This window comes from Pan troglodytes, chromosome 7 (assembly GCF_028858775.2).
Source record: "Pan troglodytes isolate AG18354 chromosome 7, NHGRI_mPanTro3-v2.0_pri, whole genome shotgun sequence".
Taxonomy (NCBI): domain Eukaryota; kingdom Metazoa; phylum Chordata; class Mammalia; order Primates; family Hominidae; genus Pan; species Pan troglodytes.
This window is the reverse complement of record NC_072405.2, coordinates 139,621,991-139,766,169: the sequence shown is the minus strand read 5'-3', so window position 1 is coordinate 139,766,169 and position 144,179 is coordinate 139,621,991.

Here is a 144,179-nt window from a genome sequence, read left to right as displayed (position 1 = left end):
AGTGACTGGCAGAGAAGGGAAGATGGAGCCGCCATTTTGAAAATGTCTAGCCCTTAGTTCCTGCTGGCATTCACCCATGCAAGCTCCCAGCTTGCAGACTGCTCTTTGTTAGAAAATGATGTGGGGCTGCTTCTCATTAAAAAGAAAAGCCTTACAGAGGACTCCCATGCCCTTGCTATCTGCCTAAGTAATTCCTTCTTAACTCCTATATCAGTATCTATAAAAAGTGCTTGCTTCATGGGGTTATTGTGAGGATTAAATGAGCTCAGCTCACTGTATAAACTCAATACAAGGGTCTTCTTTTCATTAAAAACAAAACAAAACAGAAACTAAATCTCATACTGAACTGGCTCTTAGTACTAATTCCGCTCAGGTCTTTAACTTGAAATTTCCCCAGGGAGTCTTCTGCTTACATTTCCCCTGTTCAAATTTTAGTGCCTTTTAATTAAATTAACCTGAATGTCTCCAATCTTCTTTGGACAGGTTTTACTATCACTTCATTTCCTCCTCAAGCCAAGACTCCTACACTAGAACTATATCAGTCAGGATAGGCCAAATTATGCCATAGTAACAAACAACTCCAAATTGCAATGGCTTAAGACAGTAGAGATATATTATTTACTCATACTGTATGTCTACTAGAAATTAGCTCTGTGCTGTTTTCACTACACAACCCATGCTGAAAAAGTAGTCACCACTGGGACTGTTGGAAGGAAACATGCATAGAGAAGACCGCATCAGGTCTTCCACCACTATTTGAGTGCTATAGCCTGGAAAAGACGCATGTTACTTCTGCTCACATTTATTGGCCAGAACCATATATGTGGTTTGTTATGAGTTGAATTGTGTTTACCTAAATGGTATGTGGCTGTCCTAAACCCAGTACCTATAAATTTGATCTTATATGGAAGTAGAGTCTTTGCAGGTGTAATCAAGTTAAGACGAGGTCATTCTCATGTAGAGTGGGCCCTAATCCAATATGAATGGGGTTCTTATAAGAAGAGGAGAAAACCCAAGCACAGACACATGAGGAAAGAATGCCATATGATGATAGAGGAACAGATTGCAGAGCTGCAGCTGCAAGCCAAGGATTCCTTGCGTTCCAGTACCAGTCACAGGCATTCCAATGCCATTCAAATACCAGAAGCTAAGAAGAGGCAAGAAAGCATTCTCCCCTAAATGTTCCAGAGGGAGCACAGCCTTCAGGCACCTTAATTACATATAGCCCACAGAACTGGGAGACCAAACATGTCTGTTGTTTTAAGACACCCAGTTTGTGGTACTATGTTACAGCAGCCCTAGAAAACTAATACATGGTCTCAGCCAACCACCAAGAGGTCAGCAAATTTAGTCTTCAATATGCCTGTTTGGGGGCCAAGGCCCTCTAAAAACTCACTGAACAATCACTGACATGAGGCAGATTGATTAATAGGAGAAAAGGCATACAAATTTATTTAACATGAATACATGAGAGCCTTTAGAATGAAGACCCAAACTCCCAAGAAGGGACAGAAATTTATATGCTATCTTGAAGTTATAGAAAGAATGTGGTCTCAGAGCATGGGCAATAACAGGTTTTATTGGCAGGAAGGGTTTTGGAAGAGAGAAAGAGGCTTGGCTAGCAAAGGGGGTCTTGTTATGTAGATGAACCCTATAAGTAGCAGCTGTCAGAGACAATAGATGGTAAATGTTCCTTTTCAGAACTTTAATGGTGCCAGACTCTCAGTTAATATTTCCCAGTTCAGAAAAAAGCCTAGAAAAGAAAGGCCTGGCTGTATTAGTGATGATTCTCTACAGATGTAAATTGCCCCCACAAAAGACAGCTTTGTGGGGCCACTGCAGTCTGCTGGCTCTGTGGCAACTATTTCAAAATATGCCAAATAAATATATTCTGAGATAAAATATTTTGATTTTCTTCACCTGAAAAAAGAGGAGGACTGGATATATATCAGTTATTAGCACTAATGTTTACAAAAGGAAGCATCATTAAGTAAGGTAAGATTTACTGAAGATTTTGTGGGTTTCATCACAACATGTGGCAAAATCTTGTCAAAATATCTACCTGAGAATTCTTTTTTTCCCAATTTGTTCTTAGTGACTGTGCTTTTCCTTTCCTTTATAACCAGTAAATAAAACCACCACTTTTATTTTTATTTTCTTCCAATTCATCTCTCACCTTATTCAGCTAAGTAAAAAACCCAGTGATGAGCCAAATATCAATAATGTGTTCTTCCAGTTGAAGGAATTCTCCTATTGCAGGATCTCCTGCCAATCTGGGGCATGAGTCAGGGGTTGCTTCTGTGGTTCCTAAGTCAACACTGGACTAGGTTTTAATCCCCAAATATGTTCATAGCACATTTCCACCTTCTGTTGAATTTTAGATCTTCAGATTGCATCATTTACACTCATGAATTAAGGCTGCATTGCAGAAGCAGCTTCTCAGCCTGTATTTTCATTGCCTTGCACGTTACAGGCACATGATACCAGTTTGACTTCATTATTGAATCACTTATATCTCACATTTTTGGTATAGTGCCTTGCCCAAAAGTGTAATCATTGTCTATTAAGTTTTTGCTGTAGGCAAACCCATTCAAGTAATAAATATGCATGAAATCATGCTGTATAGTAAAGCCTACTTCATTATCAGTAGGTACAAGAGTCCTCTTTGTTTTCTCCTTGGTATGTTACGATCATAAGAAAGCCCTAGCTATTCTGATTTCCTGCAACAAGACAACCTAGTGTCTGCAGCAAATATGAAGGAGTGGTTGCTGATGTGATTTGAAGTTAGGGCTCATATTGGCTAGGTTGCGGGGGCATCTGTGGCCAACTGGCAGGGAGTACAGGATAGATTATTTGACATATCTCTTCTCTAGTCTCTTCAACATATACAATGTTATTAGCACATCTTTCGTTGAAGGGACAGGCCAGAAGCACAGAATGCTTTAATTTCTCCAGGTAGCATGATACATAAATATTTCATATGTACTAAGAAATCACAAGCCATTTCTTCTTTTCAGCAAGTCAAGTCGCATAAATTAGTTAATGTTTGGCTTGGATTCATATTTATCAGATTACCATTTACATTAAATTATGTTAAAATATTAATTTAAGCATACGTTGAGCAAATCCAGTTCCCAACAATGGAATATTTGCAATGTGTTTGTTGAGTAATCAGACATTTATAAATTATTACAAGCCATTTCTTTATATGTAGCCAGATAAGACAAAGATACCCTTTGAGGAAAACAAGTTCTACTTTCTGAAGTTGATTTCGGTTTCTTGGTGCATATCAGAAGTACTAGAAAGTGTAATTACCAATATGTGCATTGCTTTTAAAAAAATAATCATTAATAATTGATAATGTTTTCGCTCTGTGTCCTCACCCAAATCTCATCTTGAATTGTACTCCCATAATTCCCATGTGTTGTGGGAGGGGCCCAGTGGGAGGTAATTGAATCACGGGGGCAGTTTCCTCCATGTTCTTGTGGTAGTGAATAAGTCTTACACGATGTATAAGGGGTTTCCGCTTTCACTTCTATCTCATTCTCTCTCTTGCTGCTGCCAGGTAAGAAGTGCCTTTCGCCTTCTGTCATGATTTCAAGGCCTCCCTTGCCAGGTGGAACTGTAAGTCCATTAAATATCTTTTTCTTCCCAGTCTCGGGTATGTCTTTATCAGCAGTGTGAAAATGGACTAACACAATAATCCAACCCAAATACTGGTTAATATATCTGAATGTTCATATACATATGTGATGAACTGTATGTATATAGCATATATACACACACATGATATATCCCTACATATGTATATAAATGGTACACATACAGGATTTACGTATGTAGAATATATATATAGTATAGACATGAGTTAATATATATATGAGTTCTGTGTCTGCCATTTATGCATTGAGTATTCATATGTGCTAGGCTTTTCTCTAAGTGGCTCACATTATTTTCATATTGAATGCTTATAACATCCCCTCAAAGTGTGTATTGATAGTCTTGCTTTGTAGATGAGGTTACGGAAGTTTAGAAAAGTTAAGTAATTTGGTGAAATATAGTGGTAAATGATTAGCAATGAAGCTTGACTTTGAACCACAGTCTTTCTAACTTTACAGCCCTTACTTCTAAGCACTATATTATAAAGCCTCCAGTGTAAAGCAAACTCTGCCTTTATTCTCTGGAATTTGTAAAACTTTCCCAGGAATGACCCTTAGCAATTTTGTCTAATATTGCCATGTTACAAAGGAAAAATCCAAAGCCTAGAGAATTAGGAATATGCCACTTGGAATAACTGAAAAGCCCATATTATAAATGCAATTCCAAACCTAACCAGGATAGGATCTATGTCTTTTTCATCTTTTATTACCCCAAAACTAGCACAAAACTTAGTATAACAAATAGCAATGTTTGTTATACGAATGAATTCTTGACTGAATGGATAAATGTAGCTACTTCCTACTTATAAATCTCCGGTGATTTCCCCATCATTTTTGGGACAAACTCCTGACCTCTTATACAAGTCTTATATGTAGACTTCCATGACTGATCGGTCCTGCTGAACTCTCCAACGGATTGTCCATATATGTGAAATAGGTACTTTATGCTCCAGCAGAGGTGAGTTGACAGACAAGTTTCAGAACATGTAGTGTTTGCCCCCATCTTTCTGCCTTTGTACATGCTATTACTGACTGTCTTCAGCTTTCCTTCCTCTGCATGTTGAGCTGATAAAGTCTTTGACTCCTAGAAATGTTCCCAGGCCTAGAGGGATTCCTCCTTCCTCAGTGTTTCTGTGGTACCCTTTACTATTGTAAACTCAGGTTCTGCTGTTCACTGCTTGAAAGCTAGATTCAAGAGACAAGAGTTGGTGGAAGGAAAAACATGTTTATTTGAATACATCCAGCTGACAACCTGAGGAGATGGTGAACTAATGTCTCAAAGACCACTGCAAATTTTCAGGGTAGCCAAAGTGATTTTAAGGGAGAAGGTGGCATAGAAACTATGTGCCAGAGTGGTGCAGGGTGCAGGTCTGCTTGTCTGATTCTGATGGCTCTCTTGAGTAATGGACCATCTGGAGGTCTGGCTGGCATCATCTTGACTGTTCTCAGGTTATAAGTTAACTACTGCCCAACAATTTTTCTGGGAAGGAAAGATTCTGTGATCTCAACTTCATGCCTAGGTCATTTCAAGATTAGCCCCTGGAATTGTTAAATAAGCATATGATTAGAGATTGAAGAAAGCAAAGGGAGAGGCTATTTATCTTTGAAGCAGGTTGTCTATTCTGGTTACACTATCTCATTTGACAGAGAGCGCCTAGAGAGTAGTGTCCACGACTTAGCAACAAAAACAACAAATATAAATCCTATTTACTGAGTGCCTACTAGTGTCAAACTCTCTACATACATGATCTCATTTTATTCTCTCAAAATAATGAAATGAATGTGACTGCCTTTTAACATTTTGTGCACCTAAACACCATAGCGCTTTATATATCCAACACACAGATTCAAAGCTAAATGTGCTTTTAATTAATTCATATTTAACATTATACCATTACATTCTCACTCATTCCATTGAAAATATATTTTTGAAAAATGTAAGTATCAGGGTACTTAAATAAAAAGTGAAACCTTTCCCTGTAAAATGTTTACTGAGCACCTAGTAAGTACACAGCACTATGTTCGGTTATACCTTCATATTCTTGCAAAGCCTAGATTGAAGAAAGCAGTGACAAAAAATGTGTTTTGGGAGAAAAGCTTATTTTAGGGTACCAAGAGAAAAAAATGTTTCAGGTAAGGCAAAAAAGCAAAGCTGAAAGGAAAAGGAAGGAAAGGGTGTAAGGGTGTAGTTTTTTTTGAGCACCTACTAGGCACATGCCGTTTTTCACACTTTAGAACATTTAATTGCTATAAAGATGGTATGAAGTTGGCTATTATGGGCTGAATCTTTTCACCTCAAACATTATGTTGAAGCCCTAACCTCCCAGTGCTGTTGAATGTGACTTTATTTGGAAATAGGGTGTCTGTAGAAACAATCAAGTTAAAATGATATCATTAGGGTGATCTTTAATCCAATGTGATTGTGTCCTTATAAAAAGAGGAAGTCTGGAGACAGACATGCACAGAGGGAGGACAGTATGAAGACACAAGACTAATGCCACCTATAAGCCAAAGGATGCCTGAGGCTACCAGAAGCTAGGAGAAGGCCTGGAAGAGGTTATTCCTCACTGTCCTTAGAAGGAACCAATCCTTGGCTGGGCATGGTGGCTCATGCCTGTAATCCCAGTGCACTGGCAGGCTGAGGTGGAAGGATCGCTTGAGGCTAGGAGTTAATGACCAGCCTGGGCAACATAGTGAGGCCACACCTCCAGAAACAATACAAACAATTAGCTGGGTATGATGGCATGTGTCTCTAATCTCAGCTACTCAAGAGGCTGAGGAAGAAGCATTGGTGAGCCCAGAAGTTGGAGGCTGCAGTGAGCTATGATTACGCCACTGTACTCCAGCTCAAGTGACAGAATAAGACACCTTCTGATACCTTGATCTTGAACTTCTAGCCTCTAGAACTGTGAGATAATAAATTTTTGTTATTTGAGCCACTCAGTTTGTGGTTCTCGGTTATAGCGACCCTAGGAAGCTAATAAATTGGCATTTTAATCTCTGTTTTTTAGATGCAGAAACTGAGGCTCAATCAAAGTAATATAACACATATATGACAAAGCCTGGGTTGGAGCAGAGACTTTGAGAGCCCCTGGATGCAGGCTCCTCGATGAAAAAGACACTGAGAAAGTAGGACAAGCAAAAACATTGAAGAGTTGGGTAGAAGAAGAGGGAAGGGATGTCTCCTGAGAGAACTAGTGCCCTAAGGAGTGGATAGCTTTAATAATTTTTGTTTCTCTCATCATGGCTGATTAAACCCAACCTGATCTTGAGTATTGTCTTTCTCTTTGAGAATTTTCCCCTTCCTGGGTCACAAATTGACCCTTTTCCATGTTTCTGGGGATTCTCTGTGTTAAAGGGAATATGAGCCATTTATTCAAATATGACTGATTTGCACAGGAAGCCAGCCTGAAGGAGAACAGTGTAAGCCTGAGAGCACCACCTCCAGTTAATCACAGCAATCTGTGACTATAGCTTAATCTTTCCAGGGTCCCCAGAGTAGGTCAGCATCATGACTACTAATTTCTGGTCAATGGAAGTTGCAACTTAAAATGCTCCAGGTAAGACAAAGGAGTAGGACCTGGGTTCTCACTGCCACCAAATTATTCAGGCCCTTTAAAGATATCAGATAACTGAACCATTTATTCTAGACATTTTGTTGAAGATTCAGACACTCTAATTTTCCAGTCAAAGGAAGTCTAAGTTCAATTTGTTTCAACATTATCTTTGGGCTAGATTCAGCCAGGATTTTGTTTACGTACCTAGAGGATCGTGGTGGCCATCACCCAATTGCCCCTTCTGTGTTGACATCTCTGTATCTAGCAGGTGGCATATAACCATGTACATAGCAGACTCTCAATAAATATTTGTTGAATAAATGAAATATCCCAGGGCTCAGAATCATATAGGCTGAGTTCAAATTTGAACTCTATGTCTTCTGTTCTAAATGCTAAATACTGGGTAAAGCAAGATAGGTAAGATTTGATTTCTGCCTTCAAAGAGCTCACAATGAGGGGTAGGAAATTAAACAGGGAGGCAAAGAGACAGGTATGTAAACAAATCTCTAGATCCATATGTAAACCCAGGAAACTTGTGGGCATTTTAGCAAGTCCTGTTGGTTCGTTCAAAGGAACTTGAGTCAGAGATATCAATAAGAACCTCAACTGTACCTGACTAAGCTGTACTCAGAAAAGGAATTCCTATAACAGACCAGTTACTTGGAAATAGGCACCAACACATTGCCAAGGGCAGGTGAACAGGTGTTTTTATGCGTCAACTCATCCACTGCTAAGAAGACTGCCATCAGTAATCTGGCATCCTTGGGCTCCCTAGTAACCACTGGTGTGTTTTGCTCTAAGTCCTTAGCATGAACACTATTTTTTTTTTTTTTTGTAATTCTCAATTTCTGTAGGCTACTGTATAGGTGCCTAAGTGATCAGCGATTTTGTCCTCACAAGCTTTTGTTGCTTGCTTACTATAAGCACAGGCTCTGTGCTGAGTACTGGAGGATCAGAGGTGGAAAACACAATCCCTGTCCTCCAGATTCATAGTGCAGAGTGAACAGACAAGTAGCAGACATGTACCTAGACATGTAACTAACTTGGTAATAGACTCTGAAAGGGGCATACAGAGGAATAGTTTATGAGCAAAGATGTAATCACAGCTTATTCACAATAGCTGGAATGTGGAAATGATACCCGGTGAATGGCTATAAACCATAGAATACTCAGTTGATATAAAGCTATGATGTCCTTAAAAATAAGAAGTAATTTGTAAATAATTTGGAAAATGCTCAGTTGTAATAATAGGCAAGAAAGAGGCAGATATAGAATATTAGAATATAGACACAGATATAGAATATAGAATATTATCACCATGCAAAAAAGCTAAGAATCAAAACAAAATAAATAAATATTTCTATATATATGTGTGTGCAAGATTAGAATGATTTACACAGAAAACATAACCGAATATTTTCTAGTATGAGACTTCGTGGTTGCTTTTACTTTTTTCTTCTTTTGAGTGTTTTCAAAATTATATAAAATCAGCATTCACGCATTTTAAGATGAGACTAAAACATCAGTCAGTGTTTGTTTTCAAATGTCCTGGTTACTATAAATTAATGAAGCATTCTAAGTGTGAGGTGTTAGTGAGGTTGTTTTTAAAATGGATTGAATAAATGATGTGAGTGTATTGATCCATGATGATCCGAATTAGATGAAGACTCATTAGATACAGATAAAGACAAATCCAAAATACAGGATTTGCTGAGAAATGCCATTGTGTCTCCCAAGAGCAATTGCTAAGCTTGCAACATTAGGAAAAACAAATCTGCTAAGGAGGGAAATAGTGATAAAATCTGCTGTATCTATTAAATAATGATCTGTCTTGCTCTTTCTCTCTTTCTTTCTGCTCCCCCTCTCTCTCCCTCTTTTCTCAGGATAAAGAGAAGGAATAAAATATTCAAGATTTTGATATGCATATGGGTAGTAACGTTTATCTGTATTTAACTTGAAACTGGACATTGTCTACATAACCTTCTCTATTGATCTGCACATTTATGTACTATCATAAAGGGCAGGCAAAGTGTCTCAGAATCCATGAGAAATGTGGTTTAAATTATATATTTTGTGCCTTGCTCATCCATGAGTCTTGTTCTTTGGCATTCACATTATGGCTCTAAGAGTAATCTGAAAATATACTTTTCGGATAAATTCAGTGTTCTTTACCTGTCTGATTTCTTCTGAATTTCAGGCTATGTTGGTGGGATGGTGACAAGGTCAGTGAGTCAAGATACTTTTGGGGAAGAAGAGTTCTACTGGGTTAAGAAGAAAGCTACAGAGAGTCAAGGTCAGGGCTTGGAGCTCAGTTCTTCCGACTTTTGGCCAAATGGGTCCATGTTAAATTTTGTTTAATAGACTGTTAGTTTCTTGAAGTCAAGTATAACATCATTTATATTTACCTCCTTAGAATTTAGCATGATGCTTGACATGTAGAATATACTGAATGAGGTCAGGCGCAGTAATTCCAGCACTTTGGGAGGCTGAGGTGGGCGATCACCTGAGGTCGGGAGTTCGAGACCAGGATGACCAACATGGAGAAACCCTGTCTCCACTAAAAATACAAAATTAGCCAGGAATGGTGGCGCATGCCTGTAATCTCAGCTACTCAGGAGGCTGAGGCAGGAGAATTGCTTGAACCTGGGAGGTAAAGGTTGCGGTGAGCTGAGATCATGCCATTGCATTCCAGCCTGGGCAACAAGAGTGAAATTCCGTCTCAAAAAAAAAATACTGAATGAATAAATGAATGATAAATGAATATACCTTTAGCATTTTACAAATGCCCAGTACCAAGTGAAAGCTGACACTTTCTCAAGTCTTTATTGGGTAGAATTCTATATTGCCTAAAATACATGAGAATTGAACAAGTGACTTGCCTAATATTTCTATAAGATCAATATTAAACTTGTTATTCATGTATATATTTGTGTATTATGACAGGGACTGAATGTTAGCTCTGTATCAGGCTTTATGTTGTAGATCAGTGAGCTAACTCTTTCTAATAATATCCTATTAATATTCCTAACAATTTCTGAACACATGGAAGAAGTTTCAGTTTTTAAATTACAAATTTAATTTCTTTAATAGTTATAGGGCCATTCAACTAATCTATTTAATATTGAGTGATTTGTGGTAGTTTGTGTTTTTTAACTAACTGGTCCACTTCATCCAAGCTTTTAAACTTAAATGTGAAGAAATGTTCTTAGTACTCTCTTACCCTTTTGAAGCCTGCAAAGCTCATCGTAATATTCCTGTTTTATTCTGGATATTAGTAATTTGTATCTTCTTTTTTTTTGTCAATTTTGCCAATGTTTTGTCACTTTATAGATCTTTTTTTAAAAAATAGCTCTTTGTTTCATTAATTTTCCCTATTGGTTTTATGCCTTCAGTATAATCGGTTTCTGTTTTTACTTTGTTATTTCTTTCCTTCTTGCTTTGCATTTATATTGTTCTTCTTTTCCTGAGTTATTGAGATGGGAGCTTAGCCATTAATTTAAGACTTTTATTCTTTTTATTTCTTAAATTTTTAATTTTAAATCTTGTGGCAACATAGTGGATGTATATATTTATGTGTTACATGAGATATTTTAATACAGGCACACAATGCATGATAATCACATCAGGGTAAATGGGGTATCCATCCCCTCAAGCATTTATCCTTTGTGTTTTTAACAATCCAATTATGCAGTTTCTGTTATTAAAATTTTTTTCAATAGTTTTCGGTCTTTTAGTTATTTTAAATGTAGGATTTTTTTTTCTATGGTATAATTTGAAGTCAGGCAATGTGACTCCTCTAGTTTTGTTCTTTTTGCTTAGAAAAGCTTTGGTTATTCTGCATCTTTTGTGGTTCCATATACATCTTAGAATTGTTTCTATTTCTGTGAAGCATATCCTTGGTATTTCAATAGAGATTGCATTGTCTGTAGATAACTTTGGGTAGTATAGACATCTTAACAATATTGATTCTTCTAATCCTTGAACATAGCATATCTTTCAAATTTTTGTGCCCTCTTCAATGTCTTACATATATGTTTTATAATTTCTGTTGGAGAGATCTTTCATTTCCTTGGTTAAGTTAATCCCTAGGTATCTAATTTTATTTGTAGCTCTTTTAAATGGGATTACCTTCTTGATTTTTTTTTTCAGATTGCTGTTGGCATATAAAAACGCTACTAATTTTTGTACTTTGATTTTGTGCCCTGAAGCTTTATTGGATTTGTTTATCAGTTCTAATAGTATTTTGGTGGAGTCTTTAGATTTGTTTCAAACATGAGATCATATCATCTGCAAAGAAGGATAATTTGATTTACTTCTTTTCAATTTGTATGTCCTTTATTTCTTTATCTTGTCTTATTGTTCTAGCTAGGACTTTTAGTGTTATTTTGAATTACAGTGGTGATAGTAGATATCCTTGTCATAGTCCAGATTTCAGAGGAAAGTCTTTCAGTTTTTCCCCATTCAGTATGATATTAGCTGTGGGTCTGTTATATATGGCTTTTCTTTTTAAATGTATGCACTTAATGCTATATATTTTTTTCTCAGCATTGCTTTAGCTGTCTACAACAAGTTTTGATATGCAGTATTTTAATTTTTATTCAGGTTAATGAATTTTTAAATTTTCCCTTAGATTTCCTTTTTGACTCATGGCTTATTTAGAAGTATATTGCTTATCTGTATGTCTATCTATCTGTCCATCCATTATCTATCATCTATCTATCTTTTTCTATAATTTACCACAGTCTGCTGATACCATCACTTCACCAGTTTAAGCAATGTGTAGAAACATTACCTCCCTTTTTGTTCCTTGGGTATTTTCCGGTTACCTTCTGTTACTGATTTCTGTTGTATTCCATTGTGGCTGGAGAATACATTCTGTATGATCTCAATTCTTCTACATTTGTTTTATGGCCCAGGATGTGATCTATTTTGGTATGTGTTCTATGGAAACTGAAAAATAATGTGTATTATGCTTCAGTTGGGTGGAGTGTTCTATAAAGGTCAATTAGATTCTGTCATTTGATTGTGTTTTGAATCTACTATACTTTGATAATTTTCTGTCTAGTTCTATCAATTGTTGAGAGAGAGGTGTTAAATTATTCAACGATATTTTTAAATTTATTTCTTTTTAATTCTATTAGCTTTTGCTTCACATAATTTGCAGTACTGTTGTCTATATACTTTAGGATTGCTATGTCTTCTTGCTGAATTGACCTTTTCATCATATAATGTCCCTCTGTGTCTATGATAATTTGCTTTGCTCTGAAGTTTACTTTATCTACTTTATCCGATATTGATATAGTTACTTAAGTCTTTTTTTGCTTAGTTTGTAGATCTTCTTTATTCTTTTAATATTTATATATGAAGTGGGTTTCTTGTAAACAGCATATAAATGAGTTATGTTTTTAACCCACTCTGCCAATCTCTTTGAATTGATTTATTTAATATAATTTACATTTATTTGTTTATTTTTTTTGAGACAGAGTTTCACTTTTGTTGCCCAGGCTGGAGTGCAACAGCCCGAACCTGAGTCACTGCAACCTCTGCCTCCCAGGTTCAAGTGATTCTCTTGCCTCAGCCTCCCAAGTGGCTGGGATTACAGGTGCCTGCCACCACACCTGGCTAATTTTGTATTTTTAGTGGAGACGAGGTTTCACTATGCCAGGCTGGTCTTGAACCCCTGACCTCAGACTATATACCCACCTCAGCCTCCCAAAGTGGTGGGATTACAGGCATGAGCCACCACAGCTGGCCTAAAATTAACATTTTGTAATCATTTATATTGTAGTGCTTATTACTAGAATTTTTTTTTGTTTTCTGTTTTTTACATCAGTTTTTCAAGTTTATACTTGCTTCTTGCTTTTCTATAGTTATTTAAATACTTTTTAGAATTCCATTTTGATATATAGTATTTTTGAGTGTTTATATAGCTTTATTTTGTTGTTGTTGTTTTTTATTTTTGAGACAGGGTCTTGCCTTGTCACCCAGGCTGGAGTGCAATGGCCCAATCTTGGCTCACTGCAACCTCTGCCTCTTGGGTTCAAATGATTCTCCTGCCTCAGCCTCCTGAGTAGCTGGGATTACAGGCACCTGCCACCACACCCAGCTAATTTTTCTAGTTTTAGTAGAGATGGGATTTCACCATGTTGGCCAGGCTGGTCTGGAATTCCTGACCTTGTGATCTGCCTGCCTCATCCTCCCAAAATGCTGGGATTACAGGCGTGAGCCACCGCACCTGGCCTATGTAGCTTTTTAAGTGGTTACTCTAGGTATATTATATTATAAACATTTCTTCCACATATATTGAGACCTATATCAGAGAGCTTTATAATTTTTGCTTCTACTATTAAGCATAACTTTAGAGAACTCCAGAGTGAAGTGACAGTCCATTGTATTTACCTATATTTTTGCCTACTGTTTTCTTTTTTCTTTCTTAATGTTTTTTTTTAAAAAAAAAATTTTTTTTTTGAGAGAGTCTCACTCTGTTGCCCAGGCTGGAGGGCAGTGGTGTGATTTTGGCTCACTATAACTTCTGCCTCCCAGGTTCAAGTGATTCTTCTCCCTCAGCCTCCACAGTAGCTGGGACTACAGGTGTGCACCCCCATACCTGGCTAATTTTTGTATTTTTAGTAGAGACAGGGTCTCACCATGTTGGCTAGGCTGGTCTCAAACTCCTGACCTCATGATCCATCTGCCTCAGCCTCCTAAAGTGCTGGGATTACAGGCGTGAGCCACTGTGCCTGGCCTCTTTCTTGATGTTCTAAGATTGATTGTTTAATCGTTTTCTTTCTGTTTAGAGAACTTTCTTTAGCTATTCTTTTATGACATGTCTGTTGCTGACAAATTCTCAGTTTTTCTACATCAGAATGTCTTGAGTTCCCCTTCACTTTTGAAGTGTATTTTCCTTAAATATAGGATCTGGTTTAACAATTCTTTTATTTCACTTAACAAATATTGTTACATTTCCTTCTGATTTCCATAGTTTCTGATAAGAAATATACTTTCATTCAAATTCTTCCCCATGGGTAAGATGTCATCCTTATCACCCTGATTTCATTATTTTTCTCTGTTTTAAACTTTCAGAAGCTTTACTGTGATGGCTCTTGGCATGTACTTTTGTGTGTTTATTTTGTTTGCAATTCACTTAGCTTCTTGAATCTGTAGATTTATGCATTTTAACAAATTTGGCATGAGGTCATTATTTCTTTGAACTTTTTTCAGACTCACCCTCTTTATCCTTTTCTTTCAGAACTCTAATGACATGAATGTTAAATCTTATGTTATAGCCATACAGGTCCTTCAGGTTCTGATCTTTTTAAAAAATTACACATTATATATTTTGTCTGTTATTCAGATTAGGTAATTTCTGTTCTTTTGTGTTTAAGTTTACTGGTTCTTTCTTCTGTACCCACTATTATTTCATTGATTCCATTTATTGTATATTTTACTTTAGTTATTATATTTTTTGGTTCTAGAATTTCTACTTGGTTCTTCTTTGTATCTTCTATTTGTTTGCTTAATATTTATATTTTTTCACTATTTAAGCATGTTTGTAATTTCTACTTGAAACATTTTTTAATGATGATCTGCTATAAAATCTTTGTCAGATAATTGTACCTCTCTGTAATCTTGGTGTTTGCATCTATTGACTATGTTTTCTTTTATTCAGCTTGAGATCTTCCTGGTTTTTGGTGTGATAAGTGATTTTTATTTAAAACCTGGACATATTTGGCAGTTATATTATGAGTCTTTAGTATTATTTAAAGCTTCTGTATTAGCTGGTATTTTAGCTTGGGCTGCTACAACAAAGATACTGTAAAAATTCATTTCTCATAGTTCTGAAGGCTGGGAAGTCCTAGATAAAAGCTCTGGCACATTTGGTGTCTGGTGAAGGCCCATCTCCTGGTTTATAGATGACCATCCTCTTGCTGGGTCCTTACTTGGCAGTTGAAGAAGAAAGCCCTTTCAGGACTTTTATAAGGACACTAATTCCATTCATGAGGAATCTACCCTCATGGTTTCATCTAGCCCTAATTACCTCTCAAAGACCCATCTCATAATATCATTACATTAGAGGTTAAGGTTTCAACATATGAATTTTTGGGGAGACATGGATGCCTTTTATACTGCTCTAGCCACCTCATAACTTCCAGGTAGAGATAGAAGTCCAGATTCCCATGTGGCCGCTATTGACAGTCGAAGAGGGGATGTTTCTCATTACTGCTGGACAGTGGTGAAAGTTCTGACTCTCTACCATGCCTCCACCATACCTCTCTAAAATATTTTTATTATTTAAGAGTGATGATAAAATTTGGGGGGATATCTCCTAGATTCCATTATAGTTGTGGGCCCAGAGATGATTTGATGAGGCAGGGGAAAGAGATGGCAAACAATGCATCCCATTTCTTCAATGCTTTGGTTAAAGTACTTTTACCTTAATCATGCTTGGCTAGGTGGCCTGAGAGCAAGCTGACAGAAAATAGTGGATGAAGAGGGAGAAAGTGATAAGAGAGGACAAAGACATGATGATGATTAATTAATGGACTAAGTTCCTGCAGTATATTTCCATAGGGTGGAGGCATGATTTATGTATTGTGCGGCAGCATGTATAAGGGAAGGAAAAGGAATTACTAAGATGAGGTTCAACTTCTAGACTCAAGGATTTAGGCTTCTTTGGAGGGGAACTACTATTTTATAGCTTTATTCTCATTTTATTTTCAGTAATATCAGTAAGTCAGGTTTTATAGGCTCACCTAACAGACAAACATCCCTTGGCTCAATGAGTTTAAATGACTTGTCTAAAATCACCCAATTCATTAATAGCACCAAGAAAGAAGGTAATACATTTTTTTAGTGGATGAATGAGTCACCCCAAATTTCTGGTATCTTGACTTCCAGAGATCTGACAGATGTCATAATTCCATCCAGAGAATGTGGAGGACTTCTTTTCTGCCAAAGTTGCAGAGCTTCTTCCACATTTCATAAACAACACTTAGAAGACCTTGACAAATACAGTGGTCTAATGCAAAATTGTTTTGTAGTGCTCTTTCCTCTTCTGTAGACATTTACACTGTTTTATAAGGTCTTCAACATTTAGAAACATGACAAACATTCTGTAAGTTGGTATTAATGTGAAACCAGTGAATTTCAGCAGTAACCAAATATCCAAATACAGACAATTGCAGAGGGTCAAACCAGGGTAAAATGCATCACCATCCCTGGACCCATTCCCAGGGGAAGCAGTGTCTCTGTAGTAAATTTTACAAGTTGAAAGGGTTGACATATTATGGTCTTGAAAGATCATATATTATACAATCTGTTAGATGAATACTCTTCATTTCACAATTACCTGTACTTTTGTGGAACATTTAAAGTAAGCAATTTCCGTGAAGTCTTCCTGTTAGTGGCACACTCCGCTTCTGAAGAAAGACCCAGTGGTTATAAGCATGGAGTCCAGGATAAAGGAAGCATGAGGTAGTGTTTTGACTTACTAATCTTCAGGGATCCTTACCTCAATTTCCACCTTGTCCATGTTCTCTCTTGGTCATTGTCATGGCCAAAGTCTTCTTAAATCTGGAACTCCAAATCCCACTTTCCATCCTTTACTTTTAGTTTCTCTCCTCTCTCTCTTGCCCTCTACCTATCCTTTAAACCTCCAAACTCTGGGATCTTATGTTGTTTTTCAGTTATCACCCTGCTATGTGCTTCACATTCCTTGCTATCCAGCTTAGCTCAATAGAGTTATTGTGACCCCCCATTTCACTAATGTTTTCATAAATAGCCTTTCATTGCTCACTTGTCTTTATTGTAAAGCCCAACCCTGTACCAATTTAACCTCTCAGTGTCTTATTTCAATATCTAGACAGCTGAATTCTGATAGAGAAATCATGTGATATGGTTTGGCTCTGTGTCGCCATCCAAATCTAATCTTGTACTGTAATCCCCATGTGTCGAGGGACCTGTAATCCCTATGTGTGGAGTGAGGGAGGCGATTGGATCATGCGGGCAGTTTCCCCCATGCTGTTCTTGTGATAGTGAGTGAGTTCTCATGAGATCTGATGGCTTTATATGTGTTTGGAAGTTCCTCCTTCATTCTTCTCTCTCCTGCCGCATTGTGAAGAAGATGCCTGCTTCCCCTTCTGCCATGGTTGTAAATTTCTGAGACATCCCCAGCCATGTGGAATTGAGTCAGTTAAACCTTTTTCTTTTACCCAGTCTCAGGTATTCTTTATAGCAGTGTGAAAATGGACTAATATACTGAGCTACCATGGATATTTGGTATCATTTCACATTCAGGGTCTCAACTGGCCTTTGGGGCCTGGGGCCAATTCTTCTGCATTTCTCCATGGTTAACATCATCTTTCATTCCTTTAGCAGCTATTTAAAATTTTCGCTTCTTTGTTCAAACCTCAGACTTACCACCACTGTTATTATTCTCAGCAGCTGATTTCACACTCAACTGAAAAAAAAATAAAGGCCAAAGGTGAGATTTTCAACAATTTAATTTTCTGACAGTCATATATTCATCTCTCTGTGTATATCCATATTCTCTTCTCATCTTTCCTATCTCAGTGCATGTGATGTAACTCCTTCGGATTCAAGTATTCCCATGAAAATATATACCAGATCTTACGCCCTCCTACTTCCTTAGGAATCTCATACTTTGTGTCAAATACCACTTTTTTTGGTTTGTATTTTATGACTCTCTTTTCCTTTCAAATAGCAAGGTGCACATATTAAAAAATTAGCAAGCCAATAGACAACCCTAAAATTTACCTTCTCAAGACTATTTATGTTCTTATTTTCCTTTCTTAGCCAATTTCTTGACAAATCAGCCCACACTTAAGGTCATTTTCTTTTTCTAACTTTCTGTCTGTGGATTTACCAACTATAATTTGGCTTCTATTTCTACCATATCACTGAACCACTCTTTATAAGAACATGTGATGTTAGTATTGATCCCCAAACATTTGATTCTTTTTTGTCTTTAACTTTCTGTATCACGTGGAAATATATCTGCTTAATTAATTAAATTAATTAATTTATGAATAGGTAATAAATTCACATAGTTAAATGTTCAAAAGTGCTACAAGGGAAGACAATGAAAAATTCTTTTTACCATCCTTGTCCTCATTTGTTTTTCATTCTTGGCGATATCCCAGTTCTATCAGTTTCATCAGTAGTTTTTATATGCGTGAGCAAAGACACTTACTTATAAATTTATGCACCTATGTGCATATACAATTTCACATATATCTTTCCTGACTTCTTAAAAACAGAAGTAAACATTCATTAACTTACCACCATACACTTGATGAAAGATTGTATACATCAGTAATTTTAATAGATATTTAAGAAACGTTTCAAGGACATTGTCCGGTTTATAATACAACCAACCAGCAATTTAGGAGTACCTATTGCTTCTCACTGCTGATAATACAGTGTTAGCAAAATTTTTAATTTTGCTCATTTGACAGGCAAACATTGCATCTCAGGGTACTTTTAATTTTCCTTTATTTTATGAGACAGATGAAACTTTTTTTTTCGTATTTTTAACTGCCATTTGTATTTTTTCTGTTACATATATGTATCTTTTTGTATGTGTCTATTAAGTTGTTAATATTTTCCCTATTAGTTTGCAGAAGATCTTCAGGGAAATTAGATCGTTCTCTGTTACATGAATTCCCAAGCAGTACTTTTTCCTCACAATAACAAATCCTTCCTTGGATCCTTCCTCTTCTTCATGATCTGAAGCCCATTCTCTTTTAAATTTCCTATTCCAATATCGGTCTCTTTTTCCAAGAACCCCTTGTGGGCTCCTTCACCTTTGCATATTGGCATCTCACAGGTCTTCATTTACAACTCTCTCTTCTTATTCCATATATATATATATTCCATATATATATATGGAATATATATATATTCCATATATATATATTCCATATATATATATTCCATATATATATATTCCATATATATATATGGAATATATATATATGGAATATATATATATGGAATATATATATGGAATATATATATATGGGATATATATATATGGAATATATATATGGGATATATATATATATGGAATATATATATGGGATATATATATATATGGAATATATATATGGGATATATATATATATGGAATATATATATGGGATATATATATATATGGAATATATATATGGGATATATATATATGGAATATACATGGGGTATATACATATGGAATATACATATGGAATATATACATATGGAATATACATATGGAATATATACATATGGAATATACATATGGAATATATACATATGGAATATATACATATGGAATATATACATATGGAATATATACATATGGAATATATATATATATGGAATATATATATGGAATATATATATATGGAATATATATATGGAATATATATATATGGAATATATATATGGAATATATATATATGGAATATATATATGGAATATATATATATGGAATATATATATGGAATATATATATATGGAATATATATATGGAATATATATATATGGAATATATATGGAATATATATATATGGAATATATATGGAATATATATATATGGAATAAATATATATGGAATATATATAGGGAATAAATATATATGGAATATACATATATGGAATATATATATATGGAATATACATATATGGAATATACATATATGGAATATATATATATGGAATATACATATATGGAATATATATGTATATGGAATATACATATGGAATATATATGTATATGGAATATACATATGGAATATATATGTATATGGAATATATATATGGAATATATATGTATATGGAATATATATATGGAATATATATATGGAATATATATATGGAATATATATATATGGAATATATATATGGAATATATATATATGGAATATATATATGGAATATATATATATGGAATATATATATGGAATATATATATATATGGAATATATATATGGAATATATATATATATGGAATATATATATGGAATATATATATATATGGAATATATATATGGAATATATATATATATGGAATATATATATGGAATATATATATATATGGAATATATATATGGAATATATATATATGGAATATATATATGGAATATATATATATGGAATATATATATGGAATATATATATATGGAATATATATATGGAATATATATATATGGAATATATATATGGAATATATATATATATGGAATATATATATGGAATATATATATATATGGAATATATACACATGGGATATATACACATGGGATATATACACATGGGATATATACACATGGGATATATACACATGGGATATATACACATGGGATATATACACATGGGATATATACACATGGGATATATACACATGGGATATATACACATGGGATATATACACATGGGATATATACACATGGGATATATACACATGGGATATATACACATGGGATATATACACATGGGATATATACACATGGGATATATACACATGGGATATATACACATGGGATATATACACATGGGATATATACACATGGGATATATACACATGGGATATATACACATGGGATATATACACATGGGATATATACACATGGGATATATACACATGGGATATACATACACATGGGATATATATACACATGGGATATACATACACATGGGATATATATACACATGGGATATACATATGGGATATATATATACATGGGATATATACATATGGGATATATATATACATGGGATATATACATATGGGATATATATATACATGGAATATATATATGGAATGTATATATATGGAATAAATATATATGGAATATATATATGGAATAAATATATATGGAATATATATATGGAATAAATATATATGGAATATACATATAGGGAATATATATGTATATGGAATATACATATAGGGAATATATATGTATATGGAATATACATATAGGGAATATATATATGGAATATATATATGGAATATATATATATATGGAATATATATATGGAATATATATATATATGGAATATATATATGGAATATATATATATATGGAATATATATATATGGAATATATATATATGGAATATATATATATGGAATATATATATGGAATATATATATATGGAATATATATATGGAATATATATATGGAATATATATATGGAATATATATGTGGAATATATATATGGATTATATATGTGGAATATATTTATGTGGAATATATATATGTGGAATATATTTATGTGGAATATATATATGTGGAATATATTTATGTGGAATATATATATGTGGAATATATATATGTGGAATATATATATGTGGAATATATATATGTGGAATATATATATGTGGAATATATATGTGGAATATATATATGGAATATATATATATGGAATATATATATATATATAGGAAGGTCATATTAATCATATCCTTTTATGTGACTTCAATACTAGTTTATATGCTGACATATTTGAATCAAGTTCTCTAGACAGACCTCCTTGCTAAACTTCAGAATTACATCACCAACTTCCTACTAGATAGCTGGTTATCTTCATGAAATATTTTCTAGACATCTAAAACCCAACTGGTTCATGAGAGAACTCTTCATCCTCAGCTCCCTTGTCTCCTCCAATAGTCTGGTAACTAAGCCACAAACCTGCTAACCTCTTGTATATCAAATCAATGTGAATATGATTAATATTAACCAGTTACTTGAACCAGAAATCTGAGTCCTCTCAGATCTCTCCTTCACTTCATTCCCTAGATTCTAAGTCTTCAGGTCTTCCTGATTTAGATGTGAAATCTATCTTATTAATTCCTCCTCTCTACTTCCAAACCCTTTCCTTACTTAAAGTCCTCATTACTTTTTACTCAGATAAGTAACAACTTGGCTGCTCACCTCCCTTCCCAGCCCCTTGATTCATCTTCTACAAGGGGGTTGCTGGGATGAGCTTCCCCAAATCTGCTTCATCACTTTCTTGCTAAAGACTTTATCATGGCTTTCCGTGTATTTTGAAGTGAAAATTCTTATTGTAGCTCATAGAGTTCCCATGGTAAGTGGAAAAAAAACCTCCAAAGATATCTACACTGAGCCCTTGGAATCTTTGAATGTTATATGGCAGAAAAAGCTTTGAGAGTGTGATTAAGTTAGGATCTTGAGATGGAGAGAGGATCATAGATTATACAGGTGGGCCCTAAATGTAATAACAAGTGTCCATATAATAGGGAGTCAGAGGGATATTTGACTGTAGAAAAGGAGAAGGCAATGTGATGACAGAAAGCAGGGATCGGAGTGATGGTGCCAAGGAACACCAGCATCCTTAGAAGCTGGCAGAAACAAGAAGTGGACTCTACCCTGGATCCTCCAGGAGAACAGCTCTACTCACACCTTGATTTTAGCCCTGCAAGACTCATTTTGGACTTCTGGTTTCCAGAACTGTTAGAGAGTAAGTTTTTACATTTTTAAGCCTCTAAGTTTGAGGTAATTTGTTATAGCAGCAATAGGAAACTAATACAGTCCTTTTTGCTCTTAGCTTTTGGTCCTTTCTTCCATAAATCAGTCCAGCCACAGTGAATTTCTTTTGTATTCATGAACACATAATACTCTTTTAAGTCTTCATTCTTTTTTTTTCTTTTTTTTTTTAAGAGATGGGGTCTCATTTGGTTGCCCAGGCTGGTCTTGAATTCCTGGCTTCAAGTGACCCTCCCTCTCTGCCTCCCAAAGTGCTGGGATTACAGGTGTGAGCCAACATGCCCAGCCTTCAGTCTTCATTCTTTAATGCATAAAATCACTTATATTGAAGGCTTTCTCTATTTTTATCCAAGTAAATATCACTTCATTTTAAACTCTAAACCCAATCTGACTTCATTTCCCCAAATCCATGTTCGGCGAGGCGGTATACTGTAATTGCTGACTTACCTCTCCATTGTATTGTAATTACTATCTCCATCATACAGTAATTACTCACTTACCTCTCTGTCTCCTTTATTGGCCTCAGAGCTCCTTAAGAGTGGGTGGCATGTCCTTTCCGGCCTTGCAACCTCTTTACCCAGTGCAGTGCTTGGCACATATCTGACTCTTAGTTAATGTTTATTAATTAAGAAAATAAAATAAAATTACCTGGGCATAGCCTACTGCTTTTTAAAATATCTATTGTAATCCTCCCATTTGCCCATGTAGACAAACTGGGCATAAAAAAAAAGTCACCTTCAGCATGAGTACACTCACCTATCTATTTGCTTTCCATCTTTGCAAGTGGTTGTTCTATCATGAGATTTGGTTAAAACAGGGGCAGTCCATAGTCTGAAGTGTTGGTGATCTACTAAGGAGTTGAATGTGCATTATTGGGTTATGAGTGGAGTTAGGAAAGTATCGAGCCAGGAGACCCAAGTTCTAGTTGTGAGTTTGTCACAGACCTACTGAGCTACTTACTTGTATGAAAATGGTGTCTTTGTTTCTGTGTAGCCTATTATTTAAATCCTGAGGTAGAATAGAATTTCATCAAGATTTAAGATTTAATTTATATTTATTCCATTTATTTAGCCATCCTAGATATTTGGATGAAATAAAATACTTACATATTTTCCCCAATGACTTTAATATGGATAGCATAGTTTATCAGATATTATACTAGTTTCTTTCATTTCCCATAAAGCTTCGTGTTCTACCTCCCTTGACTTTCATAATTTTCAGAAGTTCTTTTCCTTTATACTCCTGGGAAATTTGGAGGAAAAACTTTTTTCCTGGTTTCCTTTTTCTGCATTGCTCTCTCCCTTTTTCCTTTCTGGTTCCCCTTTGTCCTCCCCTCCCACACACATCTAAGGGAGAATTCATGTCTCAGAAGCCTTGAATTGCCTTTAATGTTCTTATATTCTGTATGCTGAGAGTATTGTGGTGTACTATTAGTGTTTTATTTATTTTAAATTTCTGTAGTTGTATTATGGTAGGTAGCCTCTAAGATTGTCCCCCAATTATTCTTGCCATTTGTTTTTCATGCCCTTGTATAGTCCTTTCCCCTCCTTTTGAGTGTGAATGAAAGAAATGAGATGTAACTTCTTCTTTTTTTTTTTTTTTTATTTTACTTTAAGTTCTGGGACTCATGTGCAGAACGAGCAGGTTTGTTACATAGGTATACATGTGCCATTGTGGTTTGCTGTACCTATCACCCCATCATCTAGGTTTTAATTCTTACATGTATTAGGTATTTGTCTAATGCTCTCCTTCCCCTTTCCCCCCACCCCCTGACAGGCCCCGGTGTATGATGTTTCCCTCCCCGTGTCCACGTATTTTTGTTGTTTAACTCTCACTTATGAGTGAGAACATGTGGTATTTGGTTTTCTGTTCCTGTGTTAGTTTGCTGAGAATGATGGCTTCCAACTTCAACCAAGTCCCTGAAAAAAACATGAACTCATTCTTTTTTATGGCTGCATAGTATTCCATGGTGTATGTGTACCACAATTTATTTATCCAGTCTATCATTGATGGACATTTGGGTTGGTTCCAAGTCTTTGCTATTGTAAATAGTACTGCAATAAACATACGTGTGCATGTGTCTTTATAGTGGAATGATTTATAATCTTTTGGGTATATACCCAGTAATGGGATTGCTGGGTCAAATGGTATTTCTGGTTCTAGATCCTTGAATCACCACACAGTCTTCCACATTGGTTGAACTAATTCACCCTCCCACCAACAGTGTAAAACCATTCCTATTTCTCCACATCTCCAGCTTCTGTTGTTTCCTGACTTTTTAATAATCTCCATTCTAACTGGTGGGAGATGGTATCCCATTGTGTGTCACTTCTAAGATTAGGTTACGGGAAGACTGTGGCTTCCATCTTCCTTGATCCCCTCTTAATCTTGCTCACAGGCTCCTCATGCAAGAAGCCAGGTGTCATGGTGTGAGCTGCCCTAAGGAGAGGCCCATATGACTAGGAACTGATGTTGTTGGCCAACAGCCAGTGAGGACCTGAAGCCTGCTAACAGCCATGAGAATGAGCTTGGAAGTGGAGCCTCCTCCAGTCAATCCTCGAGATGACTGAAGCCTGGGCATGACTTTTGATCCACAGAAACTGAGACAATAACTGTTTGTTGTTTTAAGCCACTAAGACTTCAAATAATTTGTTATGCAGCAATGGATAACTAAGACATATATTTTAATGCTTATAATGGGTGCAGTAATAGGGGTTTCTTGTTAAAACCTGTTACCTAATCCAGTCTACTATGTACTTTCATTCTTTCTGAGTCAGTGTTCTACATGAGGCAGAAACAGCCCTCAGTGGGAAACAGAAGACTCAAGATCTAGATATTGTCCTGACAAACAAGGTAGTCTTTGTTTCCTCAGCTGGAAATTAGATTGTCAAAATTGGCTGTACACTGAGTCATCTGGGAGACTTTTAAGATTATTGAATACTAGGTTCCACCCATAGAAATTCTGATTTAATTGACTCGGGCATTGGCATTTAAAAAAATCTGTCTGGGTGATTCTAATATGCAGCAAAGATTGAGAACCACCACTCTAATACAGTTGTTCTCAAAGGATGTTCCCCCAGCCAGTAGCATCAGGATCACCTTATGAACTCATTATAAATGCAAAATCTCATACCCCTTTTCAGATCCATTGGTTCAGAAACTCTGAGGTGGGGCTCAGCAACCTGTGTTTAACAAGGCTCCCAAGTGATTCCAATGTATTCTGAAGTTTGAGGCTCACCTCTTAGCCGAGATGATTATGCAGGATTCTTCCAGTTCAAAAGTATTTGTCTGTTTTCCTGCTCTGGGAACCCCACATCAGTCTCTTGCACTCAGATCCCATTCACTTACAGTGTATGGCCTATCAAATTTCTAGCTGTGCATTGCTGTTGCCCTAAACTTGAAAATCCAGGTGCCCTGAAAGCTTAGAATTTTCCTGATGTAATAGTTGTTATCAGTCTGTTAACTGGTGATTCAACATGGTTAATGTTGCAGGGCTGAAGTTTCCAAGAAACCTAGATTGGTGTGAACCAGGTAAGAAGTATTTTATTTCTATTGAGGGTACTTTTCCACAGATACACCATTCTGACATCACAGAAGACTCATGTGTGCTTTGAGGAGCCCGGAATCTTCTGATAGAAAAATAAATAATATAAAATAAAATAAAATAAATAAAGTTTGAAAGACAGAGGAAATGAAAATAGAGGTAGATACTGGGACCAAAGAATTTGTCAGTTTGATATAAACTTATCAGATTCTTCCCAGTTTCCCTGTTTGTTCAAAGTTGATACTTGGTTTATTAGTATAGGAAAGATAAGACAAAAATAGTCCAGGAAGAAACATCTATACCAGCTGTGATAGGAGAAGGGATGGTTGTGGTGATGATAGGGCCAGATTTTGATGAATCACCAGGTTGGTTAACTCTTTAGTCAGTTTTCATCAGTTTAGTCAATCCCTTCACTTTGACCAACTATATGAATTCACCTATTACATATTAGATCTCAAGAAGAAATCTGCACTTTGATGGTTACTGGTTTTTTGTTGTTGTTGTTATTTGTTTTTTGAGATGGAGTCTCGTTCTGTCACCCAGGCTGGAGTACAGTGGCATGACCTTGGCTCACTGCAACTTCTGCTTCCCTGGTTCAAATATTTTTTCTGCCTCAGCTTCCCAAGTAGCTGGGGTTACAGGCATGTGCCACCACACCTGGCTAATTTTTGTAATTTTAGTAGAGATGGAGTTTTGCCTTATTGGTCAGGCTGGTCTGGAATTCCTGATCTCAGGTGATCCACCCACCTTGGCCTCCCAAATTGCTGGGATTATAGTCATGAGCCACTGAACCTGGCTGATGTTACTGTTTTGCAAGCAGATTTTCATAGTAGTCAAAGCAAATAATATTTAAGTTCCTTGAACTCAAGTGTGGGTTAAATTGACATTTACAGAGAAGGGCTCTGCTACACACACACACACACACACACACACACGTCATCTATAAACATTATATCAAAATTGAATGCAGCATTTTTCAGGAGTCTAAGTATTCTGGTGCCATCTTTCTGTATGTACATTTTATCTTGTATGTATATTTTTCTAACATATACATATATGTATTTTTATCTGTTTTATAATGTTTATATTCATTATTTGGCCCCAACAGATATGTAGCCAAGGTTGGCACAATAGAAATCATAGCTTTTGTTATCTAGCATAAACAACTTGATTGGCACTTGGCAGTAACTCAAAATCTTCACTTATATTGCTTCTAATTCTTATAGATCTTTCCAAAGTAATTCTTATTCCCATTTTATAGATATATGAACTGAGGATCGGAGAGGCAAAGGGACTATCTTAAGGTATTGCTGCAGATATTGGGGCAGATATTGGATTGGAACCTAGATTTCTTAGATTCCGAAGCTGGGATCCAGTTCTACATGCTCATAATACAACATCATGCTGACAAAAAAAAAAAAAAAAAAAACACAGGGAAGTTAAGTGATCTCGAATCTTGCAACACTTCCGACCCTTTCCCTGTTCCCCTTTCTACTGCCCTAGTTTCACATTCACTCCCTATCATCAGGGATAGTGTTATAGTTATTTACCCATTTCCCCATCTCCAGGCACTTGGTCTCCTAGTCTCCTTTCTTCTGAGATGTTGCTGCAGCAACAGTCAATGCCGGAAGACAGTGGAGTAAAGTCCATAAAGTTCTAAGGAGAAGAACTTGAGCCAAGAAGTTTATAATCTGCCAATTTGCCTTCTAAGTAATAAGGCAAAAGGGAGACATCTCCGGCATTTGGGAACTTTTGGAATACAGCATCAATGAGTACTTAAAAAAATTCATTCAAGTGTTTGTTTCTTGATAAAAATCCAACCAAACTAAAGGCCCTAGAAGGAAAGAAGCCACTGTAAAAAGCCTGGCTCTTGTATTTTTCCTATTTCCTAGAAAGTTTTAAGATCACTGGACCACCCTGTATAAATATTCCACACTCAAATACTCTTCTCTCTTCCTTCTTCACCTGCTTTATTTTTATTGATAGCATCCATCATTGCCTGACATACTTTATATGTGCATGTATGTGTGTAGACAGAATATTATTTTTTATTGCTTGTCTCTCACCATAAGTTCCATGAGAGCAGGGACTCTATTTTATTTGCTCTGTTTTATTCACCACTGTATACTCTTGATGTTAAATAGCACCTGGCACATAATGGGTGCTCAATTATATTGTATGCATTTAAAATATAACTTAAATGGTATATAGTTATAGTTATCATTTTAGAGTAAAATGCAAATTCTCTAAACACTGACGAATTAAAAATAGTAATATAGCTAATAAATGTGGGAGGAAGGGAAATGAGAGGTGAGAAACTAAGTAATTATGCTAGTCCTCTGTGAAACCAAGGGTACAACAAAACGTTGAGTGTTTAAATGGCTTCTTATAATATATTTTGTAATCTTTTATTTCTTGAACTTTAGAGGTATCTGTCACAAATTAACAAACGTTTCAGGTAAGAAACATTCAATTTAGCAGTTTATTTCAATTTTTCTTTAGTTTCTTTTTTACCATATTACATTTAAATGAACTTAAATATAATATTTTTATTGGAAATAACACTTATATTATAACCCCATTGTTGTCTTTAATACCTTCTATCCATGTATTTGTGTGTCTGTGAACTCTCCTTTTTCTTTTTGAGATGGAGTCTCGCTCTGTCGCCCAGGTTGGAGTGCAGTGGCATGATCTAGGCTCACTGCAAGCTCTACCTCCTGGGTTCATGCCATTCTCCTGCCTCAGCCTGCTGAGTAGCTGGGACTACAGGTGCCTGCCACTACGCCTGGCTAATTTTTTTGTACTTTTAGTAGAGGTGGGGTTTCACCTTGTTAGCCAGGATGGTCTCGATCTCCTGACCTCATGATCTGCCTGCCTCGGGCTCCCAAAGTCCTGGGATTACAGGCGTGAGCCACTGTGCCCGGCTATCCTTTCTGTTTCTATGTATAATAGAGTGGTAACTGAATTGATCTTCACCAAAGCCTGGCAATGCTTATTTTTAGGTGATGTGCTGCTGGGTGGTTTTTAAAAAAAGACTAACTTCTTTATATGTAGGTCAGTATGACTTGTATTTTTAATACTTAGCACATAATTTCTTTTAAAAGGAAAGACTAAAGTCACTATTTTAAGACAGCATGATTATTTCATCTATTTCACAAATATTTCCCAGGCAGTGAGCACAGGAAAAGTACCACGTCAGTTGCTATGGACGCCTGGTGTCCCAAGAGGATGGCAGTCTCATGATGTGAACACATGGTGCTTTTTTACATTTTCTTCCATGAGGTAAAAACGTAATCATGCTGCGGTATACCAATCCATGTTCATAACAATGGTCTTAAATGACCAAGAAAAACAAACAATGGTTTTTTTTTTTTTGGCAAATGAGTGTGCAAAGCATTTATTACCTCTGTCTCCTCTGTCAGCTCCATGACGTGCAAGCATCATTTCAAATGGCTGCAAACGGCTGCTCAGAGACACCCATACCTCGGGGTCCCCCAGCTATGAAGTGGCAAAGCCAGACCAAAGCCCGTATTTTCTTACTCCAAATATTATGTTCTTTTCTTATACCCTGTTTTAGTATGTGGGAAAGTTTATGGTATGTTTTACAATGTTTTCATAAAAACAAAAAAATATTGCTAAGAGAAAAGATGACATTTCAGTTGTCTGAAGAACATATTTATGCTGGAGACCTCATCCCTGGTGTGAATGGAGCATTATTATTATTGCCAATATAGTGCTTCCTAGGCATCTCTTCATTAATTTCACACAGTCCTATGAGGAAGGTGTCTGACTGGTCCCATATTACAGACAAATAAGCTAAGGGTTGGAGAACTCAAGGTCAGGGAGAGGACATGCCACAGCTTGGATTCAAACCCAGGCAATCTGACTCCGGTACACACATCTCAATCACTGTATTTTCCTACCCCCAGCCAAGAAAGGAGGAATGCATTATTCAAGTCACACCTGTGACTGGAGGTTGCAGACTAAAACCTCAATGAATTACCTCATTCCTCTTACTCTATGGCTTTTTTCAACCCATTCCGTTGCCTGGGTTTGGAAACACATTCCCAAAGCTGGCCCTTAGTCTGCTTTTGGTTACAGTTCAGAATCGTTGGATTTTCTGACCTAGGACCAGTGTTTCCTACCTCCAATAATTTGTCATAGTCCTCCTCATCACTTGAATGGCAATGATTGAAAGTGGACCAAACCCGAGGCCTCTGCATGGTTTTGCACTCTGGAGAAATGCGTGCTGCATCAACAGATGTCCTTACTGCAGCGGGTTCCCACTGCCTCCCAGAATGAGAGAGCCTTATTTGGAATGTACTGACTTGCAGTGCTTCCTGGCCTCTAGGCACAGATTAAATGCAATTACACAATTTATTACTGTATAAACTATTATTTACCTGGAGCGTTCCAAACAATAAACTCTAAATTTAATTCCCCAAAGGTCAAAAACAATTTTTCTTATCCTTGCAAAATGCTTAATCACCGTAGAGAACGGAACTCGTACAGATGGGGAGTAAAGTGAACAGGGAAAGTAACTGGTCAATCTGAAATGTGAATTGATTAAATTTCTGATTTTTAAAAAGCCCATAAGAAGTCTGCAATAGGGAAACATCATACTGGACAAAAATAATTGTGTTTGTTTTATTTATTATAATATAATTACTTATTTTACTATTAAGTTTAGATCATGTATTTTAACATGGGTCTATGTAACAGATGAGGAAACTGAGGCCCAATTAGGTGAAATGGCATGAAGGGAGCCTCAATCACACTGAGAAGCTCCACATCCAGTTGCCTTATTGTTAGTTAGAGGAAGCTCTGTGCCTCCTGGAATGAGTGAGGGATTAAGGAGAAGAGTATCCACTTTGGGAGCCCGAGGCAGGCGGATCACAAGGTCAGGAGATCAAGACCATCCTGGCTAACATGGTGAAACCCCGTCTCTACTAAAAATACAAAAAAAAGGAGAAGAGTATCAAAGAGAGGTCTTTTTCTGAAAGGAAATGATGAATTCATGTCTCCAACTGGAGAAACCTTTGAGCAGGAATGGCAACAATGGAACATCTATGCTGTTCATTCTCTTATCTCCTGCCTATGACAGCCACTGCTAAAACACTATTCTGTCAATCTCTGGGCAAACTCAGAATCATTCTTAACCAGTTCTCCAGTTATGTTATATGTATAGTACTATACATTATATATATAATACATGGTATATATTATATTTATACACTATATATTGATATATAGTATCAATATATAATATATAACATATAATATTTACATGATATATATAACATAATCTATGTTATATTACATTTAGTATTACATATATTATAGATAATATATAATAATACACATATAATGTATACTATATTATGTATATAATATGTATAGTATTATATATAATACATATGTATATGTACATATACATGTATATACATATGTGTGTGTATATATACATATACATATGTATCATATATGATAAATGTATACATACTATATATGTATATACTACATATATGATATATACATTTATATTATGTTATACATAAATATATAATATATAATAACATAATATATACATATGTAATATATTACATATATATATAAAATACAGTCAGAGACAGCAGGTGAAATTTTCTTGCAACTGGGTCAGAGATTGAGTAACTATTATTTACCTGGGGTGTTCCAAACAAACTCTAAATTTCATTTTCCAAAGGTCAAAAACAAATTTCCTTATTCTTGCTTCTTGGTCAACCCCTACACACAGTGGTAAACATTTGTTCCAAATTCTTCCCTCCTGGTCCTTGGAAGGCTGCTTCAGCCTTTGGCATTTGTTTCTGGATAGCCACGACTGGCTTTGTACTCCTCCTGTGCCCTCCTGGCTTTCTGCACATGTTATATCTCTGACTTTCAGCTTTGAGGAAGCAGAATCCTCCTTCCCTTTGGAGAGTCACTGCTCTCCTTACAGACCCGCACACTCAGAGGGCAAACCTGCTAAGCCATGGAAATACTCTCTCATTCTCTGCAGTACTAGAGAACAATAAAAGGGGGTGAACAATGGGCATGGGCAACAGCATAGATAAATCTGAAAACCCCCAGGCTGAGTGAAAGAAGCAGATAACAAAAGAGCACATACTGTTTAATTCCCTTTCAACAAAGTTCTGAAAAATGCAAACTACTTTACATAATGAGGATAAACCAGATCATTGTTTTCCTGGGGAAAAGGGAAGGGCAGGGGGAGAGTCCAAAAATGGGAAGGAGAGGAGGAAGGTGGGAGGAACCTTTTGGATTGATGATTTTCCCCATAATCTTGATTGTGGTGATGGTTTCACAGTGGTATACAATTGTTATTGTCTGATACTTTCGAATTTTGCTTTTAAGCTTTTAAAGGCAAGATAGAATGACAATTTATCTATTTTTCATTACGTAGCAAAACTATTCTGAACATTTTACCCAATACTCCGTGAAGTATGAGGTTTTCCACTTAGGTTACTGGAAAAAAAATTATTCCTGGTGCCAGTGTCGTGGCAGGGAATGTTTTCTCTAATCCTTGTTGGTGCTTCCCCCCACCCTCATCTCATAAAGTCTCTGCACGCATGTGCTGATTAGTGCGCAGCTAAAGACTCAAGGAGGACTCTGTAGAATCTCTGGTGCCTCTGTTAGGTAGCTCTCTTTGTGGTGGTGCTCTGTTCTTCAAACTTCAGCCATTTTGGTTTCCTGCATTCTCAGATCCATCAACTCAACTCAGTGGGACCACCCAGCTCCATGGGGATTCCTCTCCCTGTGCTGTGGCCTGGAAACTGTCTGTGCTGTCAGCTGGGGCAGTCAGAGGGCTCACTTCATTCATTTACCTTCTCTTACAGATCACTTTTCTGCACTGGACAGTGATCTGTAAGAGAAAGTAAATGAAAGAGGTGAGACTTAGGTTCAATGTCTCAAAAATGTTTCATGTGTTTTAAATGCTGGCTTTTTAGTTGTTTCAAGGGGAAGGTAAATCTAGTCTCTATTACTGTATCTTGACCAGAAACACACATTTGCTCTCCTTTTGGATTTATGAAATGGCTTGGGCCATTTGATGAAACATCTTCTTTGGATTCTTCTCTCAGAGTTCAACTGGAACTCTGAGATATTTTCTCATTGGGCTGATAGCACATCTTCTCCTTTCTTGTTTCCATATGTGGTCAGAGAAGGCAGTTTGGACATTGCACCAAACATCTCCCTTGTCTTATGGCTGATAGTATAAGGCAGTATTCTCAAACTGAAGATCTGTAGACTAAATCTAACCCAAAAATGATGTGTGTGTGTGTGTGTGTGTGTATGTATTTTTGCCTGCACAGTGATTAAAAAAGACCAAATTAGTTTTAAACATTAAAACACTGGACTTTTCCCATGGATATCTGAATTCCTGTCTTCTCTTGAAAAGTCAGAAGACCTGATAAATTTGGCTCATGTTCCCACAGAGTACCATTTATCAAAATACACTAGCGGCTGCCCCCTTTTGAAAGGCTCTGCACACTCCACTTTCACATAGGCTTCCTCAGGCACCCACCTCTCATTTCTGTTACTCGACTGGCCCCAGAGGCATGAGGATCTGTGGCCCTTATTGTAGAGATCAAGAGCACAGACTTTGGAGTTCAATTCTCTTCTCTGGCATTTTGATGATCTGACCAGGGTTCTTTCTCTTTCTGCAACTATTGCCCATGCTTCTATAAATGCTTCCCTTCTGTCTTCCCCCTTCCCCCTTCCCTCCTCCTCCTCCTCCTCCGTCTTCTTCTTCTTCTTCTCCTTCTCCTTCTTTTTCTTCTTCTTCTTCTTCTTCTTCTTCTTCTTCTTCTTCTTCTTCTTCTTCTTCTTCTTCTTCTTCTTCCTCTTCCTCTTCTTCTTTGCCCCTTATGTCTATTCTCTACCCTCTTGTGGCCAACTGGTCTTTTATGTATTTCTTTTTTTTTAATATAAAAAGATTTATTGAATCAAGCTATGACAGTTTTTTAAAGCTATTTTAAACTGTTTTAACAACTATATTGAGATATAACTTACATGCAAGAAACTACACATAGTTAAAGTGTATAATTTTAAATGTTTGCACATAATATACATCTGCAATCACGATAGTGGATATAGGTCGGGCACAGTGGCTTACATCTGTAATCTTGGCACTTTGGGAGGCCAAGGCAGGCAGATAGCTTGAGCTCTGGATTTTTTTATTTTTTTTTTCACATCCAATCCCCCTTTAAAAAGAATTTCTTGAAAATATGGTACATATACACCATGGAATACTATGCAGCTATAAAAAAGAGCAAAATCATATCCTTTACAGCCACATGAGTGCAGCTGGAGGCCATTCTCCTAAGCAAGTTCATGGAGAAACAGAAAACAAAATACCCTATGTTCTCACTTCTAAGTGGGAGTAAAACATTGCGTGCTCATGGACATAGAGATGGCAACAGTAGGCACTGGGGACTACTAGAGGCGAGAGGGTGGGGGACAAGGATCGAAAAACTAACTATTGAGTACGATGCCCAGTACCTGGGTGATGGGATTATTCATACCCCAAACCTCAGCGTGCAATATACCCAGATAACAAACCTGTAAACATGCTCCCTGAGTCTAAAATAAAAGTTGGAAAAAAAAAGAAACAAATAAAAAGATTTTTATATAGACTCAGTAAACCACTATTATTTCTTGTGTGCAAGTGCTTTGTACCAAGAGAACTCAGAAGCCAGAAGCCACCTTAGGTGACAGTTTATGGGTCAAGTTCCTATTCTTGGGGCACTGGCTTTTGTTCAGTGTTGTGGATAATATGATCAGCTTTCTTCAGAAGAGACTGGGCTTGCCAGGTAGTGACAATGTAATAGACTACTGCATCACATTCACTTAGTTTCCTACTTAGCCCAGATTTTGCTCAAGCAATAAGTTTTCAATAACGATGATAACAAAAGTCATAATAATTGCCCCAGTAATAGCTACTCTTTGTCAAGCACTTATGCTTTTCCAGGCATCACATTAAACACTTTACACAAATTAGCTTATTTTATCCCCGTAATAATGCTAATGATTATTGACTTTATCTCTCCCCCCACAATTTCAAGTATGGGAAAACACTCTCAGAGAGGTGAACTGACTTTTCCAAGCTCATGTCACGGTCAGGAATAAAATTCAACCCCAGAAAAGTCTGATTCTGAATTTATTTTGCAATGGAAGAGAGTAATCCAATGACCATCAATAGGGGCATGTTACGTGGAACAAATCTGTGAGGTGGGACTTCTTTTCATGTTGTAGAACCTCTGATGGAAACTAGGGAGGGCTTTGGAACCAAAAGTGGAAAGGGCAGGAAGGGCGTTCAGTGGAATCAAAGTGGCTCCCAGGAAAGGCAGCTGTTTTACATCATGGAAACAGTAGAGCTTCCGGTAGCACCAGCAGACGCGGCTCCCAGCCTACCACTCACATTCTCCACAACCTTCTGAGAGTTTCTTAACCTCCATGAACCTCAGCTTCCTTTCCTTAAAATAGAGAGAACAATATCCTGCTGCAGTGTTAATGATGCTCATGAAAGGTAGTCTGTGTGAAAAAAAGTTTAGCAGATAGGGTGTTTAGTAACAGTCAAAATATAGTTTATTTTGAAGGGCTTTTTGGAGGATAAAAGGGGCTAAGACATGTCAATTGCCTGGAACATAGTAGACACTCAATAAGTGAAAACCATTCAGGGTCCAAATCCCATCTCTGCAGTTCCAAAATCCAAAATCCAAAATAGAAAGTTGGATGTCAAAATGAATTTTGGGGGCAAAATCTGACCTGGGGTGAGGTGAGGCTACCTGTCTTACATAAGTTAAATTTGATGATGAGATTCTGTGAAACATACAGTGTATATATATCATGACATACAATGTATATATACCATGTCATGTCTCCAAGTTCTGAGAATGTCTGAATTCTAAAACTTCTCTGGCCTCAAAGATTTTGGATAAGGGATTGTGGACTGGTATTACTATTATTATTATTATTATCATCCCATTTCCAGTTCCCTGTTGTTTTATGAGTCCTCGTAGAAATAGCACCTGCCTTGTTTAAGCTTATTTTCCCCAACCCCTAACATAAGTGCCAAGGACAAGGATGGTAATTTATAAATAAATGTGTATTGATGAAATAAATACAAGATTGATGAGAATCTTGGTGATGAAGAAAATAAAAAATGGAGTCCCAGGGAATGAGAGAGGAAGAGTATGCTTTATTTTTCCCTTTCTTTTCCTAGGCCTTTTAAAGGACCATGGGCTGTTTGAGGGGCCAACATCATTAACTGGTGAGTGGGGAGGAGGGGCTGGAAGCAGCCCCAGAATCCTGAAAAGGCTGCTCAAGGAGCAGAGCTGGCAGCAGCTCTTGTGTGCAGCGATTCCATCAGGGAACACAATTGCCTTATTTGGAGGGCTGGCTCAGACACAGCTGGTGTTACAAGCTTTGCAATCCTAATGCAAGGAAAAGCTGGGAAAATCCCACAAAGTGAAATTGTATCTGCCTGTGGTCAAGTTGGGACTCCAAATTTGGACAGTGGAATTTGGGGGGAAAATGTGAAATGCATCAGGGGTTATATAGTGAACCTAAGATTTATCGCTTCGGCAAGTGGCTATTTCCAGAAGAACTAGCAAGTCATGGTAATAATTCTGTGACAGAGGAGAAGGGGGAGGGACCCATAGCTTACTGCTGATGTGATCAACCTGTGAAAATCCTTGAGCAAATGGAAAAGTCAAAGTTGTTCCATGATGCCCGTCAGATGCACACCAGTATGTATATGAGGATTTAAAAAACATGAAGTCAGTTGATTAGAACATAAAATACTAGAGGTAGTCAGAGCAGTTGGACTAGTTGCCAAAATTATATGTTTCCAAGCCTCTGTTTTAAAGCTATTTAAATGTATCCCAGAGAGAGAGTTGGAGGCCAGAGGTAGCCAGCTTAAACCAGGGCTGGCTCTTAACTGACTGCCCAGGAGTGTTTAGGGCAAAGCACTGCAGTGCGAGGCCATCTGAGAATGAAATATAGCACAGCTCAGCTCCAGTCTAGCTGTGTGATGTTGGGCTTGTCAGGCAACCTCTCTGAGTCTCAGTTTCTAACATGTAGAATGGTGTCCCTAATGCCTGCCCCAGCTCTTTGGGGGCAAATATAATCACGCATGGGAAAAACCTTGTCAAACGCTGTTCTGAGGTACCCAAGAAGGTCCTGGGGAGGCCACCATCAAAATAATCTTCCCTTGGTGTTAGAAATTTCCTTATGATGTTAGCATTATTAAGCCAGAGGTTATTAGCTCAGCTACTGGCTAAATTTGACTCATAGCATCTAAAAATTGGAATATATCATATAACATTTTGGAATTCTGTTTTTTATTGAAAGATTGTAAGCTCTGGAAACACTGGTCATTATTGCAGTATAGCAATACACAGACTCAGTGTCTGGAAAAAAATGGGGGAATGTAGCAAGGATTGGGTGACCCCAGAATGTATTGCAATATACCAGAAGGATCCCAAGTCAACTGGTTTAATCTTCACTCATTAACATAATCTGCTTAGTCCGTGAGGAAGTTTGAGTTTTTGACCCCTGTTTTAAAGTACTTAAAGACCTCAGTTAAGATACCAGTGATTTTGGAGGATGTTAAAACACTAGACAATTATAAAGCATGGGGGTGGGTTCACAGATACAGGAGGGAACAGTAGGAGGGAAGCCCTACTTTTCACCTGGAGGCTAAAATGGGCTGAAGGATGAGTTTTGTAAATGGTTTATTTAAAATTCTAAACAGCAACTGCAGATTGCTGACTAGGTGCTGGGTAGCCCACTCCATCTAGGCTCGGACCCAAGGGAAGGGAAGGGGAGGGGAGGGGAGGGGAGGGCAGGGGCCTTCAGAACCTCTGAAGCAGAGAATTTTTGCAAGAAAGGCATTGGGGAAAAGCACAGAGAAGTTGGATGAAGTTGGGCGAGGTGTTTGTTTATATGTAGGTAGCAGCAATGAATGGCAGGTTTCTATGGATTAGTATTAACGGTCTTCAAATTCTTCGATAAGATCCTGATATTAAGATAATACAAAATATATCCCTGTGTTTGTAACTAGTGCTATTATGTCTAGTCATCACCATTTTCTCATCTTTAACAAGTAACAGCAACCCATGTACCAGGTTTACATGAATCCAATGTGAAGAATGGGTGTTAACAATCTGCAGAATTCACAGTTGAACAAAGGTCTGACTATGTGAGTCATCTGGCCTGGTTTATAGTGGGATCCAGCTTTACTTTAATGTATAATGACCTCAGAGAACCACAGATAAGCAGCCTGGATGTGGCTTGATGGTTTTAGTCATAGGGAGTCGGAAGAAGGCTCATTTTGCAACAGGCATTCTTGAGCCTGAGAATCAGAAATTCTGGGCATGCCTAATGTGCAAATGGATAAGAAACAATTAGCACAATGTTTGCTTTGTTTTGTTGATTTTAGACTCTTGTTTTTCTTTGTTCTTTTTGTAGACTAGAAAAAGGAAGATAATGTGTGTGTGTGTGTGTCACACACACCCTGGATAATTGTGGGAGACCTAGGGTGAGAAGATGGCTTGGTGTCCATTGCAGGAATCAGTGCCTGCCCCAATATTGAGTCTCATGAAGAAGCACTGTGTTAAGTCTGCCTGGGCTGCTGTAACAGAATGCCACAGGCTGATGGCTTTCTCACAGAAACCCATTTATTTCTCACAGTTCTGGAGGCTGGGAAGTCCAAGATTAGTGTGCCAGCATAGTCAGGGCCCTCTTCTTGGTGTATACGTGGCCACGTTCTTGCCATAGACTCACATGGTTGAGAAATAGATCATCTTTCATATGTGTCATCTTCCTAGCATACTAATCCCATTCTTGAGGGTTCCAACTTCATGACCTAATCACCTCCTAAAGGTCCCACCTCCAAATACCACCACATGGAGTGTTAGAGCTTCAACAAATGAATTTGGGGGAAGGAGACAATATTCATTTCATAGCAAGCAACCAGGAAGAAGCTGAAGGGATTGCTCTGAGATGAAAGTATACAAATATCTTAGCTTTATGTCCTGAGTTTTCATTCTTGGAAAAGAAGGTAATGGTGGCAAGGACTGTCGATAGAGATTGAGCACCATGTATGTTCCAGATGGGTACCACTCTGTGCGTTTGTATACATTTCCCCATTTTATTCCTTATTCCAGCTTAGTGAAGTAGATTTTTTTCTCACCCCTATTTTAATTAGGAAAAGTAGGAGACATGAAATAATCTGCCTGAAGCTCTCAGTTGATAAATGGTAGGAAATGTGAGCAGTGCAGGGTAAAGGCATTTTTTGGCCTGGCGATCCACTAGTGCATACAATGCAGCTTTCCTCTGGTGCCTTGAATGCCGGCAGCTTCAGGAGCATTCAGAAGCAGCCCCCTTCCTTAGGACACCACCACTCTTGCCTGCGGTGCAGGCAGCAGGTGCAGGGGTGAGGCATCCCTGGTGATTCTACATCCAGCAGACTGGGTGAAGGCACCTGCAAGGGGTAGAAGGAAGCAGAGATGCCATGCACAGTGGAGACAGAGACATTCAAGAGCAGTCTCTCTGTCATAATTAGTAAGCTTCTGAATGGGGCTGAAATGTGGTGTGAGCAAGGAAGGAAGCTGAATAAGGTATGAGTTATTAATGCTCCTGCCATCCCATCTGTACCTGGGGAAAGGAGAGGCCTGGAGAGATTAAGGCTGCATACATTTAGAGCCCATGCTATGTGCCATACCCTAGCTTGAGCACTGCTTCAGACGTATTTGATTTCATCTTTAGAACAACACTACACAGTAGATATCATAGCCCCCAATTCACAGATAAGGAAACTGAGGCTCAGAGAAATAAAGTATGTAGTCCGTGGTCCAGTGTGTAGTAGACAGAGAGAGGACAAGATGTTTACAGTGATAGGGACAGAGCGTGCAGGTGGTTTTCTGCTCAGCAGCACCTACACAAAGCCCTGGTTTAATGATGGTTTCCCAGAGTAGTTATGCAGTAGAAATTCAGACTCTGTGAGTGGCTGGCTGGTTGTGTGTGCGAGTGAGTGTGTGTGTATGTTTGTGGAGTGAGTAGGGACAGCTTTTTTATTCTGCTTTATGTTTGCTGTTGGTTGTATTTGTCAACATACGTGGCTCCCTCAGCATATGACTGCTCCCCCATGGAGCTAGCATCCTTCTGCTGCCAGGGAATCTGCTCAGGGTCACCCCTGATGAGTGGCAGGATTTTAAACAGAGTACATTTGGGCTTTGCTGTGCATTTTCCGTCCTCGGTGCTTCCTCCTTCAGAAGCAGCCAACTCTTCTTCCCCTTCATCCATTTATATTTTTATCTCCTTGGTGTTGCAGCCACACCTTCAGTGCTTCTCTGTTTTACTTTAAGCATTAGAGACCCATTTTTGCCCACTGGCCTCCTCCCTAATGCCTGAATCTGTGTGGCCATCACAATGGCTTTAGGGAGCACTGGAGTGGAGACAGTAGGATTTAAATTTATGTCTCACAAGCTGTGAGGTCTGAGTTGGCTCCATTGTGACAGAGTAGTTTAAGTACTGACTTACTTGATTCAGTCAAGCAACCAGCTGACTTTCTGAGGCTAAACAATTTACCACTATGTAGCCAACACATTTACTGAGTACTGGTTTTATGCAGGTACTGTTTTAGGCAATGGGTAAGTAATAGCAAATAAAACAGATAAACTCCTGTTCTTATGGCACGTACTTCGTGATGGAGAGGCTGGAAAATAAATACGTAAAATACCCTGTGATAATTAAACTTGGCTAAGCCATGTTATTCAGTTTTCAGTCAAATACCAGTCCAGATGTTGTTGTGAAGGGATTTCTTTTAGATGTGAGTACCATTTATACCAGTAGACTTTCAGTAAAGCAGGTTATCCTTGATGATGTGGGCAGGCCTCATCCAATCAGTTGAAGGTCTTAAGAGAAAAGACTTGGGTCGCCAAAAGGAGAAGGAATTCTGTCAGCAGATTGCCTTCAGATTTGTGCTGCAATATCAGTGCTTTGCTGGGTCTCTAACCTGCCAGACTGCCCTGAGATTTTTGGACTCACCAACTGCCACAGTCACACAAGGCAATTCCTTAAAATGAATCAATTATCTGTCTCTCTCTCTGTTTATCTCTCTCTTTCTGTCTGTATATCTCTCTCTTTCTCTCTGTATATGTATATATACACATAGGTATATGTATATGTTGCATATGTTTGTTTTTCTGGAGAATCTTGATTGATACATGTGCGTGTATGTGTGTGTGGTACCAAAATGATATGAAGATCAATAAGGCAGAACAATGTGATTGGGGGAAGAGTGATACTTTAGATAGGGTGATTGTGAAACGTCTTTCAGATGGAGTAGCCTTTGAGCAGAGATCCAGGTGAAGTAAGAATGAGCCTTGTGAAGCTCTAGGAGAAAACTGCTCTCTATAGTCAGAATAGCAAGCACCAATACCTGAGTGTGTGCATGCTTAACATGTTCAGGGAGCAGCAAGGAGGTGGCCATCGCGGTTGGGATAGCTTGAAGAAGGGGATCAGTGATCACTGATGGATGCTCTGGTCATAGAACCCGCCATGTTAAGGGACTTAGCAACTTATTCTAAGTGTGATGGTATCAGATCCCAGGGTCCAGGTCCAGCCCATGCTGAAGTCCGGAGGGGAGTGGGTGGATGAGCAGAAAGAACACTCCGGGGGCCGTGGGCGGGTGAAAGATGATTTTATTTAGCAGCAGCTCTCATCAACAGCTTTCTCACACTGTCCACCTTTATCTTAGCTGTCTGCTGTGGCTCTGTGGCTCCTGCTGCCCCCCACACCTGCAGCTGCATGGCTGGCTCTCCCCTGCCTTCAGGGTCAGCAGCTTAACTCTTTCTCTGGGCACAAGCAAGCAGAGCTGTGCCCTGGCTCCCTCCTGTCTGTCCGCAGGATGGACAGCTTTGGCTCTCTCTCTCTTTCTCTGGATGCCAGCGTGCCCACCATGTTAAGCCATGTTAAGCTGAGCTAAGCCCCGAGATCCCCTGTATAGCGTTAGCCGGACGGTTACACCTTTTACGGACAACAGTGGCTTAGAGCCAGGTATGAACTTACACAAACAGGTTATATAACAAGTGCAGGTGTGTGCTTGTGCACAAAACTCGCTGAGTATGCAGGCCTGGATGTCTGCCTCAGCCTATTCCTTGACCAAAGCACATCCATGTACCTTACAATGATCAAATGTCACCTGGGTGCAAAGTCACCCCCAGCTGAGAACCACTGGCCTAGGGTGTTGGTTTTGGAGCGGTCAGAGGAGTTGGATCTGAGTAAGATTTTCCCCAAACTAAACAACTCTTGTATGGTACTTATTGCTATTTTTACATTGAATCAAAAGAATTTCATCCTCAGTTTAGAAAATCTTGAAATTAAAAACAAACAAGAAAATCACTTATAAACCATTTCCTTGAGGAAACATTGATAAAATATTGATATTCATTATTTTCTATACACATGATAATTATAATATTAACAGTCTTTGTTGAGCATGTAGGTCTTTGGCTGGGGTTAATTTATTTCCCTGACTAGTAAAACATTATTCTATATTAGTTTCCTATGGCTGCTCTAACAAATCACCACAAACTTAGTGGTTTAAAACAACACAAATGGATTCTCTTACAGTTCTGGAGGTTACAAATCCAGCCTTGGTCTCACTGGGTTGAAGCCATGCTGTTAGCAGGATTAGCATTCTTTCTGGAGGCTCTGGGGGAGACTGTTTTTTGACTTTTCCACTTTCTGGACGTCTCTACTTTCTTTGCCCTATGTTCATCTTCAAAGCCATTAACAGTGGGCCTTTCTCGTATTGCACCACTCTGCCTCCCTCTTCTGCACCCTCTTCCGTGTTTAAAGACCTTTGAGATAACTTTGGGTCCACCTGGATAATGCAGTTTAATCCTCCAGTTTAAGGTCAGCTTATTAGCAACTTAATTCGCCTGCAACCTTAATTCTCCTCTTGTCATTTAACTTAACATATCCACAGGTCAATGGGGATGTTTTTGGGAGGGCATTATTCTGCCTGCTGCGATGACTGTCACCATTTATGTATGAGAAAACTGAGACTCAGTTAAATAACTTTCTGAGGACACAAACTTCAGCAATCTGTCCAGTAACCTTAACCACTGCACTATATTATACACACAGTTTTACCTTGTAATACTATATTGCAAGCATTTTCTCAAGTTGATGACTTCATAGTACTTCACTGCATATGTAAACCACAAAAATCTTTAATCCTTTTTCTATTTTAAACTATTTAGATTGTATCCTACATGCAAATAATGATGAAATATACATCTTCATACTTATTTTTCCTCTGAAGTTTGAATTTTTTTTCTCACAAGTCAAATTATTGGGTTAAAAGTCATAAAAGCTTCAAGGACTGTGGATACACATGGTCAAATTGTTTTCTAGAAGGACTGTTGCAACATACAGTCTTAGCTGTGCCTGTTTTTCCTCTACCCTCAACAATTTTTAAATTAATTTTCTAGCAAAAAAATGGTCCAATTCTTTATCCTAATATGTTTCTGAAATAAAAATATTCCTATCACTATGCATCAACTTTTTTTTTTAAAACAAACTTTGTGTTTGTTTACAAAAGAGTGTGTCATGGGAAAACTAGCTAGGCCCCAATTCAGCATCTAGTCACTATTAATATAGGTGCACAAAATCTGCTATGTCATATTTCAATCTTAAAAGTACCTCTGAAAACAAAGAGGTTATTTTTTTTCAATGTGGCAGTAAAACTCACCCAATTCATTGGCAGCAAAACCTGAGCTGAACTGACATGAGGATAATTGCGGTTTGAATATTTCTGTTACATTAATTATTCATGTTTCACTATGAAAATATTGATGCGGTTTCCCAGAGAACTGTCCACTGGGGATTTGAGGTAATATATGGCATTTGTATAATTTTACCTTTCTAACATCTGAAAAAATGCTGAGTCCTGAAACATACCTGGCCCTGAGACTAAGACCTGTAGGGTTGTGTGGCCTGAGCCTGGCATGTGCTTGTCTGGGGTGCTGAGCATGGGGATAAAGGATTTCCATAGTGTGATAGTTAATTTCGTGTGTCAACTTGACTGGGCCCCCAAATGCCCAGACATTTGGCCAAATATTATTCTGGCATGCCTGTGAGGGTATTTCGGGATAATTAACTTCTGAATTTGTAGAATTTGTAGACTGAGTAAAGCAGATTTCCCTTCTTTTTTTTGAGACAGAGTCTCACTCTGTTGCCCAGGCTGGAGTGCAGTGGTGCCATCTTGGCTCACTGCAACCTCTGCCTCCTGGGTTAAAGTGATGCTCCTGCCTAAGCCTCCTGAGTAGCTGGGATTACAGGTGTGCACCACCACGCCCAGCTACTTTTTTGTATTTTTAGTAGAAGACAGGGTTTCACCATGTTGACCAGGCTGGTCTCAAAATCCTTACCTCAGGTGATCCACCTGCCTCGCCCTCCCAAAGTGCTGGGATTACAGGCATGAGCCACTGTGCCTTGCCCTGAGATTGCCCTTTTTATTGTAGGTGTTCTTAATTTAATCCATTGAAGACCTGACTAGAACAGAAAGGTTGAGTAAGACGAAACCCCTCCTGCCTGACTGTTGAGCTGGGACACTGGTCTTTTCCATCCTTTGAACTTGGACTCAAACATTGAGTCTGCTTGGATCTGGAACCTGCTGGCTTTTGGAATGGAACTGCACAGTTAACTCTCCTCGTTCCCAGACCTTCAGACTTGGACTTTAACTACACATCTCTCATGGTTCTCTCGTTTGTCAGCTGCAGACCTTGGGACTTCTCAGTCTCCATAATCTCATGAGCTGATTCATTAAAATCAATCAATCAATCTCTCTCTCTGCTCAATTGAAGCAGAGCTGTGAAGGCCAGGAAAATGGTCACCAGATCATTTCTCCCCTGATCATGTCTGCAGCTGACTAGAGAGAGAGCTGAGTCAAAGCTGAACAACCATACTTGTGAGAGCCTAGTGACACATACATACTCCTGGCCCACAGTTGGCAGGAGAGGCATCTCTGCACTCCTGGTGACACACTTCATGACCCATAGGAGCAAAGGAAACTTTGCATTTGAAGCAGTGGTGTTGAAGGACTTGGTTCCACAGCCAGAGCACCTGATTTGAAGCTGAACTCTGCCTTTTACTAGCCACGTGATTTTGGGCTAGTTAGTTAACCTTAAGTGCCTCAGTTTTTTCATCTATGGGTTAGGGACCATGATATGACTTGCCAGGCAGAGTATCTGCAGTGTTTCAATGACACATGTAAAACACTTTGAACAGTACCTGAAACATATTAGGCATTCAGAAAATCATAAAGATTAGTATTGTATATCATCAATTCTAAGATACATTTTTTTCCTCATTTTATCATTTCTATAATGGTTTGTCTTTGCCCATTTTTTCATATTAACATTTCTGAAATTGGAAAGCACTTAAAAATTGATGGAATCTCAGGCACAATGAGATATAGTATTATTATTTGGGTTGTTCCAGGATAAATCATGCAGGGAGGCAGTGGTTAGGTACTATATTTAAGCTCTTATGAACTACAGAAAAGAAGAATTCTCTCTCTCTCAGAAATTCCATATTTAATCCTAAACTTCTATTGTTATGTATAATTATGTCCATATGTCTGTATGTATAGATACATAGATACAAAAGAAATAGATATAGCTGACTATATAGCCATGTCTATATTCGGAGAAACTAGACAAATATTTTAAAAACAGGTTTTTTTTTTGTACCATGAATTTCTGGGTAAAATTTAACTTCTAATTTATACTATGAACTTAGTGCCTGGTACATAGGAGGCATTCTATGAAAGTTTACTTAGTAAATTAGCTGAATTATTTTTAAAAGTAATCTTTCCTAATGAATTTGTAATAATTTTTACTTGAAATTGTCATTTAAATAAGTCTATTTTCAGACTTCAATGACAACCTTATTAAAAATATTCAACCTCTCTTTTCCAGATATCTTGGCCATTCCTTTTTTTTTTTTTGAGAGAGAGTCTCGCTCTGTCACCCAGGCTGGAGTGCAGTAGTGCAATCTCAGCTCACTGCAATCTCTGCCTCCCTTGTTCAAGCGATGCTTCTGCTTCAGCCTCCCGAGTATCTGGGACTACAGGTGAACGCCATGATGCCCAGCTAATTTTTGTATTTTTAGTAGAGATGGGGTTTCACCATATTGGCCAGGCTGGTCTTGAACTCCTGATCTTGTGATCTGCCTGCCTTGACCTCCCAAAGTGCTGGGATTACAGGTGTGTGCCACCGCGCCCAGCCTATCTTTCCCATTTCTTATTCATTTTCTTCCTCTGGCCTTTCCTTTTCCTCATCTGTTTCCCTTTAGCTGCTCAAATTCCTCTTTCCATCCTTTGTCCTCAGAAACTTCCATCTGAGGTCCTCAACAATCTCATACAACTTCAGTTTAGTTTTGAGTCAGGGCAATGAAGATAAAATATGAATGGGCTTAGGAAATGGTCTTCCGCATTCATAAAAGAAAAAAATGTAACGTTGCTGCCAGGTCACCCAGAACAAGTTCCAATTCCCAATAGTCAGGGAAGAATTTTTAAAGTAAAAAATCAATGGCTATGAAATTACACATTAGTCCAGGGCAGAGTACTCTGTTTTCCCAGTGAACATTCATCTTACTATAGTAATAGTGGCACAGACAATTTGCTGGAGTGAAGTTGATCTATAAGTGTTTTAATTGAAGTTCTGACAGCCAATTGAAGCCTTTTTTATCTTTTGGATGTATCTTATCAATCTTTCTCTGTCGGTGAATAGCTGTGCCCAGAGAGTTGAATGTATGAGGGAGGTGTAAGTTAACATTCTGGATGTAGTAACTGATCAGGAAGAAAGGCATATTATGGGTTTCTTTTCTTATAAGCTCCCCAAGCTCAAAATTCTATAAGGCATATCTTGATAAGTGTTTGTTGAACACAAGAATTGTTGAAGATTGCTCTGGGACTATGCTTTACCATAGGATGGGAATTTGGCCATGCTAGGTCTATTTGCTGGCTTTCTGTCTTAGAAGCTGTGTATTCTTGAACAAGATACTAAAACCTTCAAGTTTCACTTTTCTCACTTTTAAATAGGGACAATTAACACTTACCTTATCACAGCAGGCAGAGTTGAAATCAGACAAATAAAGAAGACAGTTAAGGCAATGACTGAGTGCTTATTACATGATAGATTTTATGTTAGGCATAGATGACACGGAGAAAACTAATCTTGCTAATTGTCCTTGAGGAGCTCCAAGTTTAGAAGGGAAGATGGACATTGCATGCCTAATGAAAATATAACATGAGGCCGGTCACGGTGACTCATGCCTATAATCCCAGCACTTTGAGAGGCCAAAGGGTGGATTATTTGAGGTCAGGAGTTGAAGACCAGCCTGGTCAACATGGTGAAATGCAGTCTCTACTAAAAACACAAAAATTAGCCAGGCGGTAGTGGTGTGCGCCTATAATCCCAGTTACTTGGGAGGCTGAGGCAGGAGAATTGCTTCAGCCTGGGAGGCAGAGGTTGCAGTGAGCCAAGATTGTCCCACTGAACTCCATTCTGGGCAACAGAGTGAGACCCTGTCTCAGAAAAAGAAAAAAAGGCAAAACAAACAAACATAAAACACGTAAAGGGCTGTCTAAAGTGAGTCACGTAGTGCCACAGGGTACCTTGGATGGAGGCATGGGCTTTCAATGGAGAGGCAGGGCATCCAAGGCTTCCCAGGGATGAGAGGAGAACATGAGATCCATGGAGGTGGGAGTTGCTCTCTTCTGTTCACTGCAATGTTCCCAGCAACTCGAACAGTGCTTGACATATATTAGATCCTACCCCCAAAATTCGATGAATAAATAAATGACTGATTTTGAACTGTGAATTGGAAAAAGATGACAGAGATAACTATGACTTGAGGTGAGGAGTATATGAAGACAAGGCATTCCTGCCTACTCTGTAGGGCCTCAGATTTTTCTGGCACTAGAAAATGGGATCTCAATTTTCTAGTGCTAAATGGGGGCTCCTCTTTCCCCTGCAACTGCCCCCTTAGGCAGATCTATCCTCACTGCAAGAAATGGGGTTTGATTCAATGACTGAGACAACTCTGCTTTTATTAATCAGTTCCCAATACTTGATATCATTACGGACTTCTGGGGGATATTGGGAATTGAATTCTGACAAAAATTAAAGGAAGCTGGAAGAAGTTATTCAACTTTCCAGTATCACCATTACCTTGGTGCCAACAAATCCCCCATATTTCTTGTGCTTACTGTAATTCAAAATGTTGCAAACAAGTAATTATACAACTTAAGAGAGCCAAGCAGATGGTCAGTGCCTCAAACACAGATTGACCACTGGCTCTATTTTTGACTGCCGATATCAAAAGCAAAATTCAAGTAGGCACTTAATAAGATATTTATTAAATAAGTGAATATGGCTTATGTGTTGTCCCACAGTTCCTGATATTTTTTAATAAAAAGGGATTGGTGAATGATGGTACAGAGTCCAATTATTGGACTCTGATGTGTGTGCCAAGAAGTGGTGGAGTGCGTTCTAAACAACACAGGACGTTAGTCTGGAGAGTTTACTTAAGTCTCAAATCTCCCATGGTGTGGCTTTTGGCTGAACATTTCTGCTTGAGAAACCTAGATCATCTCACTCTACAAATAAGAGTTCCTTTAGGCTCGGACAACCCCACTAGTGCGTATCTACCCAAAGGAAAAGAAATCATTTTATCAAAAGATAGACTGGTGGCTCATGCCTGTAATCCCAGAGCTTTAGGAGATAGAAGTGGGGGAATTGCTTAAGGCCAGGAGTTCAAGACCAGCCTGGGTAACATAGAGACCCAGCTGGTCTCAAACTCCTGGCCTTAAGCAATTTTATTTTTTATTTTAGGCTCTACAGAAATAAAAAAATAAAAATATTAACTGTGTGTGGTGGTGCACACCTCTAGTCCTAGCTACTCAGGAGGCTAAGAGGAAGGGTTGACTGAGCTCAGGAGTTTGAGGCTGGAGTGAGCAATGTTCACACCCCTGCACTCCACCCTGGGTGAAGAGTGAGACCTTGTCTCTAAAATAAACAAATAAGTAAAAATAAAAAGATACCTGCACCTGTATGTTTATGGAAGCACTATTCATAATAGCAAAGATACAGAATCAACCTAAGTGTCCATCAATGGAGGACTGGTTAAAGAAAATGGTATATATATATACACAGTGGAATACTATTCAGCCATAAAAGAATGAAGTCATGTCATTTGCAGCAATGTGGATGGAACTGGAGGCCATTATCTTAAGTGAAACTACTCGGAAACAGAGAGACAAATACTGCATGTTCTCACTTATAAGTAGGAGCTAAATAATGTGTACATATGGATGTAGAGTGTAGGATAATGGACACTGGAGACTCAAGAGGGTGAGCTGGTGGGAGGAGGGTGGATGATGAGAAATTACTTAACGAATACAAGGTATGTTATATGGGTGATGGATACCCTAAAAGTCCTAACTTCACCACTATGCAGTCTATGTATATAACAAAATGTAAGCATGCTTTCTTAAAAAAACATGGGGTATCCTTTAGGCTCTGAGATTCTGTGACTTCATCATCATCAGTTCCATGTACATAATTCTTGTCAAAGGCAGTGAGTTTTTTTGTTCTTAAGGAACAGAGACATTCACATTTGCATTGCAACCCCACAATGAGGGAATCAAATAAACACAAATAATTAGAACTGGTCTAAGGACTTCATTTTTATGGGAAAGTTCAGAGATGGGAAGTGGCTTGCTGAGTCATGGAGCAAATTCGGATACAAGCCTAGAATCCAGGGTTTCTGAACTTCAGCCCAAGATTCTCTAGGTTTTCACCATAACAATAATCAATAATAGTGGCATCGTGTTGGACAGGGTCAGACTGAGGTGCACAAAGGCCAGATGGCTTGTCTAAATGATGTATTGGTCTTTGTGACCCTGAATAAATTGGTTGTGGGTTGTGGGGATCTATTGGCCTGGTTTCCTCCATCATTTTACTGCTCAGGAGATCAGCTCACCTTGCATATTAGGTATGTGCCTATGGCATCAGAAGATCAGGAATAACCAAGCCACAGGCTTCTCAGGCTGCACCGGGTCTCTCAGCGTGTAGGTGTGTGTTGTAGGCAATACCCTCATCACTGCCAGACCTGACCCTGGCCACTCACACCTCCAAATGCGATCTTAGGGAAAGCTGTAATTTAGGACATGGAAAAGAAAGAAATAGCAGAGTAAATCAAACCACTTTTTCCTCCTGGAGTTTTGGTAGAGTTGACCTAAGATCCTTTGCTTCTCATATGGTAGAGATTGCTGGGTGTCCCACCCAGTCTTTCTGAGAACAACCCAGTTAGACATAATGATTTAGAAAAACCCAGGGTTTTTTGATGTCTAATTGATTGATGATTGATGTCTCATGTGGGACATGGGTGGTTCTTTAACATTTTCAAGCACAATTATGTATGTGCATTGGCTGTAACCCATATAAAGTTCAAATCACCTGAACAGAAATGGAGACAAATAAGAGAGTTTAATAAAATAAAGACTTCAAAAATATTACTCATGGAGACTATGCATACACATGTGCAGTCTCTCAATTAGGAGAGAACCAGAAGGAACTGGATTTTCAATCAAAGGCCGTGCATACTTTATTTAACTGAATTCAATGTGACAGAAATAATAACCTACAATGTGAATATGAAGGAATTTAGAGGAGAGAAAAATTAAATTCAGTGGGCAATGGCATTTTCCAAAGGCTTCTGAGAAGAGGTGAATTAGACAAGCTTCTTGCAATGGATAAGAATATAGACCAGAGTTTTAAGGGTTTGAATTCTATTTGACCTTAAAAAGATTACTGACTTCAGTTTTCTTGTTTATAAAATGAGAATAATAATGGTATATACACTTAGCATTGAGGGAATTAATAAACTATTCTGTGTCATGTGCATAGCAGTGCTTTATATGGATCAAGTGCTAATAAATGTTAGCCATCACTAGTAGTATTATTTTATCCAATACAATGGCTTTCCAAACAATTATTCAATCTTTCTTGAAGACTACCTTGGATAGGGAGAAATATGCTGATTTTTAAGCTATTGTTTCTCAGCTCCAAATCCACAGTTCAACATTCTGCTTTGCAATGTGAGGGCTTAGAATCTACACATTCTATTTCTTCTTTGCTAGCTGGCCCCTGCTAGTTTCTCCCCGCTGAAGCACTGGAGAGAAACTAGAAAGCAAGAGGAGGGAGAGAGGACATTTTTCCTTCTGTGTATTGCTCCTGTCAGTGCCACTTCCCACCCAAGAGCTTTTCATTCCAGTAGCAGCACTTTATTCCAATCCCCAGCTTCTTTCCATACTTTTTATTGTTTTATTGTACTCCTCAGAGGGAGCCTGGCAACATCCTTCCTCAGGGGACTGAACTCCACCTCTATAGAGCTCTTCTTCCAAGCTGCTGAGGGAACAGAAGCAGCCTGGTAGCATCCGCTCTTCAGAGGGTTTGGGTCCTAGCTTCCTGGAGCCACTTCTCTGAGCTTTTTGGTTCCGATAACCTCAACCTCTTCCGTTTAATGAGCCATAGGGTAGCTGCTTGCTGCCATATTTTCATTCTATTATCTCATCATTCCTATGTATTTGTCAGTTTTCTCATGATTTTTTTAAAACCATTTCCCCATATTAAATTGTCTCTGTTAATATAACTTAGTGTGGTTGTTTTCCTGAGTGACCTGACTGATCAGAGTAACACTGCAAAGCTAGAAAGCACCTTTGAATTTTCTCATTAAACAGGTTATGGCATTTTTTTGTTTGTTTTTTGGTCCTAATCTATGAGGTCTGTCTCCGCTGGCCTCCCTTCCTTTCTACCCATAAGACAGTTTATGCCATTTTTACTGCTAAAGTTTTTTTTAAAGTTGATGATTTAAAGCTATTTTTAAAAACAATTTCAGATGATTGTAAGAGTTATTTCTTGTGCTAGATCAACCTGGTAGGTTGGCTAGAAGATAAATAAGAATAAAACCACTATTCCTTGGACTGTCTCATGAGCAGTGTTCCTCACCAGGTGGTTTTGACCCTGGCTTCCAGGTTGCAGCAGATGGTCTTAGCTGTTATTAATTTCCGTCTGTGAATTACATAGTTGTATAATATAGGCTTCTTTCTGTCTTACGTCACAAAAACTCAACTCAGTCTCTCTTAAGAAAAAGAGAGACTTTCTTAACCGAAAAATTCAGGGCATGTTTTAGGCATAGCTGGATCCAGATGCGGCAAATGATACCTCCAGGAATCTATCTCCTGTGTACACACCCTAAACTAAGTAGGAAAAGGAACACTCTGATTGACTGGCAATAATAATGAAAATGTAAGAAGGACAGTGCATCTCATCAAAATCAGAGTTTTGTCTTCAGAACGAGGAGAAATGGATTCCAGGCAGGCAAATACAGCAAATGTTTCCTATGATGCTATTGATACAGTTGTCCAAAGAATGTGGGTATCAGCACTGCAGCTTGGAGATTTTGCCTGTTAAGATGGGGTGCTTCACTCTCTCCAGGATGCTCAAGGCTCCATGTGTGTCATTGTGTCTAGAGCAATCAGCCTTGATGTTGGATACAAGGAGCAAATCCCTGAGATGACTCACTTGCCTGTTTTCCTCTGTGAGGGTCTTTCTTTCCCTTTTCCTTCCTCCTGGCAATCAGTGTAGTGAATTGGTTGATAAGCTGGGCTCTGAAACTAAATTGCTTGGGTTTGAATCTTGGTACCAATCTGTCAACCCTGTGACTTTGGGCAAGTTACTGTATTGTGCATCTGGATAATAGACCTTTCTTCATCTGTATGTCTTTCTTTATCTACCTCTCTTCATCAAATACTACAATAGTATCTTTCCCATGAGGATCGAATGAAATTGTAAGTGCTCAAACAGTGCCATAAATGGTAAGTAATCAGTAGGTATTATCATTCTCCCCCTACTGCAAAAACCATTTCCAGAGGGCTGAACCACTGGTAAGCCAGACTGGTCTCATAAATGTTTTACCAGATCTGTCCTCCTTTCTTCCCTGGCATCCTCCAGACTTTGTCCCATTGGTCGTCTTCCCTCTTGGAAATGAGAGCATTCTCTGTAAGGGTATGAGTCTGGCAGTCAGGCACCTCCTGGAATATATCCTGGCCTTCCCGGAAGTAATAGTCCAAATATTTCACAGCTATTACGGATGTTGGCCCTAGCCGTGAGGCAGCACGCTGTAGACTCTTTGACGTATCAGATGTTAACCCTTGACTTATCATGTCACACAGATGGCCAGGTATCCTGGTTTATAAAAACTAGTTTTGCTATCTGAATCTATTGGTTTCTGAGTCAGGGAGCATGAGTTCTGGTAGAAAGGGATACCTGTACTTCTCTACAGCTTCTAATAGCTGCACAATATTGCCCGTATGAATGCATTATGGTTTAGTTAATAGACCTTTGAATATTGAGGCTGTAACTTTTCTCTGTTTATAAATAAAGCTTCGTATTCGCTAATTTTTTTTTAAATAAAAAACTAATTATATGTTGTTCTGCTGGATTTTCATGAGGACAACACTCAGGAGCCTGGGGCAGCTGCTTTTTGCAGACTGGTATGAAAGTCCTCCTATATTCTCTCTCTGCCTGCCTCATGGTCATTAGTCCTGACTGTTCCGCTTACTCATTCCATGATCCTGGAGGGTCACATAGCCTTTTTCAGCCTCAGTTTTCACAGTGTTCAGCATTAAATGGGCTATCATATGGTAAATGCCTAATAAATATTAATTTTAGAGTAGACCCTGGAACAACACAGGTTTGAACTCAGCAGCTTTACTTATATGTGGATTTTTAAAGAAAATGTTAGAATTTTTTTTGAGATGTGCAACAACTTGAAAAAACTTGCAGATGAACCACACAGACTGGAAATATCGAGAAAACTAAAAAAAAGTTTGGTATGTCATAAATGCATAAAGCGTATGTAGAATCTAGTCTACTTTGTCATTTAATACTATAATATATACACGAATCTATTATAAAAAGTTAAAACTTATCAAAACTTGCAGAAACACAGTATATGGTGCCATTCATAGTTTAGAGAACTGTAAACAAATGCAAAGATGCAATATTAAATCATAACTGCATGAAATTAATGGTAGTACCTACTTGTGTTGCTGTAATAATTTTGTACAGACTTCCTGTTACTATTGGAGGTGAGCTCAAAGGTTGTGAGTGTCCCTTTAAAACACCGTGTTATGCTAATCATCTCTGTGAGCAGTTTGCCTCTCCAGTAAATTGCACAGTGCAGTGAAGAGTGATCTCTCACAGTTCTTGCATATTTTTCATCATATTTAGTGCAATACCATAAACTTTGAATAACACCATAAGGCCCATACGAAGTACCACTAGTGATGCCAGAAGTGCTCCCAAGAAGCAGAGAAAAGTCCTGACATGACAAGAAAAATTTGAATTGCTTGATATGTACCTTAGATTGAGGTCTGCAGCTGTGGCTGTCTACCATTTCAAGACAGATGAATCTATCATAAGGGCCATTGTAAAAAAAGAAAAGAAAATTCATAAAACCACTGTGAATAATCTACTGTTTGTATTATCAGTAAGGGTTCCATCAACAATAGGCTGCTGGTAGTTAAGTTTTTGGGAATCAAAAGTTATACAGATTTTTTTTTTTTTTTTCTGCAGGAGAACTGGTGTCCTTAACCTCCACATTTTTCAAGTTTCAACTGTAATAATATATTCCCCCATTCTCTACTCCTACTTTGTTTCTATTTGGACTTAAATCCTATGTTTCCTTTGACATTTTAGTATACCAAATTTTACCTTAAAGAGATTTAAAAAATTCCTGAATGATGGCAATTGATTCTTCAGAAGTAGGGGTGTAGGCTCAGCTTACCAAATTTGGGTTCAACCCCTCCTCCAAGATAATTAACATGCACTGATATTCCAGATCCTTTTCCCCCTCCCTGGTGTCCTGGCAGAGACTTTGCAAGGTTCAGGCTAGGTCTGCACAACACTCTCAGATAAATCTCTCCCTTTGTCACACTGTTGAACTGCTAATAAAGAGAGCAGGCCGGCATTGTAGCAGGGCTTTCTTTGGTCAGAGAGCCCTAATGGTGTGTTAGGATTGTATAATTCACCCTCCAAAAGAATCCAAAAGAGAGATAAATTGTTTGGTTGGGAGAAATTAACTGCAGATTGATCCTATCTGTTTTAATTTAGCACAAGACGGCTTAGACTACTCCAAAGAGCCAGATGGGCTATTGATCTGACAATAGGATAATCAGAGCATCAAAGCTGGGTAGGGTGTGGGGGTTGGAGAATTTGGAGCACCTGGGACTTTGCCAGGGTGGCTTTCTTGGTACAAAAGCCACCCCTTAATTGAACAAGTGCCTTTGCCTGCTAACAGGTCTTATTAGGAGCCAGAGCTCCTGAGGCCCAGGCCTGGCAGCAGCATGGAGCTGTCATGTAGAGATGATGTCTTATGCTGGGTGTGCTGGGAGAGAGATGCCACTTGGCAGTGGAAAGGGGATAAGCTGTGGGGCAGGGGAGATGAGAGGGGGGTACTGTGCTCTAGGAGGGCACTCACAGGAGACCAGGGATTAGAATCACGCAGTAGAACTTGGAAGCTACAGGGCCTCTCTTTTCCTCTCTTCCTTTTTACTTTATTTTCTTTAAAAAATATTCGATCTCTTTCTCCAGTTTGTTTCACTTCTGTCTTGTCTCTGAGTTACCACCCCCACCAACACTTGCAGCTGCATTAACCCTGTTACTGGCCTATAAAGAGTGCTTTCTCCAGAGGAGCCAGGGCAGAGGTGTGTATTGAAGCTGAGTGTCTCCAGCTGGGTGAGGGGCCCCAGTGTGAGTGGGGTCACACCGTCCCATTGTCCTGAAGCTTTGTTTGTGGTCAGATTTCTCCTGTGGCCCATAGAGAGTTAGATGTCTGCTGTTTCAGGACACTCCCAGATGGGTCAGGCAGAGTTCCTGGGATGCCACAGTGATATGTCAGGACGCCCTGACACATGAGCTAGCTGAAGGCCCAGCCAAGGCCCACATATCAAAGGGCAAATGGAGTCATGGGGGGCCCAGAGAAAGGGTGGATGATTCCAGAAAATGACACTTGGAACAGAGTTTTGCAAGCTCCCTGTGTCTGAATCTGACAAGACCCTAAGATCCCTTACTCCAAGGACCTGTTTCTGGGGATGGGGCTGGTAGCAGGCCCTGGAAAGTTATGTTAACTCTGGGTGGTCATCTGTCAGCAGGGCTCTGACCAAGGATTCTGCAGTGTAGCAGGGATGTGCAGGTGGATATAAATGTTAGAAGGCAAAGCTGAACTCATCGTGCTAAGGAAAGTCACAACAATGGTATAAACTTAGGCTTTTTAGCTGGGGGCAAGGATATTGGTCCTCTTTTTCCTTATTCTCCTCTGCCTTCCCCTCCATCCTAACCCTTACCCCACTCCTTCCCAGGAACCCAATGATCTCCCTCATTCACTGAGAATTTTGTCAGAAAGACAATATATCTCATCAAGATATCATCAAGTCCCCTGAGTGTTTGGTCTATAATGAGGAGTAGAAAAAAGTGATACTTAACATAAGCCGGGCCAGATTTATCTGGAGGTAGACTTCTGAGATAACAACATACCATTCCTCTGTTGTTGAAAGTATCTTGGATAAATGAGGAGAGGCAGAGGACAGAAAAGCCTTCTAAGAGAAGGAGATCATTCCTTCCTTCCTTCATTCATTTAATTTGATGGTCTACTATGCTAGACTTCTACACTCTGGGGAACCAATAATCATTTCAGTGATGTCATGGAACTTGCATCCTTGCAGGGGGAGAATGGTAATAAAAAAATCACTTCTCAGGTGTTGAGTGCTAGGAATATATATATTTTTAAGATACTAATTATATAAGATTTCGCTCTTTGTTTTAATGTCAAAATGAAAGTTTTAAATTAAACAGACATCCCTAACCCTAAGTACTTTTTTATCAGTGTTATTCAGGGGCAGTTGAATGGGTAGTTTATAAATTTGTCTTTTCTGGTTTTTAATTCAATTTATAGATGGGAACAACAGATCCATGAGTTAACCTACATAGTCAGTTTGAATTTTTCACAAAGCAAAGCCTGCTTTGCTCCCATTTTCTGTTCATTTGAGGGAAAATAGAATTTTTGATGCCTGAAATAATAATGATTTCTTTTTCCCATCTAAAAGAAATATCAACTAGAGGAATAGCTAGGTTCTTGACATAGTGGAAAAATAATAAAGTATATTAATAGCTGAACAAATGGATCTTGCTGGGAAATACGTTGGATTTTCAATGGTCTCACGGAGATAGAATATTTCTTGAACCTAAAACCCTTTTTTTTCTTTTGGTATTTTTACAAAAAAGACTAAATGCCTTTTGATTAAAATTGTTGAATCATTTGAAGGTAAGCTTTTGAAATGCCAGGGGAACCGAGGCCCTGAATGCATGGAGCACTGAAGCCCACACATTGGCGTCTTCTTGCTAGGAGGCTGGCCTGACCTCCCCTCACTTTCCCTGCATTTTCAGCGTTGCTGCGCTAACTAGGGCTCAGGACTCTTAACCTGTGGCTGCAAAAATGATAATTCCTACAAAAGCCTGGCAGATGAAAGGCTAAAGACAGATTTTGTATTTCATCTATGTAAGATGACCTAATAGTGAAGGGAATCTTTAGACTAAGAGAAAACGCCAGTCAAGCCCATTAACAGTCACAGACCTTTGTGTTAGGGTTTTACATGCAATTGAATGATCTAGAGACAGCTTGCTTCAGGGGAAACAGATTTTGAACTCAACGAGTCTTGTTTGAGTTCTGGCTAGCTATGAGACTTTGGACCATCTGAATCTGAACAGGTTGCCTAACCTTTCTTGTCTTCCACATCTTTAATGAGGAAAGTAATAGTATCTACCTCTTGGGATTGTTAAGAAGATTAATGAGTTCTTGTATTTAAAACATATCACAGTGTCTAGTGCATAGTAAACATGATATAAGTGTTAGTTATTACTAACTCTGGATCTCAGTTTTCTGACTCATGAGATGATATGCAGCTCAGGCTGTTTAAAAGCCATGAAATAGTGCTGTCTTTTGTAAATTGTAATATACCAAGCAAATGGAAAGTAATTTAGGCCATGTGATTTTTTAAAGTTTGAACCGTCCTCTTTAGACTGTCTGATTATTTTCTCTCATTTAATCATTATCCAATTTATTAAAAGAAAAATAACCCCTAAATAGGCCCCCATGTATTTTTGTATTTATTACTGGTGGTTTGTATTGAGAGACTTCAGAGAAGATTTTTATTAAAAATGTTATGCAAAATCAATATAATTCATTAAAACAATTACGAAAATATGACAAATGAGCAAAACAGATTATTATTTATGAGTAGACCTGAGAGACATGAGAGGCCCTTTTGAAGCACTTAGACTCCAGGAATAATTCAATGCTATCTAAATCAATTCACTTGAAATATTTACTAAGTATCTACTAGGTATCAGGCAGTGTGCTAGCACAGGAGAGGTTAACATTTAAATTTCTCTGCCCTCAAATAATTCTCCATTTAAGAAAAGGATCAGATAATAACATGTGAGTATAATACAAGGCAAGATATGAGGGGACCTAAATTCTCTGTGATTTCAGAGAAGAAAGATATCCCACTAAGGGAATCAGAATATAATCACAGGTTTTTAAAGTCAGAAGAGAATTTAGTGATGATCTTACCTAATCTTTCATGCAATTAGAATTTTTTCCACAACAGCATTCATTCATGTGTCAATTTATTTGCTTGCTCATTCTGTAATTCCTGAGTGAGTGCCTGCTGTATACATAGATGTAGGACCAATAAAGGTTAATAGGACATGATATTAGTGTTTCTTTTTGCCTTGGGAGATCAGTTTTTTTCTCTTAAGGCCTTCAAATGATTGGATGAGGCCCACCTGCATGATGAAGGGTCATCTGTTTTAGTCCAAGTCTACTGATTTATTTTTATTTTTTTTTAATTTATTTTGAGACAGGGTCTCGCTCTGTCCGCCAGGCTGGAGTGCGGTGATACAATCATGGCTCACTGCAATCTCTGTCTCCTGGGTTCAAGCAATTCTCGTGCCTCAGCCTCCCAAGTAGCTAGAGTTACAGGTATGTGCCAACAGACCCGGCTAATTTTTGTATTTTTAGTACAGATGGGCTTCCATCATGTTGGCCAGGCTGGTCTTGAACACTTGGCCTCAAGAGATCCACCCACCTTGGCCTCCCAAAGTGCTGGGATTACAGGTGTGAGCCACCATGCCTGGCCCAAGCCTACTGATTTATATGTTAATGTCACCTAAAAAATATCTTCACAGAAACATCTAGAATAATGTTTGACTGAATATTTGGATACTGTGGTCTAGTCAATTTGGCCATCATAGATAAAATTAACCATCATAGGTATCATCCTTGCTCCCAAGGGCCTTGCAACATTGAGAGATACATGTATGTGAAAAGATTTACTGTTCTGTGTAATTGTCGTTAATGATAGAGGGAAATTCCAGGAACTGTGGGGCACAAGGAAGGGGGCAGCTAATCTAACCTGAGAGTGTCAGAGAAGACTTCTCAGAAATGGACATCCAGGCTGGGTCCTGATGACTTTCATCATAACCATGTGAGGCGGACAGCATTTATCTTCTCAATCTTGGCGAGGTTGAGAAGAGCACAATATATTGAGAAAACACAAAGAGATGGGAAGAAGGAATAAACACACACACACACAAACACACACACACACACACACAGAGAGAGAGAGAGAAAGAGAGAGAGGCTACTGTAATCACAGATGGAAAGTTGAGTGTTGCCAAAGATAGCCTGGCTATTTTGATACACTATTATTTATTTGTTTTAATCACTGAAATTTTAGTGGCAGCTAAGTGGTCTCCCATACAGCTCAGGTCATATGTATTAAAACACTGTATTTGTAAATGTCTTTTCCCCACTGCCTAAATTTCTACAGCCCTTCCTTTTGCCACAGTTTTCTTCTTATATGGATCCTATTTCAAGTAATATGACTTCTTTTAATGATTGTATGTATGTGTCTGAAACTGTATAAACACCATATCTAACTCTCACAAAAATCTACATGTTAGATAATTTTATGTACATATCAAAAGTGAGAAGACTGAGTATCTTAGTTCAGTTATTATTTGTCCTCATTTCCATAAGCATTGAAGGGCAAAGGCAGAATTTGAACCTAGGATTTTCTTACTCCAACAATTTCAGCCACAACAGGAGGTTCACAAGAAAAATGGCTGCTGGTGCTAGATTGAGTAATTGAAATGAGTGAAACAGGTGCGTGCACATGCACATGTACCTGCATGAGGGATGGGACTGTAGCAAATTGTAGAACTCATGACTCTTCCAAAAAGGGCAGGTGCTGCTTGGCTCCATCCAAATGCTGCTGCATGGAAAAACAAACCTTGCCTTGCCAGATCTCCAGTTTTCAAGAATAACTGGAATTTTGTTTTTATTTTTTCTTTCTTTCTTTTAAAGTATGAAATCTCTTTATTTTCAAGGCTGGCCCCAATACATAAAAATACCATGTAGGCCAAATAAAACACATCTACTGGCTGGGTGGTTCCCATGAGTCACCAGTTTCTGACTTTTGATCTATACTATTATTCCTCCCAATATATAAATATTTCTAACACATTAACATTGTAACACCTCAGAGTGTTTAAATATGTAGTAATAATATTTGTGGAACTAAATGTGGTCTCACATGACTTTCATCATAACCATGTGAGGCAGACAGGGGAATGATCATTACACTCCTATTATCCTTGGACAAACTGAGGCTAAAGGGAATTATCAAACCTGTCCTAGGCCACACGTGACTGGAAAAGGACTTGTATCTTTCACTAGAATGCAATCTTTATTATACTACGTACCTTCCTTCAACACTAGGTGAGAAAACAAGAATTAAACTAACCAGGATATAGAGTGAAAGGCAAAAAGGTCCATGGCTCTTTATAGATTGGTGTTTAAGGAAATTAGAGAAGTTGAAATGCAGAGAGAAATGGTCAAGAATCAGAACTAAGCTGGGAAGTTAGGTCTTGGCTGATCTTAGACTCCAAAGAAAGGTGTGGGCCATGACATACCCAGACCCTAACCCAGAGCTTCTTGTCCAAAGTGGGTATCAGTCCGGGGTTCTGATGGGATCCCCCTGATCACAGTGACCCTAGAGTTGAAAGAAACTTTTCAATTATCTAATAATTCATATGTTGAATACTCAATTACTAAGAACCTACCATGTTAAAAGTGGCATGTGGTTCCCTTATCTCTCTGTTCCTCCCCTTCTCATGAAATCAGATCTGGAAACCACGGTCCTAGAACTTGGAAAGTTGAAGGATGATTTATCTGTTTAAAAATATAAACCAATTATTTGTTCCATTGACTCTCATCATGGAAGTGGTTGTCTTCGGGAGGAAGTGGAGAGATAGGAATTGGATTCTGAAAACAATCTATTCTTCTGCTTTTTGAGACTATGGTACTTCTAGCAGCTTTATACTGACGCCTTTAGGCCTAAATGAAATATATTGTTGTCTAAAAATTTGAATAATGTTTAAAGGACAAATAACTCAGTTTGCATTAATTAACATACACTCTTTACCTTCTGTAAAATACAATTCAATATTATATGACAGCATGCTATACAATATGATATGATACAATAGGGACACTGTGGTTCGAAGAGATTCTGGGGCTCATACAAGTGAGGGGTTTAGGCAACAAAGTCATCTTAGGTATCTCCTATTTGCCTGCTACTGTAGTAGGCCTTGGGGAATACAGAAGGGTACAAGACTTTTGTACCCTCTGCTTTCGAGTAGACAGCGAAGCCCCGGAGGGATGACAGACTTGTAAAATGAGCTTTTCAACTCCATAGACCTGGGGTCCATGAGAGTACAAGGGAGACTGATGGAGCCTGGACAGTCAGGGAAGACTCCCAGAGGAGGTAACTCCAGATCTTGTAAATGGCAGCTGTCATCATCTGAAGCCTTTGTGGGAAAATGCTATCTGTGTATTGCTTTAATATTGGACTTGTGGACAGTGATGCACTGAGGATAGGGCAGGATGCTGGGCTAGGGCAAAGTAAGGCTGTGGGAGAAAATATGAAGCATACACAGGCAGAAGAAAGAAACTGGGAAACCGATGAACAGGCAGCTGGGTGGAAGTGTGGAGTCCAGGTGTGCTCAGGCACTACAACCAAGGAAAAGAGAGGAAGAAGGGACACAAGGGCAAGGTAAAGGACTGGCAAGAAACTAGTCAGGGACCAGAGATCACAAAAGTAAGAGAACATGCGATAAAAGGAGTCCAGAGCAGTCACCTAAAAATTAGACAGGAGACTCCAGTGTCAGTATCTCTAGGACCTGATTCCAAGGGAACATTTCCTTCTCATGTCCTTCCCAGGAGGATAGGAAAGGAGCTCATCTCTTGGCTAAAAGGCTGGTGGGAGGCCAGGCGCGGTGGCTCATGCCTGTAATCCCAGCACTTTGGGAGGCTGAGGTGGGTGGATCATGAGGTCAGGAGTTCAAGACCAGCCTGGCCAAGATGGTGAAACCACATCTCTACTAAAAATACAAAAAATTAGCCGGGCATGGTGGCACATGCCTGTAATCCCAGCTACTCCAGAGGCTGAGGCAGAGAATTGCTTAAACCTGGAGGTGCGGAGGTTGCAGTGAGCAGAGATTGTGCCACTGCACTCCAGCCTGGGTGACGGAGCAAGACTCCATCTCAAAAACAAAAACAAAACAAAACCAAAGGCTGGTGGGAACACTTGGCTGGAATAGGCCAAGAGTGGGCAGGAATTGGAGGAAATTTCCTAACGTTAAGTTATCTAACATTTTGATGAATGATTCTAGGTCCTGTGAAACATCTCAAATGATATCAAATGGTTTAATCAATGAAATTTTTTTCTTTAATTTTTTGTCTCATGGCATGAACTATTCATGGACTGTAATATCCGATTTCAGCTTTACTCAAACATTTTAATCCATAAATGTTCACAAACGATTCATATAATTATGGAAGTTGGCCTTCTGGGTTGATGGTGGCTTTTTCTCCAGTTATGACCCGTGCTTATAGATGCAGATAAAAAGCAATCTGAGGTTTCCTCTCTGTGTGTCACTGCGTAGGAAAGTTACAGGAAATACACAGAGAAATATTTAAAAGATTAATATTAAACATATTAAAGAAATATTAAAGGAGTAAATAGATTAATATTAAATATATGCAAGAGATTAAAGAGTGGCCTGAGGCGGCAGAGTACATAACAAATTCTGCTCTCTGTTCTCACATGAATTGCAATTTTTTAGATCTACATAGGCATCTTACTTAGGTTGGAAGTCATTAATTGAGAAGTTATTAAAACAGCTCCAGATAGTTGCATAGTCCCTCCTAGAAAAATGACATAATAAAAACAACTAACTTAAATAACCATCTAAAGACTGGCATTATCCTATCTGTGCTACAGGTGCAGAAACTGGAACTCAGAGAGATTAGAAGAAATAGTGCATCATGGTCAAGCTCTGGGGCTTTGAAGTTCCAATAACTGGTTGGGATCTTAGTTCTGCCTCTCGCCAACTGCACATCCCTGGGTGATTTGCCCTTCACTTAGCTTCGGTTTTCTTTCCTCATGCCAACAGTCCTCTATTCTCTCCTTACAAGCACCCTGTTACTTCTCTTGTATAGCCTATGCCAAGAAATGGAACCGCCAGTCTGGTCCTTGGATCTCATGTGGGCCTTTTACCTGGAGCCTCTTCCTTCCTCCATCCCATCACAAGTCCTACTGCTTTTGCACCAAACACTTTCCAAATCTGTTCACTTTGCTCTGTCCCCACCACTCCAATCCATGATCTCTCTTCTCACTTCTGATCCCCTGACACCATCTTCTGCTCACCCTGCTTCAACACCATTCTCTACATGCAGCCAGAGGGAACTTTTTAACCTTCAAATTTAATCCTAAAACTCCTCCATTTATGCCCTTCTTATGGCATCCTAATGCTGTGAGGATAAAATCCAAAATTTCCCACATGGTTAAGAAGCCATGTACCTGTGTCTCTAGCCCCACATCCTGCCATATTTCCTCTTTTCCACATTTCAGCCATTCTGGGCTATTCTCAGTTTCTCAAATGTACTGTACACTCCTTCCCTATCACATAACCTCCACACTTTCATTCTGTCCCTCCATCAGCCTATTTTCTTTGCCTGGATAACTTCTACTCAATTATCAGGAAAGACTTCCTCATTGCAGAACTGGATTAGGTGTCTCTATTGTATGATCCTACAGAACTCTGACCTCCTTTCTCCTAATACCACACTTGTAATTTCTTGTTTAGCATGTGTATTCTCAAATGGATTGTAAGTTCCAGCCTCAGTGACATAGGTCCTGTGCTTATCACATAGCAGTTGCTCAGTAAATATTTACTGAATGAATGCATAAATAGAAGCATTGTGAAATTAGTTAGGTAAAAGAGTAGTATAGATCCTAGGACAGAGTAAGCTTTAAATAAAAAGTAGCTCTTCTACAGCATACTTTCATCTGAAAGTTTGTAAGTGCAGAGCTGAGATTGGAAACTTGGTCTCCTTGATTTAAAAAACCATGCCCTTTCCTCTATAATACCTTATTTACAGTTTCTGACTTAAATGTTGATAACTGTGGTTTTAGTTTACCAAACTTAGTAGAGTATAATCGTCTTCTTGTTGAAGGCGTTCCACAAATTAGACTTGCTTATTGAGGAAAACAAATGATCTACCTTTAAATAAATACCTTTCAATAACTTGCTTGGCCCAGGTCAAGTTGACCAGACTGCTTAAAAGGCACGATGAATTACAATTTTGTCCAAAACTGTGGAAGATACAAGTGAGGGATATTGGCTCAAGGAGGAGTCGAGTCCAAGGGGTTAGGGTCAAAACGAACAGACAAAGAGTGGTGATACAATCTCTGCAGCAAGCACACATATAATTTCCATGTAGCTGGATGTGTCTGGCTCCCATCGCTTCTAGCAAAACATCTTCTCTGACCTGGCTTGTGATTGTGTAATTGCTCCGTGAAGCCTGGCTTCTCTCAGACTTGACAAATGTGAAGTCCACAGACAAACAATGGATCAGTTAACCCAAACTCCATCAGCATTGTAAAGACTTGTGACGTGTCTTAGGAACATGACACATCTGAAACAATAGCAGTAGGACAATAATGTCTTCCATTTGCCCAGCACTTTTCAGTTATAAATACCTTATGTATTTATAAATGTATACATGTGTCTTAATCCTTCCAAAAATCCAGCAAATTAGGAAGGTATAGTGTAAGGGTGCTTAGCAGGCATTCCTGTCTTATGATGGGGGTGGAGTTTGTTCAATCCAGGAGAAGACAATGAATTTGTCATTTGAGAAAAAATATTTAAAAAGGAGTCTGAAGGCCTGGCTTCTAGTCCTGCTTTATTTAATTTAATTTAATTAATTAATTTTTTTTTTAGCTGAGTATCTCTCAAAGTTCATTTCACCTTTCTGGATCTCAATTTCTTCATCAACAATGAGGATCTGAATAACTTCCCTGACTGCCCAATAGGGCTTTTAAAAAATTTATATAACTTAATAAATGAGAACCATTTTATAGCTCTAAAGTAGTATTCTAAAATCAAGTGTTGTTTTTGTTATTAATATCATAGAGGATATATAATATGGCAATTCTTAATTGCTTTTTAAATAACAATGACCAAGAATAATAATGCAATCATTTGTGTTAACTAATATTAGTTATTAGTTGTGATACAGGAGAGAGGGGAAAGTAGAGGCAGTCTTCTTCACCCACTCACTGCTCCTGGGCAGCCTCTGTAGGCAGGTGTCCCTGGCCCCAGGGGGAGCACAGCAGAATGCACTTTAGCTGCAGGTAATTTACTCCAAAACAGAAAGGTGGGAGGGCTGGAGAATGTGGCCTGCCTGTGGGGGCCTAGTGGGCCTCTTTACACTGAGGCTGACTGACTCACACAGTCCCTGAAGCCTGGGACCAGAAGAAGTCTTTCTCCAAAGCCCTTGAAGCAGAGAAGAGCAATGCTTCCACAAAGAAAAAGTGGAAGAGGCTGGATTGTGTCAGTTCTGTTTCTCCTTCCAAATGCATCATTCTTCTTGGGTGGGAGAGGCAGGGAGTGGGAAGAGGAGGGAGTGAATAAGAGGGTAGAGAGAGGCCAGGAGTATTACATCAATACATGTCCTTCTGAGAAACTAAGATTTGCAATTTCCCCAACAGGATTATTTTAGTATCATTGCTCTTCACTTTACATCACAATTACCATGTTTGGAATGTATTTCATAGGCAGTTAGAACTCACTGCAGAATCAACCTTTGTGATCCTGCCCTAGACAACATTTTGCTTTCCTTTTGCTTCCTCCCTCCCCCCCTCCTCTCCTCTCCTCTCCTCCCCTCTCCTCCCCTCCCCTCTCCCCCCTACTCCCTTCCTTCCTTCCTTCCTTCCTTCCTTCCTTCCTTCCTTCCTTCCTTCCTCACTTCTTTTATTTTGAAAGCACAGTCACTTTAATTTGATCCTGCAGCAGCCCCAGGAGAGAGAAATATTCTCATTTTATAGGAGAGGAAAATGAAGCACAGAATTGAATGATTTGTCTCAGATCGCAGAAAATGGCCATGGCAGAGTTGGAAAAAGCAGGTAAATCTCTGACTGCTGGGCCAAGGCCCTTGGGGGCTATCATGCTACTGCTTAGACAATGGAGTGACAGCTTATGGACAGTACAGTTTTAAAGGTAGCCCTCGTTGGGAAATCGTGTATACTCAAAGTGATACTGATCCCTGTGGGTTTGCATTTAAAGGCACAATGTATCTCTGTACCCCAGGTTCACATTCCCAGAAGTTTGACATCCTCACACAAGGAGACAAGCTGAAGTTGAGGCTGATTTAAAGAACCACAGATTCCTGGCCAGGCGCGGTGGCTCACGCCTGTAATCCCAGCACTTTGGGAGGCTGACATGGGCGGATCACGAGGTCAGGAGATCAAGACCATCCTGGCTAACACGATGAAACCCCCCTCTCTACTAAAAAAATAAAAATAAAAAAATAAATTAGCCTGTCGTGATGACTGGCGCCTATAGTCCCAGCTACTCGGGAGGCTGAGGCAGGAGAATGGCTCGAACCCGGGAAGCGGAGCTTGCAGTGAGCCGAGATTGCGCCACTGCACTCCAGCCTGGGCGACAGAGTGAGAGTCCGTCTCAAAAAAAAAAAAAAAAAAAAAAAAAGCCACAGATTCCCATAGCCCTCTTCATCCTCACTCAAGGGAAAATGGCGTGTTCTTAGGGTAGAATGCAGGGCAGAACCATCTACCATTGTGAGAGGAAACATTAGAAGTGCTTACTATGTTCAAGTTCCTGCCCCAAACACTTTACATGTATGATCTCATGTGACCTTCACAGCAATTCTAAAATATTTGTACTTAATTGTCGCCATTTTTTACACATGTGGGGATTAAGGCAGAAGATGTTAGGTGATTTGTCACATGTCATACAATTAGCACTTGATGAGGCTTCAATCTGAATCCATAAAATTTAGATTCAGGGGTAACAAACATCACCTCTGAAGCTGACTGCCTCATCTGAATATACACCTGTGTGCATGCATTTGTGTTTGAATTGTTCCTGGTATGTTTGAATTAGAAAAATTTAAGATACTCACAATGTAATTTCACTCTCAATCCTATTATCCTCTATTTTAAAGCTATAGGTTTTAGAAATTTTAATCTCTCTGAAGGTAATTTCTCAATCATGATTTCCACTGTAGGGCACAGGCGACGTCTTATTTATCTTCACAACCCTTTTAGTTTCTTTAGCATTGTGCCCGCCTCATAGTATCTGTGCATAAAATATTTGCTAAATGAATTCCTGATACTTTTTTCTTTTTTTTTAACTTTCATTTTAAGTTCAGGTGTACAAGTGCAGGTTTATTACATAGATAAACTCGTGTCATGGGGGTTTGTTGTACAGATTATGTCATTACCCAGGTTTTAAGCCTGTTACTCATTAGTTATTTTTCCTGATCCTCTCCCTCCTCCCACCCTCCACCCTCAGAAAGGCCCCAGTGTGTGTTGTTCCCCTCTATGTGTCCATGTGTTCTCACTCTTTAGCTCCCACTTATAAGTGAGAACATGTGGTATTTGGTTTTCTATTCCTAACAGTTTGTTCTATTATTGTTTTTGAAGTTTTTTGAAAAAGTGCATGGATATATTTCTTAGAAGCCTTGTTTGCTTGTGAAAATCTTGATTAGAAAAAAAACTTGTCTCCCTTGGAAGTGTTACTTTATTGATCTCTGAAATTATGGTTTTATTAGTATCACTGCATGCACCTGGGTATTTGAGAATAAGCAGAGGAATTATTAATGCCTTCAGAAGAGTCAATAAATGTTTGATTATTTAAAATTTCAGGGTCTCAATTTATTTTCTCATCTGTAAAATAAGAAATTCAGATTAGATGATACTTAGCGTACCAGCATTAAGATTTTATGATCTTACTCAGGCCATTTAGGTATTTTCAAATACCCTGATATTTGGCATTACAAAGCTCAGTTATCTAGATATCAAATTGACTTTTCCAATTTTTATTTTCATTATTAACGAAGTTGCTGTCTAAGCGGGCATACAAGGTGACTTCTGCTTGGATATTCTTCCTTAGCAAACTCACAGTCGTTCTTTAAGACCCAGGTCTGACATTACCTACTCTGGAAAGCTTCTCCTGATCCTTTTACCTCAACCCTCAGTATCCCTCTCTGAATTCTCCAGGTTGAGTAGGTTTCTAATCATCTCAGGTCTCATTTGACCCTGAACATGTTTCTGTTATTAGATTTAACCCATCTTCTCTATTAGTCTGTGAGCACCTGAGAAGGAGTATATTCTTCCTGTTGAGGTTGCTAAGCTCACTACTTTCACTTCCTTTACCATGAATTCCGTACTGCATAAAGCAGAGCCAAGGAGGGAAAGAAGCACGTACAGAAAGCATCAGTTGAGCCCCTGGATCCAGCTATGTCTAGAATTTTTTTGTTTCAGTTAATTGAGCCAAAACATCCTCCCTTTCCCTTTCCCTCAGTCTAGATTCAGTTGGATTCTTATCAGTTGCAAATGAAAGATTTATAGTTTCTGACCTCAAGAGGCACTGTCTAGTGGGAGAGATAGATATATAATTGAACCATTGCAAAAGAATTCTAGGGAAGAGTTCAATTCATAGCATGCTACAAGAGCTCAGCAGAAGTGTTCCTTACCTATTAAGTTCTAGTACCCAAAGTGTAGACTGTAGATCAGCAGCATCAACAGCACCTGGGAGTTTGCTGGAAATGCAAACCCCCATCTCAGCCCTATTGAAAGATAATCTGCATATTAACAAGATACCCAGGTAATTTATTTGTACATTACAGTTTGAGGAAGAGCTGCTATCAATGACAGTGGGAAGGATATACTTAGTGACACTTTCCCATAAAGGATGGCACCTAAGATGAATTTTCAAGGATGATTAGGACCCTACTCCAGGAAGAATGATGGGGAACAGGAGGAGAGGGCATAAGTTTCTAGGCAGAGAGAGCAGTGGTAAGAGAAACAGGAGTGGTGGCAATTTTGAACACAAGAGAGCAGGTGATGGTGAGAACAAGGCTGAACATGTTGATCAGATGTGATTTGTTGTAAGGCACAGGTGGCCCTTCACAATAGCAACACACTATTTTGAGGGGTCTTCAGGCCAACCTGATGACTTCAGTGACTGGAAATCCACGGTAAAGGGAGAAATTTACTATATGACTCTCTTAACAGCCATCACTCGGAGGAATGATTCACTTCCTGGATTTACCATCGCTGCAGTCGAAAGCCTTACAAATGATCATTGATCTCCCAAACACATACTGCCCGTATTACAGTCAAATTTCTTCTTTCCAAGGATTGCCAAGGTTTGCCTTTTAATGGCTAGTCTTGAATTGATTCAAGACCGGCGATCAATGGCAAATCTTGAGGCTTCTCCTGAAGACCGCTTCTGATTGTGTTCTGATATTAGCATCAGTCAGTTACTGCATTTTCCTGAGTCATCCTCCCCATCTTCTAAAGAGGTGGGTAAGCAGAAAATGGCTGTTAAGTTCCTTTGTACACCTCTTTTGAAGTTTGTAGGGAGATGGGAGAAGATGAAATTTGGAAGAAAACTGTGAATAAAAAAAGTGAAACAAGATGAGATTACATTACATTTATGACATGACAGGGCAGGCTCATTTTGCTTCATGAATAATGGTTAATCACTGTTTGAATCAGAGACTATTTACTAGCTGGTCCTCATAAATCAGGGCTGGGGAGGAGAAATATTTATCATCGGCTAATGTCATGTGACTTTAATATAGCCAAATATTTTAATAAGATTGAAGAGTCTTCAACACAAATGTTTTAAATGATGGCAGATCTCAAGGCACTGAAAGAAGAACCTTAGGATTTTTGTCAGGTGCTGTCCTTTAAAAATTGAGCTTTAGGCTGGGCGTGGTGGCTCATGTCTATAATCCCAGCACTTTGGGAGGCCTGGGTGGGTGGGTCATGAGGTCAGGAGATTGAGGCCATCCTGGTCAACATGATGAAACCCCGTCTCTACTGAAAATAAAAAAAAATTAGCCGGGTGTGGTGGCACGTGCCTGTAATCCCAGCTACTTGGGAGGCTGAGGCACAAGAATCACTTGAACCCAGGAGGCAGAGGTTTCAGTGAGCCAAGATCGCACCACTGCAGTCCAGCCTGGTTACAGGGTGAGACTTCGTCTCAAAACAACAACAACAAACAAAAAAATATGAATTGAGCTTTAATGATGTCTATGTTCTCTCCCCCACACCTGGCCCCTCCTGTCTCCTTCACCCCTGGCACATGAGATGTGGCCAGATTTATGGCACCTGGATCATTTTCTTGACTTCTTTTTCTGTTTTATATAAGCTATTAAATGTAATTTATGACAGTCAGGAATACATTCTACATGTGAACACATTTACAACTATTGGAGGGAGTCAAATGAAGGAGGTTATTTGATGCAGGAAAAGAAGCACAGGCTGGTGAGCCTAGTATCATGAGATTTAATTTCAATCCTGAAACTTGCTGTGGGACCTTGAGCTCATCTTTAGTCTTCTTTCTTCAAATGAATTGAATTCTATAGCCCCATTGGGTTCTCTACCTTCTCTACTGGATCCCCTATTCAATTTTTATACCAATGAGATACTTGGCTTTAAGTTTTTTATTTTTCCTCTAACATCTTTTAGAGAAAAGGAAAATATAAACCAAAAGGGCATACTTGGATGATGCTTACATAAGTTAATGAAGGACACAAAAATATGTTGCTTAGGATTTCTAGGGAAAGAAAAGAATTGGATCTTGAATTAGTGCTGTCTCCATGAACTGATTAATTGATGTTTTCACTATTTAACATGCATCTCCGTACCCTAGCCATGTGCAGGTGCTAGATGAATGAGGCAGTATGATTTTTATGTTTACAATCTGGGGAAAAATTACTGGGCCACATGATATATGCTAGCATAATTACTAGCGTATGATCTAGTAATTATGATTTAATAGATCTAATAGATCTGATAGAATCTAATAAAATTGATCTAATAGAATCAACTTTCTAATTGATCTCATAGAATCAACGTTAATAGGAGGCTTTGGGAACTACCAGTGAATCCTGGGGAAGCTGGGGAGTACTTCAAAGTTAGGTGGGAATTGAGTTGGTTCTTGAAAAACGAGTAAGAGTTTGTGAACCTAGGTTTGGCAAGGGAAAGGAGCAGGGAATAATGAGAAGAAAGTAAAGTGCAGACTGTAGCTGGGGCTCCCATCCCTGCCCACCCTCACTATTTGTGGTGGAAGGGCACTTGTAGAAATAGACCACCAATATGGCCTCAGTGAAATGTAAGGTGCCAATGGAATCTATATCCACAGCCACCACCAAACTGCTACCCTTCCAATACAGAAAATCTGCAGCAGTCCCTGTGGGAAGGAGAAGAGTGACTTGGGCTAGGTGATTGAAAATATGGGTTACTGAGTAACTTTCAAAGCTAATAGTTACGGTGGAAAGCAGTGGAAACCTCATTTCTTTGTTATTACCTCAAGAAGAATACAGGAAAAGGGATCTTCAAATATTCAATGAACTACAAATGCTCCACTCCGTGATTCGCCCCCTCCATTCTGAGATGCTGAATCCATGTGGTTGATCCATCTGCTTCACTTTCTGCTGCTGCCCAGACTAGTCCATTTCAAGAAGGTAACTTAGTGTTCATAACCCGTGTCCATACAAAGCCTACACAAATTTTTTGAAAAGCTCAGCTATGAGAGGGAGAACTGCTAACTGGTTCTTACCAGAAGAGTATGTGTGGTTGTGATACATTTTTTAAAAGATGGGTTATATCAGAGTATATTCAAATGTTGATGGGAAAGAATCTGGTGGAATGAGATTTTACGTAGGGAGAAAATTGATTGTTGATGGTGTAATGTCTTCTGAGAAGAAGAGAAGGAATGAGACCCAAAGTGTAAGAGGAGAAAGGGGTCTTGAACAAGAGAAACTACTCTTCTATTAATACAAGAATAGCATTAAAAAAAACAGCTTAGGTAGCTTTTGTAGGTTTGTAGCAGGGAAGTTGAGAGTGTCTGGATGGTTTTTGTTTTCTCTGAGAAACCCCATGCCAGGTCATCTGCTAATAGTGAAATGGGGGAAAAGAGTGGGAAGTGGAGTTCTAAAGAGAAATGGAGGAGTATTGAAACAATTGTGAAAAGTTGGAGAAAGTATCAGCCAGAGAAACATTTAAGTATTCCCAAGGTCCAGTGGAGGTTGTGGGATGGCTCCAATGTGCTCACCGTGCTTACAATTTGTTTGCCCCTCCTAACCCTCCAGAGGCTGACTGTACTGCTACGTCGACCATCTCTTTTGCTTTTTGGGAGTCTTTGTCGATGGGAAGAACTAGCAGGAGATCAGAGGAAGGGAGGAAAATAAGGTCATGGTGTTGATTGCCTTGGCTTCCTCATTGTGGGGGCTGCCAGAGTCTAGTTGTGTCTTTCAAGTGAAGGTCCTGGATCTGCTCAGGTTGCCAAGTCTCTGAGTGTGGGTAACTGTTTCTCCCCTATCCCCTCTCAAACCTTGGTGTGATAAATTCACCCTGTCTGTTGCTAGTCCTGGTACTGCAAGATCCTTTGTGGGGTTCCCAAAGTAGTGTTCACAGCTTTGTGAATAGTGGCCTTATTAAATTTTTCCTAAATTAGCCAACTTTGAGTTTGCTATATGTTTCTTGCTAAGACCTTGATTGATACATCTTGTTATATCTTTTTCTCCAGCAATGCTTAACTGCCCATACATGACAGAAAAAACAGCTGAAGGACTTTTTAGACAGGGTCTTGTTCTGTCACCCAGGTTGGAGTGTAGTAGTACAATCATGACTCACTGCAGCCTCAAACTCCTGGGCTCAGCAATCCCCGAGTACCTGGGACTACAGGCATATGCCACCACACCTAGCTAATTATTATTATTATTTTTATAGAGATATACTGTCACTATGTTGCCCAGGCTTAGCTCCTGGCCTCAAGGAACCCTCCTGTCTTGGCCTCCCAAAGTTCTGGGATTGTAAGCATGTGCCACCATGCCCAGTTAGTTAATTTGTTTTGTAAAATTGGGTTCTTGCTTGTTGCCCAGGCTGGTCTTGAACTCCTGACCTCAAATGATCTTCATGTCTTGGCCTCCCAAAGTATTGGGATTATGAGTGTGAGCCATCACACTTGGCCAAGGATAGAATTTTTGTAGTTAAATATGATAAAGAGACAGATGAAGAAGGAGGGGCAGAAGACTTGGAATATTTTCGTCCAAAAGTTATTGAAAAGATAGGCCATACAAACTGCTTATGATAGGAAGTAAGTGGAGAAAATGGCTCCTGGCTTAAGGAGTGGGGTCAGTTTACACTAGATTTCACCATTGAGAAATGAGTGATGTTAAGAGGTGACTAGTAAGATGGAGGGAATTTGTGATCAGAGAGCAGGGTGGTGAGCCTGTGACTTCAGAAGTGGAGCAGAGTCAGGCGATGATGGCCCTGTAGTTAGTAGCAGAGGTGGGTAGAACAGAGCACACTTTGAGATGGAAGTTCAAGGAGCTAAGCAGCCAGGTGGATAACTCATTTATGGTCTCACTGAGGTCAACAATGATGGAGAATGCAATTTTAGGGAAACACTCTGGGTGAGGTGTCATATCTTTAGTGAATGAAATGGAGTAACTAGGAGTTTAATAGAAGACAGAAACTAGTAGACAGGAATGGTCAAAGAAAATGTCTTGATTCTTAAAGGAACAGGAATATTAGAAAAGCATCGGGAAGCACCAAGGGGATTACAGAATAGTGTATTTACTTGCTTCACAACTGTGAAAAGAGGTGGCTGTTGAGAGAATTGTAGGAGAAGCAATGTCCTCAGAGGAGAGCCAGGTTTCTGTCCAGGCAAGAAGGTAAAGTGAATGATAGAATATGTATGCATTATGGAGGAGTTTTCTGATGATGAAGCTGCATTCCAGTGGGCAGAGCAGAAAGATGTGAAGGGGGCTCAGAAATGGATGGAGGTGAGCCATGGAGCAGTGTCCAGGGTTGAAATCTGAAGGTGCTGCTTCTGCTTGGAACTTTTACCTAAGGAAACTGATATGAGAGGTAAGACTGAGCCATTTGTGGGGGATTATTTGTAGAGGATGGGCATTGGGCATAGCAGATGGAGGGCCTGGGTTACTCAGCTGGAGAACTCTTCTCAAGCTCAAGGGACAGACAGATAATCTATCTGATTTGGGGTCTGACTTCATCACCTCCACCTGGAAATTTGTGTAACTACTAAAGGCCTCATTCTACTCAATTTTAAAAGGGAGATTAATACCCATGTCAGAGTTTTCACTAGGATTATATGAGAGAGTGGTATGTAAACAATGCTTTATAAACTGCCCTGAAGCCCAGTAGACTGAGGAGGACCGCTGGCTCACCAGTCTCATCAAAAGCTTCAGATTCTTCTTCCACCATCACTAACTCTATGCCTCAGCTTCCTGATTGGTTAAATGAAGACAATACTCACCTTGTATGATGGTTAATTGAACAAATGAGAAAATGATATAAAGAGATGATAACAATATATGGGATGAAATGAATACACAATATATGTTACCATTGTTTTGATCATAATCATCATGATCATCTATGGTCATTGTCATTATTGAATTGAAATATGTATTAATGAGCATGTATAGTTATAGAATGTTTAAGCTGCATAGGGCTTTATAAATAATGTAATCAAACCTTTCATTTTACAGAAAAAGCAAGAAATGAAAAATTAACTTGCCTTAGGTCATATAGTTGGTCGGTGGCTAAACCCAGTCTAGACACTGAGGCTGTGAATTTTTGTGTGTGCACACACAGACACACACACACACAGGAGAAAAGAAAATTCAACTGGAAAGGTGGATTTTGAAATACACTCAGCAAATGAGATTTCTGGTCATGACTGGTTGGCAGTGGAAATGACAAGTACTGTAATTGGTACATGCCCCTGTTGAAACTAGAACATAGACCACTAGGCTTAGAAAAGGCCATGTGTCAACAACTTCCTCTTTTTCTCCATTCCAAGATAGTCCTTTAAGTTATATATCACCCTGGAAAGGCCATCTGTCTAAAATTGCTTAGGCTTGGGAAAGAGGTTTTTAGGTCAAATGTAGTACTTTTATTCCACTTGAACTTTATTTTTTTCCTTCCTCTTGAGATCTGAAATTCAGTGATCTTTGTCACAATTCATGATCCCAAGGAAGTTTAAAAAATACTTACCATGTAATAACCAAGAAGCAGAACGTCTAAGTGAAAGATTTCTATATTTGTAGTTCTGGAAAATCAACAAAAGGAGAAAGCTGGTTAATTTTCAGTAGAGATGGGGACAGAGAAGACTTCTGTTTGTGCCCTTCTAGGGGTGACTTCCTTTGGAGCTGCAGCTGCCCTATTCTGAGAACTGTCCATTCCCCAGCCTTCATCAAAGAATGGGCCATGATAGTCCCTTATGAACTGCAAACCCCCTCCCGCTGTTCTGGCTAATTAGATAAATGATAAATGCTTGACCTGAGATGGCCTGTCTTAGTCTCTCCTTTGGGAATTTGACTCCCTTGGGAGTTAAAATAGCAGTTAGTCCCTGCTAGCTGCTTGAAATAAGAAGCTGAATGGCAGCCGTCTTCTGTGAGCACTGAGAAGCAGAAAAAGATGATCAGCAGAAGGAGAAGAAGCATATGATGTATTAAATCACTGTAATTCTGAGATTGTTTATTACTACAGCTAGTATATTCTCACTAATACAGATAGAGGGAAAATGTGCTATCAAATAAATAAAGAATATTTATACCTTAAAACCCAACAATTCCATTTCTAGGTACATAACCAAGGGGAAACTTCATATATTTGCAAAAGGATATATAAATGAGATAAAAAAGCAGACAATGTTTATCAATTAAAGAATGAATACATAAATTGTGGTACAGATGGATCACTACACAGCACTTAGAATAAATGAAATAGAGGTATATCTATCAACATGGTTAAGTATCAAAAGTATAATATTGAGTAAAAAGAGATATAGAAAGATATATGAGTGTTAATTGTGCCTAATTTTAAAATAGGATAAATATAGCATAATGTTACAATTAGTAAAAGTCATGTGATGAATACATGGTACTATTTGAAAGATTTCACACCTTAAAAAATGAACTAAATAAAGCCATCCTTAAAAACACTTATCTACACCCATCCTCATCTACACTCACTGCTAAGGACAACCATTGTTAAGTTTTGGTCAGTTCTTAGCCACTTACTTTTTTTAGACCTTTTTAAAAATAATTTTCAATAGTAGGGACAGTTTGACTGTAGAGTCAGACAGATTTAGGTTGAGACTCACACTAATAGTTTTGCATTGACACTTTCTTAACCCCTCAGAGTCTTAACTCCTTTATCAACTCGCAGAATGAACTGTAAATTTGATGTTGATAAATAGACACAAGTACATATTAACATACATGCATTTTACATAAAATGGCACAGTAGTTGATATGCATGTTCAACACAATGTAGATATAATTTGTATCAGTATTTTCCCTAAATTCATAACAGAAATATTTTCTTGTTATTAAAAACTCTTCATTAATAATAATTTGAAAGCTGAATAAACTTTTATTGAATAAATATTACACAATTTACTTAACTATTTTTAATACTTTATTTCCAAACATTTATTTCTCTAAATTTCTCCTTAATGAACATTTTTGTGCAAGTACAGTTGACCCTTGAACAATGCAGAGGTTAAGGGGTTACCAATCTCTTGTGCAGTTGAAACTCTGTGTATAACTTTTGACTCCCCCAAAACTTAACTACTAATAGCCTACTGTTGACTGGAATCCTTACTGATAAACAGTCAATGAACACATATTTCATATGCTATTCACATTATATACTGTGTTCTTATAATAAAGTAAGCTAGAGAAAAGAAAATGTTATTAAGAAAATTATAAGAGAGATAAATATATTTACTATTCATTAAGTGGAAGTGGATCATCATAAACGTCTTCATCCTGATTATCTTCGTGTTGGGTAGGTTTAGGATGAAGAGGAATAGAGGGGTTGGTCTTGCTGTTTCAGGGTGGCAGAGGTGGGAAGAAAATTCCTGTATAAGTGGATTCAGACAGTTCATACCTGTGCTATTTAAGGGTAAACTAGTCTTTTTCATCGTTTATATTGTGTTTAACAAATATATCTAATTATTCAACAAAATAATCACTGAAATTAGAATTAATGGGCTAAATGTCACTTATATTTTAAAACTTCTGGTACATATTTTCTTATTGCTCCGTAATAGTGTTGGACATCTTACAGCTCTGTGACCCTAAGTGATTTATTATATCCTCAGCCCTCAGTCAGTTTTTTCTTCATCTTAAACTGAGATTTAGAATAGTAGCTATATCACAAGATATGAGACTAAAATAAAACAACACACACAAAGAACTTATGACAGCTCCTAAGACATAGTACTCAATAAATATTAGCTGTTTTATGAATACTTTGCCTTGAATAATAGTGTGTCTGTACAGCACCTTCCAGCTAATTTAATAGAAAAAAATTAACTCACTCTAGTTTTAACTTGTATTTCTCTGATTACAAAACATGTGGATATATTTTTCATTATTAGTCGACTGGAATTACTATATACAAAATTTTCTAAGGCTTTAATTTATGCTTATTTACTGAGACTTTAGAGTTTATCTTGATTGATTCTACCTGCTTTTTATGTAGAGAGCCTATCCACCATTTGTTAGTTATATTAATGTAAATGCTTTTCTCCAGATATAATGGAGACTTTTTTTCTAAAATAACTTTAAAATTATGATAGGAAATACAATTATAAGAAATAAATTTTGTTTTTCAAGTGCAATTACATTCCAATTTGCAAAGGCTGGGCCAGTGTTTCCGGCCCTTTCTTCCTGGACTCCTTTCTTCCCATCCCCTTTGTCTCGTAGTGCTTCCTTCTGTAATCTTGCCTCTGTCATTCACTAGGATTTCATTAATGGATCTTGTTATCTATCTCTGAAGGAGAATAAAAACCTTTTCTTATTGCATCATGGTTTCAATGTAAGAGACTCCTCTAGATTCTTTCCTCTCAGTTATGGTTTCACCCTTTCCCCTCCCAAGGATGTGACTCATTCACAATTAGCCTACAGCACAAAGGTAGTTGATACCCAGGACACTTGTTATAGGCTCAATATGGCTGTTCCATGGGTCTGTAGCCTACAGTATCTCTGAATTGTGTCAAAGCCTCCGATTCAGTTCAGTGGCTCAGTGTGAGGTGAGATCCCTATTGTGATCCCAGTATGAACAAGCCTAAAGATGGAAGTAATGGGGCCAGGTGCGGTGGCTCATGGCTGTAATCCCAGCACTTTGGAAGGCCGAGGTAGGTGGATCATGAGGTCAGGAGATCGAGACCATCCTGGCTAACACCCTGAAACCCCGTCTATACTAAAAGTACAAAAAATTAGCCAGGCATGGTGGCAGGCGCCTGTAGTCCCAGCTACTCAGGAGGCTGAGGCAGGAGAATGACATGAACCCAGGAGGCGGAGCTTGCAGTAAGCTGAGATCACGCCACTGCACTCCAGCCTGGGCGACAGAGCAAGACTCTGTCTAAAAAAAGAAAAAAGATGGAAGTAACGGGGTGTAAAGGTGGAGCTCCAGAACTGCATTAATTTCCTATTGGTACTATAACAAATTACCACAAACTTAGCTGCTTAAAACAATACAGAAGTTTTATCTTATATTTCTGGATGTCAGAAGTCTGAAGTAGGTTTCACTGAGCTAAAAACAAGGTGTTGGGAGGATTGCTTTTCTTCTGGAGACTTTAGGGCAGAATCCATTTTCTTGCCTTTTCCAGATTCTAGAGGCTGCCTCCATTCCTTGGCTTGTGACTCCTTCTTCCATCTTTAAAGCCAGCAGTGAAACGTCTTCAAGCAATCTCTGCTTCTTTCATTTCATCATTTCTCCAACTTTGACTCTTCTGCCTTCTCTTTAACCTTAAAGGCCACTCTGATTATACTGGACCTTCCTGGAAAATTTATAGTCATGTCCTCATCTCAAGAACCTTAATCTAATTGCATATGCAAAATTCTTTTTTCCACAGGGGTCACATTTTCACAGGTTCTGGAAATTAAGCTGTAGACATGGATGGAGGGCCATGTTACACCTATCATAGTCTTCTGTATGACTCTCAAAGATGCACAGCATTCCACATATGGAATACATTTACTCTATCTCAATATCCCCCAATGTCAATCCATTACAGCATCAACTCAAAGTTTACCTTTTCAGCTAAATCTCATCAACTCAAAAGTCCCAAGTTTTATCATCTATATAATCAAAATGTGTATGGGTGACACTTAGATCCAATCAATTCTGGAATAAAATATCTTATCTTTTGTGGGCCTATGAAATTAGAAAATATGTGCTCTGCTCAAAAGACAATGATGGGGTAGGCATAAGGTAATAATCGTAGACATTGCCATACAAAAATGGAGAAAATAAAAAGGAAAGAGGAGTCACCAGTTCTAGCAATTTTAAAATCTAACCTGGCAAACTTAATTAGATTTTAAGGCCTAGGCATAATTCTCTGAGGCTCATGACCCTGCCCACTGGGCTCATAGCTCCACTATTACAGTTATCCCTTTTTCATAAAAAGTAGTATGTGTTTGCAACTAAGGAATGATATCAGCATGTTTCTTTCTGGTAGAGTTTTGGGATTCTGATAGCATTTTTTTCATTTCATCCCTGATTTGTTTCTTTCAATCCAAACTGGCAGTGTTTTTGCTGGTATACAGTTTGTAAAAACCTTGTGGGTCTCCTATGTATGTCATGGAATTCATTTTATTAGGTAAGAAACTCCTCCACAAATCTTTCCTAGATAATCCAATCTCTATTTTTGGCTTCTGCTGAGATGGCTAAAGGAACCCCTGAGCAATTCACGTACCCAATTTCTTCAAAAAGCCTTTTGTGTGATTGAACACAATAGAACACTATAACCTTTTGATCCTTCTAATGCACTGGCAAAAGATTGTCTAGCCACACCCACACCCTTGACTTTTTCTTCAGAGTACACATTTCTGACAGTGAAGCTCCAATTTTTTTTTTTTTTTTTAATCTGGATAGGCTACATCAAGTCCTGGTTTCTTTTTGTTTAACAGTTTTTCTGTCAACTTATATTTTCCCACTCACATTCTACTATAAGCAATGAGAAGAAACCAGGCCACATCTTAAGCACTTTGCCTGGAAATCTTTCGAGCTAAATATCCAAGTTCATCATTCTCTTCAGCTCTAATTTGTTTCTAGTTTCTCTGTTTTGTTCCATCAGCCCAAGTGTCTTTTCCTATGCCAGTACCACACTGTTTTGCTTATTCTAACATAGTAATGTAATTTGAAGTCAGGTAATGTGATTTCTTCAGTTTTGTTCTTTTTCCTGGGAATAGCTTTGGCTATTCTGGGTCTTTTGTGATTCCATATAAATTTGAGGATTATGTTTTCTATTTCTGTGAAGAATGTCCTTGGTATTTTGATAGGGATTGCATTGAATCTGTAGATTGCTTTGGATCACATGAACATTTTAACAATATTGATTCTTCCAATCCATAAACATAGAATATATTTTCATTTTTAGGGGGTGTCCTCTTCAATTTAGTTCATCAGTGTTTTATACTTTTCATTGTAGAGATCTTTCACTTCTTTGGTTAAATTAATTCATAGGTATTTAGTTTTACTTGTGGCTATTGTAAATGAGATTACTTATTTGATTCCTTTTTTAGAGTGTTCACTGTTGGCATATAGAAATGCTACTGATTTTTGTATGTTGATGTTTATATCCTATACATTTACTGAATTTGTTTATCACTTCTAATAGATTTTTGGTGGAGTCTTTAGGTTTTTTTCAAATATAAGATCATATTGTCTGCAATCAAGAATATTTTGACTTCTTCCTTTCCAATTTGAATGCCCTCCATTTCTTTCTCTTGTCTGGTTGTTCTAGCTGGGACTTCCAGTACTCTGTTTGTAACAGTGGTGGAAGTGGGCATTCCTGTCATATCCTGATGTTAGAGGAAAGGCTTTCAGTTTTGACCCATTTAGTATAATACTAGCTTTGCTCTGTCATATATGGCTTTTACTATGTTGAGATATACTCCTTCTATACACAGTTATTTGGGTTTATTTTTGTGTGTGTGTGTGTGTATCTTTTCCAGTAACTAACTTTCTGTTTTGTTGATCTTTTGTGTTGTTTTCTTTGGTTCAATTTCATTTATCTCCTCTCTGATCTTTATTCTTTTTTGTCTACTAATTTTAAGTTTGGTTTCCTCATGCTTTTGTATTCCTTTAAGATGCATCATTAGGCTGTTTATCTGATATTTTTATTTTTTGATGTAGGCACTTATAGCTATAAATTTCCCTTTTAGTGCCACTTTTACTATATCCCATAGGTTTGGATATGTTGTGTTTGCATTATTTTGTTTTCAAGAAATTTTTACATTTTCTTCTTAATTTCTTCATTGGCTCATTAGTCAGTCGGGGGCATATTGTTTATTTTCCATGTATATAGTTTCCAAGTTTCCTATTGTTATTGATCACAAGTTTTATTCCATTGTGGTCAGAGAAGATGCTTGATATTATTTCAATTTTTTGGAATGTTTTAAGACTTGCTTTGTGACTTAACATATGGTTTATCCTTGGGAATAATCATGTGCTGAGGCGAATGTGTATTCTTCAGCTGTTGGATGAAATGTTCTGCCTATATCTATTAGGTCCATTTAGTCTATAGTGTAGATTAAATTCAGAGTTTTCTGCTCATTTTCTGTTTGGAAGATCTGTACAGTCCTGTAAATGGGGTGTTGACATCTCCAGCTTCTATTTTATTGGGGTCTCTCTTTCTCTCTTTAGCTCTAATAATATTTGCTTTACATATCTGGGTGCCCCAGCATTGGGTGCATATATATTTACAATTGTTATATCCTCTTGTGGAATTGACTCCTTTATCATTATATAATGACCTTCTTTGACTCTTTTTAGAGTTTTTGTGGTGAAACTGATTTTGTCTGATACACATATAGCTACTCCTGGTCTTCTTTGTTTCCATTGGCATGGGATATCATTTTCCATTGTTGTATTTTCAGTCTATTTGTATCTTTTTAGGTGAAGTGCATTGTAGGCAACGGATCATTGGGTCTTGTTTTTTAATCCATTCAGCCACTCTATTTCTTTTAATTAGAGAATTTAGTCCATTTACATTCAATCTTATTATTGCTAAATAAGGACTTACTCTTGCTATTTTGTTACTTTTTTTTCTGGTTGTTTTGTGGTCTTTATTGTTTTCTTCCTTCCTGTCTTCCTTTAGTGATGGGGATTTTCTCTGGTGGCATGATTTAATTTCTTACTTTTTAATGTTTTGTGCATCCATTGTGGTGCACATCCATTGTGGTGCACATTTTTTATTTGAGATTACTATGAGGCTTGCAAATATTATCTTACAACCCATTATTTTAAACAGATGACAATAACACTGATTGCAAAATAAAACAAACATAAAAAAGGAAAACTAAATAAAACTCTATACTTTGGTAGTTGAGAAAAAATGGTGGATAGGAGGCAGGACTAATTTGTAGTTCCCACTCAGATTGACGGAGCAGCATGTGGGCACTCACATTGTGAACTTTTGCTCTAAGAACTACCACAGCAACATACCAGGAAAGCCAAGAGAATTCACAGACCCTTTGAAGGAAGTGGCTTGCCACTGCAGGCTCTGTGATACAGCTGAAAAACTGGGAGTGCCAAGTGTGAGAAAAAGAATGTCCACCCCTGAACACACATCCTTACTGGGGAACCTGAAGGTCCAGATCACAGGAGAAAATTTGACCTTACCCAGAGCTGAAAAAAAGTTAGAGAGCTTAGTGAAATATAGGGGTAGAGGAAGCAGTGAGAAGAGCCCTATGGGCATCTCAGTCTCCAGGGAAGCCATTTCTGATTTTGTCTCACAGGGGTCCTTGGGGAGGGCTGCCAGTGAACTTGGAGAAAGACCACGGGGAGAAGGAAACTTCCAGCTGAACTTTGTAACAATTTTGACCAAATGCAAAGTTTCCTGGACATAGTCAAGGGAGGGAGCAAACAAACAGGGAATCCAGGTTCAAGCACAGAAGCTACAGTAGGCAGGGAAGTAGGAAACCTGAAAGCCCTGCTTGCTTTCTCAGTGGGAAGCTCGTAGCCTGGGGCAAGTTCTTAGCCCTGCTCACCGGCTGCCTGGAAATAAACTTGGTGCTGTTGGGGGGCATGGTGGGGGTGAGACTGGCCTTTTGGGCTGCATGGGAGTTGGACGAGGCCTGTCACTGCCAGATTTCCCCTACTTCCCTGGAAGCCTGTATGATGCAGCAGAAGCAGCCATAATCCTGGTGGGAACATAACTTCACTGGCCTGAGAACCACACCCCCATTCCCTATAGCAGCTGCAGTAAGCCCCACCAAAGGAGAGTCTGAGCTCAGACATGCCTAACCTTGCCCCGACTGATGGTCTTTCTCTACCTGCCCTGGTAGCCGAAGACAAAGGACATAATTTCTTGGGAGCTCTATGGCCCCATTCACCACCTGAGAAACTCAAATACTTATCCAGGTGACACTAGGACAAACTTGTATCCTCCCTGTACAATCACAGCTGAGGGTCTATTGAAAGTACCACCTTCAGGCTGGAGGCAAACCAGCACAAAACTAGTACACTAAACAAAAATACAACTAAGGACCCCCACATTGTCCACTTCATTTTCCTGCTGCCTCCACTGGAGCAGGTGCTGGTATCCACAGCTGAGAGACCTGAAGACGGGTCACATCACAGGACTCTTTGCAGACACTCCCCAGTACCAGCCCAGAGCCCAGTAGCTCCACTGGGTGGCTAGACCCAGAAAAGAAATAACAATCACTGCAGTTCAGTTCTCAGGAAGCCCCATCCCTAGGGGAAGGGGAAGAGCACCACATCAAGGGAGCAGCCTATGAGACAAAAGAATCTGAACAGCAGCCCTTGAGTCCTAGATCTTACCTCTGACAAAGTCTACCCAACTGAGAAGGAACTAGAAAAGCAATTCTGGTAACATCACAAAACAATGTTCTTTAACACCCCCAAAAGCTCACACTAGCTCACCAACAATGGATCCAAACCAAGAAGAAATCTCTGAGTTCCTAGAAAAGGAATTCAGAAGGTCAATTATTAAGCTACTCAAGGAGGCACCAGAGAAAAGTGAATATCAACTTAAAGAAATTTAAAAAAAGTTACAGGATATGGATGAAAATGTCTCCAGAGAAATAGACAGCATAAATTAAAAAAAAATCACAACCTCTAGAAATAAAGGACACACTTAGAGAAATGCAGAATGCACTGGAAAGTCTCAAAAATAGAATCAAACAAGTAGAGAAAGAGCTTTAGAGCTCAAAGACAAGGCTTTCAAGTTAACCTAATCTGACAAAGACAAAGAAAAAAGAATAGGCCAGGCACGGTGGCTTATGCCTGTAATTCCAGCACTTTGGGAGGCTGAGGCGGGCGGATCACGAGGTCAGGCGATTGAGACCATCCTGGCTAACATGGTGAAACCCTGTCTCTACCAAAAAATACAAAAAATTAGCCGGGCGTGGTAGCAGGTGCCTGTAGTCCCAGGTACTCCAGAGGCTCAGGCAGGAGAATGGCGTGAACCCAGGAGGTGGAGCTTGCAGTGAGCCGAGATCACGCCACTGCACTCCAATCTGGGCGACACAGCGAGACTCTGTCCAAAAATAAATAAATAAATAAATAAATAAATAAATAAATAAACAAAGTGTCCAATAAATTTGGGATTATGTTACACATCCAAACCTAAGAATAATTGGTGTTCCTGAAGAAGAAGATAACTATAAGTTTGGAAAACATATTTGAGAGAATAAGTGAGGAAACTTCCCTGGCCTTGTTAGATATCTATACATCGAAATACAAGAAGCTCAAAGAACACCTGGGATATTGATCACAAAAAGGTCATTGCCTGGGCACGTAATCATCAGGTTATCTGAAGTCAAGATGAAGGAAAGAATCTTAAGAGCTGTGAGGCAGAAGCATCAGGTGACCTATAAAGGAAAATCTATCAGATTAGCAGCAGATCTCTCAACAGAAACCCTACAATCTATAAGGGATTGGGGTCCTATCTTTAGCCTCCTTAAGCAAAACAATTATCTGCCAAGAATTTTCTATCCAGCTGATAAAGACTTCAGCTGAATTAAATTTAAATTAATTTAATTGAGCAATGAACAATTTGTGAATTGGGCAGCCCCCCAGAATCACAGCTGATTCACAGAGACTCCAGGGGTGCCTCATTGTCAGAAAAAAATTATAGCCAAAAAAGTTAAAGTGGCGTACAGGAATCAGAAGTGAGGCACAGAAACAGTGAGATTGGTTACAGCTTGGCGTTTGGCTTATTTGAATGCAGTTTGAACATTCAGCAGTCTATGAGTGGTTGAAGTATGGCCTCTGGGATTGGCCAGCACTCAGCTATTGTTACAGGTGCATACTATTAAGTTAGGTTTTCAATTTTGTCTATTAAGCTAGGTTACAGTCCATCCACAAGGACTCAAATATATAAGTATGGAGTCTTTCTCAGGCCATATTTAATTTGCTTTAACACAGCAAAACTAAGCTTCTTAAATGAAGGAAACATATAGTATTTTACAGACAAACAAATGCTGAGAGAATTTGCTACTACCAAGCCAGCACTACAAAAACTCTAAAAAGATCTTTGAATCTTGGAGCAAATCCTCAAAATCCAAATAGAACCTCTTTAAAGTATAAATCACACAGGACCTATAACACAATAAAAAAAACCAAGGTATTCAGGCAACAAATAGCATGTTGCAGAGAATAGCACCTCACATCACAATACTAATGTTGAATGTAAATGGCTTAAAAGCTTAATTTAAAAGATACAGAATGGCAGAATGAATAAGAATTCACTATTCAAGTATCTGCTGTCTTCAAGAGACTCATCTGACACATAAGGACTCACATAAACTTAAGGAAAAATATATTCTATGCAAATGGACACCAAAAGCAAGCAGGAGTAGTTATTCTTATATGAGACAAAACAGACTTTAAAGCAGCAACAGTTAAAAAACACAAAGAGGGACATTATATAATGATTAGAAGATTAGTCCAAAGGGAAATATCACAATGTATATGCAGCTAACACTGGAGGTCCCAAATTTATAAAACAATTACTACTAGACCGAAGAAATGAGATAGACAGCAATATAATAATAGTGAGTGACTTCAATACTCCACTGACAGCACTAGGCAGGTTATCAAGACAGAAATTCAACAAAGAAGCCATCGACTTAAACTATACCCTACTTAACAGATATTTACAGAACATTCTACCCAACAACTGCAGAATATACATTCTATTCATAAGCACATGAACATCCTCCAAGATAGACCATATGATAGGCCACAAAAACGAGTCTCAATAAATTTAAGAAAATCAAAATTATATCATGTGCTGTCTCATACCACAGTGGAATAAAATTGGAAACCAAATCCAAAAGGAATCCTCAAAACCGTGCAAACACATGGAAATTAAATAAGCTGCTCTGAGTGATCATTGGGTCAACAATGAAATCAAGATGGAAATTAAAAAATTCTTTGAACTGAATGACAATAGTGACGAAACCTATCAAAACCTCTGGGATACAGCAAAAACAGTGCTAAAGGGAATGTTCATAGCATTAAATGCCTATATGAAAAAGTCTGAAAGAGTACAAATAGACAATCTAAGATCACACCTCAAGGAACTACAGAAACAAGAACAAGTCAAACCCAAACCCAGCAGAAGAAAGAAATAACCAAGATCAGAACAAAATTAAATGAAATTGAAACAAATAAATAGAAAAGATAAATAAAACAAAAAACTGTTTCTTTGAAAAGATAAGTAAAATTGATAGACTATTAGTGAGATTAACCAAGAAGAGAGAAGATCCTAAATAGCGCAAATAAAAATGAAATGAGAGATATTACAACTGGTACCACAAAAATACAAAAGATCATTCAAGGCTACTGTGAATATCTTTATGCACAAAAACTAGAAAACCTAGAGGAGTTGAATAAATTCCTGGAAATATACAACCCTCCTAGATTAAACCAGGAGAAAATGGAAACACTGAACAGACCAGTAAGAACAGTGAGATTAAAATAGTAATAAAAAATCTGCCAACAAAAAAAGTCCGGGACCAGATGGATGCACAGCTGAATTATATCAGATATTCAAATAAGAATTGGTACCAATCCGATTGACACTATTCCAAAAGATAGAGAAAGAGAAAATCTTCCCTAAATTATTCTATGAAGCCAGTGTCACCCTAATACCAAAACTAGGAAAGGACATAACAAAAAAAGAAGACTACAGTATCTCTGATGAACATAGATGCAAAAATCCTGAACAAAATACTAGCTAACCAAATCCAAGAGCATATCCGAAAGATAATCCACCAAGTGGGTTTCATACCAGGGATGCAGGGATGGTTTAACATACACGAGTCAATAAAGGTGATACACCACATAAACAGAGTTAAAAACAAAAATCACATGATAATCTTAATAGATGCAGAAAAAGCATTTGATGAAATCCAGCATCGCTTCATGATTAAAACCCTCAGCAAAAATTTGCATTGGAGGGACATACTTTAAGGTAATAACAGCCATCTATGACAAACCCACAGCCAACATAATACTGAATGGGGAAAAGTTGAAAACACTATCCCTAAGAAATGGAACAAAATAAGAATGCCCGTTTTCACCATTTCTACTCAACATAGTGATGGAAGTCCTAGCCAGAGCAATCAGCCAGACAAAAGAAAGAAAGGGCATTCAAATCACTAAAGAGGAAGTCAAACTGCTGTTTGCTGATGATATGATCATATACCTAGAAAACCCTAAAGATTCATCCAGAAAGCTCCTAGAACTGGTAAATGAATTCAGTGAAATTTTAGGTTGAAAAATAAGGTACACAAATCAGTAGCCCTGCTATACACCGACAGCGACCAAGCTGAGAATCAAATCAAGAACTCAACCCCTTTTACAACAGCTGCCCCCCGCAAAAAAAAAAACAAAAACCCCCCACAACTTGGAATATACTTAACCAGGGAGGTGAAAGACCTCTACAAGGAAAATTAGAAAATACTGATGAAAGAAATCATAAATGATACAAACAAACGGAAACACATCCCATGCTCATGGATGGGTAGAATCAATATTTTGAAAATGACCATACTGCCAAAAGCAATCTACAAATTCAATGCAATTTCCATCAAAATACCACAATTATTCTTCACAGAACAAGAAAAAAAACTATCCTAAAATTAATATGGAACTAAAAAAGAGCCCACATAGCCAAAGCAAGCCTAAGCAAAAAGAACATATCTGGAAGCATTACTTTACCTGACTTCAAACTATACTATAAGGCTATAGTCACCAAAACAGCATGGGACTGGTATAAAAATAGGTACATAGACTAATGAAACAGAATAGAGAACCCATAAATAAAGCCAAATACTTACAGCCAACTGATCTTTGACAAAATATACAAAAACATAAAGTGGGGAAAGGACACCCTATTCAACAAATGGTGCTGAAATAATTGACAATCCATGTGTAGAATAATGAAACTGGATCCTCCTGTCTCTTCTAATACAGAGATCAACTCAAGAAGGATCAAAGAATTAAATCTAAGACTTGAAACCATAAAAATTCTAGAAGATAACATTGGAAAAACCCTTCTAGACATTGGCTTAGGCAAAGATTTCATACCAAGTATCCCAAAGCAAATGCAACACAAACAAAGATAAATAGATTGGACTTAATTAAACTAACTTCTGCACAGCAACAGAAATAATCAGCAGAGTAAACAGACAACTCACAGAGTGGGAGAAAATCTTTGCAATCTATACATCTGACAAAGGACTAATATCCAGAATCTACAAAGAACTCAAACACATCAGCAAGAAAAATCAAACAATCCCACCAAAAAGTAGGCTAAGACATGAATAGACAATTATCAAGAAAAAGCTATACAAATGGACAACAAACATATGAAAAATACTCAACATCCCTAATAATCAGGGAAATGCAAATCAAAACCACAGTGCAATACCACCTTACTCTGGCAAGAATGGCCATAATCAAAAAATAAAAAAATAATAGATGTTGGCAAGAATTTGGTGGAAACAGAACAGTTTTACACTGCTGGTGAGAATGTAAACTAGTACAACCACTATGGAAAACAGTGTGGAGATTCTTTAAAGGACTAAAAGTAGATCTACCATTTGATCCAGCAATCCCACTTGTGACTATCTACTCAGAAGAAAAGAAGTCTTATACAAAAAAGATACCTACAGACACGTTTATAGCAGCACAATTCATAATTGCAAAAATATGAAACCAGTCCAAATGCCCATCAATCAATGAGTGGGTAAAGAAAATGTGGAATATCTATATCATGAAATGCCAAGGAACAAAATAACAGCATTCACAGCAACCTGGATGGAATTGGAGACCATTATTCTAAGTGAAGTAACTAAGGAATGGAAAACTGAACATTGTGTATTCTCACTTATAAGTGGGGCTAAACTATGAGGACTCAAAGGCATAAGAATGATACAATGGACTTTGGGGACTTGGAGGAAAGGGTAGGAGGGGGTTGAGGGATAAAACACCACAGTGTACACTGCTCGGGTGATGAATGCACCAAAGTCTCAGAAATCACAACTAAAGAACTTATCCATGTAACCAAACACCATGAATTCCCTCAAAACCTGCTGAAATTAAAATACAGAGGAAAAAACCCTCTATACTTTAACTTCATCCATCCAGTTTTTAACTTTTTTGTTGTTTTTTGAATCTTATTGTATTGCCTATGTCTTGTAAAGTTGTGGTTTTAATTATGTATTTGTTCATCAGTTAGTCTTTCTATTTGAGAGTAGTTTACACGGCACAATTACAATGTTATAGCAGTCTGTGTTTTTCTGTGTGCTATTACCAGTGTGTTTTCTATCTTCAGATGATTTCTTATTGCTCATTAATGACCTTTTCTTTCAAATTAAAGAACACCCTTTAGAATTTTTTGTAGGACAGGTATGGTGTTGATGAAATCCTTTGGCTTTTGTTTCTCTGAAAGTCTTTATTTCTCCTTCATGCCTGAGGGATATTTTCACCAGATACACTATTCTAGGGTAAAAGCTTTTTTTCTTTAGCACTTTAAATATGTAATGCCACTCTCTCCTTTTCTGTAAGGTTTTCACCAGTAAGTTTTCTGCCAAATGTATTGGAGCTTCATTGTATGTTATTTGTTTCTTTTTATTGCTGTTTTTAAGAATTATTTCTTTACCCTTTATCTTTGGGGGTTTCACTTTTAAATGCCTTGAAATAGTCTTCTTTGGGTTAAATTTGTCTGGTGTTTTATAACCTTCCTGTACTTGAATGCTCATCTCTTTCTCTAGGTTTGGGTAGTTATCTGGTATTATTCCTTTGAATAAACTTTCTTCTCCTATCTCTTTCATTACCACCTTATGGCCAATAAATCTTAGATTTGCCTTTTTGAGGCTATTTTCTAAATCTTGTATGTGTGCTTCATTTTTTAAAATTTTTTCTTTTGTCTCCACAGACTGTATGTTCAAATGGCCCATCTTTAAACTCACTAATTTTGATGCATTCTTAAGTATATGCTTTTTGTTTTTCAGCTGTAGAATTTCTGCTTTATTTTCTTTATTTTTTAAAATTAAAAAAATATTTATTCATTTTTGAGAGACAAAGTCTCACTCCATCACCCAGGCTGTAGTGCAGTGGCATGATCATGGCTCATGGCAGGCTTGACCTCCCAGGCTCAGGTGATCCTCCCACCTCAGCCTCCTGAGTAGCTGGGACTACTATTCTGTGTTCTCTGTGCTGTCTTGAATATCTCTGAGTTTTCTCAAAACAGCTATTTTGAATTCTCTGTCTGATAGGTCACATGTCTCTTTCTCCAGGATTGCTTCCTTATGTCTTAGTTAGTTCATTTAGTGAGGTCGTGTTTTCCTGAATGGCCCTGATGCTTGTAAATGTTCATTACTGTCTACACATTGAAGAGTTTGGCATTTATCATAATCTTCACAGTCTGGGCTTGTTTGTGCCTGTCCTTCTTTGGAAGGCTCTCCAGGTCTTCAAAGGGATTTGGGCCCCCAGCCCAACAATGCTGTGGTTCTTGGAGACTCATAGAGGTACAGCCTCGATTGTCTTGGATAAGATCCAGAAGTCGTCTCTGGATTACCAGGCAGAGACTCTTCTTTTTCCTTACTTTTTCCCAAACAAACAGTCTCTCTCTCTCTCTGTGCTGAGCCATCTGGAATGGGGGTTAGGGTGACACAAGCACCCCTATGGCCATCAGCACTGGGAATGAGCTGTTTCTGACCTGAAACCGGCACAGCATTGGGTGTCACCCAAAGCTCGCTGTAACCACTCTCTGGCTACCACCTATATTCACTCAAGTGCCTAGTGCTCTACAATCAGCAGGTGGTGAAGCCAGACAGGTTTGTGTCCCTTCACAGTGTTGAGTTCCCCTAGGCCCTGGGCATGTCCAGAGATGCTGTCTAGAAGCCAGGGATTAGAGTGAAAAATCTTAGAAACTTATCTCATGTTCTATTATTCTGTGGCTAAGCTGGAACTCAAGCCACCAGACAGTCCTTCCCAATCTTCCCTCCCCTTTCACAGGGAGAGGAGCCTCTTCCTGTGACCACCACCACCACCACCACCATTGGCCCACAGCGAGTTCTGTCAGGCCACTGCCAATATTCTCTTAAAGCTCCAGGGCTCTATGGTCAGCTTGTGGTAAATTCTGCAAGGTCTGGGACTTACCTTTCAGGGCAGTGGGCTCCCCTGTGGCCCAGGGAAGTTCTGGAAATACTGTCCAAGAGCCTAGGCCTGGAATCAGGGACTCCAGGAGCCTACTTGGTGCTCTATCACACTGTGGCTAAGCTGGTACCTAAGGTGCAAGACAAAGTCTCCTTTACTTTTTCTTCTGCCTGTCTCAAACAGAAGTCTTTCACCGTATGCATCACAGCTGTGAATGTGCTGGGTCACACCTGATGCCAGCACATCTCAGAGCCTGAGTTACGTGGTGTACTCCCTGGGATATCGCTGTTGGTTATTCAGGGTCCAAAGGCTCTTTAGTTATCAGCTGATGAATCTTGCCAGGACTGGGTCCTTCCCTTCAAGGCAGAGGATTCCCTTTTGGCCCATGATTGTCTAGAAATCTCATCCAGGAGCTAGGGCCTGGAATAGGGTCCTCTGACTGGTGCCCTATCCTGTGGCTGAGCTGGCATCCAAGATGCAAGATGATGTCCTCTTTACTCTTTGCTCTCCTGTCCTCAAGCAGAAGAAAGGAGTCACTTTGGTTGCTGCCAGCTGTGCTGGCTGGGGTTGGGGCAGGGGTGGTGCAATCACTCCCTTAGCAGCCCTGTTGGATGTCTCTGTAAGTCACATGCTACCCTAGTCTCCTCGCTCTAAATGCCTGCACTAGGAGTTGCCTAAGAATTGCAGTCCTGTGTCCTAGACTGCCTTTCGAGTTTACTTAGGACCCCATAGCACTTTGGCCCATGGTGGTGAGGGCTGCCATGAAACTCAAGTTCCTGCTGCTGGGATGGATGATTCCCCTCTGGCCAGGTCTGATCCAAATGCTCCTTCCATGCATGGGCACTGGCTGCATTCAGCATGGCTTTGTCCTCCATTGTGATAGGGCACCTCTCAGTTCAGTGTAATGTCTCCCAGTCATTTCGCTCTCCCTCCTGCAAATGCAGAGACTCTCTGTGCCTCATGGCCACTGCCTGGGGATGAGGGAGCGGTGGTGTCCTTAATTCAAGACAGTCTTCTACCCACTTCAGTGCCTCTTTCAGTGAAATGAAGTTACAAACTGGGTACTCTGTGATTGGTCACCTGATTTTTGGTTCTTTTGATGGTGCTTTTTTGTCTGTAGTTAGTTGTTAAAATTTGGTCTTCCTGTTGGGGGAATGAATGACATAGGCTTCTATTTGGCCTTCTTGCTCTGCCCTCTTCAAGATATGACAATTTACTTATCCAGGCCTTGACTTTTGAACATTTAGCTAGCTTCTATTTTTACTCTACTACAAATAAATGAACAAACTCACCTCTGCTCTGATCACCGCTTCCCTGCCACACTATTTTCTGACTGTCCCTCAAACACCTCAAACTTGGCTCCTACCTCTCGGGCTTTGCACTTACAGTCTCTTCAGCTGAAACCATCTGCCTCTACATAATACATAGTTTGCTTCCTCGTGTCATTCATTTCTTTGTCAAATGTCACCTCCTTCAGGGGGCCTACCCAGGGCTCCCGTTTCATTCTCTTTTTACTCTGACTTATTTTCTTTCTAGCATCTATCAGTAGTTGACATTATTATGCATTTAACTCTGCATTTCTTATCTATCACTCTCCGTAGAAACTAATTTTCATGAGGACAGGGTCCTTGTCTCTCTTGCTCAGCTTTACTTCCCTGGTACTGTAGAATACATCTGCCTCAATAAAAGATGCTCAGCCAACAATGGACAAGTGAATAGACAATAAAAATGTTCCCCATATTTTCGAGTTTTTGCTATAGTGATTAGAATCACTATGTTAATAGGTATGAACAATATAAGGCTCTCAACACATTCTGTACAATTACATTCCAAAAGGGCTTATACTGGTTTACATTTCCATCAACAATATAGGAAACTGCATCTTTCAGTATCCCCTAGACTGACTGGATTTGACTCAATGACAGTCAAGATTCTAATATCTTGAGTAAGCAAAATTAGACATGCATTCCCTTCCCTCAGAAGTGTGTCTCAACCAGGATATTGTTTTTCTTTTCTTTGTCACATATGACAAATTGTACTCACTGCCTCTTGTACTGTTTCTTCTCACTCCTGCCCTCTCCACAAAGGAAATGTTGGGCATTATAATCAGTCTCAAGGAAGAGTTTGCATGGAAATTAAAATGATAGAATAAACTCTGGTACTAATCTAAAGCATGAACTTTGCAGTCAGGTGGGCTGGGGTTCAACTCCTGCCCGGCCCTTCCCTGGAACTCTCTAGGCTTTGATTTCTGGATCTGGAAATAGGGCATAATAACCTTACTGCCCACTTTTCAGGATTGTTGTAAGTAATAAATGCGGTAATGTATGATGTCTTGTAGTACAATGGCAGGTTCAAGCGAACAATTTACCTACAAATAAAGAAATAAACACACACTCCAGAGAAATTTATCTGGGCCCAGGCAATTCTCTGATAGTGTTCCAGAGGGGCAGACAATGTGATTTTTCTCTGCTGTAGAGCTGGCAGCAAGGGCAGGAGGCAATGGGGGAAGAAAATTGGAACAGTGACAAATTGATAGGAAACAGGAAGTCAGTGAGGCCTGACTGTCTCAAAAAAAAGTCTGAAGAATGGACATAGAAAGGAAATGTAATGTCAGCTGTGGTGCTGAGTAGGTCAGTCTTTTAATAGAGCCATATTCCAGGAAAGAACTTTTCAAGTAAGGAAGTTCCCTGAACCCATGCCCTGAAACATTTCAGTAGCTGTTTTGAAAGCAACTTTCTCTTGTCAGTTGTAATAGCTCATGGGGTAGTAACTCCTTTACCAGTTTTGCAACACTAGTTGCAAACAACAATCACGGTTTCCCTGAAAAATAACAATCATGGGTAACATTGATTAAGAACTTGCTTTATGCCTAATGATTATTAAGCATTTTAAAGAAATTTATTCAATTAAGATGTTCTTACTGTATATCTACTATGTCTCAGGTATTGTTCTGAGTGCTGGGAATTAAACAGTGAAAAAAAAAGACAATGTCCCTGTCATCAGAGAGTCTACTTCCCAGACAATGCAACATACAAGTACAAATTTGAAAATAAAATTTAAAAAAATGATACTTACATAATCATAGAACTATTTTCATGTTAAAACATACAGGTCAAAATTGTGTTGTATAAAGCCACATAGGATTCCACTGTATCTACGTATTGTATTTTATTTAACTGTTGTCTTATTGATGAAAAAATTGGGTTGTTTGAGTTTTTTAGTTATCACTAACAATGTTGCAGTCAACATTCTTTGAAAATATTCCTTTGCTTACTCTTTTGGATATTTATTGTTGAATAATAAATAATCCTTTCTATTCCACAAGAAATGACCTGGGTTTGTTGCAAAGCAGATTTGTTGTGTTTCTATAGGAGGTTCCAAAGATCTCTTTTCATTTTGAAATATCTTGGTCCTTTCTGGGCCCAGGTGAAATAATTCCTTTAAAAATGTTATTTATTTATTTACTTATTTAAAGACAAAGACCACATCCACATATCTCTTTGAGACTGGTCCTTTCTACCTTGGGTTCTATGGGACAATGTTCTTATAATTCATAGAAGCCCATTTTTATTATTAAGAATGTCTTTAAGGCACTGCCTTAAATATTTGATAACATCAAAACTTTTATGATATAAATTTTGATACTTTTTGTTAATTTATTACTATATTTTAAATGGGATTATCTTATATTTTTACATAATATTTTCTGATTATTGTTTGTACATCAGAAACTCTTCAGCATCCTTACTGTTCTACTAACTTTAATGGTACTTTAGTTGATTCTTTTGGGTTTTCCAGATACAAAGTCATACATATAAACAATGCTAATCTTGTCACTTCTTTTAATTTGAGCTTTTAAATTCCTCTTTTCCTGTCCGTCTTGTCTTTTAATATTGGGGCAGAATAGAGCTAGCAGTGGTGGGCTGGAGTAGTATCAAATTGACTCAAGTGTAGGAAGGTTGTGATGCAGAAGGTAGAATTCACATAGAACTGGAGGACATGGCATTTCTTCCAATATCCCAAGACCTGGGAATAAATTGTTACATAGTGTGGGGAAGCTTGGATACCTTGAAAATGTTCTGTACACAGAATGCCTTTGGCAAGAGCTGTGGGCTCTTTCATTTGTGCTCCCTGCTCTACCTTTTGCATAATTTTTTCATCAGATTTTCCATACTATATTTCAATATTTCAATCATTTGTTCAGTTGTCAATCTTTTTTTTTTTTTTTGGTAATTTGCTTAACCAAACAATGAGCTCCCAAAGGGTAGAAATTGAGTTTTCTTCTCTCCATATCCCTAGTTGTTAGCAGAATGCTTGAAGTGTAGGTATTTGGCAAATGCTTCCTAAATGAATTACCAATTGCTAAATGTGTGAATGAATACATGCATAGATAAAGCCATGCATTTTTGTTGGATGTTGAATGAATGAACATGTAGAGTTATGACTCAATTGGGTTGCTCACACCACAAAATGGAAGGACTAAATGAGGCAGAGACCTTACTTCTTCCCTAGGTTCAGAGTTTAGGCATCCAGTGGGTAGAATGAACTGGCCCAGTTCCTCTGTTGGACTTCCTTTTTTCTCTGTGGGATTAATCATATGGTAGAGACATGACTTAGCAAAAATTTCTCCTTCACATTTTTCTCAGGAACTACTTTTTCTTATGGAGGTTGAATCAAGCATGGATCTGTTTTTTAAAAGAATTCTAAATAGGTCCTTGCAGATCTCATTTGCTAACAATATTATCCATAGATGTTGGTCCTCTTTAGGAAATAATGTAGGCTTTATTCAGGAGTGGAGCATCAGTTATAGGTGTGGTGAGTCTTAAAAGATACCCCCTCCTGTTGTTTGCAAGGACCATCAAGTAATGATTTTGCAATTACTTATTTCTGGATAGTATATATAGATAGGCACACACACACACACACACAAACAAACACACACACACACACAAAGGTTAATGCTTAAATTGGGTTCTCATAAATTTTATCAAACAAAAGCTTTACCTGACTTCATTTAATTTATCATTATTTTTCTACCAGAGAGACCAAATCATTGAGCCCCTTTAGTGCTTTGTAGATTCAGCCTCCAACTCAGAAATGGTGCATATAGATTCTATGTTGTATGCTACATGTGACTGACTGTTAATGGTTGTGGATTGCTGTCTTTCGAAAGATTCTGAGGTGATATATCTGGGCTTAAGGCAAAAAGAGTTCTGCTATGGTTGTTGGAAGAGGGAAGGGTGGCTGATATGTCTTATGTTTATTTGCCTTTTAAGTTCTACCACTTGAAGAAAGAAAATGTTTCACAAATAAATATTACCTATTTCCCACCTTGTCCCACAATGATGTCACTTTTCTCTGAACTCCTGCAGTATGTACTATTTGACCCATTCAGTCATAGCTTCCTTATGTTTTTTAGTGATCTGGTCAGGTATGCATATCTTTTCTATGCAAGTGAATGGCTTTGGACATGAACGTCTAGTGGAAGTCTTGAGTGGACTTCAAATGGCTTAGATAGAATCCTCACTTTACCATCTAATGCTGTTTCTATTGGAGCAAGTCATTTAATGGATCTAAGAATGATTTACTCTTCTGCACAAATAATATTGCACATGATTGTGGTTAAATGAGATAATGCAGATGTTTAGCCCATAGTAGGTTCTCAAACAGTGTTGCCATAGTCATCATGAAGGAATATAATGACCTCCAGTTTTGCAAAATGTGATTGCAATTTGTTTGATGAATATTGGAAACAAAGAGGAAGTACTGTCCAGGAGATAGTGCCTTAGTTAATAGTCTTAGATTACTCTAACTCCTCATATGGGGCCATTGGTAGGGTGGTAAAATATGTTGTATATTCCAATATCACGGGTACAACTGTCCCAATGGAAAGGAAAAACCATCAGACTATCTTAATTGACGTCTATTAAGCATTCAACTCTTTAACTCTTTTACATCTGATTCTATGCTTACTAAACTGTCTGCTTGTTATGATTTCTGCTCTCACACAGGGAGAAAACAGTCTTATGATGAAGACATGAATGTTCTGGTCACCATGACAATTATTTGTAACTGTAATTTACTAAACTGGTAAAGGTAGAATGGCCTGGTCATGAAAAGTTAATACTATAGTTTTTGTAATGGTAATTTCTCATTACAAATTAATCAGTTGTCATTCTACAAGTCTCACAGGCTAGGATAATTACAGCCCTGAGTGATTGGATTTCTATAAACATTTAAAAAAATTAACCTACAAAGATGTGGACCAGATTGTGAGCCCTGATGAATTCACGAAGGTACTAAATGCAACACTGTGAGATGTTATATAGGACAGACGGTTGTCTTTTTCCTTAGTGTTTCCAGTATTGCCACTGGCAGAGTTTACTGAGATTCTTCTTGGAATATCTACAGGTCAAAATTCCATGAGATCATGAGTTATGAGTTTTCTGTCTTTGTTCATTCATTTTCTCTCTCTGGAATGTTTCCCTTCTGCCATCTCCCCAGTGCATAGGAGGCTATGAGAATCAAGATTGATAATGGGTTCAGTATTACAGAGATACTTTGGAAATATAGTCATGACTAGGATAAACCAGTCTTTGCTTTTAAGATGCTTACATGCTAAGAGGATGGATCTGGAAATACTTTATGTTTTCTAGAGTGTTCTACAATAAAGCTGTTATTAGAACTCATCCTTTATGACTCAGTTCAAATGTTGCCTCTTTGATACCATCTTTGATTCTTCCAGGAAAACTGAATTGTTTTCTGTGTTTCTGCAAATCTTCATACTCCCTTATAATAGAACAACCAAATTCCAAATTTTGATTATCTATTTTCATGTCTTTCTTACTTTCTAATTTCATTAAGAAGAAGAACTCTGGTTTTTATTAAATCATTGGCATCCAGCATCATCCCTGGAAACACAGTAGATGCTATTACATATTTGTAATACAGTTTGAGAGTGAGCTTTCAGTCCTATTATGGTCAGTGACCCAGGTATTTCCAAATCATGTGAACCAATGATCATTTCACCCATAAGATTCTGCATAAGGACCAAATAGTAATTGAAATATTACTGAACATAGCTGAATAAGTGCTATATTACCTTCAGTGGAGGGTCCTCTGGTCAAAGCTGGAATGGAGTAGATGACTTAGAATCAGGGCTGACATGGAATCACATACTCCTGCTAGTCCATCCACTCACTATGCTCACACACGCAATCCAACTATAAGGGACATTCATAAGGTGTCTACAGAGAAAGGGAAAAAGTCAGGCCCCATGAAAATCCCTGAATCCAAATACCCACCTGGCCAGCTGGAATGATGAAAGAGAGGACAGAGAATAACAAACCAGCCATGAGTAGTCGGCACTGCCTTAGGTTTGAGACAGGAAGCCTAAAAGACAAGCAGCTCCTGAGCACTGTCATTTTAACAGTCACTACACATGACTACAACTGCACACCAACCTGTGGCTAAACTAACCTAAACTGCTTAGATTAGCCAAACTTTCTCACCAGCGCTGAATCCCTCTAAACAAACCACTTTAGATCCTCTCACCTTTGCTTGTCTCATGACATTCGGTTACTAATTTCAACCACACCACAGCTGTGGTAACCAGTTCTGTGTGGATTCCTACCAACTTCACACAGCACAATTCAACAGCACCTCAGCTCATGCTTCACCTCCATTCCTCTTGCCTCCTGCATGAGTTCCCTTTTGACTCTGAGGCTCTGTGGAACACAGAGCTGAAGGATCAGTTCTTCCTTCCTACCGTGCACTGTACTGAGATGCAATTGTTCATACTGCCTCTCTTAGCACAGTCTCGAAAGATCAATCAATCATTTGTACTCCACACCAAATGGAGGCCGGCTCCGTAATGGTTTATTGGCTCTGTTTCCCTACATTAAGCTTTGGGGAGCTATGAAAGAAGTCTGGCATGGGTACAGAAGGCTCGATTACCCTCTCCCTAGAGAGGGTTAATTAATTAATGATGAGACCCATATTTAATGGGTCCTTGAACTTGTCTGTACATTAGAATCACCTGAGGATCTTTAAAAAATTCTAAAGCTGAGGCCATGCCTGGACCATCTCAATTACAATCTTATAGGAGTAGGACACAGGAAGTGAGATTTTTTTAAAACTCCCCAGTGATTCCAATGTGTAGGCCAGCTAAGGAACCTTTGAGATAAACAATAGCAGAAATAAACAAAAATAAATAATTCTTTGCAAGTTTTAATCACAATATTATTATTCAAAAATTTAAAAGAGAATATATGTTTACCATCTTTGTATATAATATCAGGAGAAATACACTGACTACTGACTTAAGAAAACTCTTTGGAAAGGAAATAAGGAAAATGCAAAAAGTCTTGAGCCACTGAAAGATAATTTCTGTCATTGGGCCTTTTCTCAGGGTAACCTTTGACATGGACAAAGAAGGAGCAGATTGAAAAATCTAAGTGCCTTAGGATGTCTGTGGCTTTCTTTAACATTTGTAAATGCCCATTTTTGACTCACCTCCTATATTTGACATTCAGGAAAGAAACCTTCATTAAAATCACTCGACAAGATCTTTTGCCTAGGTCATCTGCTTTCATGTTTCCATGGCAGCTGGCTGTGCTAAATAAGACGTTTTAAAGCTGTGTGTCTAAGGAAAAAAAGAGAACTAAAATAGAGAGTTTGAAGACGATATTTTATATTTGTGGATAGGTAAGCCTGGGAGGAAGAAAGGTCATTTTTTCCACTTTACTGTCTTTATGGAACTTTGAACCTAACTATAATTTGCGAAATGATTAATGCTTCGATCAGAGAATCCACTCTATTCAGAGATACTTGACTCTCCCACTTATACTGAGCTTGGAAATCAGCATAGAAGTGAAAAGAATTTGAGCTTTAAAGTCGGGAAAAGCAGGGCTCAAATGTAAATTATTTTCCTACTTACTAGTCTTGTAACTTTGTGCAAAAATTTTAAGTATTTTGAGCCTGTGGCATCACTAGAAAAAATGGCAAGCACTAACATCCAATGGGATTGTTTGGAAGGCTACCTGAAATAGTGGTGACAAATTAGCTCCAAATGTAAGAAAACTGAACAATAGTTAGCTTTCTGCTCTCTTGTTTTCCTCTTTTTCCCATTTCCATGCCTCTTGAGTGACTTAATGAATTTGTAAAATTGGGATTGGGCAGTATGATCTTTGCATAATTAACTATGAAATCATGTCTGCTTTTTAATATTGCTTAAATTTTTTTTAGCATTTCTAATTAATACATGCAGTAGGATATAGTGAAAAGAGCATAGTACCAGGCACAAATATTTTTGAATAAATGTATGAATGCATGCAAGAGTCGTATGGGGAACTTAAGAAACATGGGATCAAGTTCAATAACTACTAACCTGTGAGACATTGAACACATTGTAGCCTTTCTCTGAGCCTCATTTTCCTCATCTTAAAGAAAATAGAGTTGAGAAAATTGCCTCTGCTGTTTTGCTCTGCTCTAAAATTCTGAGATTTAGTTAATATGTGAGCTCTATATTTCTTCCTACTGCAACTTGTTCATCCCACAGATAGGACACTCATCATGTACTGCAACTAAGTGTTTGCTCCCTGATTGGGCATGTCCTATCCTTGATATGGGAGGCACTAAGAGAAGAGGTTCTCAGGATAGACTTTGTTGAGCCACGCTGCCTTGGCATAATGCTAGATCCTCCACTTCCTAGCTGTGTGACCTTAAGCAAGTTACTTGACCTTTTTGTGTCTCAGTTTTCTAATCTCTCAAATGGGGTTGATGATGACGTGCATCTTTACCTTAAATGGTTTTTAGGATAATTAACTAGGTTAATACCTAGAAAGCACATGGCATGCTTAATAAATGTTAACTCTCTGTCTTAAGTTTTATCTTTCAGTCTGCAGCACTTAGCCCAATGTCTCATGAGTACTAGACAGTAAATATTTGTTGAGAGTCTGAATGAGTTATTTAAAAATATGCCTGCAGAGTGTATGTGCCTTATACAAAGTATGTGATTTCTGGTATGAAAGAGTTGGTCAGATAATCAGGATTCCAAAGTTTCTGGCAATCTGGAAAACTCATGAGTTCAGAAGCTATGTTGGAGACCAAGAGTTTCTCACATCACAGCATATTACAAGGTGGCATGGAATGAGTCTGTATGGAAAAGAAAGGCTTGCTATTCTGACTTATTCACTGTTTCACCCACTTTTGTTATATTTATCAGGCTTGTTTTGAGAAGAGTCTAAATTCAAGGAGGGAAAAAGAGTGTCTTAATTAAAAAGGAATAGTGGGGACATGTCTTTCTTGAATATGATATAATGTTTCTTTTCATTCCTAATCCTTTTCTCCCAGTTCCTTTTGTTATCAGCTCCTAACAATTTATTCAAATCATTGGTGTCAATTATTTCCAGTATAAATATGAGTGTTAAGGAACACGCAGTTTGAAGGGGGTTAAAAAGTTTCCTTAAAAAATAACTTTATAGGCCAGCTTGGACAATATGGCAAGACCCCATCACTACAAAAAACAACAAACAATTAGCCTTGGTGTGGTGGCACACAGCTGTAGTCCCAGCTACTCAGGAGGCTGAGGCAGGAGGATCACCTTAGCCCAGGAGTTCGAATCTGCAGTAAGCTATGATTGCACCACTGCACTCCAGCCTGCGTGGCAGAGCAAGATCCTGTCTCAAAACAAAACCAAAAACAAAAAGAAAACAAAAAACAAACAAACAAAAAAGCCTTTATAGAGATACACAATTCATAAAACATACAATTCACTAGTGCACAACTCAACGGGTTTTGGCATATTCGCAGAGTTGTGCAATCATTACTATAATCAATTTTAGAACCTTTTTAAGTCCTCAAAGGAATCCCACACTCATCTGCTGTCACTCTCTGTCTTATGCAATAACTCTGTAAAAATACTTCTTGAATCCCTTTATAAAGTACTCCGGGAATGTAATCTCTTAGCACGTCATTCGATATTTATTGAAACTATTATGAGCCAAATACTCTTCTAGGCTGTAGTGATAGGGAGACAACTAAACAATCCCAGCTCTCAGGGAGATTATGTTCCATAGCGGGGTCTACAGATGGGCCCCAAATTAAAAGCAAAGCAGAACAAAATCCATGTTAGTGACAGAAGGGAGCAGGCAAGTTATATTCCTACTATGTGCCAGGCTTTCTGCCAGATCACTAGTAAGCAGTGGACTGGCATCTGCCTGATTTCAGAGTATACATATATATATATGTATATATATATATACACACACACACACACATAGAAAGTATGGTGGATAAAAACTCAGTTGAATTAGACTACTAGATATTTCACTTCAGCCAGCTGTGCAAAGCCTTGGATTTGCTGCCTCCCAAGCCAGCTCCTAAAACAATACTTCCTGTTGTTTCGAAGAAAAATGGAAAATAAACAACTCGAAGACTTTGGTCATCATCCACCAATGAACAGGATTTTCTGTCCTGGATACAGTTAGCTTAACCAATGGCATTTTTGTTAGCAGAATTATGAGGGTGGGAGTGGGGAGAAAAGAGTCAAAGGGTAATTAAAGTGACTTACATTTCTCTTTTTTCCTGTCATAATCCTGAGGATTTGAATTCTCTAACAAATCAAATTCAGTTTGAGTTTTAACCTTCTTACATGAAAAGCCAGGTTTAAAAATAGCTGTTCATGGTCTGATGATTGTAAACAAACATTGGAGTATGGAGTCGAATGAAGGGCAACAGACATTACATATCCCTGCAGGAATGTGGAATTTAATATAAACGGAGGAACTTTTATACATATGTGCTATGTCTTCGCTCTGTGTTGCCAGCAGAGTTCTTTGGGGAAAGAATCATCATAAAATGTTAGAGCTGAAGAGGGTTTTAGAAATCACGTAGGCTCCTGCCTCATTTGAGAAATGGGGGAACTGAGACTAAGAGCAAGGAAGTGGTTGTGTATCTAGTTAGTGGCAGAGATAGGGGAAGAATTGGTTGTCCAGGATCTCTAGTGCTATTTAAAAAATATGGAACATTCATTCATATACCTGTGAGCATGTTTTCTGATTAATTGAGGTGCATAGGATAGGTCAGTGCAATGGGTTTGGGATCAGGGAAACCTGAATTTAAATCTCAGTTGTATAATTTACCACATGGTGAATTTGAAAAAAAAATTGATTACATTTGCTAAGCCTCAATTTACTTTTCTGGGAAAAAATGTAGCATCTTCTATATCGAGATATTGGAATGATTAAATTAGATATATAAGCAAATCATTTAGCTCATAGTTGGTGTTTAATCAACGCCCTCTTCATTCTTTACACTCTCTTCCTTTTCTCTTTATTCAGGATGTTTTACATACCTTTTCGAATTTCTTTCAGTCCTTCAGTAGACCCATTGTTACAAGTACTCCTGCCTTTGACAATGAGGACTGGAGCTTATCTTAAATCCAACTTAGTTGCTCTAATTTTTTGGGTACCTGCTACATTCCAGATACTTCATGGTCATTATTTCTTACTTTTATAACATCATTGGCACTTAGTTATTATTTTGTTCACCTTAGGGATGAAGAAAATTATGTTCAGGGAGGATAATTATGTTTAGGGAAGATACCACAGCTTGAAGTGAAGTCCTCAAAGTCTGAACTCATCTTTGTGCTTATACTCTCTTACCAGGGGTATGACTACAAACGTATTTATTTTTTTAAATTCACCATAAAATTCTGGGAAAAGTTTAGAGGTAGAAAAAATATTTATAATGGAGTTGGGGTGCAGAATTCAAATCACAGCTCTGCCCTATATCCGCTGTATGGCACAAGGAAGGCTACTTAAATTATCTCTGCTCCCAATTCCTCACTTGCAGGGGGTTAATAATAATAATTATAACAACAAAGAACATAGAAACAATGTGGCATTGAATGAACGAAAGATGATAAGTGAAGCTTTTTTAGCAAAGTGCCAGCAATAAGTATCACTCATGTATGTGACCACCTTGCCTTCTGTAAGCTTGGCCTGTGGACACTAGTTCACACTTCTTACAATGACTGCATGGAAGGGAAGCACTTCAGATTCTCCCCTGAGATGTCAGTCTTGATTTGACTGCAACCTGCTCTAGTTAAAAATTCAGGTAAAATGTTGACATTGGTTAATGAAACTGAGGGATTCATTCATGCTTGTTTCCTTGATGTTTTCTAGACATGTTATTTTTAATTTAAGTCACCTGCTCCATGTTCCTTGGGATTCCAGTGAAATTGCCTTGACAGACCAATAAGGGAGATATAATAAGGACAATTGGGAATGCCCTTTTATGAGGTAGAGTGAGGGTTACTACGGAGGACACAATTTACTATGTCACTCAAACCCTTTCTATGACAACCATCCTGTTTGATAAATTAATCTCAGAATTTAAAGCCATAAAACAACAACGAAAAAGAAATTGTTTCTCCCACTGAATCCATATGAGTATGATTTCTAGACAACAAGTCATATGATCCATCTTTTTTTCCTCTGTTTTCCCTGGTTTCCAGGAATATCAGACCTAAATATTGTGCGTAACTATTGTATCTTTGCCAACTAACTCTCTGAATACAGTGTTTTTCTCTCTGCTCTTATCCTCTATAAAATATATTATTTTTCTTCATTTGAAAGTTTTCAATCTGACTGATTTTATTATAAGCTGCCTCAAGAAGCTTGTCAGATATAAAATAGTTAAAATGCAATTAATATCTATATCTATATCTATCTACCTATCTATAGATATCTAGGTAGATACATAGATCTACCTCTATAGATAGTTAGGAAATACCCATTTCATCATTCTGGAACCTGAGATACCAAGTATGAGGAAAGAAAAGGTGAAATTGTAAAGATAGCAAAAATAACTACAATGAAAGAAGCACTTCTAAAATGTAAGTCAAGAGTAAAAAAGGTCACATATTTTTCTGTAAGTACTCATTAAGAGAAAGATATAATTATTAGGACTACTACTAACACATGATCATATACTCTGCTCTGTCAGCTTACTTGTTATGAACTCTGTCCATAAAAATTAGCCCCTTCCTTTTCTCTTTCCTAGCCATCTTACTGATGGCTATTTCCGAGAGGCAGGAAAAGGAAAGAAAGCTGGAATCAATGTAAATGCTCTGAAATCAGAGATGTGGCCTGTCCTGGGCACCCTTATGACTCTACACCCAGGGTAGTACCTGATGCATGGTAGATGCTCAAGAAATATTTATTGAAGGAATGAATAACAATCATGGCTCACATTATATTGTCATTATATAGCAGACATTGTACACATGGATTTACAGAGATAATCATATTTAACCCTCACAATAATCTTATGAGTAGAGAATTCACAGGACTGTGACTACTTTTTAGAGTTGAAGAAATTGAAGCATAGAGAGGTTGAATAACTTGATGTTAGTGGAGGGCAGAGAGTTCACATGCTCAGCCAGGGATGAAGGAGTAAAGGAATAAATGAACAAACAACCTCTGTGGAAAGCAGTATAGAGACTTCTCAAAGAACTGAAAATAGATCTACCATTAGATTCAGTAATCCTACTACTGAGAATCTACAAGGAAAGAAATCATATCATTGAAAAGATACCTGCATGTGTATGTTTATGGCAGCACTATTCACAATAGCAAAGATATGGAATCAACCTAACTGTCCATCAAGGGATGATTAAAGAGAATGTGGTATATATACACAATGGAATCCCATTCAGCCATAAAAATGATGAAGTCATGTGTTTTCTAGCAACATGAATGGAGCTGGAGGTCATTATCTTAAGTGAAGCAACTCAGAAACGGAATGTCAAATACTGGATGTTCTCACTTACAAATGGAAGATAAATAATGTGTGCACATGGACGTAGAGTGTGGAATGGTAGACACTGGAGACTCAGAAGGGTTGGGGAGGACAGGCAGGGGAAGGGTGATGAGAAATTGGTTAATGGGTACAATGTACATTGTGCAGGTAATTGGTACACTAAAAGCCAAGACTTCACCACTACACAATATATGCATGCAACAAAATTACACTTGTACTCCTTAAATTTGTACAAAAAAGAATGTATTTCCTTTGTGACACCAGGTACAGACTGATTGAGAAGATGAAGTGGCTTGGGCTGACTGAAACAACACCAGTTATAAAGAGTTATGTAATATATATGGTCCCCAAGTTAATAACAGGAGGACTCAGTGATGGAAATTTCCATAAGCAGAGATGTTCCTGGAGGTGTCAGAAATAAAAATGAAGTTGTTGATAAAAACTGATGTGTTAAATTTTATTCAACATCTTCCTTATCAGCCTGGATTTTTACAGATCTGCTATACATGCATTACCTTTGGGTTTCTTCCATGCAATAGCTACAGATATGTTTTTTAAGTTCATTCTTTTCTGCTCTTGTCCACTGCACCATCTCTGTGAAATTAGAGAATTTTGGAGAAAGCCAAAATTCATTTCAGTTGTTATGAACCTTGTATAATTCATTTATTTAGGGGCCAGTATGAGACATTAAAATTTAAGGTACGGATATAAAGATGAGTATAATTGTGTCTGGTTTGTGATTCCTTTCCATTCCGCTGCTCTGCTTTAGTTTTACTACCACTTAACTTTGTAGTGCTTTATTGGAGCTCTGAATACTGATCACTGCAGCATGTAGGCTTACAATGGAACAGCCGTTTACAAATACTACACAGCCTCAACATCATCCTTCTGTGCTATGCTGAGAACAGAGTGTCATTTAGAAAAGGAGGGTTAATTCAGAGTCTCATCGTCCTCACTGTTTGAGGGACATTGTTTGCAGGGAACAAATGGAACTCACTGCAACCCTGCAAGTACTCCCATCTCAGTCACCTTGCTCTAGAGCCTCTGTCATCAGTAACCCAACAGAACATATTGTGTAGAAACATCTCCTACTCTTTCAGATCCCCAAGCCATCTGGCAAGGCTTTTGTCTATTGCTTTCATAAATGGAAGGCTGGCTCGTGAGCAAATTGTCTTGGAGGAAAGCAGCTGACAACACGAAAGGCTCCTAGATCACTTGCTCTATTAAATGAGATAACATATGTGAAGGTACCTAGCACAGAGCCTGGCAGAACAGAGAGTGGAATTAGTAGTGGGATGGATGGGGAGGCATCTTTGAAGCTTCATAACATTAAGCACAAAGATGAACAGCTTCTCACTGAACCGTACAGACCTTCCCTGTAACGATACGTGCTCAAAGTTCCGTGACAATTTCGATTTGCAGCAAGGTGACAGGGTTAAAACCTCAGGTCTATTGACCTTTAATTTATAAGGAGGGCTAGTGCCATTTCTCCACAGCCATCTTTTTCTGATACTAGAAAAAGAGTCACATATGAAATGAGAAGTTTTCTCTAACATCAAGACACGAAACTGATTTATCTTTTCCACAATGTAGTTTCCTAAAGTGATCCTGGATTCCTTTAGGTACCTCAACTGTGTACAGGGAGGTGATATGTATATGCATTTTTTTTTGCCATTTTCCAGAAGAATGTTCTCTATGGTGCTAATGAGGTGCTCAAATAAGGTGTGCCTGAGGGAGCACTTTCCACCCACCTGGCTCAGGCAATCTGTTCACGCTGTCCTCTCTTGGTAACAAATGAAGGCAACCACAGCCACCACTGGGCAGATAGGAAGCTTCCCTGGCTTAATCTGTTATTAACTATGAAGGTGCCAAACAGGAACTTTCATAGAGAAGCTGCCATGACAAATTATATAGAACACAAGTTGTGGAGTCAGAAAAAGCTAGGTTTGAATTTTGGGTTTCTCTGATAATTAGCTGTGGTCTTTGAGTAAGTCTATCAGCATATCTGAATCTTCCTTTGCTTACATATAAATCGAGATGATATTACCTATGCTCTAAGTGTGTAGTCAGATTAACCAATTTAACTCCTATGTAATAGATGCTGCTTGGTGCCCTGCCCAACTCCCCTTTAGGGGAGGGGCAGGTGCCCATCTGCAGTTCTTATAACTTCTGGTTGCTAGCAGCTCACAGGAACACACCTCTGCACTCTGTTAAGGTGAACCACCTTGTCTGGAAATTTCCGAAATGTAATTCACGCTTCCTGGGTTTGGAGGTTTACAGGAGCTTGTAACTAATAACTAACTGATTTGGGGGTTCAAAATGCCTGATATGGTTTGGCTGTGTCCCCACCCAAATCTCATCCTGAATTGTAGCTCCCATAATTCCCAGGTGTTGTGGGAGGGACTCTGTGGGAGATAATTGACTCACGGGGGCAGTTTCCCCCATACTGTTCACGTGGTAGTGAATAAGGCTCATGAAATCCGATGATTTTATAAAGAGTTTCCCTTTTTGCTTTGCTCTCATTCTCTCTTGCCTGCTGCCATGTAAGATGTGCCTTTTGCCTTCCACCATGATTGTGAGGCCTCGCCAGCCACGTGGCACTGTGAGTCCATTAAACCTCTTTTTCTTTATAAATTACCCAGTCTTGGGTATGTCTTTATCAGCAGCACAAAAATGGACTACTACAATGCCAAGTCTCTTGCTTTTAGGTGGGACAACTCTGTGATGTCATTCCTACTTCAAAGCTTCCCATCAGGTCAGGCTGAGGTGATACCTCCCCTGGACACACCTCTTTGCCTGACTTTTCCCCTTGACATTTTCTGATAGCACTTTCCACATCAGTTGGAATTCCTATCTCAGGTTCTGCTTCTAGGGAACTTGATAGAGACAGCTTGTAAAGTGTCTGCCATAAGGCAGCTACTCAAAGATTGCTAGTTCCCCTCTCCTTCCACCCTCTTCTCTAGCAACTGTTTCATTTTGTACTAGATTCATTTTGCCTGTGTAAGAGTTACTGTAAAATAAAGTTAAAACATTCTACATAAATAAAGAGTACTTTAAAAAAGTAAAAAGGCAGGCCACAAATTCTGTAAAATTATTTACCATGCAAATAATAAAAGATTTATGTCCAATGTAAAGAACTACAAGAAAGGAAAAGCCAATAAAAAAAGGAGGATGTGGTCCATTGGTTCACAGAGGAGGAAACTGGAATGGCCAACACATACATAAGCAATATTTAATCTTGGTAGGAAAAAATGAGATTTGAATCCATTCCACAGGCAAAATAAAAGCATCCAATAATATTAGCATTGGCAAAAACATGAAGCAACATAAACACTTCATACTCACTGGTGGGGATGCTATTTGGTTCCACCATTTTGGATAGTCGTTTCTCAATATCTGCTAAGTTTCAGAATATGCATATTTTATAATTCATCAATTATATTTCCAAGAATTTGCCACACATATTTGTCACACATATACAAGAATTTTTCTGGCAACATTACTTTTTAAAGTGAAACAAACAGGCTAACTAACAAAACTTAGAAACAGCCTTAATGCTCATTATTAGGAGAATGAATAAAGCAATTTTAGTGTATTTGTGGCATAAATACCACAAAGCTCTAAAAATGGTTGAATTGGAAAGATATATATCAATATGGAAAATCTGGGAAACATAACGTTGAGGAAAGAATACAAATTGCAGAAGGACAAATCATTATGATCCCATTAATTATTTTTTCAACTCAAAAGTTCTATTTATTTTTAAATGAATACTCACAAATGTTGTAAAAGTATACAAATACAGGCTTCAAGGTGGACACTAGCTCCACAAGACACTAACTGGGAAAAGTAGAAAGGATTATCAGTTGGTGTTGGGAGAGACATGGTTTGAAATGTATTGGTAACGTTTTAGTTCTTAAACATACTACCATTCTGAAGCAAGTATAGGAAAATGTTAAAGTGTTCTCTATCTGTAAGAATATGAGTTTATTATTTTTCTTTAAGCTTTTTCTCTATGTTTGAAAGATTTTATTAGAAAATAGAATGAGGCCAGGCATGGTGGCTCAAGCCTGTAATCCCAGCACTTTGGGAGGCTGAGGTGGGCGGATCACAAGGTCAAGAGATAGAGACCATCCTGGCCAACGTGGTAAAACCCATCTCTACTAAAAATACAAAAATTGGCCGGTCGCGGTGGCTCACGCCTGTATTCCCAGGACTTTGAGAGGCCGAGGTGGGCGGATCACCTGAGGTTGGGAGTTCAAGACCAGCCTGTCACCACCATGGAGAAACCCCCATCTCTACTAAAAATACAAAAATTAGCCCAGTGTGGTGGTGGGTGCTTGTAATCCCAGCTACTTGGGAGGCTGAGGCAAGAGAATCAGTTGAACCCAGGAGATGGAGGTTGCAGAGAGCCGAGATCACGCCACTGCACTCCAGCCTGGCAACAGAGTGAGACTCTGTCTCAAAAAAAAAAAAAAAAAAAAAAAAAAAAAAAAAAAAAAAAAAAAAAAAAAATTTCAGGCCTTGCTTGGCTAAGTCCCCCTCCTGTCTACGGCCTCTCCAAATCTCGTAAGTCCTAGGTCAAGTTCCACCTCTTCCATGGAACTTTCTGGATGACCACAGACAGCTCTGATTAAATCCCTTTATGAGAGCCACAGTGGTATTTACCCCCTTTGAACAATGACTTGATGGTGATAAATTTTGTATTTGCCTATGCATTGTCATCTTTAGTGCTTGAAGTGTTTAAATAATTGTCTAACATGTTTCTTAGCCTGGAGGAAGTCTGCAACTTCCATGTTTCTCATAAAATTCTCTCACAAATACCTTCCTATATTTATCATAAACTATGCTTAGCATAAATTTTACTCAAGAAATTAATTTTTAGTAATTTTAATGTTAATCCAGCATATTTTATTTTAGTAATATTTATGTGCTATTCTTTGAAAATACACAAAGAAGACATGGGTTACTCTCAGCGATATCACAGCCTGGCTGAGATAAATGGTAGCATGTGTGTGTGTTTCTTTCTATATTCTTTCAGCTTGCCAGCCAACACATATTAAACACTAACTCTGGGCCAGTTACTCCATTTGAGACTGGGGTAGAATAAAAATTGAGGGCAGGCATATTTTACTTGTATCTATGATCATTCCTGATTTGAACTAAAAGTTGAGACTCAGGGTATGACCAAAGACTTCTAGGGCATGTCTGATAAAAAGGCCATTGGAGATTTAGCTTGTAAATTGAATTATTGTAATTTTAAGAACATATGAGTGACACATAGGATTGCCATAAGTCATGAGCCTGCCCCCAAAAATCTGGGTATAGTAATCATGTTGTACATTAGCTGGAACTAATTTTCTCTCTGTTTATTTACCATTGAATCTTTTATTTATTCATTGAAACGAAGTTTCGCTCTTGTTGCCCAGGCTGGAGTGCAATGGCAAGATCTCGGCTCACTGCAACCTCTGCCTCCCAGGTTCAAGTGATTCTCCTGCCTCAGCCTCCTGAGTAGCTGGGATTACAGGCATGTGCCACCACACGTGGCTAATTTTTGTATTTTTAGTAGAGATGGGGTTTCTCCATATTGGTCAGGCTGGTCTCGAACTCCCGACCTCAGGTGATCCACCTGCTTCAAGCCTCCCAAAGTGCTGGGATTACAGACGTGAGCCACAGCGCCCAGCCAGAAATCTATTCTTTAGTAACAACACTGAATAATAATTGTTGATAACCATTTCATCAAAGGCATATTTTTCTTTTGAAGTGTGACTTCTGAAAGTATAGCATTAATGAACTCTTGGCCTTTTAAATAGCCTTCAGATATCTACAGCTGACCCTTCCAGGAATCATTAGGAAAACTGGATAACTTTTACTATCCCTATATTATTCAGGAGGAAACTGAATTTCGGATAGCGTTGATGACATGGACAAAGCCACACAGAAGAGCTGAAATGAGAACCAAGAACTTCTGACTGTTAGATTAGAACTTGTTATACTCTATTCTCTTTGTGTCAGAAATCCCAGAGAATAGGGGATTTAGAGCAGGGTCTCTCAGCCTTGGCATTTTTGATATTTTGTGCCAAGTGATTTTTTGTTGTAGAAGAGGGGGCCTGTTAAATGTCAGTAGTATCTTCCAAGTTGTGACAATCAAAATTGTGACTAGATATGGCCAAATGTCCCTGGAGGGCAAAATCAACTCATGGTTCATAAACCCTGCCTTAGAGCATTGCTTGACATAATTTTAGTTTATTTATTTTTAATTTTTTCAACTTCTAATTTCAGGGGTACGTGTGCAGGATGTGCAGGTTTGTTACATAGGTAAATGTGTGCCATGGTGGTTTACTGCACAGATCATCCCATTACCCAGGTATTAAGCCCAACATCCATTAGCTATTTTTCCTGATGCTCTTCCTCCCCACCAGCCCCTCACAGGTTCCCAGTGTGTGTTGTTCCCTGCCATGTGTCCATGTGTTCTCATTGATCAAACATGTGGGTGTTTGGTTTTCTGCCCATGTGTTAGTTTGCTGAATATAATGGTTTCCAATTCCATCCCTGTCCCTGCAAAGGACATGATTTTGTTCCATTTTATGGCTGCATAGTTTTCCATGGTGTATATGTAACACATTTTCTTTATCCAATCTATCATTGATGGGCATTTAGGTTGATTCCATGACTTTGCTTATAAATAGTGCTGCAATGAACATACATGTGCATGTATCTTTATAACAGAATGATTTATATTCCTTTGGGCATATACCCAGTAATGGGATTGCCTGGTCAAATGGTATTTCTGCCTCTAGGTCTTTGAGGAATCGCCACACTGTCTTCCACAATGGTTGAACTAATTTACATTCCCATCAACATTGTAAAAGCCTTCATTTTTCTCCATAACCTTGTCAGCATCTGTTTTTTTTTTTTTTACTTTTTAATAATAGCCATTCTCATTGGCATGAGATGGTATCTTGTTGTGGTTTTGATTTGCATTTATCTAATGATGAGTAATGTTGAGCTTTCTTTCATATGTTTGTTGGCTGCAAATATGTCTGCTTTTGAGAAGTGTCTGTTCATGTCCTTTGCCCACTTTTTAATAGGGTTGTTTTTTTCTTGTAAATTTGTGTAAGTTCCTTGTAGATTCTGGATATTAGACCTTTGTCAGATAAATAGATTGCAAATTTTTTCTCGTATTCTGTAGGTTGTCTGTTCACTCTGATAATCATTTCTTTTGCTGTGCAGAAGTTCTTTAGTTTAATTAGATCCCATTTGTTAATTTTTGCTTTTGTTGCAATTGCTTTTGGTGTTTTTGTAATGAGATCTTTGCCCATGCCTATGTCCTGAATGGTATTGCCTAGATTTTATTTTAGGGTTTTTATAGTTTTGGGTTTTACATTTAAGTCTTTAATCCTTCTTGAATTAATTTTTGTATATGGTGTAAGGGAAGGTTCCAGTTTTAATTTTCTGCATATGGCTAGCCAGTTCTCCCAGCACCATTTATTAAATAGGGAATCCTTTCCCCATTGCTTGTTTTTGTCAGGTTTGTTGAAGATCAGATGGCTGTAGGTGTGTGGCCTTATTTCTGAATTCTCTATTCTGTTCCATTGGTCTATGTGTCTGTTTTTGTGCAAGTACCATGCTGGTTTGATTACCATAGACTTGTAGTATTATTTGAAGTTGGGTAGTCTGATGCCTCCAGCATTGTTCTTCTTGCTTAAGATTGACTTGTTTATTTAGGATCTTTTTTGGTTCCATATGAATTTTAAAATAGTTTTTTTCTAATTCTATGAAGAATGTCAATGGTAGTTTAATGAGAATAGCATTGAATCTATACATTAATTTGGGCAGTATGGCCATTTTCACAATATTGATTCTTCCTATCCATGACCATGGAATGTTTCTCCAGTTGTTTGTATGCTCTCTGATTTCTCTAAACAGTGGTTCGTAGTTCTCCTTGAAGAGGTCCTCCACTTCCCTTGTTAGCTGTATTCCTAGGGGAATTTTATTCTTTTTGTAGCAGTTTTGAATGGGAGTTCATTCATGATTTGGCTCTCTGGTTGCCTATTGTTGGTGTATAGGAACGCTAGGTATTTTTGCACATGGATTTTATATCCTGAGACTTTGCCGAAGTTGCTTATTAGCTTAATAAACTTTTGGGTTGAGATGATGATAGTTTCTAGATATTGAATCATGTCATCTGCAAACAAAGATAATTTGACTTCCTCTTTTCCTATTTGAATATCTTTATTTTTTCCTCTTGCTTGATTGCCCTGGCCAGGACTTCCAAGACTATGTTGAATAGGAGTGATGAGAGAGGGCATCCTTATCTTGTGTCAGTTTTCAAGGGGCATGCTTCCACCTTTTGCTGATTCAGTTTGATATTGGCTATGTGTTTGTTGTATATGGCTCTTATTATTTTGAGGTATGTTCCTTTAATACCTAGTTTATTGAGAGTTTTAAACATGAAGGAATATTGAATTTTATTGAAGGCCTTTTCTGCATTTATTGAAATAATCATGTGGTTTTTGTCTTTAGTTCTGTTTATGTGATGAATCACATTTATTGATTTGTGTGTGCTGAACCAACCTTGCCTTCCTGAGGATGAAGCCAACTTGATCATGGTGGATAAGCTTTTTGATTAGTTTTTTTTTTTTAATGCCTATGTAAAGACAGTAGGAAGTGCTCACCAAACCTGAGCACAAAGCAAGATGGCAGACCCCAGCCTCATTGAAGTAGATTAGGATCATGTAATGGGTTCTGACCTATGGAATTTGAGACATAAAGTCTACCACTTCCATCCTTGTCATTATTTCCCTGAGTGATCCTTTTTTGCTCCCTTTCTATTTTGCAGCAAACTTGGAAATCATGTCTTAGAGATCAAGGAGCCAAGAGATGAGACAAGCCTGGGTTCCTGGGTGTGGCTGTGTCCCCACCCAAATCTCATCTTGAATTGCAGCTCCCATAATCCCCACATGTTGTGGAGGGACCCTGTGGGAGGTAATTGAATTATGGAGGTGGGTTTTTCCCATGCTGTTTTCATGATAGTAAATAAGTCTCATGAGATCTGATGGCTTTATAAGGGGCAATTTCCCTGCACACATTCTCTTGCCTGCCACAAGGTAAACATGCCTTTGCTCCTTCTTCACCTTCTGCCATGATTGTAAGGCCTCCCTGGCCATGTGGAACTGTGAGTCCATTAAACCTCTTTTTCTTTATAAATTATCCAGTCTTGGGTATGTCTTTATTAGCAGCGTGAGAACAGACTAATACATTGAGTAACTGGAGATTGCAGAGCACTAGCCAAACTACATGGGACTGTGACTTGAATGAGAAAGAAACTTTCACTGAGTTGAAACAACAAAAATTGAGAGATTGTTTGTTATAGAAGTTAGTATGCTGCAAGTATTAGAATGACTTTTGTGTTATTTTTCATATATTAATGTCTCGATTTTAATTTTAATCAAAATAGTGCGTAGATGTAATAGAGGTCAAATATAATTAAACATTTTAAATAATTATCTCTTGTGCCACAGATTACTTTCTGATAGTTGAGGACTCAGATCTTTCATCCCCTTCCACAATCTATCTTTCCCATATCATACTAACATGTGTTTTCTCCTATTGTAAGTATGCAAATGGTTTTGCTGCTAAAGCAGAAGTGCGCAATAAACTTATCTCCTTACGCATAACCTTTTATTCTTATGTATAACCTTTTATTCTTCCCTGGTCACTGACTCTCTCTAATCCTGTATCATCTTCCCACATTGCCTTGGTTTTCCTTTGGTCCCAGTATGATACACGTATGATATATAATATACCATATATGTATATATGTGTGTATATACATATATATACTATATATGCATTTGTATATATGTGTGTGTATATATATATGTGTGTGTATGTGTGTGTATATACACACTTCTTTTCTGAAGGCCAGAACATCTGTACTACAGGCCTACTTATAAGCTCAAAACATCAATTAAAAAAAATTTTCAAGACTGCTCTCCCTAAGCCCCTTGTTTCGCAGTAGAATTTGGATTATTTCTTCTTAGGCTAGCTACAGAGATATCTTCCTAAGATTTCTCTACACTTTCAACTTATGTGGGATCTCCTGTTTTGTGGATCCCACATCTTTCTTTTCTTGCTTGTGTTTACCTGTGTACTCCTGCATCTCATTGAGTTTCTTTAACATAATTCTTTTGAATTATTTTTTAGGCATTTCATTTTTTTTTCCTTTGGGATCTGTTACTGGAGAATTATTTTGTCCCTTTGGAGTCATCATCTCTTCTTTTTTTTTAATGATTCTTGTGTCCTACATTCATATCTGTGCATTTAGTGTAACAGTTACTTCTTCCAGTTTTATGGATTGGTTTTTGTAGGGACTTTTTCCTGTAGATGTATCTATAGTATTGGTGGGGTAGGATGCTTTGGCTTTGATTCTGGGTGGGCACAGTAGTATCATCTCTGTATGATTTATTCACTGTAATCAGTTTCAGTGGTATCTGTAAGTTTCTCAGTGGCTTAGGCTGCAGTTGTAAATGGAGGCTATGGTGAGTCTTTTCTGGGGAAAAGGACACCAGATGGATGGTCCTCGGGCACCAGTGGTGTTGGTAGAGGGCCAGCCTTCTGGTCCTTGAGTCCCTGGGCATCATACTTGGGAGCCAGTGGTGGGTCTGGATGGGCCAGCCCTTGGGCCTCCTGGCAGCATGGTGGGGTGCCAGCAGCAGGCTGAGCATGCAGGTACTTGGGCCCCCAGGTAGCCTGTGTAGTGTTAGCAGGGGAAATAATGGCTGCAGGACAACCTTTGGGTCTGAGTCACAGGTGGTGGTGGTGGGCTGGAAAGATCAGTTTCAGGGCCTCCCAGAAGATGCATGTGGGTGCCAGTGTTGGGCAGAGTGGGCATATTCTTGTGCCCCTGGATGGCATTGCAAGTGCCAGTGGCAGCAGGCATGGTGGACCTATCTCTAGGCTGTAGGACAGCACATGCAGGTCGTAGCTACGGGCAGAACAGGCCTGTCCTGCAGTTCCTGGAAGGCATGTGTGGGTTCTAGCAGTGGTAGGGCGAGTCCCCAGGACCCCAGGTGACATGTGTAAATGCTAATGGTGGTGATGGTGGCAGTGGTTGTGTTGGATCTATCCTTAGGTCCCTGGAGGGCATGTGCAAGCACCATCAGTGGTGAATGGGGCAGGTTGATTCCCAGGTCCCCAGGACCTGAATTATTTATTATGACTAGATATTAATTTTGAAGAGCTCTGTATTGTTCTCTGAGTGTTTTCTTTTTAGTGGCAAGCTGTTTCTGTTTCAAGGAACCAATATGTTCTATGATCTTTTTCCAGATAGTCTATTAGAGTGCCAGAGGTTAGTATTTAGACTTTCAGTTAATTCTCTATTTAAATAATCTTACCCAGCCCTAGTTTTGCCTGATGGTCTGGAGTCCAGAGTGATCCTCTTTGGTTTGGTTATCAGCCTCTGGTCTTCCTTAGCATAAGGTGGGGGGTCCTGAAGTTTCCACCACACTATATTCAGTCTTTCCGCCAGTTTTCCTGTATTTAGAATAGAACTAAAAAACTCAGGGGTTTTATCATTCCTGATGCTTGCAAATGTTGAGCCAGGAATTTTACAGGCCAAACTGGCCCACTTATTGGTAGTATTTCTGTCTATATGCAGTTAAGTTGTAACTTTCTCTAATCTGCGGAGTCAGATAGTATCTGACTCCTCTACTTACCTTCACCTTTTCCAGATCTTAGCTGAAATTGCTGATATATTGTTGTTTCCTCTCTTGATCAATTTGTCTTGTGTTCCTTTGCTTTCATTTTGTCTGGGTTTTGTGAGAAATGAGGAATGTTTGTAGTCTATTGATCATTTTTAACCTGAAGTCCCCCTCAGGAATATAACTTTTTTGATTTACTTTTTAATGCAAAAGAGATCATCCAAAGGGGTTTTTGAAGGCCAGGAATGCTTTAGATTCTTTGTCCTCCTGAATCGCTGAATTGTCCCTCTAAATCAGCCTTTAGGAGCCAATTGATTTGTCCAAGCCATCTTGAATAAACAAGACTTTTCATAATGTAGACTCTGAGGCAAGGCCAATGTTTGGGCATGGGACCTGTGTGGTATCGCAGGGCACTGCTCTCAGAAGCGTTCTGAGCTGGTTTAACCTTCTGTTGTCTCTGTCTTAAAACTTCTTTTTTAAACGTAGTGTCCCATTTTGTTTGCTCAAGCCCCCAAAATATGAAATTGCCCTAATCTGAAGTGTAAAATTATGATGTTTAAATATAATTTGTAGGATCATGAAGTCCCAGGGCTCTCCAGCTTAAGTTTTCTTCTGTAAATTCCTTGCCTGTAGCCATGTAACTGCTGGCTCATTTTTTCCCTCCCTCCCTCCCTCTTGCTCTCTTTCTTAAAAAAAAATATATATTTTATTACACTTATTATATATTATATTATATATATAATATATATATATTTACTTTCCAACTTTTAAGTTCAAGGGGTACATGTGCAGGTTTGTTACATGAGTAAATTGCATATCATAGCATTTTGGTGTACAGATAATTTTGTCATCCAGATAACCAGCATAATACCCAAGAGTATTTTTTCAAGAGCAGTTTTTCAATGCTCATTTTTAAGGATGGGTAGCTCACTGTCTTCTTAGCGATTTCTTTCCTTTCTGGACCTACCTCACTGATAGAAAGTTCTGTCTTACCTCAATATGAAATATTTATCTTTCATTTAATCTATGTTCATTCTGTGTTTTATATAACAAATTCAGCAAATTATATGTGACAAACAAATATATATTTCTGTTTTTATTCTAAAAGACATACACATCATGGCAATGTTGGAAAATATTGAAAAGCATAAAATATAATTACTGCTAATTTCTCTATTGAGAAATAAGCATTTTTAACCTATTGGCATATTTCTTTTTTATCTTTTTGTATGCATAGCTAGTACCAATAACACTGATAAGGGTAGTAGCTGAATTACTTAGTGTTTTTAATGTGCTAGGGATTACGTTAACTGCTTTAAAAGAATTACTGCACTCATTAGACAGACAAATATAATTAGAGAGAAATGGGTTTATTTTGCATACATGTAAAGATTTTAATGTATACGTAGTTCTTTGCTTTTGTTCCACTGAATATCATATTGTCAGCACTTTTCAAAATTAAGAAATTATTTTAAATTTGTTTTTATTTTATTTTTAATAATTTCAACTTTTATTTTAGATTCAAGGGGTACATGTGCAGGTTCTTACGAGGCTGTATTGTGTGATGCATCTCCTGATCTCGTGATCTGCCCGCCTCGGCCTCCCAAAGTACTGGGATTACAGGCCTGAGCCACTGCACCCGGCCCATATTTTCTTTATTCAATCCACCATGGATGGGCACATAGGTTGATTCCATATCTTTCCTATTGTGAATCATGTTGCAATAAACATATGAGTGCATGTGTCTTTTTGGTAAAATGATTTCTTTTCTTTTGGCTATATGCCCAGTAATGGGATTTCTGGATCAATTGATAGTTCTGTCTGAAGTTCTTTGAGACATCTTCAAACTGTTTCCACAGTGGCTGAGCTAATTTACATTCCCACCAAAAGCGTGTGTTTCCTTTTCTCCGTAGCCTTGCCAGCATGGATTGTTTTTATTTTTGACTTTTTAATAATAATTATTCTGACTGGTGTGAGATGGTTTTGATTTGCATTTCTCTGATGGTTCGTGATACTGAGCATTTTTTCGTATGTTTGTTGGCCACACGTGTGTCTTCTTTTGAAAAGGGTCTGTTCTGTCTTTTGCCCACTTTTTAATGGAGTTATTTGTTTTTTTCTCATTGAATTGTTTGCATTCCTTATAGACTGTAGATATTAGACCTTTGTTAGATGCATAGTTTGCAAATATTTTTTCTCGTTCTGTAGGTTGCCTGTTTATTCTGTTGATAGTTTCATTTGCTGTGCATAAACTCTTTAGTTTGATTAGGTCCCACCTATCAATTTTCGTTTTTGTTGCATTTGCATCAGAAATAAGAAAATTAAAAAAAACCCATAATTACTCTATGGACAGAAAATGATGATGGGTCATTTTATTCCTTTTGCAGAATGCCAAGATGTGTGACCTTGGGAAAATCACTTTCTTCTTAAAATTATAGTTTCTTCTTTTGTAAAATATGTATCTAGTACTTCCCCTTCATTTGCAGTTTCACTTCCTGTAGTCTGAAAATATTAGATGGAAAATTTCAGAAGTAAACAACTCTTAGGTTTTAAATTGCACATCATTCTGCGTATTGTTATAAATGCTCTATTTTATTATTAGAGTTATTGCTGTTAATCTCTTACTGTGAATAATTTATAAAGTAGACTTTATTATAGATGTGTACATAGAGAAAAAACAGTATATATAAAGTTTGGTACTGTCATGGCTTTAGGCATCCACTGGGGGTCTTGGGAGGTATCCCCCACAGATAAGTGGGGCCAACTGTAATCTAATATCTGCCTTGTCTACCTTTCAGGATTATGAGGGTGAACAACAAAAATAAAAACAACAACCATCGATTGCTACCATTGAAACCTTTTTCTGTGTTAGACTTTCACACACATTGTTATCACTTACTATGATTATTTTACCAATCCAATAAAGCAGGTGAAATACTGCTTTCTGTAAGAGAAAATTGAGGCTTGAAGGTGTATGTGGCTTGCTGAAGGACATCGAGGAGGAGCTGGTCAGTTGGGTGATAAGCTCAGAGCCCATGCCTGATGGAATTCTGGATATAGGGGAGCTGCCTCCCTTCAAAGGGCATGTATTTGCAGCAAACATTTGCTCCATTCATTTCCTAGGATGAACTTTCAAAAGTTTTACTCCTTTGGACGACCTCTTCTTTTTCATGTTGTTTGGTTCTGGAATATATGTTACCTGTTGCAAGAACTCTGGGGCTGCATTTAAGCAGCATCCATGGAGAGATGTACACCTTAAATGGACTGGTAATCATTCAGGATTTGTAACTTTTAAAAGGCTGAAAAAGGGAGTAAACAAATTTATCCTTCTGCCTCTTATTTATCTCTCACCACAACCTCAATATTCTTGATATCTTCCTCAAAATCCATCATGAAACACAACTTGAGTGTCTATTCATAGCCTCTTTGAGGCTATAATGGATACAGAGTTTACTCCTAAACCTTCCCCTCTGATTTTACTTTTAAAAGTGCAGTGATCACTTTTCTCTTGAAAAATGAAACCTTCATTCAATACCTTTTATTTAGTCAAGTCACTGCTGTGGCTTTGGTGTCCAAAGTTCTCTTGGAGAATATTGTACGTTCTCATTTTCTCGGCTGGGTCTAGCCTTACTTTGGGCAATAAAATAAAATAAAATAAAATAAAAATAAAATGTAAGAAGTCATATAGACCAGTTCTGAGCAGAAGCTTTAAGAACCATTGCATGATCCTTTTGTGCCTTTATTCATTCTACCCATAGAACATCAATTCCCAGGTAAGGGATGCTCCTTCAGCCTTTGTTCTGGAAGGAAGAAAATGAGGATCAGAGGACAGTCCACTGTGACGGGCATATAACATGGGTCAGAAATAAACCTTTATTGCTCTAACCCACTGAGATATTTGGGGGCTTATTTGTTATAGTCGCATGGTTTCTACAATGCTGACTGATACAGTGGGTTATACCTATGGCTTTCCTTTTATTCAATCAGAAATGAACAATCATTTGTTATCACTCCAGCTCTTCAAATATGTGTGACTGTGCACTGCAGAATGCTCTATGCTATAGCAATGGTTCTTAACCTTGGCTATCCATTAGAAAAATCTAAGAAAGTTCTGTCTGTTTTGTTTAATGTGAATCCTCTGGCTCCATTCAGGACCAAATGAGTTGGAATTTCAGGGTGTAAGTCCCCAAGCATTGGCATCTTAAAAAGCTCTGTAGGAGTTTGTATAATGAAGCCAGGAGTGAGAACTATTGCTCCAGAGGGAAAGAAGTCTGGATTCTTCAGAGATAAAGGCAGTCACTGAAATAAACCATCCACTTGACAGAAAAGCAGTAGATCAGAAAAATTCCAGGAAAAAGGAAAAATAATGATGTGACTGACACAAATGAAGAAAGAAAAAGTGAGTGCCTGTCCCTAGGCCAGTTTTGCAGCAAGAAGAAGACAGTCTGAGAGCCACTGAGGCATCTGGCATGGAGTAAGGAAGGTAATGGATTTTATGCCAGTGGAGAATAGAATCTCTCAGAAATTAATTGTAACCTATGTTTCAAGGAGTTCCATAACATCAAGAAAGACCAAAATAATTTCTCCTTTTTACGTGTTCAACCATCATCACACAGCTAGAATCTACTCATAGGAAATTAGAAGTGCAAGGAAAAAAATAGGGTTTCCAACTTCATATATTAGCTGTTATTTTAGTATTGTATTATATCAAAGATTAACCATATAATTTTGGATAAAAGTGAAGTTGCAAATTTCCAGAAGTGTTAGGAAAAGGGAGAACAAAATATTATAAGTAATAATATTCTATGGATATTGCTATGTCTGGAAGTAAGTGTACAAATCCACTAACACTGGCATTACCAGTTCATTGAGAACAAAACACAAGGTTACACATTGTGACATATATAGTGGCTATAAAATTCAACCTGTCTCTACAAGATCAGTCAAGTCGGGGAGATAAGATAGCCTCAGAAGATCAAAGTGTATGGCCTTTTACTCTTGAGTAAATTATACCTATCCACTCATCCATCCATCCATCTTTCCTACATTTATTGAGCATTCAGTATTCATTCATTTAATTCTTTCAGTCAACACTTATTGAGAGCATACATATGTCAGGCACTAATGCCAGGTTAAAAAAATTCCCAATATATGCTTATCTCATGAGATGTAGTGAAAACCAAATAAGATAATGTAGATAGAAAGGCTACATGTATACATTTTTTTCCTTGAGATGGAGTCTCACTCTGTCACCCAGGCTGGAGTGCAATGGCGTGCAATCTTGGCTCACTGCAGCCTCTGTCTCCTGGGTTCAAGCAATTCTCCTGCCTCAGCCCCCCAAGTAGTTGGGATTACAGGTGCACTAACCACACCCAGCTAATTTTTTGTATTTTTAGTAGAGACAGGGCTTCACCATGTTGGCCAGGCTGTCCTTGAACTCCTGACCTCAGGTGATCTGCCAGCGTTGGACTCCCAAAGTGCTGGGGTTACAGGCATGAGCCACCATGCCCAGCCTTATATGTATACTTTGACAAGGTATTTAGACATAAAGGATTATTATCATCCAATCTCTAGTATCACTGCTCTGTCATCCAATGTTCTGATATTTTTCAATCTGTTGACAGGCACAAATATTTCCCAGGACTCCATAGGCCAGCAATTTAAAAACTGGAAACATTCATAAATATACAAGTTGACTAATTAGTCCTTAATTAGTTAGCAGATTGCATATTTTAATCACCCTAAGATATACTGGTTTATGTCATGAAATGAAAATAAAAGTTTGGCTGCATTATATTAGGTCAACATTTACATAAAGACTTGATTAAAATATTTAATGGCACCTGCCAATCTGAGGCATGGTTAACCATACAGTCAGTGGCATTTTTGAGATCTTGCTGCTCTTTGGCAGTTTGGGCATCAAATTAACAGGTTATCTCTTAATTCAATCAAGGAAAACTGGAATATTTTAAACACCTATAATATTGCAAGATCTTTACTGAGCACTCTGTAAAGAAATGTAAGCATTATCAGCCTGTGTTGCATTTGAAGAAACTGAATTTTCTATGCATTCGAATAGCATAGAAAGGTGAAGAAACTAGCCTGAGATCATTCAGACGAAACATAGGTTGACAGTGGTTATGCATGGCCAGAAGACAAATCTTATCCTAGTTGATTTGTTATGAATTATCCATAGAACTTCTGCCTGAGGGTCCTGGCTTACAAGGTGACTGAACCCCCATGTTGATCATTTCCTTGTTTCAGAAGCTGGTCCTTGAGTTTTCCCATTTGGAAATTCGGCTTATTTGTAACATGCATCCCATGCTAATGAAATCAATTGAGAACAATGCAAACACCAAGATGTCCATTTATTAATTTAAAATGAAAAAGAAAAAAATGTCTTGACAGCATAAGATTTTTGAGTCCTCTGGTGAACATGTTTCTTGCTGAAACCACAGGCAAATAAATCTGAGGATTCCTTAATGTATGTACCTTAACGAACATACATTGAATAAACTCTCTTTAAAATGGAGTGATACCTGTTAAGGGGGGCTAAATTATACTTAACCTTCTAATCAAAAGGCACTTTGTTTCAGACAGAGCTGAAGACTCTCAATTACTGCTATTGGTGCTTTATGACCTTGTATTTACACTGCGCTGATTCAGTTGGCAAGGAAAGTCAAGATAGGACAATCCTAAATTACTTCTGGCATCTCACACCTTACAAAGTCTGCCTGCCTCTAGGCTGTTGCTTTTCAACCTCCAGTTTAGTTATATTTTGTTTGCTATTAGTCACTGAACTGATCTTGGATCTCTCAGCTCTTCCCTTGGTTCTCTCTAGGACTATGTATCTGATGTACAATTTTAGTTAATAATTTTTCTGACCTTGATTTCAGCCCCAAGAACCCAACTTTCCTAAAATGGTCCAACTAAGTGGGAGTACCCCTGATTCCACCTTGTTGGAGGAGGTAAATGTTCATTGTCTTCTCTCTCCCAAGCTTCCTCTCACACAAAATCCATTTTTATTTCAGTATTTTTTTCTCAGATACATTCACATCTCTGATTTTCTTGCACTTAAGACTTTTTTCTTTTAGTTTTTCTTGCAGTTAAGAGGACGTGTGAGTAGATTGCCAGGGTCTTGTTCCTTCTGTATTTTCCCGAAGAAATGGTTCAGTTGAACATAGGCTTCTGAAGATATCTGATCTCATTCACTACATGTTGATTTTACTTGGTTATATCTCAGAGTTTAGAGATGCTCTATTTTTTCCTTTATGCCACTTAATAAAAGAATAGTACCTTTGGGGATATTCCTTTATAATTTATAAATTATTTTCATGCTCATTCTCTCATCTCTGAATAGCCCCTGAAAAGGAGACTACTGTGGAGTAAATACCTCATTTCAGTGATTTTTTTGGATTTTCCTCTTAACATCTGTGCTTTTGTGACTTGGCTGGAAATATCAGAGCAACTGACAGAAGCCACATAGTGTCTCTAGACAAGGAGACTGAGAAAAGACAAAAGAAACATTAAAAAACAAAATTAACAATAAAAACAAAAGCAGACTTTACAGAAGGAAGAAAGCTGGGCAAATGGCCAGGCTCTGCACATGTTGCATCAGCTTCAGAAAGAAATCCTCTTGGCCAAAGCACGTGGAGTCAGAATCTTTGCCAATGGGCTGCACAAATGAGGATTTGGATGTACAAATGGCATTGCCCAGTGAGCTACTGGCACGTTCCTGTGCTTTCCATGCTCCTGTAAATTCTTCTTGAAAGGTGAATTGTTTTTAACAATCAAAGCCTGGTTTTGATGGTAGCTGCCATGAGGCAGACCTTAGCCCCGGGGTCTGCACATGGACCCTCCTGCTTGCTCTGATCACTCACACCCCGCACCTCAGTCCCCATCCAGCAACTGCTGTGTCCTCCCCTTCCCATGGCTTCTTTTTCTTTAAGTGGGATTTCTCCCAGTTTGGGCCCCTGCTCAGCTGCCTCAGTTGGCAATAGCTATTGGGAATGGGTGTTCAGAGCCTCCAGCTGCCTCCCCAAGGCAGCCAGTACTCCACCCTTCTCAAAAGCTCTGCATGTCTGGCTTGTCTTTCTGCTTTGTGCCTCTCTTTTCTCTTATTCACAAATATACTACTTAAAAATAAAATTTAACGAACAAAGAACCTCCCTGCTCATACCATGTTCTTGCTCATACCTATGCAGAGTCTTTCCATTATCTTTGATGCCAGGCCTAGCATCCCAGGTGCGGAAGTTTGGGCCTCTCATGATGCAGCAATGAGTGCCCACAGCACGTGGCCTGAGCATTTCTCTTGGCAAATGTCATTGCTTGCTCTGTGTGGTGCTACGGGGGTGTGAGTCTTCTGACTTTCAGCCTCTTGAGGGCTGGGTCCACATCTGCATGTCTGACTGAATCTGATACTTCTCACAGCACAAGGCAGAGCTCCTGATTCAGGGTATACGTTCTGTGAATATTTGCTGCATGCAAAAAAGAATGAATGAGTTATCTGAGTAACATTGTGCATCCGAGCAAAGCAGGAGCTGTGATATTGAACAAATGACTTGAATGACTGCTTTTTTCTTATGCATTCTTTTATTTGGAAAATATTTTTAAAGCAGAAAATCATGAAGAATAATAAAAACAAAGTATCTTGCACCCATTATCTAAAACTGAATTGGTAATGGTTTTTCTTCATATCTGCTTTAGATCTTTAATAAATGAAATAAATGTGACTGTATGTCCTACATCCCATTCCTGTTGTCTTCCATGTCTCCTCAGAGGTAAGTACTATTAACTCTATGTAGAGGTATACAGTATATATAGTCTTCTCTGTATATATTTTATCTTTTCTTATACTTTTATGTACAAATATGTGTATCAACCAGTACGTAGCAGGAATCAGCAGATTATGGCCTGTGAGACAAATCCAGTTCATGACTTGCTTTTGTAAGGATTCCAAGCTAAGAATGGTTGTCACACTTTAAAGAGCTGTAAAACAAACAAACACAAATAATATACTACAGAGTCTGTATGTGGCCTACTAAACCTATAATATTTACTCTTTGTCCTTTATAGAAAAGTTTGCCAAATCTGATATATAATATTAGCTTTGTTTTAAGCTATAAAAATGTATCATATCCTGTAATCATTCCAAAATTTGTTTCAATTTTCAGCCCTATATTTCTTGAATTCTGTCCTTATGGATATATACATTCTGCTTTAGTTCTTTTATTGGCTGCATAATATTCCACCATATTGATATAACATATTTTAAATTCATTCCCCCATGTAATTGACAGTTATATTGTTTCTGTCTTTTTCACTATGAAAAATATTGCAAGAAATAATCTGGTACCTTGTGGACTTGAGAATTTTTTAAAGAATACATTCTTGGAAATGGAGTTACCAGTTTATAGAGATTGTACATTCTCAATGTTGCTGGACAGAACCAAACTATTCTTTGCAGGAGTTGTAAATGTTTCAACAATGTCTTAGTCTGTTTTGTGCTATTGTAACAGAAACCGAAGACTGGGTAGTTTACAATGAACAGCGATTTATTTCTCACAGTTCTGGAGGCTGGGTAGTCCAAGATTAAGAGGCCAGCATATGATAAGGGCCTTCTTGCTTTATCATCTCATAATGGAAGAGCAAAGAGAGAGTGGGAGATAGACAAAGTGGATCAAATTCATCTTTTTATAAGAAAACCATTCCCCCAATAATGAATCCACTGCCACAATAATGGCGTTAATTCATTCTTGAGAGCAGAGCCTTCATGACATAATCACCATTTAAAGTCCCCACTTCTTAACACCTTTGCACTGAGGGTCAAGTTTTAACACATGAGCCTGGAGGAACACATTCAAACAATAACCTTCCCTTTGAGATACATTCTTAATCTCGCCAGGCTTTAGCTCTCCCATTGACCCAGCTAATGGGAAGCCTAAGTCCTGTCCTAATGACCTTCAGTGCTCTATTTCCTCCATGTAACAGACAAAACATCACAAGTAAAATCTCTTTGAAGAGCTGCAAATTGCAGGTAAAATAAGAGTGTTGTCGCTTTAAAGAGGTTACATGCAAGAATATCAAGAAAGATTCTCTCTAGCCTGAGTAGAAATAACAGAGGCAGAAGACTCTCTGAGAGATTTTGTCAGGAGGATGCCGAACGGCATTCCACTTCAGAGCAACGTCTAGTGACAGGTGTTCTGCTCTGTGGCAATTTGGCCCACTGCACACTTTCCCCAGGTGCTGTCGGTGATTGCTGTGGTTGGGGACCACTTCCCTCTAGGTTCACAACTCTAGGGACAAAGACTGACAGAGCAGATCCCCAGTTAAGCCAGTTGTGATTGCACCAAAGAATCTGTTGAGCATTTATAGAGTAACTCATGCTGACCCATAGTCTGGAGCCAAGGCAGGAGAAAGGAAGTCATGATATAAAATCCTCGCTTCAAGTTGTTAGTGGTCTAACTATTGCCTGGCATGAGAACCAATAGGTCCTTAGCTCTGTGGGGATCTCCTTGATACTTGTAACATAAGAGATCGTCACACGTGTTCTAAACACAAAGTGAAATAAACTCACAGGACTGGGTCCAAGCTGTAGGTCCTTTGGGTATATTTGTTGGTTGCTCTGGCCATTTTTCGTTACCTGGAAAATGAAAAGATTGGAGCAATTCATTTTCCTTATTAATACATATATTCCTCATTATGTACTGACTTCTTCATTCCCCGCCACTACTGCATATTGAAGGTCTATCATCTCTCATATGGACTATTGCAATAGGCAGCTAATTGGTCTATCTGGCTCCAGTCTCTCCCTGGTCTACAGTGCTGCCAAAGGGATGTCTCTTGCATATGAAACTGAAACTTTCAGAATCCCATTGTCTCCACCTGAAGTCCAAACACTTAATGGAGAGAACATAGGTTTGATATCTATCTCTTGGCTCTCTAGAATCAACTCAATCTCTTCTCCTCAGATTCCTGGGCTCTTTGTGGTTTCTGAAAGGTACCATGCTATTACTTCTTTCCTGCTTCTTCTGATACTCCCACTGTTAAGGAGCTTGAAATTAGATTAGGGACTGTCTCATACTCATTCTTATAAGCCGAGAACCTGGGAGAATAGTTGGTACCTACTGGATGCACAAAATATGTTTTTAAAATTAATGAATACATGAATGACTGAGTGTAGAGACTCATTTTCCTGGATAGGTTGGCTCTCCTTGGAGCTTAGATCAAGTGCATATTTGCTAAATGAAGCTTTTATTTGGATGGCAGCATCTTGGTGAGAAGCTAATCCAAGTCTGGTCAGTCTTCCCAAAGGAATCTTCAATTAGAAGGGGCTGGAAGGAGAAGTAGAGCTATGTGTGGAGCCGGAGGGGCAGCTACGATGCAGAAGAAGGGGTCAAATGGGAACTCCAGGGTCAAAATCTGCACTAATGTGTGGGGATCTGCAGTGATTTTTGCAACGTGACATTGCTTCTGGGGTAGGAAGGAGGAAGAACAAAGACAGGCTTCTTGGATATCATTCCTGAACCTCTGCCAAAAGTTGTTAAGGAAAATGAAATTCTGATCAGGAATTTCTTCCCGCATAGCAGGATTTCTTACCTTATATGCTAAAAGTGGGTATCATGGGAGAAGAACTGGCCTAGGAATCAAGAGATGTGAGTGCTAAGCTCACATATCCTAGTGGCTGTCCATGTGATCATGCACCAGTCACCTCTTTCTCTGGACTTCCACTCAGTCATGCCTTAGTTAAAAGGGTGGAACTAGACTACGATCTACAAGTCTGCGACATCCATGTCCTCATTCCCCTCTCCCTTGTCCTTGGAGTAGACATTATTAACTGGTGTGGGTCCTGTTCCACTGAGAATTCTTCCAGGAAGCCACTACCTATTGATCAGAGATGGCTTCTGAGATGATCCTATCCAAGATTCCTGATTGCTGTGGCACCCTGAAAATCTCATGAAAAATAAGAGTTGCCTTTGTGAGGAATAATTGCTCTGATTCTCTTTACCTCTGCTTTGCTAGGATGATGAACCCTCTCCAAAATGCCACTCAAGTCCCAGATTAGAGTGACAGAGCGGAGGTAGCTGGCAGCACCACTAGGGACCAGTGGAAGGTGTTTGCCACCAGCTGAAATGCCTGATCTGGGTCCAGCTGACATACAGCACCAATAGCTAATTTAGAAATTACTTCTACAGCTAGCAGCTGTTAATAAAAACAAATAACACAATATAACACAGAACCAAATCCAACCAACCAAACAAGTAAAGCCAAAACATCCAAAAAAGTAGAATGTAGTCTCTCCAAAAGAGATGCTTAGCTAAAAATTTGACATTTTAAGCCAATGTATGAGGGGAAAGGGCATCTTGTATATAATAGCTATTGTAAGTAGTAATAGGAAGTAACCTGGGTGCTCATTATAATTTTATTTCTGTTTGCTGTTCCTGCTGTTCAGTATGTGCCCCATCATTTACTCTGAGAATTGTTTATGCATCCTGAGGCTGCAGAGAGTAGAGGCAACAGAGAACAGGCCAATGTTTTAATTAAGACTCATCATTCCCAGGGCAGTAATACTTGTCAATAGAGCACTAGATGTTTTTCTGGCACTTTCACAAATAATTGACCCCCGCAACCACCTGGAAAAAAGTCAGAGTGAAGAGTGTTTGTCTGTGTTAGAAAAAAATAGTTTTTCATTTATTTAGGAAAGTTGTTGGGGGCTTACTATATGCTGGGCTCTGGGAACGCCTATATGAGTGAGTCGAAAGCCCAATGATCACAGCCTAGTTGGGAGGCGAAGAATTGAAATTCAGTTGGTTCCCAGTGGTATGTATGACTGTGTTGGCCAACATCAGTTAAGGCTAGTTAGAATCCCTGCTACACCATTTATTAAGTCTTTCCAATATCCCATGTGCAGATAAGCCGCCAATAGTCACCTAACCACATAGTAGTAACTGCCAAAAAGGTAAGGACAGTGCGAACTGAGAGCAGGATGCTCAACTCAGGGAAAGTTTCCAGAGGAAATGAGGCAGAGTAGGATTTTAGAGGATGGGAAGGGATTCATCAGTTTGTCAAGAAGGAAAGGACATTCTGAGAAAAGATAGAATATGCAAAGACTGTATACAGGGTCTTACAGCACTCTTGAGGAACTGCATGCAGTTTATTGTGGCTATATAAAAAGGCACATTTAAAAATATATAAGTAGTGGTCCTGAGGGCAGGGATCATGCCTCTTTTGTTGCATAGCCACCTCATACCATGCCTTGAGTATAGTCGCCATTGACTAAATCTTGAATGAATGGATGATTGAATGAAGTAAGTGATGGTAGGAGAAGCAGCCAGGGAAGATCAGGCATCAGGTTTTGAAGAGTTCCACTAGCCATTTTAAAGAATTTGCTTAATACTTCATCCTGCAGGTAACAGGAAGCATTTGAAAGTTGTTAGTGGGCTGGTGAAACTGGAGGCAGTGAACAGTTAGGAAATGGTGCAAAAGATAATAAGTGGGCAGTGATAGTGGCATGATCTTCAGTACTAACCTCAACCTTAAGACCTTTGTTCCTGCCTTAGCTTAGTTTGAATTCACAGGCAGGTCTGGCTGGTTTATGTCTCCATTCTCTACCCACTTAGTTCCCTCTAACTGAAATGCTTTCTCTGTTTTACCACTGTCATTAATGTGGCGAACTTCTTCCTCATCTCTCGTAACTGAACTCAAATTTCTTGTCCCCTTATAAGACATTTATGAACTGTCGCTTCATTTCCCAGCTCCAACTCTCCTGGTAGAACTGAGGATTTCCTTGAGTCCTAATGGTACCCAATACAGCTTTGTGCCCCGGCATCAATTCAAAGCTAGAGTTTATTTTTTTCTAGATTCTTCACTTCATGACAAGCCTTAGAAGTTAGGGGCAATGTCATATCCACATTTGTTATCCATTTCATTACAAAGAACAGCGCTTGGCCATGGCAACTGCTTAGTAATGAGTCTGGCTATCTAATACTCTTTCTCTCTCTCTCTATCTACATCAACATCATCATCATTATCTATATTTGAACTAAAAGAAGAAAATTCATAAGTTGATAATTGGGATATTTTCACTGGAGATTGCCTGTGAAAATCTCTCCAGCTGCTAATGGTGAGGCTAGAAAGTAGGGGATTGGTGCAATCTTAGTTAAATTTTATAATAAACTGAATAGACTTAGAAAAGTATACCTCCTCCTTATACTTTAATCTACATTATTAGCCTGTTTTATATGTGCCATCAAAAGAGGCTTCTTTTGGATCAACAGCACATCATGAAAAGAAGCTGCAAGCCTGCAGATTGTATAGAATGTCAGGAGAAACCCAGCATGGATTTTTATTACTTAGTTCAGAAGAAACTTGGCTGGGTGATCCTGTGTCAGTTCAAAATTATTTCTTCATGCCACCTAGCAAGCAGTGAATCAAGAGGATTAAGAAAGGAGACTTCAACTTGAGCCTCTTTTATTTCATAGCCCTTCTCACACGTCCATTCCTCTCCACATTTCGCCTTCCACTCCAAAGATTTGGTAGGGCATTTTAAAAGATTCTTCTCTTTTGAAAAAAGATGGAAATTCAAGGCATATGACGTGCTATTTCTCTTGGCATCATGTAGACAGCAGTAATTGATTATAGAAATCTTTCTTTTTTTTTTTTTTTTTTTTTTTTTCTGAGATGTAGTCTCACTCTGTCACCCAGGCTGGAGTGCAGTGACATGATCTGGGCTCACTGCAAGCTCCGCCTCCCGGGTTCACGCCATTCTCCTGCCTCAGCCTCCTGAGTAGCTGGGACTACAGGCGCCCGCCATCACACCCGGCTAAGTTTTTGTATTTTTAGTAGAGATGGGGTTTCACCATGTTAGCCAGGATTGTGTCGATCTCTTGACCTGATGATGCGCCTGACTAAGCCTCCCAAAGTGCTGGGATTACAGGCGTGAGCCACCACACCTGGCTTAATCTGATTAGAACCTAAAATCTTTTATAGCAACCGTAATCAATCATAAGTTGCAAATCCAGGCATGGTAACACTCTGGGGAAGACAACACTCACACCACCCCACATACCACTCACATCACACACACCACACATACCACCTCACATACTACACACACCACTCACACCATATACACACACACACACACAAACACATGTACACAACACACACCAATACATTGCCAATGAGCAGTACACACATACCACACATTAAACACACACTGGGTCCACCACCAATGAGCAGTAATATTTTAAAAGGAATCTTCTTTTTAAGTGGTAGATCTCAACAGTGGGCTTAAAGTATTCAGCAAACCATACTGTAAATACATGTGTTGCCATCCAAGCTTTGTTGATCCATTTATAGAGCAAAGGCAGACTAAATTAAGATAATTCTTAATGGCTCTAGAATTTATGAAGTGGTAAACAAGCATTGGCTTCAATTTAAAATCACCAGCTGCATTAGCCCCAAACAAGAGTCAGTCTGTTCTTTGAAGTTTTGAATCCAGGCATTCTCCTCTTCCCCTCTTTGGCTATGTGTATCCTAGGTGGCATCTTCTTCCAATAGAATACTGTGTTGTTTGTGTTGAAAATGTGTTGTTTAGTGTAGCCACCTTAATCAATGATCCTAGCTAGACCTTCTGGATAACTTGCTGCAGCTTCTACATCAGCACTTGCTGCTCCACTTTGCACTTTTGTGTTACAGAGATGTCTTCTTTCCTTAAAACCTAATGAACCAACCTCTGCCAGCTTCATACTTTTCTTCTGAAGCTTCCTCACCTCTCTCAGCCTTTATAGAATTGAAGAGTTAGGGCTTTGCTCTAGATTAGGCTTAAGGGAATGTTGTGGCTAGTTTGATCTTCTATCCAGACCAGTATAACTTTCTTCATATCAGTAGTAAGGCTCTTTCACTTTCTTATTATCTGTATGTTCACTGGAGTAGCAATTTAAATTTACTTAAAATATTTTTCATTTGCATTCACAACTTGTTAACTGCTTGGTGGAAGAGGCCTGGTTTTCAGCTTATCTTGGCTTTCGACATGCCTTCCTTTCTAAGCTTAATCATTTCTAGCTTTTGATTTAAAGTGAAAGACTTGTGACTTCCTTTCACTTGAACACTTAGCAGCCATTGTAGGGTTATTAATTGGCCTAATTTAGGCTCATTCATTGAGCATAAGAAACATTTTCAGGACTCTGAGCTTTTGCTCTACGTATTCCTAGATTTGGAATACCCTCTCCCTTAGCTTGAAATTATTTTCATCCTTCAAGACCCAAATATGAATTTTCATGTGAAAATGTTACCATTTCCTCTGCTTTGCATATTCTACTTATTATGATATCACTTTATAGTTAGTTGCAGGTGTCTCTGTCGGCCTTCCTGGACTTGAAACTCCTTGTTGGCAGAGACCATGTTTCATTTAGCTCAATAAGTTCAGAGACCAGGTCAGGATTGGAATGTGTAAGTGCCTATTAAATGCTTGTGGGGGATAACGGCTTAGTGGCAACTGTCACAAAGTGTGAGCCTCCCTTCCGTTTTCCCCCAGAAAGGCACCAGCGGGTTGTTCTTATTCTCTTGCCAGAATGGCAAACGCGAACACACGTTGAGAGGATATTCTAGAGAACAGCATGGAAACTGCTTTAGGGCTGTCACGCTGTCTTTTCTGAATGAGGTGGTTCCATGTGTAATTAAAGTGTCTTCTGTTGTTTCTTTGCAAACATGATAAATATAGGTAATTTCACAAAACCAAGGCAGTAGAGACCATTTGACTTAAGAGCTGGGGAATCATCTACACACCTGCTACTGCTATTTTCCATTTGCTATCAGCCAGAGAAAAAGCCTTTGTCCTTTGAGATGGGCTAACCTTAACTGATGATATAAATTAAATTTATATCTCAATAAACTTTTTTACTTTAGAAAATTCTGAGAGCCTTCACTTAAAAATTAGAATATTCAGTCCCTGTCTAGGTGTTTTAGAGGATCCAGTAAAGGTGAAGCTATAAACCTTGCCTCACTGATCAGATAAGAAAATAATAATAATAAAAAAAATTAATAAGAAAGAAAATATAATAAGTTGTGAAGAGTGTTTCCTACAAAGCCTCTTCACCTGATCCTACCTCAGAGAAGATGAAAAGCAGGAAATTGAACTATTTCCTCCAGAAAACAGAGCCAAGAGTTTGAAATCACGTCTTAAATTCAAGTTTTGGACAAACTACTTAATATCTGTATAATCCATAGCAACATGTTTAACTTTTTCCTGTGTTATTTTACTCACTGAAAACCTGTAACAGTAAGCGTCCTTCAGAGAGTGGATACAAGGGTTAATGAGAAAAAGTATGCAAGATGCCCAGAATGATGACTGACTTCTAGTAAGTGTGCAACAAAATTCAGTCCTTTTTTCTTACAGGTTTTTGTGAAGTTTGCAACATTTTGTAAAATATAAAGTGCTCTATAATATTAGTTATTTTTTATACATATTTGATGTACAGGATCAAGATCAACTACTTATATTTACTTAAAAAAACACCAAACAAATGAATGTGTCATTATGGAGTTTCTATTCAATGTAATACGAAGGAATACAGAATAGATCCCTGGAAATCTTTCCCTCATTTTTGCCCAGTTATAAAGCTGTTTGTTTTAGAACAATCAAGAATTACTGTCAACATTGAAACATAAGGAGGAAGAAACTTCAAAATATTACCTTAATGTGCTAGGCATTTAATTAGTGTTGATTTGGTGCTTTAAACATGGCACTCATTAGGGGGATTGTACACACTAGTGAAGAGACAAATTGAAGCAAGTAACTATTTTGATGAGAAATTGCACATTATATTTTGAAGTACAAAATTTAATCCTAAGGTACCGTAGGTGTAGAAACAGGTTGGCAAATGAAAGAAGCAGGCACCCACTTTAGATTCCGTCATGTGCTATGACAGTGAGCTTTCACCTTACTTCATTTAATCTTCACAGCAATATTATGGGGCAGGTGTTAGTGTCTCTTTTGTAGAGCATTAGGATAATGTGTTGGTTTTCTTTTATTCATGTTGTTAGTAAGAGACAAGATAAGATACAACCCCACAAGCTCTGACTTTTGGGGGCACTTAGATTGAGATCTCATTCAATCATGTTCCCATGCAATGAGGGGCTGTCTTCCTGCAGATAATCTGATCGTATGCCTGTCCAGGTAAAACACAGAATGCAGAGCATGCCAGAGTCAAATGTTAGTAAAAAAGTGCTTCTACATACAAACACTTCATGATCATTACTTAATGATGAATACTCAACTTTGGAATGTGAATCTCTGTTGAGGTCTATTCTCACTTGATTCTCATCGAAAACTCAGAAGCAGCAGAGTGTGTGTTGTGAGGGGAAGAGAGGAAAGTGGTGTACACAAGTGTCTGTTCATGCACCTGTGTGTGTGTTGGGGTGATGTTGGAGTTGTGTGTGTGTGTGTTTTGCAGGGCATGAGGTTGGGATTGGGAACTAGGAGTTGGCACGGGGATGTTTGGATTTCCACTTGTGGCAGAATTCTTGCTACCAGTGGAGGAACTCTAAGACATTGTCTGTGCCTTGCCCACCCTCACTCCACTACCTGTTCATAAAATCTTAATGACCACTTATTTCAGGAGCTGTAACTGAGATCCTTTAAATCAGAAGAACTTTAGCGAACTTATATGGCTTTGAGAGGTAAAATGAGTAAACATGATGTTACTTTTTGATCCTCAAAACTGAGATGTAAGACTCAGGGAAAATCTGAAAGGAGGGGGACATTCCACAGGTCGAATCTCATTTGATATACATCCAACAGGATGCAGGGCTGGCATCTCCCAAACCAATAAGACTCTCTTTACTATAAATTGTGAACCCTAGAGTCTACCAATTAACTAGCATCAGTTATATTAGTTTACCATGTTGTGTAACAAACTACCACCCATCGATAGGCTTAAAACAACACCTATTTATTATCTGCAGTTTCTTTGGGTCAGGGGTCCAGGCATGGCTTAATTGGCAGTGTAACCTTATGAGTTTGAGCAGTTATGCCTGAGGCTGTAATCAAGGTGTTGGCTAGGCTTTGTTCTCATTTGGATCTTGGGATCCTCCTCTAAGCATATGCAGGTTGTTGACAGAATTGAGTTCCTTGTGGTTATGAGTGAGATGCTCAGCTCCTAAACTCCTCTCAATAGGTGGTTCTCAATACACCTTTTTCAAAGCCAGCAGGAGAGCCTCTTTCCTGCTTTGAGTCTGTTCTTTCAGAGAAGGCTTGAATCCCCCTTCAAAGAACTCACTGGCTGTCCTAGAAAACCCACCCAAGATAGCCTTTTTGATGAACTCAAGGATGATTGGTTAGGGATGTTAATTACATTTGCAAAATTCTACCCCCTTTGCTATATTCTAACTAGTGAGGAGCAAATCATAGGTTCTGCCCTCATTCACAAAGGAAGGAAATTATACAAAGTGTAGATGCTAGGGGACAGAAATCTCAGAATTCTGCCTACCATACCAGTGGATTTCAAAATAAGCTGTATGTGTTTAAGTTACCTGTGACCCATCAGGAGTTGGGGACAAATGTTAGAACCTCAATTTATAATGACTATTTATCTTATTCATTTTAATTTGTGTATGATATATGATAAATATAATCTGTTAAAAGAGTAGAAGATGCATAAAATTTATAAATAAATACATCTCTTGAGAAGTGTGCTTTTTAATTTGTTTCTTGCTGACAAGGAGAACAATAGAAAATTGTGAAGACCACTAGCTGACTTAAACAGATGGTCTGACAAACGCTGTGTTACATTGTTTTTGAATTTTGAAAATTAACAGGTCAAATTAGATACATAAAAGGCAACACGGTTGCCATTAGCTATTTCTTTTCTTGCTTTTATTATGCCTTGTATTTTTTTTTTGGAAGCTGGACATGACATATTGGGCAAAGTAGGCCTTTAGCATGAGGTTTTATGTTAATTTGGATAGGCTAGCATTGTTTAATGTTTACTGAAGCTGAAAGTGTTGGAGACTTAAAAGTCCTTTAGTGTCCTTGTTTTGTATACCTGTTATCATTGTGCTCCCTCAAGAACTCCTCACAGATAGAATCTGTGTCTTGGAGCTCCTTCAGCTGTAATTTGCTGCTACTATACTGGATCCCTGTTGGTCTGGTGGTAAGGTGTGGGGAAGTAGACATTCTATAAACTTATGATGAATTATGTCTTTTAGTGGTCCTGTATCCCTGGGCTGTGACCTTTCAAGTGTTTCTTAGCTTCATTTTTCCCACCTTAGGTGACACAGGAAGGATAGAGGGGGCTGGAGTAAGAGAAACACCATTTTTCTGGTGGATTCAAATTCTGCTAAAGTTTTTTACTGTAGAAAGCAGGCTTTGGTCATGGAGATGGAAACATAGAGAATATTCTACAAAATTATGACTGCAATCTAATAAATAAATTAGAGTGTTTTGAACTTGAGTATGGTTATGGAGGTAGTGGAAAGTGGTTAGAAATTTAGGGTGTGTTTTGAAGTCATAGACATCTTATACCTAAGTATTGGGTAGAATAGAAAGAGAGAAATCGAGGATAACTTTGGGGTTTTGGCCTAATAACCTCATGAATGGTGATTCTAGTTACTTAAAGGAAACCAGATTGGGGTGAGAAGCGGGAATAAAAGGACATGTTTTGCAGTATCTATTAGACATTAAATTGAGATGTATAGGCAGTTGGTTAAAAAAATCTTCAGCTTAAGGGAGAGGATGGAACTATATATGTACACACACACACACACACATACACATACAATGCAAACATAACATGTTTTTATTTATTTTTGGTAAGTTAAAGCTATGGGATCGCTTACTTCACCTAAGCACGTAGTGTAGAAAGGGATGAGAGAGAGCAGAGGACTGAGTCTGGAGGCATTTCCACATTAACCATCAGGAACAATGATCACATGGCAGTGAGTTATGAGATAACCAAAGGATGCTGCAGAGTCTGGAAGCCAACTGGAGAATATGTTTTAAGAACGAACAGTAATAAGTCACACCAAATCTACTGATAAGTAAAATGAAGACTGAGAATTGTTCATCTGATTTGGTATGAAGGGATTATTGGTGACTTTGTTGGGAATAACTTTATTAGATTGGTGAGAATAGAATTTTTTTGGAGTAGTTTAAAAAGTTAATTGCAAGTAAGAGAGTATAGCCAACAGGTATAGACAAAATTTGGAGTCATTTTTCTATAAAGTGGATCAGAGATATATGCAATAGCAGGTAGAGGGGTACAGGTTGAAGGTAATGTTTTTGTGACAGAACGATTAATTACAGAATGATTGTGTGCTGATGAGAATGATTCAGTAGAGGAGGAAAGAGAGAGAAGATAATTGCAGGAGAAAGATTCTAAGAAGGTGAGAGGTACGGGGCCTGGTACACAAGAAAATTGTTACTCTGCAAGAGGGGGAAGAGGATAGGAACAGGGCTCATTCCTCCCTTGCAACAGTAGGAAGTCAGAGCCTCAGGGTACCTGTGCCAATATTTTAGTTGATTCAGTGACAGGGTGCTAGGAATATTCTCCTTTTGTCACTAAGAAAAGTGATAAAAAGACTGTCTGAGAAAATAGTTCACATAAATAAGCGGCAGTCATGAGCCAAGATCAAAGAGTAACAGGAACTTGGATGTTTGATAAGAGAGGAGAACTTGTTAAATAGTCTGAGGGGAAGTTAGAGAGTGAATTAACAGAGAGCTATATTAGATTTGCCAGGCAGTATTTAGGGGTTAGGGGTCCAGTGAGCCTTGCCCTGAATTTAAGGTTAGCCAAGTCAGTGGGGTTATGTTTCCTTCCAGTCAGCTGCCCAATTGCAGGGATGAAGTCAGGTGGGATAACAGGGTAACAGGTTGGGGGTTTTGCCAGACAAGCACAGCGGAGAGTTGGTGGGAATTTTGTGGTAAATAATAGAATTGTGGTAGAGGCTCATATCTTCTTTCTGTGCACAAGCTAAACACCACCTCCTAAGGTGTTTGGCTCTAGTTTGGGCCCTTGGGATGTGAGAAAAAGTGACATGTTTCTGGGCCAAGGCAGTTAATAGTTGTGTAACTTTTCGACACCATTTCTATTTGCAGGTTAGAGCGTTTAGGGTGTGTATGTTACAATAGCTAGTGTTACTTTAATACAGGTGTTGAAGTAGTATCCAGTGGGATTATAACATGCATCACTAACATGGTGACCAACTTGTCCCAGGTTGCCCAAGGCTTTAAATTTTTGATACTGAAAGTCTTGCATCCTGGGAAACTCCTCAGCCCCAGGAAAACTGGGATGGTTGATCACCCTAGCCACTGACACTAAATTTAGGAGAAGAGAAGAAAGGACAGGAAAGAGTTGATTGATCATTTAAAATTTGTACAAATAATTGCAGATTTCAGGAAGAAGCAAGAATGGTTCAAATGGGAATGAGGACTAGAGAAAGCAATCAGAAAAGAAGGAATGATCAGAGATTAGAATGCTTGAGGGCACTATTTTTGAGTTAATGCAGTTATTAGCAATGACAAGATCCAGAGCATGGAAGTAGAGAGCTGAGATGCCACAAAAGAAAATATCCTTGGAAGAGAAGATAGAAAAGAAATACAAAACTGAGAAGCCATGGTGTTAAGTGGATGGTGGGGGTTGTATTAATAAATAATTATAACAGAAGAATTAGTGGTGGAGAGAAAGAAGTCCAGGAGCTAAAACCTTCCACAGATGAGAGAAAGAGACTAGACGCGTAGTATGCAATTATAACAAGGAGGAGTGAGGGGAAGTTTAACCTGAGACATACGTTTCAGTGGAACTGAGATTTTATAGAAAGGAGGGAGGATCACTGATCTGAAAATGTCAATAATGGGCAAGGCAGACTCCTACACCACCTCCGGCTCAGTGCTATGAGGGGCATGAGTAGGCAATTAGCCACCTTCTCAGAGGCTAACAGGGAAGCACTGTCTTCAGTTAGGGCAAAAAGAGGTTGAAATTAAAGAGGATTTTGCTGATGTCAAACTATGAGTCCTAGAGCATAGTGGTAGAGTGTAGAAAATGTGGCTAGGTGAGAGACAAAATCAGATTAGGGAACCTGCAACTGTTTTGGGATAAGAGTCAGGTGATGAGAGAAGACTGAAATTGTGGACTTTTTGTGGGAGCTCAGGATAACAGAATGTAAAGAGGGAAGAGTTAATCTTGAGGACCTCTTAGGGGTGGTGGATAAAAGAACAAAGAATGCTATGGTTGCTCTTACCTTCACCTGCAAGCAATAAAGACTGCAGTGAGGGAGGAGAGAACTTGCCAGTGAATTGAGGAGCTTCATGATCTTCCCTTAAATGATGGGGAAGAGCTAGTTGAGGCTGATGATATGGGGCTTCCTTAAATTTTGCAGTGGGCAGATCCTAAAATGATCCTTACTACCACAAAGACATTCTGTCCACCCTGGGTGCTCCTCTGCACTTTTCTTCTTCTTCCCTCTCACGTTCTTCCCTATCCCTTCCATTTGGGAGAAAAAAGCCAAACAAACTCCCTTTTTCCTCTGACCATGCTCAGCTTTGGTGTCCCTTTTTTCCAAAGACTTAAGCTATGTTTTGAATTCACAGTAGGTAAAGGACTAGCTTAAATTTGTTGTTGTTGTTGTTGTTTGTTTTGTGTTTTTTGGTAATAGCTTTATTGAGATATAACTTACATCCATATCATTCTCTCAAAGTGTACAATTCAATGCTTATATTAGTATATTCACAGCATTTGCAACCATTGCTACAGTCTCTTTTTAGAACACTTAGAACAGGTTACATTTTTTTCCATTTTCTGTCGAGTTGATTAAGTGGATGAAGTCTTTTAGGCATAATTATATATGGTAATTATTACACAATTTATTTTTGTTTGTTGTCATTTTAAATCAACATTACATAAAAATATTGTTCAGCTATTATGGTTTACAGATGTCATAAACATTATGTAGTTTTTGGATATTCCCTTCTCATATCACCCTGGTAAAATATTTTTCAATGGTGACTGGTGTTCATGCTTTCCCTTGCTTGAATAAATTTCACAAGCGAAATGAAGACGTTTGTGTGTCGTGCATAGTATCCTGCTGCTATATTAAGACCTATAGTGCTATAGTGAAGAAATTACTGCTTATGTTTTGCTTGGAATAGGATGCTTTGACTTTATTTTGAGCAAAGTTACAAGTACTTAGAAGGCCAGATTTTCTGTCACTTTTTAGAAAAAGATGAGAATAAAAAAAAAATTTGTGTCCTGAGGACAAGAATTTCAGAGTCACTGCCAAGTTTAGTTCCTCAAGTCATAGAAGACTTGGGCCTGGGCATTCTGCAATGGCCGACAGTGAGCAGCCCACCTGAGCCACTGAACCTGCTTCCTCTCACCCTCTTTCCCTTTCCTTGTGATGGAAAGAGCCAATCCTGGTAGCCAGATTCTGGCTCCATCATCCACAAGCTTTGTGATCTTGCAAAACCTCACTCTTTGAGACTGCTCACTCAAAAGAAAATGAGAGGCCAGGCGTGGTGGCTCACTCCTGTAATCCCAGCACTTTGGGAGGCTGAGGAGGGTGGATCACTTGAGGCCAGGAGTTCGAGACCAGCTGGCCAACGTGGTGAAACCCTGTCTCTAACAAAAATGCAAAACAATAGCCGGGTGTGGTGGTGTATGCCTGTAGTCGCAGCTACTCAGGAGGCTGAGGTAGGAGCATTGCTTGAACCCAGGAGGCAAAGGTGGAGGTTGCAGTGAGATGAGTTCGTACCACTACACTCGTGGGTGGCACAGCAAGATTGCATCTCAAA